The following is a 119,163-nucleotide window of genomic DNA, read 5'->3' as shown; positions in this document are numbered from 1 at the left end:
CCTCTATATTTTGCTGAAGTTTAAGGCAGGAGAGGGGCTGGGGAATAATGTATATGTCGTTTTGCCACTGATTGTCAGTTCCTAAGCTTACGTAGGTGACAACAGCCCAGAGCATGTGCTGCGAATCAGAAGAAAAGAACTTGGGGAACTACATATTCTGCATATTCTGATCTTCACTGATGAAGGACATTGGTTGCCTTGGGCTAGTAAAGCATCCTAAAACATAATGATCGTTATTTGTTGAGTTTTAGTTTTCTGTAAGTGCACCTACAACTGGGGGAAACAAGAGATAGAAGTGCATGCTATGCTATGTCATAGTTCCTAAACTTTTCCTTAGTCCGTTTGATTTGACCATGCTTCTCCTTTAAAAATATTCCTCCTCCAGTTTCTCATCCTTATTTCCATCAAAAGTAATTTCTCCATCAGACATTTCCCCCCAACGCAAGTTCCTGAAATATATATGGAAATATTTATGGATTCCTCATGTATAATATTCTCATTTTCACCTCTCTCACTGCCACCTCTCATGTGAACCATTAACCTTCAAATCATCACATCCCTTACCATTTGTCTCATTCGTGCTTTTCATTCTTTCACTTTTATCATCACCTGTATCAACAGAAACATTTTAATCTTAATCAGCTTTCTAATATCCATTACTTGTCTTAAAGGGTACCCTTTGACAACAATTTTTCCTCCACTGGCATTACGGGATAACAGTTTAACCCATGTTATGTTCATGCACATATTGAGTGAGAGGGGATAAGTCACATAGTTTGTGCATGCATGTGCCCCAGGCATGTTCAGACTTAGATTCAAAATAGGCCCTGGCATTTCATTTCAAGTACTCTGAGGCCCAGAAAAACCCCCAGAGGCCCAATAAATAGGGGTTATCCATGGCATCTTACAGCAGTTCCTCTTGCATTTTCCAGAACATACAGATTGTCAGTCTTGGCCCCAGCATGGCTACCAACACTACGAATGGAGGACACAGCTCTAGTGAGGGAAACAGCATTTTAGCAACAGGTGCTCTTTAAACATTTTCAGCAAGTATAATTGCTAGTAAAAGTAATGTTTTGTTACTTTCTATTCTCTGCACCTCCGACTATTAAAGGGGTTGTTCACCTTTAAATTAACTTTCAGTATGATGTAGCAAGTGATATTCGGAGACAATTTGCAATTAGTTTTTGTGGGTTTGGGGTTATTTGGCTTTTTATTCAGCAACTCTCCAGTTTGCAATGTTAGCAATATAGTTGCTAGGGTCCAAATGATCTAATCAACCATGCATTGATTTGAATAAGACGCTGATATATGAATAAGAGAGGGCCTGAATAGAAAGATGAGGGGAAAAAATAGCAATAACTTTACATTTGTAGCCTTTTGAGCATTCGAATTTAGATGGGGATCCCATTTGGAAGCTGGAAAAAGTCAGAAAAAGAAGGCAAATAATTCAAAAACGATAAAATAGTTAATAATAACGATCGATTGAAAAGTTGCTTAGAATTAACCATTCTATAACATACTACAAATAGCTATAAAATAGAGTCCTGCATCGGGTCGAGTCCGAGGAATACCTGCAAAGTGGTTGGGTTTTGGGCAAATATTCTCAGATTACCCGTGCGAGCAGCAGTCTAAAGGTAACCTGGCTGGGTACCCAGTAAAGGTGAGAGCTCTCCCACCCTCCTTTGTGGCTCCAGCAACTTTCTTACATTATCGGTGGCGGAGTGATGTCATTTCCGGTCCAAAGTGATATCACTACCAGTTCTGTGTGTCCCCCGGGTCGGAAGGTAGCTTGTCAGGAGACACTTATCCCAAGACTTGGAACCATGTAGGGAGGTGCCAGCCTTTGAATACTATGACCAGAGGTAGTAAATAGTTAAATAGTTAGTTAACCTTGACGTGTGGTGGCTTACCAATTTTTATGATCATAACTGATCGTAAATACATGCACTAGCATAGATATTCGATGACTTATAAGATAGGACCAGGGAATGTGCATTGATCAATCACCCTTCTTTTTCTCTACGGAAGGTAAATTGGCCTGTTGCGGGTCGGGTAGAGGATCAGTGGGGGAAAATTGCGGGTTGCCGGTCACAGGTCGCGGTATGGGGCCGGTACAGTCTAAGAAAATAGACCCTCGCGGGTCTCTAACATAAAAGTGAACCAAATGTAGCAGAAGCCAGCTAACTGTCACAACAATGTGCTAAGAAGTAGACTTGCAATGCTGAAAGGGACATACACAAGTTTTTTTCGACAGCAATCACATTTACAATTAACTACAATATCACTGACATTTTTAATTGATATTGGGGAATTGCTTAGCGTCACCTCTTTTTCCTTTACGTACAAAATAAAAGATTATTTTGAGGCTGACAAACCAAAAGTTCCCCTTTAAATTAACTTTTAGTATGATGTAGAGAGTGATATTCTGAGACAATTTGCAATTGGTTTTTATTTTTTTAGTTATTTAGCTTTTTTTAGCAGCTCTCCAGTTCGTAATGTCAGCAATCTGGTTGCTAGGGTCCAAAGTACACTAGCAACCATGTGGAGTTTCATTGGGAATTCCACGACCCTATAAAAGCACAAGGGCGAAGGCAACGAGGTGACTTCTAATATGCTCATAGCTTGCAACAGGGAGTACTTTATTTATTATTAACACTCATGTTTCCGTAAATCATGTGACAGAAATGACATCACTAAGCTCAGATTATAACCCTGTGACATCACTAAGCGCCATTTATAAGGATATAATTTACAGGACATTCATGGCTCTTGTATATTATAAATTTATAGCTGCTAGGAAACAGATTATGTAGCCGTGAAAAGGCTAGAAGACTTGCCATAAAGATAATAATTACACTTGCTTGTAGCCAACTATAAGCAGCAACTGTGTGACATGAGACTACGTAACTAAGCGAAACACATCCAAACTTATATCACGTCTCTAAACATGAATTTACCATTGATCTGCCAGAGGGAATGCATTGTATTAACCAGAGCAGCGACCCAAACACTGGAAACTGATCTTTTGTGTATTCACAATGCTAAAGTGGACGGTGACAGGTCCCGTACACATTATCTCCTGCTAGCACGTTGTGTTGTGCCCGGTTGCTTGGACACTGCATTGTGCTTTTCATTAAAAAGGTTCTGCGAGATCGGCCCAGGGGCGAGGGGGGGCGGGGCTACATTTTCCAATCAGCTTCAAACTCATTAAAACTCAAGTGCTGCGCTCTAATGACCGAGTCTGCTTCTTCAGGTAACTATCAGACAGAAGCTTCAGTATTTGGAATTAGAAAGCTAACTTCACTCCTTTATTCTGGATATAAAGCTGATAAGATCTTTCTGGACTTTGCTCTCAGTTACTGGTAACTGCTTTAATGAATAATCCCAATATGCTGATCTTAATGCTATTTTTTTCTTTTCAAGCAAAAGATTGGTATTGGTTTCCACTGGGATTCCAGAATCCTTTTGATCAGCTGTGCACACCAGGAATTGAGCGGTCACAGCCAGGATTAAAAAGAACTTCAAATCTTTTTTAAATATTCATAAAAACTTTGTCTGGAGTCAGACGCATTTCGTGCTGAAGCACTTCCTCAGTGACTCCTGTCTTTTAAATCCTGGTTGTGGCATCTTAATTCCTGGTGTACTTGCTGATCAAAAGGATTGTGGAGTGTGTTTCCCCCCAAGTAATGGACTCGGGGCAGCTGCACCCAGGTCTGAGTATTAAGCAGGTAAGTGGGTCTTGATCTCTATTAACTTTGTGTGCGGTTTTGCCTTGGGTGGGCACAGGGGCATTTCTGCTTGATAAAGGGGTTGTCCCCGAAACGTTGCATGCCGCATTAATAAATTTAAAGCAAGGGTTTTTCACCCTGCCAGCAGTACCTGTGTGCCAGTGAATCTTTTCTTCGCACAGGGGCGTTTCTGCCATGAGGCAAGGTGAGTCCTGATAACTTAAAAAGCTGAATTTCCATTTTTTAAACCTGCTTTTCTAGCGCAGCGAGCGCAATTTCGCTCTCTGCGCTATAGATGCGGACTCCCGTCGGCTATTTTCAGGTAATCGCTACAGGCGGCGGCGGGGGGGGTTGGCATCGTGAACACTCAGGCGGTGTTACTGCCAGAAACGCTCCAGGGTGGGCAACTGGAAGTGAATGTAGGGTTAGGGGCTGACTATACCCGGACCAGAGACGGGAGAGCTCTTTTACTCTCCTGCCCTCCTCCCAGCACCCAAAAATTTGAAGTGTAGTCCCGTTCTGTTTAAATGATCTTAAATGCACCCATAAGTGATTGTGATTGTGCATGTATAATGTAAACCGTTGATTTGGACAAAATGTATTGTTGGCATACACCAGGATTCCAGATGAGCCCTCCTGCTTTAAAGTGATACTGACACTAAAAAAACTACTCTTCAAAATATTAATGTACTTTCAAAGTTACCTATAGCCAGTGTCGGCTGGAGACCGGGAAAAAACCTGGTGGGCTGTTGTGGGCCCCGCCGGCCCAGATCCGCTAATAATTTTGCTTGTGTGCACTGACGTGACGCCGCGTGCACACACAGGAACCCGACACTGCACGCATATGCAGAAACGCGGTGCACCAGAGCGGCAGTGGGGGCCGGAGGGGGGCCCTGGGGCAGTAGCTGACACTAAAAAGTAGTAGGCGTAGTACTGACACTAAAAAACTACTCTTCAAAATATACTTTCAAAGTTACCTATAGCTCATGTTGATCATTTTTCGCTTTTGTAAGTAATTGTGGCTTGAAGTTCCTAAACCTGACTGTTTTGACAACCTGACTGTCCCTTCTCAACCTGTCAGAGTTTCTGATGCTAATGGATTACTGCAGCACAAATATGGCAGCCCCCTCATAGAGGAACATGTGGAAACAGATTGGTAATGTTAAAGCATTGGGCAAATACTTTTATGGCAATATTTTATATAAATCATAGCGTGCAAAGACAATATTATGATAGATGTAAAGAAGGTTTAATTTCTGATGTCATAATCTCTTTAGGGTAAGGCAACACTGGGCGTTTTGGGGAGATTTGGTCGCCTAGCGACTAATCGCTGCGTCTTTGCGACGACCAATCTCCCCAAACGCCTTCCCTCACTCTGAGCCGGCTAAAATGAAAAAACGCTGGCACTAATCACACACAGCGTTTCTTCGTTTTAGCCGGAGCACATTGGGGAGTTTGGGGAGATTGGTTGCAAAGACAAGGTGATTAGTCGCCAGACGACCAAATCTCCCCAAAATGCCCAGTGTGGCCTTACCCTTAATCATTTGGCCTATTTTATGATCCTGCCCTATTTCTGTATGGGAATAAAGAGGCTAAATAGATTGAAGAATAGATTACAGTATATAAACAAAAGAGACTAGGAGTATAAAGAGGATGAGTTGGGAGAGAAGGAAAAATAGATTGAAGGGTGGGCCTCTGTTCTATGGTTTTCTGGTGGGCTCCTGGCAACCCAATCTGACACTGCATTGTCCAACAGTTGCTGCAGTTGCTGAAGAAATGCTTGAGACACTCATCAAACAGTATTTGTGTCTTCCATTCAGAAATGTGATCTGGCTCTTACATATCTGTTCTTTTAAATGTATAATGCATTTACTTTACTATTTCTTTCCATCACTGGCTGCTATTGTGTACACCTTTGGTTAAGCACCAACATATTCCTCAGCGCTGCATAAACATACAATTAAATACAAATACTGACCAATACAGGAGGTAAAGAGGCCAACCCTGGCTCATTAGAATTTGCAATCGAATGGAGAGGATGGAAGACTGAAATAAAATACAGGTATGGGATCCGTTATCCGGAAAACATAGATTCCAATTTAACCAAATTATCCAAATTTTTAAAAATGATGTCCTTTTTCTCTGTAATAATAATACAGTACCTTGTACTTGATCCAAACTAAGACATAATTAATTGTTATTGGAAGCAAACCCAGCCTATTGGGTTTATTTAATGTTTACATGATTTTTTAGTAGACTTAAGGTATGAAGATCCAAATTACGGAAAGATCTGTTATCTTGAAAACCCAAGGTCCCAAGCATTCTGGATAACAGGTCCCATACCTTTATATGCAAAATTATAACACTATGTATTTGAATACAGTATCAATATTCAGATTATTCAGATGAATGCATACATGTTTCAGCAATCGTTTCCTCCCTTGTGGAAAGATAAACACAATGTCAGCTTATCACTGGGAAGCAAGAAGAAAGCAGAATATTTTGGACAGGAAAAGGCACAGTGACTTAAAGGTAAGAAGTGGTTATCAGTTAGCCGGTTATATATCTTATTTGATTTGCATTTACACACAACATTTTCCATTAGCAGCCTTGTGTATCAGTATTAAAGGGATACTGTCATGGAAAAAAATATTTTTTTCAAAACTATTAAATCAGTTAACAGTGCTGCTCCAGCAGAATTCTGCAATTAAATCCGTTTCGCAAAAGAGCAAACAGATTTTTTTATATTTAATTTTTAAATCTGACGTGGGGCTAGACATATTGTCAGTTTCGCAGCTATCCCCAGTCATGTGACTTGTGCTCTGATAAAATTCAGTCACTCTTTACTGCTGTACTGCAAGTTGGAGTGACATCACCACCCTCCCCCCCTCCCCAACAGCCTAACAACAGAACAATGGAAGGTAACCAGATAGCAGCTCAATAAAAAGGATATAAAAGGTTCCGGTTGTAAAAGGTTTCTGTTCTCCCTCAGACCCGTAACAGGGTTCAATTAGTATAGCACGAGGTTTAAACAAAATAAGGGGGCAAAAAGAGTAATTCCAATATAGTGTAGTATTTTTACATAGATTCGATACACCACTTAGTGAGATTGGAATATTATAAAAAATAATAATAAGTGCCCTTTTTCAATTTTACTATTATAATTTATGTGCCACTTATTCCAGTTCACACGGTGTGTGTTATGAGCGTTAAAAGGAATGTTTAGCAGTAGCCTCTCCAGGTAACTCTAAAATCCACAGCTCTAAAGAAATGCGTTGACATAGTGTAAAGCCGTAATTTTTTTAATCACCAATAAAGTTAAAATTAAACTCACAATGCTACTGTTAAAATTCGCATATAAACTTTTAAAAGCCACCACTTCGCGGCTTTCCGGATCCCCAGGCAGTCAGTATAGATGGAATTGCTGGTGTCTCGACCGCCACGTGTAACCTTGGGCGCCTGTGGATGACGTCACTGCCCGACGCGTTTCGTCTTCCAACTTCCTCAATGGCTTCAAAGTTAACAGCAATACGTTCTGTCCGTCCCTGCCCCAGTGAGGGCACCTGTAGAAGTGCCTCTACCTCAATGCCACGACTTCTCACTGCGTTTGCCGCAGCAGCTCCCTAACACAAGATAACAGCTGCCTGGTCGATCTAAGAACAGCACTCAATAGTAAAATCCAGGTCCCACTGCGATACATTCAGTTACATTGAGTAGGAAAAACACCAGCCTGCCAGAAAGCATTTTTCAGTTGAAAAACACACATTGTTTGACCTCTGGCAGTCATTATGTATATACTGTGCTTGCTTCGCCCCACCACTTTGGAGGATGGCTTACCAATGGCTCACCAGGTTGATTTGGTTGGGTCAACTTTTTGTCAATCTGCAGGTCACTACTGCTCAGTCACTTATGGTACACACACCTACTCCTTAGACCCCTGACAGCATGTTTTCCATCTAGAAATCCTGTTTTACTCCACCGTCCACATTTGCTTCAGCCATTCTCTCTTCCTGCTGTGCTTACAGATCACAATAGCTTCTTCCTTTTCATTCCCATCATTTTAGTTCATGCATTTCAACTGTGCTGCCCTCTCCCTGCTTATTTACATGTCTCCTGCCTTCACATTCACTCCTACACTTGCTCTGACTTTGAATTCTGGCTCTGCACTGACAACCCTGCAATTATTTTAAACAAATTGGCGGGCCACTGTAACGCCTGGCCTTTTTATTTCATTTAATCCCCTCCTTTTGATGGAAACATCTGCCCATAAGGATGGCCTCTTCCGTGATTTTGTCTTTACCAAAATGCTAACCCTCTCTGCATTTACCAGTGTTCTGTTTGCTCTTTCAGCTCATCACCTTGTCACCTTTACTGTCTCATTTTCTCCTTAATCTAGTGCTGCACCAAGTCCTTATTTGGAGCACTTGCTCTACAGGCCTGGCTGCTCTAACACTGATCATTTTGAGATCATTTGTAGACTCATAATATTGTCTCCCTTTTTTCTTATACCAGATGGATGAACTCCTTACATACAATGTCAATGTTGTTGCAGTGCAGAAAAATGTTTCAGAACATACCAAGGATATCCAAGGTGGGCACCGTGTTTCCTTGTGCTACGAGTATGGGGTCACATAGATTTCAACTGTTTTGCTTCCTCTCTTTTCTCTGTTGTCAGGCATCCATTGCAAAGATTCCTTGTGCCAGCTACAGAAAACACACGATGATGATGGTTACACAGCAAAACTCCCAAACAGATACAATGTAAGTACCACTTTTTTATCCATTGAACAGAACATGATTGTGATGAGATCAGTTAAAGTTATTTTAAATGAAATTGCTCTTTCCTCTGGGATTGTGGGTAGCAGAGACGTTTTGGGAATGGCTACTTTATAGACCAAGGATTTGTAAATTATAGGTTCTGAACTGCAAACATGCAGATGCCAATAGCAACCAATTTGTTTTGAGAGAGTCTACTAACGAGTTGGAAAAATAAAACATATAGGTTTCTACTGGTTTGTGCAATTTAGCGCCTGTGTTGTAAATGACCTATTAAAAATTAAAATATTCATAGCTAAGTAGGGCAATCAAAGGATAAAGTATAATAAACAGACCTTACCAATCACATAAGGCTATATGTATTTTAATATATGCCTCTGCTTTTGTTTATATGAATTAGCTGTTGAGTAACCCTGGATGCAATCATTCAGGATGAATATGGAACTGTATTTCTAGGAGATACTTTAGACTGTAAGCTCCACTGCAGCAGAGACTGATGTAAATAATTTCTATGAAATGATGCAGAATATGTCAGTGTTGTATACATAAAGAATCACATAAGCTTTCTACCAGTCATCATAGGACCTACCAACTCTGATAATATAAATTAAATGTAAGGAAGTCATTTCTACTAATAAAACATAATGCCCTCTGAACACTTTGGTGGATATGACGAAGGATTTTGTTTATTCCCATACAATTAACTGGAGTGAATATCACCTATAAAATCTTTGAAGAGTAGGATCATTTCCCAGTTAATGGGATCTCCACCCAAAACAAAGTTTAATGAACGTGATATTGTTTTGTTCCTGTTTATAGTCTCTGCAATATAACCAACAGTGGTAAAAAGACAAGAAGGCAGTGATCAGCAGCTTTGGAAACTCATATGGAAAACTGCAATGTACACGCTTTTGCATATGTTTATCTTTAATTCTGTAATGAATAGTTAAATTGAAATAAAGGCTTTTCATTCGTTTTTTTCTGCTTTCTGTTTTTCTTGGATTTTTCATCTGATATTGTTCCTAGAGCAAGGACACCATGATAGTGAAAATGCTATGGATAGACTGGGTTGCATGCGCCTGTTAAGCAACCACGCATGTTATTCACTCTGTACAAAGAATGTTATCATGTATGTAAGGGGGGTTAAGGGTTAATGCTCCGCCGTCACCATGGAAACCAACCTTCACTGGACAGATGGACATCCACACCGATGTAAAATCAAAATTGAAGAACTTTTATTGGCAATACTTTCCGATATCCATTAACTTTCGTACAATCCAAAGACAGTCAATGGGTGTCATTTACTCCCTTCCTTGCAGAGCAATAACTTCTCGTATAGCAAAACCCCTCACACGAAATCACTGGAGACACAAGAACGCCCCTTTCCAAGGCGACTTACCACCTTCCTACTTCAGCCGGGCTGACACCACAACAGTGCACCACTGACCTTTTAGGATAGGAATTTTCCACCTTCTGGTCCTACCAGTCCGGCATACGTCCTATGCCCCTCTGGCCTACTCCAGATAGGATTTTTCTTGCGCCCCTCCTTCAGGATGTTCGTGTTCCCCCTAACACTCCAGCCCTCACTGGCAAAGCCTTGGCTCCTAAGCCACTCACTCCTCGTTGGGGTCTTGGCTATCCATTCTAGTGGTCCACTCACTATCTATAGTACCTAGTACTTTACTGTAGCCCTATCACTATCTACTTTTCTTCAGAAGTATCCACTGAACACCCATTAATGTGTTTCACCCCTTTATATACTATCCCTAATCAACCATCCCCTTAACATTCACTGTCCATGTGCTTTTAACATTTCCCTATTATGTACTGTCCTTACTGGAGTGCATGTGCTTTTAACATTTCCCTATCATGTACTGTCCTCACTGCAGTGCATGTGCTTTTCCCCAGGTCACCACATGAAACCTTTAACATTCATTTGCATGACAACACTGCCACCTTGTGGTGAATTTTACACATTACAGTCTCCAAAACATTTAACACTTCTAATCACTTACATTTAACACTTACAATCACTTCCACATTTTTATAGCACTCACATTCACTTTACACATACAATACACTTTTTTCATGCACACAAACCAATCACCTTCTTACATGTAAAGCTACAAACAGTTATAAGTAGGACTATATTTAGGTCCAGTGCTGCCCTAGGCACTGCCTTCCACCGGTCTCTGCAATTGGTGCACGCACCTACATGTACTACACTCCCTCAGCTCTGCTGGGGAATTTTTTTCAGTCTTTTTTTCTCTTTCATCTACCATGCAGGCTTCCCCCTAAAGCTGCCACCCTAGGCAGGGATCCACGAGTGCCTATATGATACATATGGCCCTGGTTAAAGTGCAAGAAAAGGTTGAGATTGCCCATGTATATATTTTTTTTTTTGCACTATGCACACCGTGTTCAGCTTTTGCAAAATGGCCACAAATCTCTGAACTACATTTCTGTGCAGAGATCTGCTGCTATGCCCTTGAATAGAGTGCTTTCTACAGCACTGCTATAGGTAGACCAATATGCAAAAGGGATGGGTGGGGGCAGGGCCCCATACGACAGAATTTCCTGGGCCCCCTGGGCTGCGCCCCCCCACACACACACACACACAGTAAAAAAACAAAAAAAATATTGGTGGCTAGGGTTCCCACATGTTAATAAAAAATAAAAAGATATTGGTGGTCAGGGCCTCCCATAAAAAACATTTGTGTCCAGAGCCCCCCATTAAAACATTTGGTGGCTAGGACCCCACATGAGAAAAAAAAATTGGTGGCCAGGGCTCCCTCCCACATTATAAGAAGATTGGTGGCCAGGGCCCCTTAAACGTCCATGCCTTCCCGAAGTCAGCAGCTCTCAGAAAGATGGGGGACCTGGCTAATCAAGTAAGTGTGGCGTGGCCGGGCCCCCCTTACACTCAGGGCCCCCTACAACTCTCCCCCCTGATGGCAGCCCTGGGTGGGGGCCAGGGATAGGCTTTCCCTCTCCCACCCCCTAACTTCAATTATCCATCTCCTAAAGCTGTGCTTTGCACCTCATGCTGGATTTTCAATCTGGAGCAAAGAGCAGAGTGCAAACTGTAAATGTCCTCTCTAGAGTTAGTACTGTAAATCATTTATGTAGCTACATATACGCGCTTACAAGCGAGTGAGTATTTGTAGTTGCAGTCAGAGAGAAGTAGCCGGTTTCTCGCGAGAGCAGTGATCGAGAGGAGACGGAGTGAGCTCCACCATTTCCACACCGCTGTTTGTCGGCTCATTTATGTAGCACTGAGCAGGAGGCAAAGTGCAAGAAACAGGTATAAACCATCATGGTTTTGCACCTTGTCCAACGCTTAGCACCAGTAAACACAGATTTGCTCTTCAGACTGGACACACAGATGATAAGTTACCAGATTTATTATAGAGCAAAGTGGGGAAATCAGAAGGATTGGCAGCAATTCAATCTATGTTATGATATATCCCAACTTTACAGACGGACAAAAATATTTTATTTTCCTGCCAGTAAAGTTTATAATGAATTGGTTTGCAGCCCTATTCTGCTACTGCAGGAAATGTAGCAGAGTTTCTTCCTTGTGGTGCTACAGGAGTCCTGTGTCTCGGCTACATGGGGGAGCAGATACACTATAAGCTGCCGTGCATTCACTCAGGGTCAGTATAGACTGGGTTTGTAAACGTCCACAATCACATACACAGAGGAAAAGGTTGATGGTTTCTTTGCAGGACGCTGTGCCTTTAAATGACTGTGATACACTCAGCCTGTCAGTCAGGAGAAACTTCACTTAATAAAGCAGATTGTTTTGTCTCTGAGCTACTGGGGGATTCCCACTTATGTGGCAGTTTCTTCAGAGTCCTGAGAAGAACTCCCTTTGGCTTTCCGTGCCCTGAGAAGAGCACGCTTTGTTCTTCAGAGCCCTGACAAGGACTCCCTTTCCTTCTGCACCCTAAATAGACTGCTCTTTTCTGCCACTGGGGTTCCCTACTGACTTGTCACACATGGTACCAGCTTGCTTTCACTCTGCTGCTTCTCTCACAGCACTTTCTGTGCAGCCCTTCCTTCCTGTCAGCTCACAGGAGTGGAGACTCCTCCCCCTCCTCCCTGGGACTCCTCCCCCTCCTCCCTGCACATAATCAACACAGAGGAGAGACAAGTATACAGTACATAGTTCCCCTACAAGTACATTTATTAAAGCTGTTTCTGCCCTGTGGTGTAAATGAAAGCATTTTGCACATATTCTTGTCAATGATTACAATGGGTCAGTATCACTTAAAGCTACACTGCAGGAATTATCCGAGTACCGAGAAGGTACCCAGATACATAATGTATAACATGACATGGAAGAGCCTGGGCTATTTCCGTGCAGGAGAAAGGGCCTTCTCTATATAAATAACTGTAGTACATTAAACACTCCTTAGTCCTGAAATGGGATTCCATTACTAGAACCTATGATCCAGCAGAATAAGGGATTGGCAATTGGCACGATTGTTGCAATTTAGCATGTGCCCACAATTATACTGGAATTCTATAGGAATGTGTCAGCATTACAAAGGGCATGAAAACTTAGGAAGCCAAAAGCAGAGCTATCAACCTCGAAAAGGTGATGTTCGGGGATGATTTACAGGGGAATACATCAAAGTGATGTGAGACCGAGGACAGAGTGAAAAATCTGGTAACTAGTTGACAGCTCTGCAAAAGTCCCTCAAAGCCACCCCAGCCCAGCAATACTAACCTGAATGACACTCCTTCACAGCAAAATGGTCCTCTGCAGCTGTGTCAGTCACTCTAGGCTGGGGGAGGCCTGTTCCTTTCATAGGCCATAGTACTGTTTTCATTTGTAATTAGGATTGCAGTGCCCCAGCCCAGCGTGACACACTAGGCTCTCTGTCCATTCTGGGAGGAGCGGGTACCACTGAGATAGGGCAGCATTGGGGCACTTCTGGCTTCCTAGATCTTCATGACATATCTGTTTAGTATCACTGACACATTACTATGATTTTCATAGGAACATGTCAGTATATGTTTAAGGCAGAGACATTATTTAGGTGATGATCTATCCTTGATTTTTTTTTTTTTAAACCGAATGCCTTTTAACTCTAAATGGAAACATTAAGGTCTCTAAAATACCTGAGGTGGATCATGTTACCCTCTTGACATAGGGTTAATTTACATCTCTGGGCATCTCATATACTATTTAGTAGTATTATTAGAGACCTATGAAGCCCAGTTCTGTCAAAGCAATTTTTGAGCCAAGGAAACACTTAAAAAAGGTCCTGTTGTGCTGGTCACATTGGCTGAGGAGCCAAAAGACTTCTAATGACAAATGACATAGCATTTTCCCCAAAAATCTTCTCTGCTGCTACCAAAATCTACCCTTATATAAACCTACTCAGGCTGCCCACCTCTTTATGTTCTGAAAAGAACAAAATGAAAAGTTTGAACATTTTATGAGGCATTGCAATATACACGTTTGACAACATAACTGTCTGTAGAATGTGCTAATGCAGGTCTAGGTTCCAAAACCCACCAGCACACCCTGGCCTCTCAGGTACAAGCTGGCCTGGTGCACAGTTGAAAGGGATCCGCAACCCTTAATGAAATACGTTAGCAAGAAGAAAACCGGCACTCAGAGCTCAATGCATGCGGGCAAAGCCCTGCGTGTTTATTGCAACGTTACATTTCGGGGGCGTGCCCCTTGGTCTGACGAAGGGGCACGCCCCCGAAAAGTAACGTTGCAATAAATATGCAGGGCTTTGCCCGCATGCATTGAGCTCTGAGTGCCGGTTTTCTTCTTGCTAATGCAGGTCTAGTCCAACTGAGATACACAGGCTTCAAGCAATGACTAGGCTGAATTACCCACTTAGCTGTATGGGCTGACGTTAGGGTTGCCACCTTTTCTGGAAAAAAAATTACCGGCCTTCCTATATATTTATCTTTTTCCCCTATTAATAACATTGGGATCAGCCATCATTTTTACCAGGCCAGGTGGCAACCCTAGCTGACGTACCTGATGTTTTGCTGCAGCTCAATCTTCTAAACAGCTGAAATGCTCCCTGCATGGGTTGGTGTTCAGCAAAGAAATTATTGATTGAATATAGATATAGCTTATATCTGGAGTGCTGCTGAGTTAATATAAACTTGAATTCAGAAGATTCTTATCTATAATGCAAAACTATGTGCAAACAAGAAGCTACCCAGGATGCCAGGCATGCACTTACTTTCAGGGTAGGAGACTACACTCAGGAGGTGGTTGAAGACTTCATGTGTCTTGGATCAACACTCTCCAACAATCTGTCCCCGGATGCAGAGATTCACAATTGTATTTGGACAGCAGCATCTCTGGTCCAAACTGATCAGTCCATGGAGAAATCTATTTATGTGATAGGCCTAGATTTTTAATATTCCCAAGTAACCTTTTTCAGTGGTTTTGTTCACAAGTATCACTTTAGCCCAGTAGTTCCCAAAGCTTAATTAGAGAAAGATTTTGAGTGAACACTTAGTGTAGAGGCCCAAGCCGTGCCACCTTCCCTTGATCGCCCCACCACAATAAAGTAACCGGCAGGGGGGTGTTGTGATGTGTGATGGGTCCCAGATCGTCACCATTGCATCCATATTGCATTGCAAGGCAGTGAGATAGCTACAGAAATTCAAACTTGGGGTAATCAGCAGAATAGGTATGTACTACCCCTTGCTGAAGATCATTTACATAGTTAGTTAAATTGGGTTGAAAAAAGACAAAGTCCATCAAGTTCAACCCCTCCAAATGAAAACCCAGCATCCATACACACACCCCTCCCTACTTTTAATTAAAATTTTATATACCCATACCTATACTAACTATAGAGTTTAGTATCACAATAGCCTTTGATATTATGTCTGTCCAAAAAATCATCCAAGCCATTCTTAAAGGCATTAACTGAATCAGCCATCACAACATCACCCGGCAGTGCATTCCACAACCTCACTGTCCTGACTGTGAAGACCCCCCTACGTTGCTTCAAATGAAAGTTCTTTTCTTCTAGTCTAAAGGGGTGGCCTCTGGTACGGTGATCCTCTTTATGGGTAAAAAGGTCCCCTGCCATTTGTCTATAATGTCCTCTAATGTACTTGTACATGTCCCCTCGCAAGCGCCTTTTTTCCAGAGAAAACAACCCCAACCTTGACAGTCTACCCTCATAATTTAAGTCTTCCGTCCCTCTAACCAATTTAGTTGCACGTCTCTGCACTCTCTCCAGCTCATTTATATCCCTCTTAAGGACTGGAGTCCAAAACTGCACTGCATACTCCAGATGAGGCCTTACCAGGGACCTATAAAGAGGCATAATTATGTTTTCATCCCTTGAGTTAATGCCCTTTTTTATGCAAGACAGAACTTTATTTGCTTTAGTAGCCACAGAATGACACTGTCCAGAATTAGACAAGGTGTTATCTACAAAGACCCCTAGATCCGTTTCATTTAAGGAAACTCCCAACACATTGCCATTTAGTGTATAACTTGCATTTATATTATTTTTGCCAAAGTGCATAACCTTGCATTTATCAACATTGAACCTCATTTTCCAGTTTGCTGCCCAGTTTTCCAGTTTAGACAAATCACTTTGCAAAGTGGCAGCATCCTGCATGGATCCTATAGTTCTGCACAATTTAGTATCATCTGCAAAAATAGAAACAGTACTTTCAATGCCCACCTCCAGGTCATTAATAAACAAGTTGAAAAGCAAGGGACCTAGTACAGAGCCCTGCGGTACTCCACTAACAACACTGGTCCAATTAGAAAATGTTCCATTTACCACCACTCTTTGTAGTCTATCTTTTAGCCAGTTCTCTATCCAGGTACAAATACTATGTTCCAGGCCAACATTCCTTAATTTAACCAGTAACCTTTTGTGTGGCACTGTATCAAATGCTTTAGCAATGTCTAAGTAAATCACATCCACTGCCATCCCAGAATCGAGGTCTCTACTTACATTCTCGTAAAAAGAAATAAAGTTAGTCTGGCAAGATCTATTACGCATAAAACCATGCTGGCACAAACTCATAGTATTATGATTTGCTATGAAGTCCAGTATCTTATCCTTTATTAACCCTTTCGAAAAGCTTTCCTACCACTGACGTCAGACTAACTGGCCTATAGTTTTGAGGCTGAGAACGGGATCCTTTTTTGAATAGAGGCACCACATTAGCAATTCGCCAGTCTCTCGGCACTATGCCAGATCTCAATGAATCCTGAAAAATTAAGTAAAGAGGTTTGGCAATCACAGAGCTAAGCTCGCTAATTACCCTGGGATGAATACCATCTGGCCCTGGACCTTTGTTAATCTTAACATGTTCAAGTCTCTTTTGAATTTCATCATGTGTGAACCATGCATCATTAGTTGTATTACTAGAATTGGGAGTGTTAAGAAGGAAACCTTCACTTACTAGTTCCTCATTTGTGTAGACAGATGAAAAATATGAGTTCAGAATCTGCACTTTTATTTTGTTTTCATCAACCAGCTGACCCCCCTCTGATAGTAAGGGTCCCACCCCTTCCTGCTTCATTTTTTTACTATTAACATATTTAAAAAATAATTTTGGATTTTTTTTTACTGCTTGCTGCAATATCCTTTTCTATAGCAATTTTAGCTTGCCTTATAGCTTCTTTGCATGATTTATTGGCCTCCTTGTACCTTATAAATGTTTCGGCTGTACCAGCTAACTTGAAAGCCTTAAAAGCACGTCTTTTCTTACCCACCTCAACACCAACGCTTCTATTGAACCAAAAAGGTTTTGCTTTGCAACGACGTTCCTTGCTTACAAGTGGAATATACTGACAAGTATATTTATTAAGCAGCATTTTAAAGACTTCCCATTTTTGTTCTGTGTTTAACCCTGTGAAAAGCATTTCCCACTTAATATGTTGCAGAGATGCCCTTATACTGTCAAAGTTTGCACGTCTGAAATTTAGTGTTTTAGTTACTCCCTTATAGAATTGCTTCTGCAACAGAATCTCAAAGGAGACCATGTTATGATCACTATTGCCTAAATGCTCACCCACACAAATGTTAGAGATGAGTTCAGTATTGTTAGTTATTACAAGGTCCAAAAGAGAGTTATTCCTAGTAGGTTCTTGAACGAGCTGGAATAAAAAGTTGTCATTCAGCATATTTACAAACCTACTAGCTTTTTCTGTCTTAGCAACCCCATTACCCCAGTCAATGTCTGGATAATTGAAGTCACCCATAGCAACAACTTGACCCAGCTGTGAAGCCGCTTGTATCTGCAAGAGTAGCTGGGCTTCATACTCGACACTTATACGAGGTGGTTTATAGCATACACCAATGATAATTCTTTTTGTTACCTTTTGCCCAGTCAAAATCTCTACCTAGAGTGATTCTACACCCTCACCAGTGCCAGCTATTGTTATTTCTTTAGCGCATGGCTTTAATTCAGGCTTTACATACAAACAAACTCCTCCACCCTTTTTAATCCCTCTGTCCCTCCTAAAAAGGGTGTAACCATTTAAATTCACAATCCAGTCACATGTTTCATCCCACCAGGTCTCAGTGATACCAATTATATCATAATTTTTAGAGCATGCAATTAATTCTAGGTCTCCCATTTTACCTGACAAACTCCGTGCATTTGCCAGCATACAGCGGAGGTTACTACTTTTACTTTTGAAATGTGCATTACTTAGTGAAGAATTATACGTTAAGTTAGTATTATTCTGTTTTCCTTGTAACAGAGGGACCTCCTTAGCTGGTAAACTGTATGCCCCCCTCACTCCTCCCACATGACCCCTTACTAACCCCACTGCCCCGTCTACACTAGCTTCCCCATAATCCTTTATCTCACCCACCCACCCCTTGCCTAGTTTAAATACTCCTCCAACCTCTTAGCCATTCTTTCCCCTAGCACCGCGGACCCCCTTCCATTGAGGTGCAAACCGTCACGGCTGTATAGGTTGTACCCCAACGAAAAGTCAGCCCAGTGCTCTAGGAACCCAAACCCTTCCTTCCTGCACCAAGACTTGAGCCACGCATTTAGCTCCCTAATCTCCCGCTGTTTTCCTAAACTTGCACGTGGCACAGGCAAAATTTCAGAAAAGATGACATTGGAAGACCTTTAACCAAAAATAATCGTTTAACCATTTTAAAACAGATCTTAGACATGCTCACACGCAAACAAAACAACCCGGAGGAAATGACTGCTTTGGTGGCTAAATATTTGGGTGAAAGATAAGTATTTTATTCATCTGCTGGTGATTACTCCAAAAGTGGCTCCTGATTACAGTATTCATCTATTTGCTCATCTAATGAATCATCTTTTCCCCACATCTATTTACACAAATACTCAATCTAAAATTTCAGTTTTACGAAAGCAGATTTTCCGCTCCACCAAATCAGTGTGATCTTGCCAGGATTATCCCATTATTGCCCTTAAATTTAATCTCCACAGACAGCACACTCTTTCAGTATTCCAAGAAACACAAATTCTGAGCCTTTAAATTAATGTTGCTTCAGGTAATAGAATTACTTCCTAATAAGTTTGGAAGCTGATTTCCATACTGTATATTGATACTCCCTATTCCAGTTTCAGCCAGGCAATCTGGCAACACAAAGTCTGTGTCAGCCAAAACCAGAGGGAGCACATTGCACGTTTATCCATATAGCTCGAAACACTTTCTGATGCACAGATTGTACTTCCATAGAATTTTAGCAGAAGGTACAGTTATCTCTTTACTCCACAATTCACCATCAGTGACGTGTGATAGGTAGAATGAAAGACAGATGGAAATTGAAGGGTCAAATAGAAAAAAAAGCAGATGTGCAGTGCTAGCAAGACACATCTTTTTAACTTCAATGACTTATGACAGAACTGCGCTCCCTTGTCTGGCTCAGTAACGAGCAGAGTACCAGTCGTTGTCATTGATCTGGATCAGCTCAGTCACTACGTCCATGAGGTTGCCGTCATGTTTGCGTAGCAGGCGTTGGTTGAGCTGCCGGTCACAGAATCCCATCTCGAAGAGAATAGCCATCATTGCTCTTTCTTGTTCTTCTGAATTTCTTGGCTGCAGTTAGGGGAACAAGCAGAATTGTGTTTGGAAATTACATATACTTCACTCTACCATGTAAAATTTCATTCCTGAACCAACAAGTGTATCTTTCTGCAATTTTGGTGTGTAGGCAGCCATCTCAGATCATTTTGCCTGTCTCAGTGGGACATGGATTTTACTATTAAGTACTGTTCTTAGATCTACCAGGGAGCAGTAATCTTTTGTTAGGGAGCTGCTGTCTGGTTACCTTCCCAATGTTCTTTTGTTAGGCTGCTGGGTGGGAAAGGGAGGGGGGTGATATCACTAAAACTTGCAGTACAGCAGTAGAGTGACTGAAGTTTATCAGAGCACAAGTCACATGACTTGGAGCAGCTTGGAAACTGACTAGCCCCATTTCAGATTTCAAAATGAAATATAAAAAAATCTGTTTGCTCTTTTGAGAAATATATATATATATATATAGAAGATCATGTTGGCAATGCTCAGTCTAACTGCTCCTTTCTTAAATCTATCTAATGTTTGAGTCTTTGGTAGTGTTCAATGTAAAAATGTTCTGCATCTTAAGGTGGAACTTCCTGGTTTCTAATATATATATATATATATATATATGGAGCTCTGTTCAGCTTTTAGATATATAGAGAAGAACACTCACAGAGATAACAGAAGCTCCAAAGCTTTCTGATACATTGCACATAACACAATCCATTTACCCACAAACCAGTGGTTACTTTTCACATCATTTTAATGAAGGATTAATAGAGAGAGTTGCTGCACTCACCAGATTTGTCTCCTGTTGACCGGAAAATAAAGCCTTATAAGCAGACGCAGCAACCGACAGAGCTCCTTTTACAAGACCGCCGGCAATGCTGACAGCTCTGTTAAAAATTAAAACATGCATTAAACATTTCCATACCCATTCCATGTGCCATTTTCTTCAAGAATGGGATTGCCAAAAACTGGTCTGAATGGCATAAGGTGAAATGACATCAGCTCAGAGTAATAAATCAGTAATCAAAAAGGAGGATGATACAGCTGCATATTTTAAGTTATCAATTGCTGCTAATACTTTGAAAGATTATTATATGGGATCCCTGGAATCCTGTTATCCAGAATTTACTGAATTACAGAAGCTCATCTCCCATACAGTCCATTTGAAAACGATTTCCTTTTTCTCTGTAATAATAAAACAGTACCTTGTAATAAATGGTAACTAAGTTGCATGGATCCATATTGGGGCCAAACAATCATACTGAGTTTATAAAATGATTTCATTTATTTATTGAAATACCTCTCCAGGTCCAGAGTATTAGGTACAGGTATAGGATAATAGATCCTATACCTGTAATATCAATTTAATACAATTAAAATAAACCGAAAGTTTATATCAGCAATAATTTGGTTACCTTGGATGTTCAGTCTGTTCATTGGGTGCTGGGGTGAAAGCGGTAGTTTCTAACGCTGGTGCATTTTCATCTGAAGAATCTTTCAGGAGACAATCAAATATGAGAAAAGTATAAATCTTTGTATGAATGGGCCAGTCACCCTTCCAATATTTAGCTTTCTTACTCTGGATCAACTGGTAGAGCAGTTTCTAAGAAAAAACTAAACGGATAAGATATATTTTTTCCTGAACGTAAAAACTTTTGCGTGAGCATGCTGAAAATGGTGATCTATTCATTTAGTAAAAAAATATTCATCAACCCTTTGCTTCCAACTGTCATGTTTCAAAACAAATAGAATACCTTGGTTTTTTTGCTCTGGAAAGGATTGCCTGATGGTTGTAGGTTCAGCTTCTGTTGTCAGAGATAAAGCAGCTCCTGGAGCCTCCTGCAGTGCCCTTCAAATAAACAAACATTTCAATTAGACACAATAATGTATTGTGTGTGCTACTGGGTGCTGGATATGTACACATACTTTTGAATCTCCTCTATATTCCTATCAATTCCATACACTTGTCAATAGAGAACAATATTTCTTATCAGGGGATTGGCATTTGTTAGACATTCAGGAGTGAAGTATCAGGAGGATGTCCAGTGGCAGTGTGAGTTGATCAGTGCACCTGCCCTTTCCAGTTCAGTGTGTATCACACAGTAATAAAGTAATGTGAAACTCTTCAGGGATGTGTATACATATCTTTATATGAAAACATGCTCATGAGTATGTTCCTTAGGAAAAATGCATTCCGGCTTGCCTATCTTCTTCCTGAGTGCAATAGGGCTTTTTGTCTGTTGTTTTATACAAACCAAAAATATATGTTTTTTATTTCTTCTGCTAAACTGGGCAAACAGGAAAATTAAGGCTACTCCATGTTTGGTCCGTGTGAGCTTCACTTTCTTTCTTTTATCCGTTTAGTTCAAGAAATAACAAAAACCATCGTTTTTTTCTGATTAAAACAACAAGCAAAAAGTATGTTCGTCCAAAGCCCTACCCCCTGAATTGAACTTAAAGTAATAAGGGGCTATACTGCCCCTTTAAGTAATGCAAATCTGATGTTGAATCAGCCAGCATGATTCTAGCCTAATTAATGAACCCTGAACTACTTATCCCACTCATCTATATCTAGACAGGAGAATATAAGCGAAGATAAAAGGATAAAAATTGAGACCATCTCTTTCTTATCTAAACAATAAAAACAAAAAATGTGATTGGTGGCCATGGGTTAGGGTAAGGGCACACGCTGCTATTTCGGGAGATTAGTCGCCCAGCGACAAATCGCTTCTTCTTCGGGTGACTTATCTCCACAAACTGCCTTCCCAACCGGCTAGAATGTAAATCGCCAGCAGGATGGCACTCTGTTGGCCAAAGTCGCCCAAAGTTGCCTCACAAGGAAACTTTGGGCAACTTCAGGAAAGCTGAAGCTATCCGACTGCCATTCCGCCGGAGATTTACATTCTAGCTGGCGGGAAGGCAGTTCGACGAGATTAGTCACCTGAAGGAGAATCGATTTGTCGCTGGGCCACTTATCTCCCAAAAAAGCAGTGTATGCCCTGACCCTAACTGTACATGTGCAAATTTGCCCAGCATGTTTTACTTGAAGGGGTTAGCCAAAAAATTTGTACGGATTCTGTAACTTTTAGGCTTTCAAGAAAAAAGGGAGCTGTGAAGTAATGGAGTTCTCTCCCTGAAATGTAACTCTCTATTAACTGGCCTTCTCCGCCAGACTGTCCCCTCTCCAGTCCATAATGAACACTGCTGTCAGGCTTATACACCTCAGTAGCTGCTCCTCCTCTGCCATGCCACTCTCCCAATCCCTGCACTGGCTTTCACTAGCTTTTAGAATAAAATTCAAACTAATGACCCTGACATTCAAAGCACTTCATAACTCTGCCCCACTCTACATCTCTGAACTCATCTCTAGATAATCACCTAACCGCTTACTACTCGCCTCTAATGACCTTCTCCTCTTCTCTCATTACCTCCTCACATGCTCGCATTCAAGACATTGTAAGGGCTGCCCCCCACCGCTCTGGAATTCTCTCCCACAGTCTATCTGACTTTCTCCCAAGATCTCTTACACATTTATTTAGAGAAGCCTATCCTCACTCTGCTTAGCTACCAAATGCAATACCACATACAGTACTATATATTTCACCCACTTAATTCTGATCTTGCCCACTCGCACACCTTATGTCTCTTTCCCTTCCCCTTTAGAATGTAAGCTCTTTTGCAGAGGTCCTTCCTCACCTTTTGTACCAGTACTGGTTGTTATGTATGTAACTCTGTATGTTCTATGCATGTAATTCATGTGATTTCTTTGTATAAACACATTTATTTTACAGCCCTGCAAAATATGTTGGTGCTCTAAAAATACATGGTAATAATAATAATTAAATGGTTGTATTGTAAATTCGTTAACTTCAAGAAGGGGTTGGATGGCTTTAGGTGGCTGTAAGTTCTATATCCAGGGACAGGCAATTTACCCTTTTCTCTCCTAGCAGTAAGTCATCTGCTGACATAATCTATAAATTTGTTATAATTAAACATTAATACATAGGATTCTATGTGGTCCTATGGTTCTTATTGGTATAAAGCATATCAATACCTTGTTTGGGGTGATGGTCTCATCACTTCTGGTGTAAGTGGGACAGTATCTAAGGTTTGTGATATAGTGAAAATGTCATTGATGCTGTGCAATGGGGACTGATGTCCATTGTCTTCATCTTCCTTTGCCCCTGTCTTTATTTCCGTGTCGCATCCTGTCTCAGAAAGAGCTGAATTGTACATGGACTCTTCCAATGGGCGAGATGTGTCAAAACACTCAGGAAGGATAATGATGTAGTCCTCTGTAGAATCACATGATCCCTGGCTCCCTGTTTCATCGTTAGTATCTTCCTTCATGTTTTGTTCATATAAATCAACAGGACATGGCTCTGGGGAACAGAATTTAGGACAAAATACACACATAATTTGCCTGCAGCTATGTGTATTTGGAGAAGTGAGTTCTAGAATCTAAAATATCTACTAACCTGTAGGAAGTGTCTCCTGTTGGTTTCCAGCATCCACATTCTTATGTTCTACGGGGTCTGAGTAACTGAGTGCAGAGGAATTCTGAACTAAAGTCTTTTCATGCTTTACGCTGTAGTCACAACTTGAATGTGGCATAGACTGTAGTGAACCTGGTAACACACGGGAAAGTTTGGTTGGTTAATTTGGTATTTCATGTCAAACAGGACTAATATTGTACCTAGTGTGTCTCTAAAACAGGGATCCCAACCTTTTGAACCCATGAGCAACATTGAGAAGTAAAAGGAGTTGGGGGCAACACTAGCATGCAAAACTGTTCTTGGGGTGCTAAATAAGGGCTGTGATTGGCCATTTGGAGGCCCCTATGTGGATTGTCAGCCTACATTGAGGGTCTCGTTGGCAGTACACCTGGTTTTATACAACCAATACTTGTAAATCAAAACTTATCAAAAATAATCACCTGCTTTGAGGACACTGGTAGCAACATCCAAGGGGTTGGAGAGCAACATGTTGCTCACAAGCTACTGGTTGGGGATCACTGCTCTAAACCAATCATTTTGCTCATCTAAATACATTCAACAAAAGCCTCACATAACAGTTAGTACTACTAAACCACCCTCCCATCGCCCACCAGGAAAGCACCAGTTAGATCCCCCTCTAAAATCCACTATGCTTGTATTCTCCTTTAAAGCCAATATATTCTGCCATCTACTAATCTTGGGTCCCCTGAACATATGCAATTGTTGACCAAAACATGTTGTTAAGCAAACTGTTAAATAGAGGGATCTGGTTGTGTCAGTCCATATAACCATTTTAGGTAAGCATGCAAACCCACAAGCACACTGGCTGCTTAGGACACTCCAACACTGCTTGGCTCATTCTGCAATTCAGGGTTCTGAATCCCAATACTGTTTGCTGGATTCATATTTGGCCAAACAAAGATACAGCTCTAAAGTCATGTGACAAGGGAATGCAACTATTTTTGTTCACATGTGATGCCTTTTTCTTTTAAATTCTAAATTTTTAATATGCAAGTAAGGGGTCGGGTTTGGCTCGATATTCTGTCAACTGATATGTTGCAGAATATACAAGGAGTTACCTTTTTGAATCCAAGGTCAGGATGTTACCAACAATTTTAAGTCCCCTTTGATTGATGTGTCCCACGTCATTAAGATCATATTACTTTTGTAAATGTAATGATATGCAGGTTTCACCAAGTAGAGTCATACAGGTATGGGATACCTTATCCAGAGACCCATTATCCAGAAAGCTCAGAATTACAGAATACAGATTTGCCATTTTAAGATAATTATTCTCATTTCCTCTATCTCTGTAATAATGAAAACCTTGTAAAATGCACTTTCATATACATTATCTAAGGACTTATTCTTTATATCAAGTGAATGGTAAACCTTTAAAACAATGATGTAATAAAGTTGGTATGATGGAGTGTTACCATTTGTATGGTCCATGACCATGCTTCAATTTAAACTATTATAAATTATTGTGTAAAATCTTTTGAAATGTCAGTTAGTAGAGGCCAGTGTGCACCATCATGTTACTACCCCAATTTATACTCTAAATCAGGGATCATCAACCTTTTTTACCTGTGAGCCACACTAATATGTAAAAGAAGTTGGGGAGCAACAACAAACATGCAAAAAGTTCTTAGATGTGCCAAATAAGGGCCGTGATTGGCTATTTGGTAGCCCCTATGTAGACTGGCAGCCTGCAGGAGGCTCAGTTTGGTAGTACACATGGTTTTAAGCAACCAAAACTTGTCTCCAAGCCTAGAATTAAAAAATAAGCACCTGCTTTGAGGCCACTGGGAGCAACAACCAAGGGGTTATTGAGAAACATGTTGCTCATGAGCCACTGGTTGGGGCTCACTGCTAAATAATGTAATAGTACTGTATTAAGGTAAAACTCACTGCAGGGTGAGGTCTTCCTTTGTGGCAGGTTGTAATCTGGTGCTGCATCTAACGTCAGACTCCTTATCACGGTTTCGCACACAAACTGAGTTCCGCTGATATCTTCATCCTGTGCCACTGGGTTCTCTCTGTTTTCGGGGGACTTACTTAGTCCTGGAATAAAGGCACACTCTGCAGTCAAATAAAACATAAATAGTGGCTTCTATATACTGCATATTTCACATGTCACAAAACACAACTGCAATTGATTTGATCCACTGATTCTGTTATAGTTATAAAAATACATATATTTTTGCTTTTTGGGGACGTTTGTATATTATTTGTCTCATACATATGTATTATTTAACTTTAGATATGCATTATTTAACACCTCGGCCCCAGTCAGGTTTCACATTTCATTTGAATACAGGTAAGACATTTTTTAATATTCTCTGCACGCTCTTTATAAGAGATTTCCTGCGGGGAACTATTAGTTTACATATAATAGTATAGAGATGATCAGCACTCACAATCAGCACTCACATCATTGTAGATGAAGAAAATAGTATTTATTCAAGAAAATAGTATTTATTCAAGAAAATAGTATTTATTCAATCCGGTCGGATTAAGATTTATTTATTTATTTTTTTCAATTCTGTGTATCAAAACAGGATGTACATACAGCCGTATGATAAGAGAGAATATACATTTCTAGTTTTTACAATCCTTATACAATTCAATCAATATTTTTGTACAACTGTTAACAATAAAACTTGACAAAGCATTTCACCTTTATAGCTTGTTATACATTTACATTACCAACTGTCTGTGTTCAATTTATATCATGTCACAATTTATACAATGTGCATTACATTTGTGGTTTCTAAGGGTTAATCATAGAGCACCGTAGGAAGAGCTTATAGAGGGGAACCGCAGGGGGGGTATCCTTGGCAGGAAATAATAGTTTACCAGTTGTCGCATCACACGACATTGTACGTTAGGCCAGTCCACTAGGTGGGAACCTATTCATGTGTCCTCATCCAAATCTAGCCATACCCCCACACATTTTGAATCTTCCCTGGACAGATTCTTTCCATGTACATTAATTTATATAGGGGGATTGTTTTTTCTAACAAGATTTACCCAATATAAGGCAGTTGGGCCAGAAGTGTCCTTCCATTTAAGGGCTATCGCCTTTTTTGCAAACATTAATAGCACAGAAAGAAGGGTGAACTCAGCTCTTTTTACCGTTAACTCTTCAATCCTGTACAATAGAACTATAATAAGATCCAGGGGATTCTAAGCTCCATTCTTTCCTGAATGGTCTGTACCACCTGTTGCCAAAATTGCTGTATCAATATGAAAATATGAAAATAATTTGCCATATGTGCTTTCTTCTACTGTTTGTCCCAAACCTGCATTTTCAATTAATGGTCCATCGTGTGTCAGAGGAGACAAGCAGGGAGTCATATCTAGAAAGAAAAGTGCGGGTATATCCTACCACTTAGCTTGGGTTTTTTTAAAAACAGAGTTACCTTTTGACATTAAATGGCTATAAAAGAGAGATAAAGTTTAACGCAGATCTGGGTTATGTACATAAACCTCCATTCTCCTGGGAGTGATATCTATCTGCCCTTCAGGAAATTGAGAATTCACTGCATGCCTCACTTGAAAAAATCTAAATCCAATTGGGTAACTCAAATTTTTCTTTCAGTGTTTGGAACTGCATAAGATTACCATCTTCAATAATATCTGCTAAGTATTTAATCCCATATTTTGCCCACAGCTGAGGGTCTGGGATGCTTTCAAGGTGCCTTAGTTTAGGATTACACCAGCGTGGGGTGTACTTAGAGAAACCCGTAGGGGGTATGGGTGAGAAATTAAGAGCTACTTGCCACGCCCCCACTGTAGCTTTCATTAGGGGGGTGACTGTTGGTGAGTTTTTTATACCTCTATAGAGAACATTTTTTTATCCCTCGAATGAGCCCAATACTTGTGCCTCCAGCAATGTGCTGGCATTATGTGGAGAGGCGGAGGCCCAGCGCCACGCATTTACCAATTGGGCTGCCAAGTAAAACAAAAATAGATTGGGAGCATCTAATCGCCCTCTTGTGATCGGGAGTTGAAGAGTCGCCAACACAATTCTGGCTTGGGATTTGTTCCAAAACATTGAGATTTCAAGACTCCGATCAAAACACTTCCTTAGTTATTATTAACGGATATTGTCTGAAGATGTATGTTAGCTTTGGGAGGATAATCATTTTGAAAAGGTTGATTCTACTGTATAAAGACAATGGCATGGATGACCATGCCTCAACTTTAGATTCAATGTATTTTAACACTGGGGAAAGGTTCAAATCAACAAATTTCTTGAGGTCTCTATGTATCCAAATCCCAAGGTATTTAAATGACTCAGCCCATGAAAGGCCATGAGCATTAGTAAACACATTAAGGCCAAGGCCCTTTGGATCAACTGCAAAAAGGATGGATTTATCCCAGTTTATCTTCAGGCCAGAGTAATCTGTATGGATGTAAATAATGCCCAGTGTCGCCCTAAGCGATTGTCCCAGGTTAGCTAGGTATAGCAAAGTGTCATGAGCGTACATTGACACCTTTTCCCTGATCCCTCCCAACTTCATCCCTACCAGATAAGAGGGGATAGAGGGCAGCCCTGTCGAGTCCCTCTCAGAATAGCAAAGGATTGCAAGATTGTGTAGGTGGTTCTGACTCTAGCCACTGGGTTAGTATTAGTATTATTATATTGCCTGCAGCTCATCAGGACTACACAAAATACACAGCACAGCTAGAAGGACCCCTCAATTATTGGGGAGGCCTTACCATTATGCGTCTTCTGTGAAGCCATTTCACTTTCTTCTACTGTTTGTCCCAAACCTGCATTTTCAATTAATGGTCCATCGTGTGTCAGAGGAGACATGCAGGGAGTCATATCTAGAAAGAAAAGAGAAAAGCAAATGTATCAGCAAATAATCTTTTAACGGTTTCTAATAATAAGCACTTGCTAGAATCTACAGATAGGTCTGGATGGTGCAAGTTATGTTGAGCCAACATATGTAATCTAGAATACTTCTTTGTCCCCTAGATTTATGCTGCACTTGAGTTCTTGTATGCAGCTATAAGCAACCTGCAACACTTGTCCTGTTTTAATAGCCACTTGTGTGAACCCAAATGTGACCCCCTGTTGCAAGCCATTAACCTTCCACCCAACCACCACATTCATGCCATTGTGTTTTGTTTTTACCTTTCCCTTATTTGTAATGCAGTTTACTTGATACATACAGGGTCTATAAAGTTCACTCACCAACAGGAGTATTATGGGGGACACGTTCCAGTTCTTGGACGATGTTTATGTCCAGCAACTCAAATGAGAGCAAATCCTGAACAAAAGAATAATGGTCAACTCATTACTTATGTAAAATGCTACTCAGCAATCCAATACCCATTGAGTCAGAACAACAGAAATACTAATGCATCAGGTAAATACAGTGTGCTGCTATATGCACTGCTCAACAGAAAATGGGCTTTTTCAGACAGTGAAATCTATTTCTTTATAAGACGGTGTAAAGTGAACCATTTAGAGTTAGAAAGTTTATATCTATAACCAGAAAGAGCTTAACTCTCTTTCTTAGCCAGCTATACCTTCATATTTATGTAAACCCTGAACCTTTTTTAATGGTATGAAGAAAGGTGAAGGAAAGAAAGGAAGAAGAAAACTCAAGTTGCTGTAAAATTTGTTAGAAACTGGTTGACATTTATACCTTTGCCCCCAACCCCAACAAACAGGGACAGTGTTTCACCTGAGCAGTGAGAAGATCCACAGATGGAATGTACAGTATTCTGTCAGAGTTTGTATTCCTTTTTGTCTCAGGAGTGGGGGCTCTGGCCAAATCCTGGATCAGTGAGTCTCCATTCTGGTTTGTAGATCCAGTGCAAACATCCTACATAACAAGAAAATTCAATAAGGTCTGTGATATACATATATACAGAACTAGTGTATTAGAAGGTATCAGTATTAAGTACTTGCCTCTTGTTGGTTAATCCCCCTGGTAGAAAGGCCTTTCACTGTATGCTCCAGGATGTCATTACACGCAATAGTATCCACAATGATGCTACACCAAATTCGTGGTCCAAAGTGTTCTCCTTTATGTGACAGGCGCCAGTGGGAGGTGTAGGTCCCCTCCAGCGCTGGGGCAATAAATTCTACAGACAAAACTCCCACCTCATTAGGGAGCAGGGAAGGGACTGGAGTTTCTTTGCATGAAGTGGATGCTAATGTCAGGTTTCCCCACATGAACCTCAGCTGTATAAAGTAGCACAGTTAGTATGTATTATGTACGGCTGCTACATTAAAATGTAAAAAGGGAGGGGGTATAACAAAGGAGCAATAAACATAGTTATGTTCAATATGCACAGATTTCAGTACAAGCCCAGCTTCCTGGGATGTTCTTGTAGGCAGATGTCTACTGTCTCTTCATCTTATATGAAGTAAAGAGCTATATGTTTCAGTTAATTGAAAAGCACACTACCTTAGTATCTAAACTCCACTTAACATTCCCAGTGTTCTTCATCCTCCAGTGTTTGATAAACTTAGTCCCCGGCTGAAGATGTGTTCCATCAGGTAAGTTTTCATCCACAAAGATGGCACTGACAGTGGGAATGATCTGTGGGCATGGCTGCATAGGAATTCTGCAGCGACAGAACAAAAAGACATAATGAGCATAAGCAGACATTAACTTCCAAGCTACCGAATAGATTATGCTAGAGCATATGGGGGCTATTTATTGTTTTTACTAGCCTAATGTGACCCAGAAAGATTAGAAGCCTAATTTATGAATGAAAGTGCAAAGTACTAGTTTGGACTGAAAAATGAGTATGCCTCAGTGCTATTTACAAAGGTATTTGCACACATACATGCTCCTTTAAACTTGTGCCAAGGCCTAATGACTTCCAGAGTGCACACATTGATGCAGCCAAAAGGGTTGTTTACCTTCCAAATAGTTTTTTTTTCAGTTGGTTTTGGATAGTACACCACAAATACAGACTTTTTTTAAAAAATTGCTTGCTATTTTTTTTTTACAGTTTTTCTAATATTGAAGGTTAAACTGACTAGATCAGCTCTGGGAAGGGGATCACTGGCTTCTCTAAACTGTTCTAAATTGATATCTTTGTCCCTGCTGAGCAGAATCCCTCAGTGTCATTAAAGGCAGCAGCTATAATTGATACAATAGTTACTAATATTCCACAGATGCTGCCGAGAATTGGCTAATGTAGCAAACTTTAATCTTTCACAGATTCTACACCTGGATCACGGAGATGCTGTCCTGTAACATCAGAGACCAATAGGCTATACTGTAAAACCAAAACCAAATTCACCTGGATTGTTCTTTAGGGGTAGCAAGGTAAGAAAGAAGGCTTTCTTTTCTGGCCTCTACTGGTCTCCGCATTTTTAAGTATAGGTGGCTGGGGTCATGGTCGCAGCCTTCAGCTTCACAATGCTCACAGATGCTAAAGGATACACATGTGCTGTGGGTAAAAATGAATAATAAAATGTTATAAGTATGAATATGCATGCATAAAAAAAAATGTGTAAATGGGGTCATTTATGACCTCCTGGGCAATGCACTTGTTTGCACTTTGCACACTTACAGAACTTTGCTCCATTCCAGAGTGCAGAAACTGGAAAATGCAGCCACACTGAGAACTAAAGTAGTACTCTTGCACTTCTGCCCAGGGGAATCGTAAAGACCTCTAAATAATATTCATCATATTCTAACAAACAGACATTGGGGCCTGTGTGTGTATGTGTGTGTGTGTTTGTGCTATTTTTATTTACGTGCTTATTATAGATCTACAGGAAACCACACAAAGCAATTCAGGTGGCTATATGTGAACAATCCTGCATTTGAACATAAAGCAAAGTAATATTCCGTATCATAATCGTAACATTCCTTGAAACCCGTTAAGTATGTGTAAAAAGGGAGGCTTGAGAGGAATTTCTTGATAAGTCTACAGAACCCACAGACAATTATGTATGTGCAAATAATACTGTATTTGCCATAGGTTTAAAGTGGTACCTGTGCACCCAGGGATTCCAAATATGTAGGAATTGTTTTAAATCTTTTTTATATATATATATATATATATATATATATATATATATATATATATATATATATATATATATATAGCTTTAAAGAATTCCAAAATAGATTCTAAAGTGGTGTTATGCGTGAAAGGTAATCTGGGGGCAGCTATGGCCAGCTTTTATAACTATTATAAATGTGTTTAAAGCCCAATACCTACCTGCACTGATAGCGTATCCCAATTATCTGTTGTTTACAATTGATGCACAGCAGATGCCAGTCATACAGATCTTCAAGAAGAGCGGGCCTTCCTGGATCTTTATCTATCGATGAGTAGCTGCTGGAGTCGGATATCGAGTTCTCTCTTAGAGACTGGGTCACCCTTTCCACTGTTTCAAGTATGATTTGTTCCTTAAACTGCAATTAAAAAAAGTTTAATAAACGAACACTGAAAAAAAAAATCACAGATATAATCGATGGAATATCAGCAATGGTATATCGCAAGCCCAGTAATGCTCCTGCGCTGTCAAGGGATTTGAATTAATTCATTGCATTTTATTGCATTCTTGATTACTTGTTTTGGCCCATGAATATTTTGTGTGCACGGTTTAAATATATTGTAATCCCATCATGAATGATATTACTGTATAACTGTTCAGAACACCAGAAGACATTTAAGATGTTTTATTTTACGTGGGACATAGGTGCTGTAATCTACAAGTTTTAAAGTGATTAGATTTTGGAAATCTTTTCAGTCTGCTAATTTGGAGTAGAAAGATATGGTTACCCAATATGTATTTCTTGAGATATACTGTATTTATAAGGGACATCTGCCATTGAATTCGACAGGTTATTTGGATTTTTAGCAGCTCTCGGGTATAATAACTCAAGTCAAGTTTTTTTTTCTCTAAAAATTAGACTTTTTCACCTAAAAAAGCTCGACCAAAAAAATCAAGGCTTCATAAATAGGCCCCTAAATGAAGAGCTTAAGATTCCAAAACAAAAATCTACATCAAACTTTATGTATTTTTATTGGCAGTGGGACACTGGGATTATAGAATAAAACAAAATGATAGAGAAATACACAATAGTCTACAAAAGTAATTAACTTCAGAGAACCACAATGAGCTCACTACGGCACACTAAACATTAATCATTTTGCAAATCTTCTGATTAAATGTTATTTGCCTTCTTCTACTGCCTCTTTCCAGATTTCAAATGAGGGTCACTGATCCAAAAAAACTACTGCTCCGCAAGGCTACAGTTTTATTGTTACTTTTTGTTGCTTATCTTTCTGTTTAAACCCTCTCCTATTCATCTTCCTGTCTATTATTAAACCACTGGTTTCTGGGGTAAATTGGTAAATTGGCTGAAATTCCAAACTGAAGAGCTTATGAATAAAAAGCTAAATAATTCAAATAAGAAACAAATCACAATTTTTCTCAGAACCACCTGTTTAAATTAATATATTTAATAGTCAACTTTAACATATGTGACAGACATACTCTGAATATGTTTATTTCTACAAATACATACATATATACATAATACTTACTTTTTCCATATAACTGGCAAACCAGTCTGGTGGGATTACAGTTGATTCCTTGGTCTCAGTTGGTGCAAGCTGCTCCTGTCCAAGATTAAGATTCAGTAGCAAAATCTTTAACATTTGGATAGTTTGTTTTATTACATAATTTTCAACAAGGTTTCTTATAGTGGCAAGGTGGCCTTTGCAACATTGATATGGATACGACAGCACACTAAAATAATGCACTTGTGAAATTAAGTTAAAGGATCATAAAGTTACTTATCATAAGATACATATATGGACCAACAGACACCATGCAGCAGCATTACCATGAAGATTGAAAACAGGAAGTGTGAAATATGAAGAAACATGAAGAAGCTGTGTGAATGGAAAGAGGAGGACTATAAGGGCAAGGCCAGACATGTCATTTTTGCACTGCGTTTTTAAAAAAGGAACAGCCAGGTGTAAATACGCAAAAACTGCACTACCACTGAAACTAATGGAAAACGCACTATGGCAATTCACACAGGGCACTTGCAAGCTGAAATCCGTCACAGGACGCCAGTATTGGCGTTTTTTAGTAGAAACGCCAATACGTCAAGAAACTACCAAATCAATAGACTCTATGAAGATCTGCATGTTTGAAACCACACTTTACGTAAATACGCAGCGTATTTTAAATATGGCGTCCAAATTCAATGAGAAGTGCATGTTGGGAAAAGAATCCTACTTGCTGAAAAACACATGTTGACGGTCGCATGTGGATTCAGTAGCATATTTACGCCTGGCTGTTCTTTTTTAAAAACGCAACGTAAAAACGCCACGTCTGGCCTTGCCCTAAGAAATATATATCTAATATGTAATTAAAAACAGCTTGAATCAACGTGTATAGAAAGGAACAGGTGATCACTGGAATGGATCAGTGGTAGGAAACTACAAGAGTCATGCCGATCAGTGAGTGTGGTTGATTGTCCAACACAGAATAAGAATAATGTAACTATATATATTATAAAATCACCTCTGCACTACTAGAAGTTCTTGCCCTTTGCATTTCTTGTCCCAAAGTCCTTGCAAGAATAGAATAATGCTCCAGTGGACTCTTTCCATTTGTGACAGCAGCGGAGATTTTTGACTCCAGGGGTTTATTAAGTTCTTCACGGCCTGCAGGCTCTTCACTCTTGCTAAGCTGTTGCTTGCCATAGACATTCATTTGCAGAAGTCCTCCTTGATTCACTGCACTCTGAAAACGTCATTGAGATATATGAAAATGTTAATGTAATAAAGATGGAGCAATGCATAACAGATACCCCATACCTACAGCGAAAACATTAACATTAAAAGTTATCTCCTTGGGGGGCGTAGTCTGACCACTGATGTGATAGCACGCACTCACAGGAGCTCCACAGCACACCCAGCATAAAATCCTGAGTAACCCACAATAACTACCCAAACATGGAGCTGGAGCCATAAACCCAATGGACCCAGCACAAGTTCAAAATGTGGAGCCAGCGGGTAAAATACAACTGATAAAAATGTTTATTTTGCCCAATTGGCTATACACGTTTTGGCAGTCCCTAATTTTTATACCAAAAAAAGCTATTTGCAGGAGTATATAGCCCAATTTATTTGGGGCACCTCAAGACCACGATTGCGCCTTTGCACACTAATGAGACCCAGGGAGGAAGGGGCATGGCACTCCCAGACCTCTATATGTACTTTGCAGCTGGGCAGCTTAAACATACGCTGCCTATGGTACACCAAGACTTATCCCCCCACTGTACAAGCTATGGGCTGAGGCAGCAGAGAACCCAGACACACCTTGGTCATCTCTCCTGGTTAAAAAACGTCGGAAGCCCATAATGCCTCTGATACACAGTAATATCCTGCACATTGCGCACAAAATGTTGGGATACAATAAATATGATGTATGGGAGATGGATCAGGTCACACCACTGCAGCAACTACACAATAACAGAGAACTCCCCCTTACGCAGTGGTTGCTACACCACAAGCTAGTCACAACTCTGACCAAATTCTTCCGACACCCTGACCAGTCGGTGGTTAATTCCCCAATCATAGACACCCTGCTGGAAACTAACTTTAAAAGATAAATGTCTGTCTTCTACAAACCACTATATGTAGATAGTGAAATACAGGCAAAAGGTGCCTGGGAAGAGGACCTAGATGTAATATCAGATAAACAAAGGGAATGGGCGTTGAGCACCCCCAAGGTAGTGGCGCATTCATTTAGACATAGCCTACTCCAGCTGTATTCAATACATAGAGCTTACTATATGGTACAAAGACTGCATGCTATGAAAATACTGCCTTCCCCCTGTGCCCAAGGTGTAAAGCAGAGACAGCCACTCTGCTCCAAACAATGTTGAGGTGTCATCGAGTGAAACTATACTGGAAAGACATTACATCTTGTTTGTCCACAGTTGTTCTGGAGTGGGGAAAGGGGATGCTAGGAATCGCCTGTTAACAATTGACCTGAGCGACACTATAGATGTACATACGAGACATTTCATTGCCAAAGCTCTGTTCCAGGAAAGTGTCACGATCGCCGCCCGGAGCAGGTCCTGGAGCTCCGGGCGGCGCGTCCACCCCCGCCGGCGTCGCTCCCAAAATGGCGGCGCCCATGGCCGCCACTGGGTAGCGGCGCCGGCGCGATGACGTCACTATGGCGCCAAATTTGAAAATAAAAACGCTACCTAGATGCCAGAATGGCGCCCAAGTATAGGAATCATTTCCTGTGAGTATCCTGGATTCCCTTTGAGCTTCTATAGCTAAATCTTGTTCCTGATTGTTATTCTGACCCTTTGCCTGGACTTTGGACTTTGTTGTTATCTGCCTGCCCGTGAACTCTTGCCTGGATCCTGATTACCCCTTTGATTAACCTTTTGGACACCGCGACCTTGCACCCTCAAGAGGGCTTCCTCCTCGATCCTGACTACCTCCCTGGAGGGAGCTCCCGGCTCCCTGACAGAAAGGCGACTGCTATGGAGAACTTGGCATCCCTGGAACGGATTGTACTAGATAAAAGAGGACAAATGCTGAAGTACATTCAAATCTGGTGTCACTGGAACAGTTTTGTGGAGTCAAGTGACACTGCCCCATAAGCAGTCTGACCTAGGAACGAAGTGAGGGTGGGACCAATGGTAAAATAGGCACCAAACACCAGGGGGAGGCAGCTCTACATGTCTGATCTGAGAAATTTGGTGTTGTTTAAATGGTACCAATTTTCATGAATGTAACCAAATGTACTTATAAAAACAAGTTGAACCTGTCAAAACTGATATGTAATAACTTGTTTCAATAAAGCATTCAATTGATCAAAAAAAAAAAAGTTCTCTCTTCAACCTGACTTATGCAAGCCATTATCCTGGTGCTACCCAATACTGCGAGGATCCCCAACCTTTTCTACTTGTGAGCCATGTTCAAATGTAAAAAGAGTTGGAGAGTAACACAAGCATCCAAAATGTTCATGGGGATGCCAAATAAGGGCCCTGATTCGCTATTTGGTAGCCCACATGAAGACTGGCAGCGTACAGGAATCTCTGCATCTGCTTTTTATGCAACTAAAACTTGCCTTCGAGACAGGAATTCAAAAATAAGCACCTGCTTTGAGGCCACTGGGAGCAACATCCAAGGGGTTGGTGAGCAACATGTTACTCATGCGCAACTGGCTGAGGATCACTGCATTACTGTTTTAAGATAACCCATTCCTTTAGAAAGGGGCAAAGTTGCCAAGAAGCTGTACTTATTACAGGAGAAGCTTTGGAATGCTAAATAGCCACATTCTGTCTTTGTTCTAATTGTCCACTGCACAGAACGATTACAAGAATAACACAATATATTATATAATCACCGTTGCATTACTGGAAGCTTGTGCCATCTGAATGTCTTGCCCCATTGTCCTTGCCAACAAGGAATAATTCCCCAGTGGTCTCTTTCCAATTGTGACAGCAGAAGAGTTTTTGGGCTCCAGTGGTTTCAATTCTGCAAAGTTTGCAGGCTCTTCACTCTTGCTAGGCTGTTGCTTTTCATACACATTCATTCGAAGAAGTCCTCCCTGCTTCACTGCACTCTAGAAAGATCGTTGAGATTTAGGAAAATGTTAAAACAATAAAGATGTAACAGTGCTTAAAAGATACCCTTAATTATAGCACAATATTATGATTTAAAGTAAAGGGGCCAATACATGTTCATTCATACATATGGGCATCATTCACACATGTGGGATATTCTTTTATCCAAGAGAAATTCCAAGGAAATCTGTAAATCAGAAATGCATCCAGAGTTCTGTAATGAAAATCATACTGACCTTTAAAGCTTCTTCATATTCCCCTAGAACAGACAGAATAAAATATTTAAACACAGCAATTGATCATGTGCTAGTGGTTTCATTGCTGATATTTGAATACATGTATTTCTAATGAGGAGTTCTTAAAACAAGATGCTCATGTTCAGATCTGTGCCAGCTACATTCAGTGGTCAGTTTTAATACAGAGACAATAATCTGGGCAGCAATAGTGTAGGATAGGAAGGAGCTGACGATCCGCAGACTTTGCTGCAAAATTCCTTTATTACCACAACATGTTTTGGATCATCATGGATCCTTTTTCAAGTGAAAAATACAATTACAAAAAGACCAACTTTTAACACTACACCCACATTGTTACTCCTCCCTCTGTGACATCACAAATTATTCAATCAGTCAATTATTCATAATCATTTCTGTTAATCCAAGGTAAAAGTGCAGTTCCCATCCTCAACCTAAAGTCGTGTTTGTCCACCTGAGGAAATGTGCACTTTGTAACACACTGCAACATTAAAACAATGTAACCATTAAAATTTAACCTTAATAAATTAAAGCAACAATTGTTACAATAAATAAAACTGATACAACTTCTTGTTAACAAATTACTTGAAAAATAGGCACTACTCTTTTCAGAGTCTACCTACCATATGTATCCAAAACTGTGTCACTATTTTAGAAGCACTTTAATTTATGCTGTCTCAAATTGATAATATTGCCCTTAACACATTTGAAAATGTCTGAGTTAAAGAAATTATGGGAGAAACAAATGCAGTCTAAACAAGCATTTAATTTGTCTCAGAAAGAAAAGAAAGCTATAGACTCCCTAAAAAAGAATGATTCCATTATAATTAAAAAAGCGGATAAGGGAGGAGCAACTGTTGTAATGGATCGTATAATGTATGTAAATGAAGCAAAAAAAACAACTTAAGGTCCCGGGACACTATGGGGCCGATTCATTAACTTCGAGTGAAGGATTCGAAGGTAAAAAGCTTCGAATTTCGAAGTTTTTTTTGGGCTACTTCGACCATCGAATGGGCTACTTCGACCTTCGACTACGACTATCGAAGGATTCGAAGTAAAAATCGTTCGACTATTCGACCATTCGATAGTCGAAGTACTGTCTCTTTAAAAAAAAATTCGACCCCCTAGTTCGGCAGCTTAAAGCTACCGAAGTCAATGTTAGCCTATGGGGAAGGTCCCCATAGGCTTTCCTAAGTTTTTTTGATCGAAGGATATTCCTTCCATCGTTGGATTTAAATCCTTCGAATCGTTCGATTAGAAGGATTTAATCGTTCGATCGAAGGAATAATCCTTCGATCGCACGATCGTACTATCTGCGCTAAATCCTTCGACTTCGATATTCGAAGTCGAAGGATTTTAGTTCCTAGTCGAATATCGAGGGTTAATTAACCCTCGATATTCGACCCTTGATGAATCGGCCCCTATGAGTCGATTGGGAATGATCCTACCGCAAAAATTAAAGAAATGGTGGATTGTATGGTTACAGAGGCTTTTCATAATAATATTATCCCGAAAAATGTATATAAATTTTTGATTACAGATTACCCAAAGATACCGGTCCTATATTTATTACCTAAAATACATAAATCTGTTGAAAATCCCTCAGGACGACCGATTGTCTCAGGGATTGGGTCTGTCCTAGAGCCTTTGGCTCAATTTATTGATTCTTTCCTCCAACCTATAGTGACTAATATTACCAATTGTTTGATTGATACTAAAGACCTATTAAATAAACTAGCAGCCCTATCGACTCTCCCTAATAATATAATACTATCAAGTATAGATATACAAAGTCTCTACATTTCTATACCTCAGGAAGAGGGGATTAAGTGTGTAGAAGAGGCCCTTTTGGATACGAATATAGAACATCAATTACTGTATTTTTTAATAGACTGTCTAACAGTAGTATTACAGAAAAATTATTTTATGTTCGAATCTGAGTTTTTTTGGCAGAAACAGGGGACCTCAATGGGGGCATCGGTCGATCCATCTTTTGCGAACATTTTTGTCCACAAATTGGAATGTGAACTGTTTTTGAAACATAGATATTGTGAACATATTGTTCTTTATTTGAGATATGTGGATGATATTCTACTGTTGTGGAAGGGTACCCAAGACATGTAGGTAGAAATGATACAGGAAGCTAATCAGAGTCATAAAACAGTTAAATTTACTGTGGAGATGTCAAAAAAGGAACTAAATTTTCTGGATGTGAATTTGTCCATTGATAAAGGGAAAATTATTACAAACCTATATAGGAAAGAAACAGAGAGAAATAGTCTACTACATGCCCAGAGTTTCCATAGTCCAAATATGATCAGCGCAATCCCTAAAGGACAATTTTTATGTGCCAAACGCATTACCACTCTAGACACTGACTATGAGAAATCTAGTCAGATTGTCTTTGATCGATTTGTAGAAAGGGGTTATTCTCCAATAAAATCGGCACATACGATGAGTGAGGTGGCCACTATAAAAAGAGAGAATCTGTTAGCCACAAATAAAAACAGAAAGGTAAAGAATACTAATAATCGGATTGCCTTTATTTCCAAATATGTTAAACATAACAAAGAAATAGAGAAAGTGCTAAGAAAATATTGGCCTATTTTACAAGGAGATAGTCCTTGATAGGAGATAGTTTGGGAAATTGTTTGCAGAACCTATTTTATTTTGCTATAAAAAAGGTAAAAGTATTCGGGATGTTTTATGTCCAGCAGCTCCAGTAAATGAAAATAAAAATAAACAGAGATTTCTAGGTAGACAGCGAAGAAGCACGCACTCCAAGGGCCAATAATTGTGATTAAAAGCTTTTATTCAAACAGCTAAAACAATAGAACCTTACGCGTTTCGTATCCGAGGATACTTATTCATAGGCATGATTGAAAGCAGCCGTACACAGAATTTAAACAGATAAAAAGGATATGACGTGTGAGGCCAACGATCCTAATTTTTAACCCTTAAAAAATAAATTGTTTCAGCTGAAACTAATCTTTGCTTTCATACTATTAAATCCTTATGGATCACTGCAGTATATTTTTAAATAAATTTTAATCATTTGGTATTGTTTTAATATTATTAATGATAGAATGCTGGAAAACTATAGAATTAACATAGAATCCATAAAAAGATAGATTAAGAAAAATAGAGAGATCTCTTAAATGATTACGACAATAAAGAGATCTCTCTATTTTTCTTAATCTATCTATTTTTCTTAATCTATCTTTTTATGGATTCTATGTTAATTCTATAGTTCTCCAGCATTCTATCATTAATAATATTAAAACAATACCAAATGATTAAAATTTATTTAAAAATATACTGCAGTGATCCATAAGGATTTAATAGTATGAAAGCAAAGATTCGTTTCAGCTGAAACAATTTATTTTTTAAGGGTTAAAAATTAGGATCGTTGGCCTCACACGTCATATCCTTTTTATCTGTTTAAATTCTGTGTATGGCTGCTTTCAATCATGCCTATGAATAAGTATCCTCAGATACGAAACGCGTAAGGTTCTATTGTTTTAGCTGTTTGAATAAAAGCTTTTAATCACAATTATTGGCCCTTGGAGTGCGTGCTTCTTCGCTGTCTACATTGAGTTACTCCCCCAGCTACGGGTTCGGGGAGCTGCACCCGGGCCACCAAGCATCTTCGGTGAGTTTCTATACATACAAGATTGCCGAGATTTATACTGTTTGTGCCGTACACTGGTTGAAGCTACACCCTACAAACGAGAGACCCAGGGTTTTTACACCTGGGTCTGGCTCTGTGCTGGGTGAGCTATTAAGTGAATTTATTCAATTTATTTATTGATTGATTTATTTCCATTTACTTTGGGGATTGAGCCGATAATTTTTTCTAGAGATTTCTAGGGACACCCAAGAAAGGTACATTCCCGTGTTTAAACTGTATTTGCTGTGCAATGATCATAAAAGGTGATAATATTGATCATCCGACACAAGGCACAAAGATTAAACTCAATGACTATGCGACCTGTGATTCTAAAGGGGTTATCTATATGTTGAAATGCCCATGCGGGTTAGTAGATGTAGGCCAAACAATAAGAAACATCAAAACTAGAATAAAGGAACATAAAAATGATATACGTAACTTTAAATATAATACACAGACTGATACAGTGGTGGCTCGCCATTTTAACTCGGCTAAACATACACATGGACAACTGAAATGGGTTGTTTTAGAAATAGTAAAACCATTGAATAGAGGGGGTAATGTCAAACAAAAAATGCTCCAAAGAGAAGCTAATTGGATCATGAGGTTAAATGCACTGGCCCCTAAAGGATTAAATGAAGCGTGGAGTGTAAAATGCTTCCTATGAATTGTATTAACTTGAAATATGGATTTTATTTTTCTAGACTCCTTTGATCCTGACTCCCATATATATTTATGTGTAGGTAGGGTAAGAAATATTTATTTATCGATCTTAAATGTACTTGCTTATTTCTTAAAAAAAGTAACTTAAAAAAGTAAATTTATGAAGAAATAATTAATAGACTAATAGACAGCATAAATTAAAGTGCTTCTAAAATAGTGACACAGTTTTGGATACATATGGTAGGTAGACTCTGAAAAGAGTAGTGCCTATTTTTCAAGTAATTTGTTATGAATTTACAAGAAGTTGTATCAGTTTTATTTATTGTAACAATTGTTGCATTTATTTATTAAGGTTAAATTTTAATGGTTACATTGTTTTAATGTTGCAGTGTGTTACAAAGTGCACATTTCCTCTGGTGGACAAACACGACTTTAGGTTGAGTATGGGAACTGCACTTTTACCTTGGATTAACAGAAATGATTATGAATAATTGACTGATTGAATAATTTGTGATGTCACAGAGGGAGGAGTAACAATGTGGGTGTAGTGTTAAAAGTTGGTCTTTTTGTAATTGTATTTCTCACTTGAAAAAGGATCCATGATGATCCGAAACATGTTGTGGTAATAAAGGAATTTTGCAGCAAAGTCTGCGGATCGTCAGCTCCTTCCTATCCTACACTATTGCATGAGTTTAAGTTTGGCCTGGCTGGTGTGGCCTTAGTAGTAGAGTGAGCAGCAACACGGGTGGAGATCGTTTGAACAAAACTCCATTTTTTAATAATCTGGGCAGCACGTAAAGGGGTGGTTCACTTTTCAGTTAACCTTTAGTATTTTACAGAATGGCTAATTCTAGGTAACTTTTCAATCGTTCTCCATTATTTTATTTATTTTTTTATAGTTTTTGAATTATTTGCCTTCCTGTTCTTTCTAGCTTTCAAAAGGGGGTCACTGATCCCATCTACAAAATTTTTATTACTCATCTTTCTATACATGCCCTCTCCTATTCATATTTCACTCTCTTATTTAAATCAGTGCATGGTTGCTAGGGTAAATTGCACCCTAGCAACAAGATTGTTGAAATTGCCAATTGAAAAGCTGCTGAATAAAAAGCTAAATAACTCACAAAACACAAATAATAAAAAATGAAAAACAATTGCAAACTGTCTCGAAATATCACGGTCTACATCATACTACACGGTAACTCAAAGTTGAACAAGCCCTTTAATTAGAAATGAAGCCTAGGCTGAAAGAGAGCTGGCTTCTGCTTCCCTCTATATGTATGTTGGAAAGTTGCTGACAATTATTCTTTCATGAGGCAGTAAAATAAATGTTTTCTTTAAGAATCATGACTAGAAAGCAGCTTCACATATGCTCACTATGTTATTTCCCATATGATGTTAAGTAAAACGTATTGCAGAGCATTTATTATCGATTGGGTTCCCAATGTATAGTTAATAACTACAAGTATGGGACCTGTTATCCAGAATGCTCAGGATATGGGGTTTTCCGGACGAGAGATCTTTTTTAAAAATAATTTAAATATTAATTAAACCCAACAGGATTGTTTTGCCTCCAATACAGATTAATTATATCTTAGCTAGAATCAAGTACAATATTCTGTTTGATTAATACAAAGGAAAATCATTTTAGAAATGTTAAATTATTCGACTATGGGAGATGGCCTTCCTGTAATTCAGAGCGTTCTGGATAACAGGATTGTGTATAACGGATCACATACCAGGCTGTACTTTGTTAGAAGGCTGAGATGCTAAATCTTGGAACAATCTATGGTTGTTCTAATCTAATGCAAGGTTGATATTTTATGTTGATTTTAGGATCCAACAAACCTCTTCACCTCAACATTAACACTTAATAAACATATTTTATTGTAATTAAAGTGCATTTAAATTAACCATAAATGTGTTCTTACTTTATGAATGTTTACTAAATGGTTCTAAGCCAGGCAGGTTGTATGACTTGGCTCTGACTCATTGCAGCTTGCCTAGTGAAAAACAACTGACTTAACCCTGTAAGTCACATTAGAATTTGGAAGGCGCACACCCTAAGGGCCATGCTGAGGTGCTGATCCGGGGGGGCTGCCCAATCACAGCCTCCTGATAAGTATCATGTAAACAAATAAATATATGGATGTGGTGGTCGAAACGCGTTGGGTTCTCTGCGATGTCGTAAGTTTTTACTGACATGATATAATACATTTTGACTTTTTATACAAGTCTGAGTGTGCAATGCATATATTTATTTATTAACCCTGTAAGTGACAGTACATCTGACAGGGACATAGAGGATTACAACTTCCACTTAACACTTTCAGGGGCAAGTCAGTTGTTTTGTTGAAGAACCTGCCTGTCTTTAGAATGGTTTAGCGACATCCAGCACCCACTGGAACAAAAATATACACTAAATATATAGTGAATAAAGTACCCCTTCTTGTAAAACATAAGGATATTATAAGTTAGTTATACAGGTCATGGAACTCCGAGGTAACTTCTAATATCCTCATATTTTGCAACAGGGGGTACTTTATTCACTATATAATACACAAGTTTCAGTGAGTCATGTGACAGAAATGACATCAGAACTCACCGTTTATAAGGATATCATTTACAAGATATTCATGGCTTTTGTGTATTATGTACTAATAAATGCACTGCTACTAAACAGAGTTCATCTTCATTACAATACATGTATTTTTTTATATTTCTTGTATACATTTAAAAATGTTACTGTTGGTTGTTATAAACGGAGTGTTGCTGCAGTCAAAGCGGAGTTTTACAATACACATTTCCCCATCCTCAAAGTATATGAAATATAAGCAAACTGATTGTTTAAACCCTTTAAAGGAAAACTATAGCCCATGAACAATGTAGCTCTCTATAAACAGATATTGCATAAAACAGCTCATAGGTAATGCTTCATGTTTCATGTAAATAAACCATTTTCATAATAATATACTTTTTAAAGGAACAGTAACGTCAAAAAATAAAAGCGTGTTAAAGTAATGATAAACTAATGCAGTGTTGCCCTGCACTGGTAAAACTACTGTGTTTGCTTAAGAAACACTACTATTGTTTATATAAATAAGCTGCTGTGTAGCCATGGGGGCAGCCATTCAAAGGAGAAAAAAGCTCAAGTTACACAGCAGATAGAAGATAAGCTCCGTCTGTCTAATGGTGTTATCTGTTATCCATTAGTTAACCTGTGCCATATAGCCATTTTTCAATTTCCGCCATTGCTCCACAGCAGCTTGTGTATATCAACTATAGTAGTGTTTCTGAAGCAAACAGAACAGTTTTACCATTGCAGGGCAACACTACATTAGATTTTCATTAATTTAAAGCATTTAATTTTTTTGTTGTTACTGTTCCTTTAAGTAATCCATGTGCCATTGGGTAATCCTAAATAGAAAACTGCCCTTTAAAAAAATAAGGGCCACCCCCTGGGATCGTATGATTCCCGGTGCACACAAACAAACCATACATGTTAGGTCACATGAGCCAATTAACAGACAGTTCTGTCTTTTGCTTCCACACTTCTTCCTGTTACGGTTAGAGCTGAAGTATTTCTGGTCAGGTGATCTCTGAGGCAGCACACAGACCATCATGAAATGGTGGTTCAAGGCAAGAGATGTAAAAGGACAATATTTACTTAAATATATATATATATATATATATATATATATATATATATATATATATATATATATATATATATATACCAGTTTGGTAAGATTCTTTAATATGCCACTTAATTTGATATAAAATATCTGTTGCTTAAGTATTGATTTTGGGGGTATAGTTTTACTTTAAGTGGAATCAATTGTAAGATCAACGGCACTGGCTTCAGAGTATTATAGTGGCAGCATTGTAAATTTGATATTATACAGTATACTCTTTGATCGATGCCATGCCCTGTGCTTACTGGCAGCACAATACAAAAAAACAGCTGCTGCTGTTGTATTTGCCCAAATCACTGTCCAACTCATAGCTCGGAATATCTATGGGGCAGGTTTTAAAAATCCCATCAGGTAACCAACCTTTTTCAATTCAATCCCTGCGGTCACATGATTGGATCAACCAATCTGGGAGGAGCCGAATTAGGGAATCTTTAAATGTATCATAAGATTTAGACCTTGCTCACAGTAAAGGTGGCCAGACATGGGCAGATCCTGACAGGTCAGACTCAATATGATCACATTGTGCAGCTTTCTTAGGCTTATGATGAGAGTGTCGGTGAAAGCGGCAGAATTTTTAAGGGCTACTGCACATAGGGCACCTGGCTGCCGCTGTAGTAAGGATGAAAACTGTCAGTCAAAATGCCTCATCCACCTCAAGCAAGAGGTCAGTCTGTCTGCTTTATGCCGTGCATTTCCCAAAGATCACAACAAGCAGACTGTGTGCTTTTATCTTAACATGTAAAGACCAGTCAGACCCACAGTTGCACTGACATCCAATCCTAAAATGCCACACATACACTGGTCAAAATGTGCAACTACATGCAGCCTGCCTGATTTAACAGATGATTATGTTGCAAAATAAAGTCTATGAATCTGGGTATTATGACAGCTAAAGCACACAAGCCTTAAAAAGTCCAAAAACTTAAGCACAAAAACAAGCATGTTAATTTCTTTTTAATTTCTTTTTATTAGAAGGCAAGTAAGGACCTCAATTCTGGGATGGCAGTGGATGTGATTTATTAAGACTTTGCTAAAGCATTTGATACAATGCCACACAAAAGGTTACTGGTTAAATTAAGGAATGTTGGCCTGGAACATTGTATTTGTACCTGGATAGAGAACTGGCTAAAAGATAGACTACAAAGAGTGGTGGTAAATTGAACATTTTCTAATTGGACCAGTGTTGTTAGTGGAGTACCGCAGGGCTCTGTACTAGGTCCCTTGCTTTTCAACTTGTTTATTAATGACCTGGAGGTGGGCATTGAAAGTGCTGTTTCTATTTTTACAGATGATACTAAATTGTGAAGAACTATAGGTTCCATGCAGGATGCTGCCATTTTGCAGAGTGATTTGTCTAAGTTGGAAAACTGGGCAGCAAACTGGAAAATGAGGTTCAATGTTGATAAATGCAAGGTTATGCACTTTGGCAAAAATAATATAAATGCAAGTTATACACTAAATGGCAGTGTGTTGGGAGTTTCCTTAAATGAGAAGGATCTAGGGGTCTTTGTAGATAACACGTTGTCTAATTCTGGGCAGTGTCATTCTGTGGCTACTAAAGCAAATAAAGTTCTGTCTTGCATAAAAACGGGCATTAACTCAAGGGATGAAAACATAATTATGCCTCTTTATAGGTCCCTGGTGAGGCCTCATCTGGAGTATGCAGTGCAGTTTTGGACTCCAGTCCTTAAGAGGGATATAAATGAGCTGGAGAGAGTGCAGAGACTAAGTGCAACTAAATTATGAGGGTAGACTGTCAAGGTTTTCTCTGGAAAAAACGCGCTTGCGAGGGGACATGATTACACTATACAAGTACATTAGAGGACATTATAGACAAATAGCAGGGGACGTTTTTACCCATAAAGTGGATCACCGTACCAGAGGCCACCCCTTTAGACTAGAAGAAAAGAACTTTCATTTGAAGCAATGTAGGGGGTTCTTCACAGTCAGGTCAGTGAGGTTGTGGAATGCACTGCCGGGTGATGTTGTGATGGCTGATTCAGTTAATGCCTTTAAGAATGGCTTGAATGATTTTTTGGACAGACATAATATCGAAGACTATTGTGATACTAAGCTCTATAGTTAATATAGGTATGGGTATATAGAATTTATATGAAAGTAGGGAGGGGTGTGTGTATGGATGCTTGGTTTTCATTTGATGGGGTTGAACTTGATGGACTTTGTCTTTTTTCAACCCAATTTAACTATGTAACTATGTAACTATCCAGCAAATGCAGTACATATAGAGATAACGGCAATGTAACAAGAATGCATATTTACTATTACAAAACTCACCTTGGCTGTTCACAGACACCTGGAATAAGGCATAAAGAATTAGTCTATATAGAGAATACTAAGACAACAGTTAACTAAGGCAAAACAAAAACTGAAAAGTGTCATTAAGTTTTTATAATTGCTCAAGCTCCTTTGTTTCCCTTTGACCAAAAGCATAGTTTTTTGGGGGGTTTTTTTTATAACTTGTTTTTATTATTATTTATTAACAAAGTATAATCACATGAAGAAATTGCACATATTTCCATAAAGCAAATATAGCATGGGGGGTGGGTCCTATGAAGATTAGTTTAAATAAGAGGTTAGCAATCTGTTAATCTGATGATTTCTGGGAGGCGCAGTATCAGGCTGCAATTGTTCTTGTTGTAGTGCCATGACGTTTTTCTAAAGGTATAGATTGTGAGGCATTTGATTCGTTGTGGGAGGTGTGTTATGTAAATTGACCATGTATTAAAGAATTTAGAGGTATTGTGTTCTTTTTTAGTTGTGGTTTCCAGCCAGTCCATATAGAAAAAGTAGTGTAGTTTCTGTTCACCAATAGTAATGGTGGGGGTGCAGTGTGTAGCCATTGTTGCAATATTGTTTTCCTGGCTGCTGCTGCCAATCTCCCCATGAGATGTTTTTCGGTCATTGTAATTTGAAAAGCATTGTTTAAAACATAGCATTTATTAGAAACACAGTGAAAATGTTTTACTGTGTTTCTAATAAATGCTGTTTTAAACAAGTGAGTGCAACCTAGCTGGAGGAGATAACAGTGATGATCCATGCCTCAGAAGCTGTATCAATTATGATACTTTAAAGGGGTTGTCACCTTTGAGTTAACTTTTAGCATGATGTAGAGCAGGGTTCCCCAACCTTGTTTACCCATGAGCCACATTCAAATGTAAAAAAATTTGGGGAGCAACACAAGCATGAAACAAATAAGGGCAGGTAACAAATAAGGGCTGTGATTGGCTATTTGGTAGCTCCTATGTGGACTAGCAGGTGAACCGCCCCTCTAAGCTCTGGATTTGTATCAACCCTCTTTGAATTGTATCTAGTTAAACCACATACTTATTATATTGGTCTGAAAGCTCCCTAATGCCCAAAGCCTGCACGGCTCAATTGGCTATGGGGTGCTGTATATATGCTAAGCTTTGGTAGTGTATGGCTTGTTAAAACAATGCTTCCATTAAAGGGCAGGCTCCAAGATATAAAGAGATATTTTTGGAGACATGTATCTTCACTTTCATCGTGTCCTAAGTTGCCTAATGCTTTGTGGTGTACAAATCTCCCTTGAATATCACTGGATTGATTGATTGATTGATTGCTGCTGCTGCATCAAAAAAAATCAACTCACCTCTTCATTATCCTCATCCATGTACTTTATCTGGATGTCATTCAGATCATAAGAGACAAGCACCTATAAAATACAAACTTCGCTAGCAAATTTGTTCACATTATGATTTTACAAAACAGGGGAAAGAAAATATTATAATATTATAATATAGAGATATTGTGCTTAAGCTCAGGGGTGTAATTACAGAGGAAGCAGACCCTGTGGCTGCAGGGGGCCCCAAGAGGTATAGGGGGCCCCATGACGCCCTAATTAATCAGCAATTTCAACATATATTGGTAAGACAAGATAACCTCTGGATATGTTGGGGGAACTACAATTTATTTGCTGTGAGGCCCAGTGACATCTAGTTACGAAACTGCTTAAGCTAGTGGACAAGGTTTACTCTCCAGTGGAATCAGGTCTAGACTGACATGAATCTCTAACAGAGGGGCTGCTACAAGCTTCCATAGAGCACTGCTTTACATTGGGTCCCATTGTGTACTTGAAATGTCACTGCCTGATTTTATTTTTCACTCTAGAAATGACCGGAACATTACATTTTCTACTATTAACTACTAGTACCTTGGGGTTTGTGACATACATGCCCTAAATGGCCTTTGGGTTACTTACACAATCACAGTGTTACTACACTTTATATGAATAAGCCATTGGCACACATTTAAGTCAAATTAGCAGACATCATTTATTGGTTAGTTGATTGGTTACTACAGAAGACCAGATCTTTGCACCTTTTATTATATTACCCTTTAGTAGTAAAAATTCTTATTACCCCAAACACTACATAAGTACCAATACTGTTTAACCAATACTTACCATTGTCTCCACGTCAGCCCAAGTTGTATTTTCAGAGTCAGACACTAGAAAGTTTTGGGATTCTCCATTACAGCTCACACACAAATTCACCTGGGACTCCATGCTCTCTGCTCTGTAATAAACATCACACTATTGAGCATTCCGCTGGCCATGTATCATTGTCACGTGCATAAAACAGACAAGAAATGAACACATGGGGGCAGATTTATCAAAGTGAATTAGAGGGAATTTTCGAAGTAAAAAAATTCAAAATTCAAAGTCATATCGTTTGAATATTAGACCATTCGATAATGGAAGTACTGTCTGTTTAAAAAAACTTCAATTTCGATGCTTCGCCAAATTAAACCTGCCGAAGTGCTATGTTAGCCTATGGGGAACTTCTAGAGCAGTTTTTTGAAGTCAAAGAAAAATCGTTTGATCGATGGATAAAATCCTTCCGTTCGAAGGATTTAATCATTCGATCAAACGATTTTACTTCGACTGCAAAATGGTCAAATTCAGTGAAAAAAACTTTGACTTCGATATTCGAAGTCGAAGTAAAGCCATTCAAATTTCGAAAGTATTTATCGCTTCGAAATTCGACCCTTGATAAATCTGCCCCATGAACATACAGTAGATAATTTAAAATGTATTAATAATTTTGAAAGGAAACATAGACAAAAAAACGAATACTGCTCTGGACTTGTGCTTATGTACATAAATGGTAATGGCAGTGTAAAAAGAAAATGTTCTGCCCACTAGAAATTGTGTATACCTGCACTAACATGAAATAATTTATATATTCACAATGGATAAGAATTCCAGTTTGGATTGGACAGTCCTGTTTTCACACAGGCAGTTCACTTCAAAACTGTTTGTCTGGATTTCATCTTTCTGAAACTAAAACTTGCAGCACAGTACCTCCATGATATATCCATGTGATAGTCCCACCCACTAATGCCCAGAAAAGCCATCGCCCCATCCCTAATGTCATCAGCCCCTATGAAGTCACTGTCTGGATTCTCAGCGTTGGAATGTGGAAGCCCTATACAGGAATGGGACCGGTTATCAGAATGCTCAGGACCTTAGGCTTTCTGGATAAGGTATCTTTCAGTAATTTGGATCTCCGAGTCCACTAAAAGTCACTTTAAATAAGCCCAATAGGATTGTTTGCCTCTAATAAGGATCAAATATATTTTAGTTAGGATCAAGGTTCTGTTTTAATTTTACAGAGAAAAAATAAATAATTAAAAAAATTGGAGTCTATGGGAGATGGTCTTTCCATAATTTGGAGGTTTCTGAATAATGGGTACCCAGTAACAGATCCCATACATTTAAAAAAAAAAACTTGATACAGAGGGCAGTGAAGGAGCACTTGCTCTAAGGGTATTGGCACATGGGGAGATTTGCACTACTACAGGTGACAAGACTCCCCAAAATGCTTTTGCATTGGCAATAAAGTAAGTTGCTGATGAGAAAACATATGCGGCACTTTGATTTCTGAAGTCACCGAAAGTTTCCTCGCAAGGCAATTATGGAAATTGACACGCTGGACAGACTGCCCATTTTCAATCTGCATGAAGAAACAATCTTAAACATTACAGACAGATATCAGGGGATCTTTTTCCCCATAAAAAAAGACAATGAGCCAGAGGCCACCCCTTTAGATTTAAGGAACGGAAGTTTCATTTGAAGCTGAAAAGTTGGTTCTTCAGGTTGAGGGCAATACGGTTGTGGAATGTCAGGTGATGGCAGATGTATATTTATGCCTCTGGCTTGGATGACTTCTTGCACAATAATAAGGATATAGTGATCTACAGTTTTTGGGGGAGGCATCCAGTGTGGTTCAAAGTAGCCAGGGCCGCCATCAGGGGGGCACAGGAGGTACAAGTGTACCGGGCCCGGGCCTAAAGGGGGCCTTGCTGAGCTGCAGTTTTTGAAATAGCTGGGCCCCCCTTGGCTTGCGTTGAAGCTGTGCCGCAACTTCAAAAGTCGTGAACCGCCGAAAAGCCGAAGTCCAGAACTGCCGAAATCCTGAAGCTGAGGAAAGACCCAAAGACACGAAAAGAGCCGAACTTGAAGTCCTGAAGCCACGAGTTCAGTTCTGCTGAACACCACTGTGTTTTTTTATTTTTTTTTAAAGGCGAAATAAACCCTTAAAACTTGTCACAGGGGGTCACCATCTAGGAAAGTGTCTGTGACACTCACATGCTCAGTGGGCTCTGAGCAGCTGTTGAGAAGCTAAGCTTAGGGGTCGTCACAAATTATCAAGCAGAAAATGAGGTTGTCCTGTAATATTATATATGATATATTATTATATAATATGATTATTAAATTCTGATGCTAATTGCACTGGTTTCTGTGCTGCCATGTAGTAATTATCTGCATTAATTACTAATCAGCCTTATATTGTGACATTTCTTTTCTATGCGTACTGTATATTGTGAGTGGGTCCCTAAGCTCAGTAAGTGACAGCAGCACAGAGCATGTGCAACGAATCAGCAGAAAAGAAGATGGGGAGCTACTGGGGCATCTTTGGAGACACATATCTTCACTGCTAAAGGGCTGTGGTTGCCTTGGGCTGGAACAGAAGCACAAAACATAATGTACAACATTTCTACCTACTTCTTTAGTTAGGCTTTACTTCTCCTTTAAAGCCCTAGCCACCAAAGTATTATTTTAATACTCTACAGGCCCCTGCCACAAATTTTTTTTTTTTAAATATTTTCTGGGGCCCCAAAGTTTTTTTTTTTAACTTGTAAGGGGGGCCCTGGGGCCAACATTTTTTTTTTAACTTATGGGGGGCCTGAAAAATGGACCCATGCAGGACTTTCAGCTTTAAGAGGTATATATAGTGATGTACAGTTAGTTTAGTAGTATAAGTATTGGTATATATAGTTTATATATGTGAGATACAGATAGGTCTGTAAAGGCATGTGCATGCAAAACTTGGAGGAGTTGAACTTGACCTACTCTATGCTTTTTTCAACCCAACTTTACATACCTCCCAACTGTCCCTTTTTCGGAGGGACAGTCCCTCTTTTGACCGATTAACCTGCAGTCCCTCATTTGTACTGGAAAGTCCCTCTTTTCTCTGCATTGAACAGCCAGAAAAAGAAACAAAGTTTCTCACTTAATTGGCTTTTAGCAGAGAGCCCAGAACAGCTAACAGGTGCAAATAAGATACTTTGTAACAATTTTGAGACACAAAAACACAGTTTAGATAAGGAGAAATATTTTCAAACTTTCATAACCTGCCAAATTTTGTAAAACAAACATGGTAATTAGGGGGTGTGGCCACAGAAAGGGGTGTGGCCAAAAAATTGATGCGCTACATGCGTAAAAAATTTTTTGGTCCCTCTTTTTACTTCCAAAATGTTGGGAGGTATGACTTTACTATGTAATTATGGAACATCAGCCACTACAATGGCACTAAAAGTGAAAGTTTACTATGGGTCCTGTCTCCTATAGCAACCAATCACAAGCTAGCATTTACTAGTCGCCTGTTTAATATGGTTGCTATGGGTTACTGCGCCTGGTTGTTGTGAGGCCTGCAAAGTGACAAGGTAAGCCTTGTACTGTATGTCCACTCCCACACGTTTCTTTTGCACAGTCATTTCCGTGTTATTCCTCCCTAGTCTGTTCATCCAGCTCCAAACCAGCCTTTTTTTTTTTTATAGAGACGCATTACAGGCCACTTCGCAAGGCCTGATGGGAAATAGCCAGAGAAGTCAGATATAATGTATATAATTCGCTTCCTGTCTACCTATGACTTTATCTATACATTTATAGGCCCGCAGTACCTTTCAGTGTCCGGCTGTTCATGCGATCCCAGCAGGAGAGCTGAGGCTGGCAATTCCGCGAGAGTCCTGTTTTTTTCCTATGGAATTCTCGGTTCGCTCCGGCAGGACTTTTTTACTGTATAACATGGCGATCTGACGTTTTCAGCTCAGAGAAGACTACCGATTGGACGAGATAGGGACGAGGGGCGGGGTTTAACGGGACGATTCCTTCCTGTAAACAAGGAGGCGTGTGATCGTCTGACGTCAGCATCTGGATCACGTGCAACTGTCTCCGTCATCGAGCGTAGGACGGCTGCCATTGGAGGGCTGCGGCGCATGCGCTAGCTGTCGTCACTGTGGCGCGAGTTGTGTAAATGAGTCTGGCGTGTCGGAGGGGAAGTGTGTGCCCTCAGCGAGCAAGTTGCATTTAAGGGACAGGTAATGTTCCCTTTTGAAGGGTTAAAATCTTAAAGTGTCCAATGAACTTTTTACTCGCTCTCATATTGTCAATTTTAATACAAAGTGAGGCCTTAGTGCGCCCTGTGACTGGGGCTCATTGGGTCAATTTCCACCGGGGCAGTAACCAATCAGGGATACAGCTATGAAGGGAAAGATTAGATTCGTTGCTATGGGTTACTGCCCAGGTGCAAAGTTGCCCAGTGTTGATAAATACGTCCTGTGTGTGGAAAATGGGTGTAATGCATGTGCCATTCCTGTTCTTTATCTTTTATTTGGGTTGAAATAGACCTAAAGGTTGTTCCAATAAAAAACTGATTTATTTAGCTGACATTAAAGGAGAGCTAAAGCTTAACTAAAAAGTAGGCTAGAAATGTTGTACATTTAGGGTTGCCACCTTTTCTTTAAAAAAAAATACCTGCCTTCCAATATTCTTGCCTATTTTTCCTATTAATAACAGTGGCATCAAGCATAATTTTTACCAGCCAGGCCGGTAAAATACCGACCAGGCGGCAACCCTGTTTACATTATGTGTTGGGCTTCTGTACCAGCCCAAGGCAACCACAGCCCTTTAGCACCGAAGATCTGTACCTCCAAAGATGCCCCAGTAGCTAATTTAATCAAAGTCAGCTACAAAACCAGCCCAAAACTAGCCAAGAGGCACTTCAAAAGTAGCCCAAACATAGCACAATATGTGCAGTGGGAACAAAGGCTAAACAAGAAATTAATATATGTGAAAATTTCACTGTTTTGCAAATTTTTCTATGAAGAAAATGGGACAGATTTGCCCATCAACGGGGGTGCAACTACAGAGGGGGACAGAGGAGGTATAGGGGCCCCATGAGGCTCTAATTCATATTCAATTTCAAGAAATATTGGTCAATCTCTAGACATTCTGGTGGCAAGTAGATGTTTGCCCAAAAATTGTCTGAAATTGAGGCAAGTCACCGAAAAATGCGAGAATGCTTTTGGTAAGGAACAGAGCCCAAAATCTGGCTAATATCTTCACCATCCCTAAGGAGAATCTTCAGTATGGAACCTATTATCCAGAATGCTTGGTAATGGCTGTTTTGGGAATCTAGACCTTCTTACCTTAAGTCTAATAAAAAAATAAATAAACATTGAATAAACCCAATATAATTTTTTTCCTCCAATACGGATCAATAATATCTTAGTTGGGATCAAGTACAGGCTACTGTTTTATTATTACAGTGAAAAAAATAATTGTTAAATATTAGAACTATTGACCTTTCTGTCATTTGGAGCTTTCTGGATAACAGGTTGCCAGATAACAGATCCCTTACCTGTCCGGGTACAGGATCTCTTAACAGGAAGCTCATTATCCAGAATGCTCTGAATGACAGGCCAGCTACAGGCAGATAACAATATTATTTATCAGCTTGTATGGATGTGTATCTAATATTGTATATATTATAGAAAACTTTACAACTTTAAAAAGCTGTCATTTAGGTTTCTTTATTGGGTTCCTTTATTTGTTGGCTGAAGATACTCTTGTACACTGATCCTCACAAGTGTGACCAACTTATTTCAAGTGTTTGTGCTACAGTTTTTATTTTTCAGTAGCTGTTGTTGATAGGGGTAGTTAGGATTAGCCTTGCTATAAAATAGAAAAGGGTCATTCAGTACAGGTATGGGAACTGTTTTCCAGAATGCGCGGGACCTGAGTTTTTCCATATAACGGATCATTCGTAATTTGGATCTTCATACCAAGTCTACAAGAAAATCATGTAAACATTAAGTAAACCCGATAGGCTGGTTTTGCTTCCACTAAGGATTAATTATACCTTTAGGGGCAGATGTATTAAGGGTCGAATATCGAGGGTTTTATTAACCCTCGATATTCGACTAGGAACTAAAATCCATCGACTTCGAATATCGAAGTCGAAGGATTTAGCGCAAATGCTGCGATCGAACGATTCGAAGGATTTTAATACAACGATCGAAGGAATATCCTTCGATCAGAAAAACTTAGGCAAGCCTATGGGGACCTTCCCCATAGGCTAACATTGACTTCGGTAGCTTTTAGCTGCCGAAGTAGGGGGTCGAAGTTTTTTTTAAACAGGCAGTACTTCGACTATCGAATGGTCGAATGATTTTTACTTCGAATCCTTCGATTCGAAGGTCGAAGTAGCCCATTCGATGGTCGAAGTAGCCCAAAAAACACTTCGAAATTCGAAGTTTTTTTACTTCGAATCCTTCACTCGAGCTTCATGAATCGGCCCCACAGTATTGATCAAGTACAAGCTACTGTTTTATTATTACAGAGAAAAAGGAAATCATTTGAAATTTTATTTTTTATTATTTGCATAAAATTTAGTCTGTGGGAGACGGCCATTCCGTAATTCAGAGCTTTCTGGAAAAAAGGGATTCCGTATAACGGATCCCATACCTGTATTAATATTCTGCTTAGTATGTTTACCAAAATAACGAATATGTATTGCATTTAACCAATGTATTATCTAAAGGACAAAGTAAAATGACCTGCTCAAGAATGGATATTGAAGGCATTTGTAGCGTGATTTCGGTCATGCAGAAGAATTTGGAGTGCCCAATCTGGTAATTATACACTTGTGTTGTAATGCTTAATATTATACAAATCGTAAAATTAAATGCGTGTTTGTAAGCTATTGCGCAAATCTATTACTGTGGTAGCGCTCTTATCCAGATCTGAATGTTTAAGTACATCCTCCCTAAACACGCTACTTATAAATTATAAATACTGTATTTTTTGTCTATTGCCCTTTTTAGCCTGTTATTTGGTGTTTAGGGCAGCAGAATTAACTTATCAATAAAATAAAATCAGGCAGTCATTCTGTAACTTGGATGGGCAGTGGTTCTGATAATGTATGCTTGTAGGAGTTTTTATGTTACAGTTGGATGGCAAGTATTAATGCTATTTAGACATATTTTATTTCACATAGTAGTTGCTGTGTGTTTGGATTTTCCTTTCCATTGTGCCAATACAATTTTCAGAATATAAATCTAAATACATCTTTGTCCTCACTGATTGTACGTGTGACTTATTTTGTAGCTTAGAGCTGATGAAGGAACCAGTTGCAACAAAGTGTGATCACATATTTTGCAAGTAAGTACTTAAAGACATTTTTTAAGTTGATGAGGTGTACCTTTATATAAATATTCACAGCAAGTACTCCCCACTCACAGGGCTTGTTTAAATAATTTAAAAAAAAAACTTTTTAGTGTGAAAAATATAAATTTTGGTCACATATTCAGACCTTTATCAAGGTTTTTTTTGCACAATTAAAAGAAGTTTTTAAGCAAGTCCTTTGAGTGCCGAGTCATTGCCACTTGGCATCCAGGCAGATGGTGGATTTTTTGTGTATTAGGTACAATAGGACCTGTACACGCAATGGGCGAAAAGGGTAACTACATCACATCTTCTGACCAAAGATTAGAGATTGCATTCATTATGGGTGAAGGCAACTGCCCCAGTGAATTAGTTTCCTTGTGCTTTAACTTAGTCTAAGTGATTTGTTTCTCTCCAGATTTTGTATGCTACAACTTCTCAGCAAAAAGAAGAAAGGAACTGTTCCGTGCCCTTTATGCAAGACCGAAGTAACTAGAAGGTAACCCGTTTAAAGGGGAAGTAAAGTCAGTCTAAAATAGAACAAGGCTAGAAATGCTGTATTTTGTATACTAAACAGAAACCTAATAAAACAAATGATTTATGCTTTCAAAGTTGACTGCAGGGTCACCATCTTGTAACTTTGTTAAACATCTCTGCAAGACTATGCACACGCTCAGTGTGGTCTGGGCTGCTTAGATTGTCATAAATTATCAAAACAGCACAAGTCAAATAATATCTGCCAGAAGCCGATACAGCAATGAATTCAGATTAATAATCAGAATATGCAGACTGCACTGGGTCCTGTGTTATGTAATCTAATGTGGATTTTATAGTTTTTGTATTTTTAATACAAACTTTCTTCAACTCTGGAGAACCAGTTTCTGTTGCGAAATAATCCTCCAAATAGAATCCCAGTTTATCTGTTTAAATCTGGCTCCATAATCTTTGTCCCTGCAGCTGGAGTTCGAAACAGTATAGGGGATGTAAAGGCAAAAATAAAATCCAATACAAATCTCTACACATTTGCCGATTGCTTTACAGGGAAACAAACTGAGCTGCTTGAGTTCTGCATGGCTGGGAAGTAAGGCGCGGGCTCTCTCTGCTGTTATAAGTATGATTGTTTCCCTGCAGAGCAGTTAGGGACCGTCTGACAATTCATTTTCACAGCAGTAAATTAAGGGAGGATTTCACTGTATAAAGTGAGGTTTCTTATAAAAACGGTACACATTTTTTAAAGTATATTGGAGATAGGTTTCTTTTTCATTAAAGAAAGTAAAAATGGGATTTTATTTTTTTGCCTTTACATGCCCTTAAATACATTATGACTGATGTCTTTGTGCTAAAAGACCTGTTCATGCAACGCAAAACCTTCTATAGGTTATCTGTAGCAAAAAAATGAAAACATAATTTATAATTTGTTTAGTGTATACTCCTCGTTGCTTCAGGTATTTGTAGTCTCGCACTAGTGTGACTGAGGAAGGTCTTCTGTTGGGCCGTGTTGTTCCTTGGAAAATCTTGTGTATGCAAAGTATGATTTCCAAGTGCTTTGGTGGGAACGTTCAAATCAAAGATGGACACGATGAGCAGTGCAGTGATGCTTTGATTTTACAGCAGCTTAAAGTTGAAAGATGTGGATTATAATGATGTTGATTTGAGTTGGGCAGAGATGGGCTTTAAAGATCAGGGCAGTTTGGTGAAAAAGAAGCAGGCTTTTATTCTCCTTTAAATGTCTCCCATCAAAAGCCTCTTACTAGGCCTACATTCTCTTTAGTTTGTATTGTATTTTGTAGGTTTCTACAGGGGGGATGAGCCCAACAAGGCACAGGTTGACCCAACAAATTTTTCAGTCGGATTCATCTTCAAAATATTGAAATGGAGCAGTTGCTTGAATTGTAAAATTCACACAGCAGAGGGCATCAGTTATTGATATTATAAATGGCCTATTTCCGAGTGCTTAAGATTGTATAAACTATGCTTGGTCCATAAAGTCACATTTAAGGATATTTTTCCCCAAACATTTCTGATTAAGAAGTAGTTTACCGTTAGATATATTAAGGTAAAGGAGAAAAGTAGACCTGTGAGGGTGATTATATATGTATTTGTGTTTGTATTTCTTCTTAAAGGGTTTGTCCACTTTTAAATACACTAAGTATGATGTAGAGAGTGATAATCTGAGACAATTTGCAATTGATTTTCATTTTTAAGGTTTTTCAAGGTTTTTGAGCTATTTAGCTTTTTATTCAGCAGCTTTCCAGCTTGCATTTTCAGCAATCTGGTTGCTAGGGTACAAATTACCCTAGCAACATGCATCAATTTGAATAAGATACTGGAATATGAATAGGAGAGGCCTAAATAGAAAGATGAGTAATACATTGTAACAAAACCAATACGTTTGTATACTTACAAAGCATTTGTTTTTAGATAGGGTCTGTGACCCCCATTTGAAAGCTGAAAAGGGTCTGAAAAAGGCAAATAATTAAACTAAAAATAAAAACTATAAAAAAAACTATAGAAAATATTCTTAGGATTAGTCAATCTATAACATACTGAAAGTTAATTTAAAGGTAACCAATTTAATAGATTGCTCATCTTCCCCTTGAGAGGGGTGGTTCATCTTAAGTTTACTTTTAGTATAGAATGACCAGTTCTAACTAACTTTTCAACTGGGTTTCCTTTATTTTTTTGTAATGTTTTAATTATTTGTGTTCTTCTTTGTCTTTATGGCTTTCAAACGAGGCTCACTGATCCCATCTATAAAACAAACGCTCTGTAAGGCTACAAATGTATTGTAATTGCTGCTTTTTATTACTCATCTTTCTATTCAGCTCCTCCTTCAAATAAGTGCAAGGTTGCTAGGTTAATTTGGACCCTAGCAACCCAATTACTGAAAGAGAATTTCTTAATATAAAGAAATGAAAACCAATTGCAAATTGTCTCGGAATATTGCTCTCTAATTTTGTAGCTTCACCCATACTCCAGTCATTAGGCAGAGGGACAGTGCTCATTCATTTCAGGACTTTTTACAGCTACAGAACAGCTCAGATCTCTCTCTTTCAAAGGCAGCATTTCCTTTACTCCCCATAACCCCTTTCTTTCCATGTACATGAGATGGGAACCTAAATGGGTAGTGCAGTTCATGATGTTTCTGTACCAGCCAATAAGAAGTGGATAGTTTTATTGTTTATTGTAGAGCCCAATCAATGTAAGTCAATGGTGCTATATAAATACATGATAATGTTTAATAACATGAGATTCCTGTAAGAATTTAATGCCAGAAAGCTATATTGTTGAACCTTTAAATCGTAACTTTTTTTTTTAATTCAAGCACATTTGCAAGCCTAACGTTTCCATTTCTTCATCTCTTTTGCAGGAGTCTTCAGGAAAGTCACCGATTCAAACTTCTGGTTGAAGGGCAGCTGAAGATTATAAAAGCCTTTGAGTTTGACTCGGGATACAAATGTATGTACCTGTGCACTGAAAGTGTTCCAGTTTGTATGTGCTTCTTGTGTGAAACGTAGTAACCGCTAAACCAGAACGCCTGGGTGTTGGTTTAGGCTAGGGGCTACTGGATAATTCTTAATCATTAGAAAAGACTATTCATTCATGCAGCATATAAAACTGTGCAGGTTTCTTTTAGTAACTTATAAATGTCACTGACACAAATGCATATTTTAAAATAGTCTATAAAGCTCTATCTCCCAAATGTAATAAAAGGCACTAGGTTTGCCCAGGAGCAGTAACCCACAGCAACCAATAATATGCTTGCTTTTATACAGGTGACCAGTAAATGCTACATGCTGATTGGTTGCTATGAGTTACTGCTCCTGGGCAAACTTAGTACCTTTTATGACACCACCCCCAAAATGTTTAAACACAGAGTTTTGTTTTCTCATAGTCTTTCCAAGTCAAGAACACACAAAGGGGTTGGATTCCACAATCGAGGATGTCTTGGTGAAGGAAGATCAGTCCATAGTGCACTGCAAAGGTTACAGAAACCGTAAAAAAGGCGTCTTCAACAGAAAAACGTATGAAGAAACTGGAATGTTATCGGTAATTTTATACTGTATATATTGTGTGTTGTAATCGGTAACAACCCATTTCAGATTATCCACATGCTGTGTTGGATCTTCACATACAAGTGACCATGTGTAATACATACATTCAACTTTTAAAAGTTTAAATATATTATAGGGATGGTTCACCTTTATGTTAACTTGTAGTATGCTATAAAATTGTCAATTCTTAGCAACTTTTCAATTGGTCTTCATTATTTATTTATTATAGTTTTTTTGAATTTGACACTTTCCAGCTTTCAAATGGGGGTCACTGACCCCATATAAAAACAAATCCTCTGTAAGGCTTCCAGTTTACTGCTACTTTTTATTACTCCTCTTTCTATTCAGTAACTCTACTATTCATATTCCAGTCTCTTATTTAAATCAATGTGTGGTTGCTAGGGTAATCTGGACCCTAGCAACCAGATCTAGGAAAGCTGCTGAATAAATAACCATAAATAACCATAAATTAAAGCAAATCATGCTAAAAGTTATCTCAAAGGTGAACAACCCCTTTAAACTTTTTCATATAGATAGGACTGTAGTCAATTGTGGCTGTGTTAAATCATCTTAATCTAATTATCAATTAAACTTTTGATCAGGGTGATTTAGTAACTTAGGGGGCATTTACTTTTGCTCAATGTCCCTGTACTGGTTTTAGCATATAGTGTGCATATGACATTAGTCAGTTTACTGTCAAAACGTGACTGTAGTGGGAAAGTTCATTTTGAAGTTCACATTTAAGATTATGGATAGGAAAATGTCATAGTAGTGATCATGGTATAATGAAAGTCAAAAATAACACAATGACTTGATTGTTATGAAGTAAACAGGGAGTTGGACATTAACGTTGCAGTAGATCAAGTTGGATTTTGCCGGGGTTTTTCATACAGTGCCATATAATGCCATATAAATGCGCCTGTTTTTTACGCCAGTTTTTTTCGACGCAGGCGGAATTTTTTTTTTACTCTAATTTGCATATTCAAATTAGGTTTTGGTTTGACTGGGCAGAAGGATTTGCCCGAATCCTGGATTCGGTGCATCCCTAGAAAGACTGTGTACCTCTATATTTCTCAAAGCAGAAACATCATTGTTTGTTCAACTAGAATAGGTGGTATACAATAATTACTATTATCATTATGGCTTGTTAGCAATCTGTTGAGCTAGTGACTCCTGGGGGGATCCACTGTAGTCTGTCGTCTCAGATTTTCTGAATTCATAAGTAGCTGTTCTGCTTCCTGGACAGGTTTGGTGCCTCTTATTAATTCTGTTTCATATCATGTAGAATGTCGGAAAGTTTGTATGGTTAGCTGTCGATTGTTGGTGATAGAGTGTTTAAGGTAAACCAAATTTAACTATGTAACTATTTAACTATGTAACTATGTATCAAAGAATCCTTTAGTATTTTTGTCTGTTTGTCAGTTTCTACCCAGTCTAGATGGAAGATGTGATGTAATTTTTATCGTACTAGAGAGATAGGTGGAGGGACTTGGGAAAGCCATTAATGTAAAATGGCCTTCCGGGCTGCTGCCGCTAGTCTTTCTGCCAGGGTTTTTTCTGGTTTTGAGATGCTTGTGTTAGATGAATATTTGCTAAATATAGCTAGGGCTGTGATTTTAAGCCTAATGGCATATGAGCTTATTTTACCTGCCTCCCCCTACAAAATGGTGAAACTTCTCACTGCAATGTGCTTGTTTTCCTTAGAAATAGCATAAAATACACTGCATATCCTCTCAACCAGGGAACAAAATCCATTGGTAGTGATTGTTTGCCATTAAATATACTTTTGCAGGTATCCAAAGCCGAAGAGCAATTTGCTAAAGAAGTTACAAGACTGATTCCTTGCAGACAGAAGAAACCTAAGAAAGAGGCTGCACTCATTTTCAGTAATTGTGGTAAGCAGCAAATTATCATGTGCACAGCTATACACATCTAGATGTTTCAAGGGGGAAAAAACTTTACATTTAGATACTTTGTTACTGTTTTGAGGCTAAAAACTGAATTTAGCGGATAGCTTAAAAATGGATCGGTCTGTTCCAGTGTCACACAGGTTCATAGTGCTTTGAATTGCAATCAACCACTAATCCCACTTTCTTTCACCTGTTTACAAAATGCAGGTGGAGGAAAGTGGACAATCCACTGAGTGGCCTTAAATGGACAGTTCAGCTTTTTGCATTTTGCTGTGAAGTACTTCTTTAAACGGGAAATATGCCAACCCCCTACACACACACACATTGACATGAACAGGTTAAGTTGGGTCAGAAAAGGCGCATTGGCTGAGCTATCAGGAATAATAAATGTATATTATTTTTATACAGGCGTAGCTAATTTCACAGATTGAAAGGAACCTACAGTATAATATTCTATCTGTGTGTTAACGAGTCCCAAAATTTATCACATTAAAGTGGAACAAATTGAAAGAGGGGTTACATTACACTCTCAGCATAGAGAATCTTGCAAAATAGCTCATTTGAGTTATCCTGTTTTTCTTCAATCTGTGGAATCCGCTTTGTCTGTGTACAACAAAAATAGTTTTATATATCAGTTCAGATAGTGTTTATGCATCTTTTCTACATAAATGAAAAGATGTCGGAAATCGAGTTATTTTTTCTCTTTAAAGGGGTAGTTAACGTTTCAGTTAACTTTAAGTATTTTATAGAACGGCCAATTCTAAGTCACTTTCCAATTGGTTGATTTTTTTTTTAGTACTCATTTTTCTATTCAGGCCCTCTCTTATTCAAAGCAATAAATGGTTGCTAGGGCAATTTGGACCCTAGCTACCAGATTGCTGAAATTGCAAACTGGAGAGCAACTGCATAAAAAGCTAACTTAAAAAACACAAATAACGAAAAACGAATGCAAAGTGTCTTATCACTCTCTACATCATACTAAAGTTATCTCAAAGGTGGACAGCCCATTTAAGTAAAAAAACAGCAAAATTCCGTTCTGAGTATTTCCCTTGACAGTGATCTGTGAAACACTTTTAGGGTGATATTTCCATGGCTTTTACTCTGAACACTGTTTGGTCAAATATGGGAGAATCTTATATATGTGGTCCCATGTTTTGCGAATAATTCATTCTTTGCAAGGGTTTTTAGTTACAGGTTTATGATCATAAATCTAAACCTATGTTTTTGACATGAAAATACCTTCAATGATTTAATTACAAATATAGTATTACATTGGGACTGGAAGTAATTCTGGCCAGATTGGATGCATTTCAATTATAGTTTAATTACACTTTAATTAGCATTGGAGTGCTGCCACAACCATCTGCATTTTTGCCAGAACCTTATTAGTTGCTTTGTTTGTTTTCTAGTTCCTGATTCTTCTGATGGTGATTTATTGAATAAAGAAAATGGCTTGAGGTAAGCAGAGAGAAAACTATTATTGACAAATGTTTTCCCTAGTATGTGCAATGTTATGCATAGTCTTAATTTGACTTTTATTTTATTTTATTTTACTATAATTCAACCGGTTAAGGGGCAAGGGAAAACCCCCGTGTCTATACTTTTGTCGACAGAATCTCAACTGCCACCTAGGTACCTACTGTAGGTTACCAGTTGATCTTTTCAAACATGACACATCCTGGATTCTCTACACAGTTGTGTCCTCAGTAGATTCATACACATTGCTTTCAAGGACCTCCAAGTTAATAATGATTGGAAAATAAAAGTGGACCCAGTGCAGAAAAACTGCATGGCTTGTTTGTGTATAAGGGATTTTTTTTTTGCAGAATTTATGGTTTGTGAGTGGCAGTATTTTGTGGTCTTATTTCATGGAATTTGACTATTTTTTTGTAATTCTATTACAATTACAGCCATGGAAATATCACCATAAAAGTGCATTATTGTAGTATATACCATTTAGGGATGCACTGAATTCACAATTTGGTTCGGGATTCAGCCGAATCCTTGTGCCTGGCCAATCTGAATCATTATTTGAATATGCAAATTAGGGGCAGGAAGGGAAAAATTTTTATTTTTTGTCAAAAAACAATGGAAGTAAAAATTTATATGCCGAGAACCTCCAATACCAGTCAGTTGAACTGAAGAAGCTGCTCAGATGAGTAGTGAAACGTCTTCAATGATTACTCGGCAAGTCCAGTTGTTTTTAGAATTACTTTTGTTTCTTCCACTTTTTCCCTTCCGGTCCCTAATTTGCATATTCTAATTAGGATTCTAAATTGGTTCGGTAATCAGCCAGATTTGATGCATCCCTAAAACCATTGACAATTAATCCCTTATGACCCTGCAGGCGGTTGATTTAATACAGAACCCTGGACACGCCACTTAAAACATCTACTCTGTGCATATGGTCTCTCTACATGTACAAGCAGCACCGCCAAGATAAACAGGCCTAACTTATACCATTCTCGTTTGGTGTACAGCTATGTAGGAAACATTTAAGAGCCAGTGAGAATCTGGATTCCCTTGTTACAATCTGGTGGGGATAAGATACAAATGTGTCTTTCAACACAACGTATGTGTTTGGTATTAGAATGTATGGGTGTTCAGTTTCTAATAAAGTAAGAATCTGTTAAAAATAATTGTTGTCTTTTGGTTTTTTTGCAAGAAATGACTGCTCTCCACTCCACTATGAAAAAGAAGACACACAAATTCCAGAGATGGAAGAAATGGTGGAATCGGACCTAGGTGAGACAATTTCATTATGACAGTGGTTGAGGGTTGGCTGCAGGCTCTTTTGTAGCATAATCCCTACATTGATGTACACTGTATGTACAACTGTCATCTATTTGCAGTGAAGACTACTTATTACGAGAGATTTTCTAGGTTGATCCTAGACCTAGAGTTAACCTACAAATATTTTGAGTGATTTTGTAGCTGAATGTTAACATTACTATTAGTACATTTTCTTAGGTGGTCTGAATGATGTTACACGGGGTTAGTAGAGCACATATGATCTGTAGTAGATGGAAAACACACCATAAATTTAAGTTTAACCCACAGCATCCACAGTTGAGAAAAAAATATTGCAAGTGCCAATTTTCAGCATGTGTAGTACAAAAAAAAAAATAGATGTTCTAGGATTAGTTATCTGGAAACCAGTTATCCAGAAAGCTAAGAATTATAGGAAGACCATCTGCCATAGACTCCATTTTAAACAAATAATTAAGATTTTTCAAAATGATTTGTAATAAGAAGGAAATGGTAACCCATGGCTACAAATCAGATGAATGCTTTCAGTGTTGAACCTGAGCTGTCTGAAAAAAGCTAACAAGTGCAGTATCCCATAGCAACCATTAAGTTTGCTTTTAAAAGGGTCACCAGTAAATGCTACCTGCTGATTGGTTGCTAGACCTCTATCAAACTATGCCTATTTTCTTACATAACCCCCTTAGGCTTTATTAGCATGACAACACACTGGCTCAAGATTTTAGCAATGGATTTTCACATCAGAGCATGACCATCCTTGTAATATCTGCTGTACATGCCATATCTGGTTATCAACACCAGGGGGTGGTTTCTAATTTAACAGACATTCTTTGACGTCTCAAGGGTGACACAGGGAACGATGGGGTTAAGCTCCATCCTCCGGAGGCAGGACACTTACACACATGCGCACTAGCTGCAACGCATGCGTTCCAGCGCCCATTTTGAGCCAGTCCATTCGGCGCTACAAGCACTAGCAGTACACTGCCCTACTCTCAGAGATTCTTGCCAACCCCTCACTCCTCTCACTCTCTTCACTGCACTATCATGGCAGAAGGTAGGACAGGGGAGCTATTCACCAGGGCGGGGGGAGGTCTCCCTCCACAGCACAGATGAAGTACCTTGCTTGCACCAAGTGCCAGGTTAAATTACCATGGAGCCAGAAAGAGCTTCTTTGCAGGACCTGTAGTATGGGCCAGGGGACAGCTTCCGCTTCTGGGTGTCTGCCAGACCAGCAAGCTCAAGGCAATACCCAAGACCCGGGTCCATCAGTAGAGACACCACCACCTCTCTGGGTGGTCCAACTCTCTCAATCCCTTGCTTCCTTACAGGGTCTCCCAGCTATTGCATACAATTTGTGGAAGGCCCTAGCCAAGTTTCACCACAAGAATGGCGGTAAGCATAAACGCGTTGAGGAAGCAAGAGGGGACACTAATATTTAGTGGCAGTCTGAAGAATCGATCCAAGAGCAGTTTTCATCCCACTCTGAGGGTGAGCTACCTTCCTCAGACGACTCGTCTGCGGATGAGGAAGAGGACAAAAAGCAAGGCAGGGGAAAAGATACTCTACATGACATAGATGGTATTATCAAGGGGGTGCTCAAAGTTCTAAACCTGTCACCAAAACCAAAGAAACAGGGAGAAACATCTTCCCTTTTCAAGAGACAACACAAGTCTGCAGTCTGTTTTCCTGATCATGATCGGCTAACCAGTATTATCCAGGATGAATGGAATGCACCTGAGCGCAAATTCCAAGCGACAAAGAAATTTACCAGGTCAGACCCTTTTTCTAAGAAACTGGTTGACAAATGGTCAAACCCCCCAGCTGTCGACGCTCTGGTGTCCAGACTGTCCAAATCCACCACACTGCAAGTCACCGATGCAGCAGCATTCAAGGATCCTTCTGACAGGCGATCAGAGGGTTTCTTAAGGGCAATTTTTTCTTCTACTGGATCGATGCTTCAACTTTGTCTTGGTTCAGCCTGGGTCTCCAGGGCCATACAAGCATGGTCTGAGGCCCTTATTAGGGACATCCAAGAGGGTGTTCCTCGGACTGACCTGTTAACATCTGCACAGGCGATTGCTGAGGCGTCGAGTTACCTCTGTGACACCACCTTAGATGCTTCACAGCTGACTGCGCGCACCTCGGCACTGTCCATCGCAGCCCGCTGAACTCTGTGGCTGAAGAACTGGTTCGGCTGATAATAGTTCTAAGAAGGCATTAACCTCACTTTCCTTCAAGGGACAAAGATTATTCGGAGAAGAACTTGAGAAGATCATTTCCCAAGCTACAGGGGGCAAGAGTACCTTCCCCCACAAGCCAGAGGTCGATCCTTGTCAGCAAATAGGTGAGGGAAGTTTTTTTGTGGCCAAAGTGCATGCTTTACACGGCGACACAGTTCTCCACATCGCTCTCACTTTTGTGCCAAAGGCAATGGAAAGGCCGTGCCACCTGGAAGAATAACAATTCCTACAACAAGCCTTCGTCCGCATGACGGCGCACACCCTCCGGAATCGTCAGAAAGAATAGGAGGAAAATTGCTACGATTCCGGGAGGTATGGATAAGGCATTCATCAGATGCCTAGGTGCAGGCAATCATTTCAGGAGGATATGAACTGGACTTAACATCTCCCCCACCCAGAACTTTCATCATGTCCAGGGTTCCGTCAAATCCTGCAAAGGCAAGATCCTTTCTGCAGTGCATAGAGAAGATGGAGAGAACAGGCGTGATTGTGCCAGTTCCAACACTAGAGATATTCTCTGGGTTTTACTCAAATCTGTTCACAGTCCCAAAGAAGGATGGCACAGTCAGGCCTGTGCTAGACCTCAAGGGCCTCAACAAATTTATTCGAGCTGTGCGCTTCAAAATGGAGACGTTGCGGCCAGTGATCCAGGGAATGGAACAAGGGCAATTTCTGATGTCATTCGACATCAAGGATGCATATCTTACGTCCCAATTTGGCCTCATCACCTTCGCTATCTTCGATTTGCATTCAAGAACAAGCACTACCAATTGTGGCCTTACCATTCGGCCTGTCGTCAGCCCCCAAAGTGTTCACCAAACTCATCGGGGTCACAGCAGCGTCGTTGAGGCTGCAGGGAATATCTGTCACTCCCTATTTGGACAATTTACTATTGAAAGCAGTGTCACGGGAGGAGGCCAGGGAGGATCTCGACAAGACTGTGATACTTCTTCAGGACTTCGGATGGACCATCAACTGGGAAAAATACACACCAGAGCCATCAAATCACATTCCTTGGGCTGGAATTCAATACACAGACACAGATTGTCAGTCTTCCAAGGGTCAAACAGGCCAGAATCATGAATCAAATTTGGTCACTGTTATCCAATCCAAGATAGCGACAGTACACAGGGCTATGCAGGTGCTGGGAACGATGGTGTCTGCAGTCCCATTTGCACAGATCCATCTGTGTCACCTACAATCCAACATCCTCTCCAATTGGAAAGGCAGATCATTGACAAGACCTCTTCGGTTGTAGCAAACAACGCGAACGGCCCTTCAGTGGTGGCTGATATCGGACAACTTGGCCAGAGGGCAGTTATGGGCCACACCAGAGTGGACGGTTATAGCCACTGATGCCAGCCTTCAGGGCTGGGGGGGCGACATGGGACAATCGGTCAGTTAAGGGCCATTGGTCGCTCCAGGAATCCAAGCTACCGATCCACATTCTCGAGTTGAGGGCAGTGAAGTTAGCACTTTCAGTGGGCAACTCTTCTGCAGGGAAATCCGGTCCGCATCCAAAGCGGCAACGTGGCAACAGTGGCGTACATAAACCGCCAGGGAGGAACGCAAAGCCAGTTGCCAATGGCTGAGGCAAGGCAGATCTTGCCCTGGGCAGAGCTCCACTCAGTAAAGCTGTCAGCCATACATATTCCGGGAGTGTCTACACCAAGGCAGACTTTCTCAGCCCGAATCGGCTGGATCCAGGAGAAGGGGAACTGTACCCAGAGGCCTTCCAGCAACTAGTAGACAGCTGGAGTCACCCAATCATAGACCTAATGGCGTCCAGACTCAATCGAAAAGCCTCACAGTTCTTCGCTCGGTTCCGAGACCAGCTAGCCGTGGTAGTAGATGTGATGACCCAGCACTGGCAGTTCGACCTGGCATATGTCTCTTCCACTATATAGATAGGTATGCACACTCAAAGGAAGACAAGTATGGTATATTTAAAATAAAGTTTTACTTATTTATGCAAATAATACATACAAAGCCACAATGGTAGGCCTGTATAATACAATACATAAGCTTACATGGTATATACCTAACGTTTAAACATAGCCACAATTACATAACAGAAAACAGTAAGTATTACAATTATACAGCAAGGAGCAGATACACCTACCACCAGTATGAGAATGGCCCCAACGTTTCGGCGTAAGCCTTATGTCTCTTCCACCCCTTCCGATGTTGCCAAGGGTTCTCAAAAAGATGAAGAGATCAAGAACCACAGTGATTGTAGTGGCTCCATACTGGCCACTGAGGACTTGGTTCTCCGACCTTCAGGAGATGTCGCTAGCCCCACCGATTTGGCAGGATTATAGACCAGATCTTCTTCAGCAAGGGTCGATAGTGCATCACAATCCTGGCCTGTTCGCTTTGACGAGGTGGCTGTTGAGGCATCCATCTGGAGAAGTAGGGGACTAGTATAAGAAGTCATTCCAACAATGCTTAAAGCATGCAAGTTGTCTTCGTCCAAGTCATACCACAGGGTGTGGCGCATATACTCCAACTGGTGCAGTGAGACTAATTTCCCTTTCACCGACCTCTACATTCCGAGAATCTTGTCTTTCAGCAGGGTTTTCAGTTAGGTCTGAAGCTTAGCTCCCTCAAGGTCCAGGTTCCAACCTTGTCGGTCCTCTTTCAACATAAGTTGGAGAATGAAGATGCAATATGCACTTTTCTGCATGGAGTGGTTCATATAGCCCCTCCATTCCGGCCACCAGTGGCAGGTTGGGATCTCAATCTCGTACTGGAAGCACTACTCGACCCTCCGTTTGAAACGATGAGCTCAATCTCAGATACGTGGTTTACTTGGAAAGTAGTATTCCTTATGGCAATTTCATACACTAGGAGAGTGTCTGAACTCCGTGCCCTGTCATGTAAGCCGTCCTTTCTGACTTTTCATAAAGATAAAACAGTACTTTGCACAGTTCCCACCTTCCTTCCTAAAGTTGTTTTGTCGTTCCATGTGAACCAAGAGATTGTGGTTCAGAACCTAAGAACAGTAAAGAACGTAGAATCCGCAGTCTCTATGTGGTTAGGGCATTACAGTGGTACACTGACCGATCTAAGTCATTCAGAAGATCTTATTCGCTATTTGTCCTTCCTTCTGGTCCACGTTGAGGTCAAGCTGCCTCGAAGACGACTATTTCTTGGTGGATCAAAGAGGCAATCAAGCATGCTTATTCAGCGAAGGGAAGAGCACCGCCTGAAGGAATTCGGACTCACTCTACTAGAGCTGTGGGGGCCTCCTGGGCGTGGCGTAACTCTGCCTCCTTAGAGCAGATCTGCAAGGCGGCTACCTGGTCGTCTGTTCATACATTTACCAAATTTTACAACGTTGACACCTTTTCTTCTGCCGAGGCTTCCCTTGGAGGAAAGGTGCTTCAATCTGTGCTGAAATAAATTGGCACCATTGGTCTAGGCTCGTCCCCACCCTGCTGTGTTGGGGCTGCTTTGGTAAGTCCCCATCGTTCCCTGTGTCCCCCTTGAGACGTCAGCGAAAACAGGATTTTTATACTCACATTAAATCTGTTTCTCTGTAGTCGAAAGGGGGACACAGGGCTTTCCAACCAACGGCGAGCCGTCGACCCTGATCGTTTTTGGTTGTTTGAATGCTTCCTTCTTTGCTTTTCAATCTTAAGTTTATATACACCCAGACTGGAACAGTAGAAGATCCAGAAGAAGATAGCCCGGAATGAAGCTCCCTCAGTAAATGTAGCTAAATAAAGAATTCGGATTCCCTATATAATTTTAAAAAGACTTATACCGTTTTTTGGTGTCTGGGTTACAGGTCCCCTAAAAGCAGATGCCACAAATTCTTTAGGTGGTCAATTTGCTAATACAGCTACTGAATTGTAACTGCAGTGGTACATAATGAATAAAATGTCATTATCATACCTTGTGTCATTATGGGGGTGGCAGGCAATATTATAAGATACAGTTAAAGAAAAAAATTAGGCAGGATAACATAGAACACTGTACACTAAGAAGCTTTTAAACCAATAGCACAAATGAAAGAACGAGAAAAAGGCCATGGCTCTCATGCAATCATTAATTCTACTAATGACTATCACAGATGGATACAGGGATCTTCTTTCAATAACTTCCACCACTGGAAACCCTTCACTAGGTGCTCAGGGTTATACTTGTGAACAACCAGGGCACTAATCCACAACCTTTCTGTTCTGGGATTTTCTCTGCCTTGAGTTCCACACTTTTGTTGCCAACCCAGTCTATAATACAAATAATGAAAGAATTGTATTTATTCAGCAGAAGAAACTTGTTTGTAATGAAACATATAGTACTAGTGCCACCAATAGGGATTACACATGTGTTAAGAATATTGAGGGAAAAAATTATGCTGCATCTTAATTGTACAGAGTGGTACAATGCAGAGTTTGTTACACGGACATGTATATTTAGTTCAGACGAGGGCTCATTTGCAACTGAACTACCAGTTGCATCTGCTTTTCTGTATTAGGTGCAGGCACAAACTACAGGGTTCACAGAATTATCACTTGATTTGTTAAGTACTGGGCTGCCTTTGTGTGCTGAACTTGCAAATGCAACTCAGGTGCCAGGGGTGATTTCATAGGCCCCTATCATCATTGTATAGCAGTTAGTGCAGAGGAGCAATGTGTGTCACTGGTGAAGTGCAAGCAAGTATAGGACGTATGATATTAAAGGAACAGAAACAACAAAAGAAAGTGTTTTAAAGGAATAACAATACAGTGTACTGTTGCCCTCCACTTGTAAAGCTGTGTGTTTGCCTTAGAAATACAACTGCAGTTTATATAAACAAGCTGCTGTGTAGCCATGGGGCAGCCATTAAAGCAAAGGATACACAGTAGATAACAGATAAGTTATGAATAATGCCATTGTGTACCACAGAGCTTATCTGTTAACTGCTGTATATCCTGTGCCTTTTCTCCTTTTTTCAGCTTTGAATGGCTGCCACCATGGCTACACAGCAGCTTGTTTTATAAACTATAGTATTCTTTCTGAAGCAAATACACCAGTTATACCAGTGCAGCACAATAGCATTGCTTCAAAGCATTTTTTTGTGTTACTGTTCCTCTAACATTTAAAGCCTTTGCCTGTCCGCATGTAGGACCTACATTGATGGCAGACAAAGGGTTTAAAAATTTTAAAAAAAATTCCAACTCTGCTGTTGTCCTTTGGATTTTAATGGTGAGATGTCACTCTATATTGTTTTGTTTGTTTGTTGTGTGACTGGTATCAAATATCTTCTTATAACAGTATGCATGCATAACATTTTTCTTTTTCAGCTGAATGTGAATTTGCTGAAAGTGCAGGAAGCAATTTATTGGGTTTTGACGGTCCTGAAGGCATTCCTGAAATATCAGCAGAAACAAGTGTCAATGCAGCTGGTAATTGTGACTTTTATGGAAGAAAAACAGAGCAGTTCCCTAATGACCATCATTGCAGCTTCAAGCAAAATATTGCAGATGCAGAGCAAAACAAAAGAAATCAGCATTGCGGCAATGTTCCTTTTGCACCAATGGGGAAATCCAATTTAGATGAAAAGGAAACCGTAGAAACTGACTTTGATAACCAGCATAATGACTCAAACCCTGAGAATAATGACCCTTTAGGCAAAGTCACTAAACTAATGAGAAGGAGCACAGAACGGGTCAATGAGTGGTTGCTAAAAACAAATCAGGATTTCAGCACTTTGTCAGCAGAGGAAGACCCTATCCTTGATGCATTAGCTTTGCAAAATAAAGAGACCTCTGACAAAAGATCTTGCTCCTCAGATGACTCTGAATTAATGCCTGTACTTCATAAACATGCTGAGAAGGGTATATCAGGTGGTGGTTTTGACAAACCAGCAGTTGGCGTAAAGGACAAAATATTCTGTAAAGTCTACAAGAGAGAGAGAAAAGCTATGCCTCCAAATAATATAACCTGTGTAGCTGAGGTCCATCATGATAGTGCTTTAGAGACTGGCAAAGAAAATATGACTCTGGAATATGGCACAGGAATGAGTCATTTAATGTCCAAACGGAAAATGGTCTACAGTCTAAATCCTGAAAACACTTCCAAGAAGAATGACCTAGCTAACATAAATGGAAGCATTAATGTTTTTCCTGACTGTATATCTGATGCCAATTTAGAGCTGGAGGATAAATCAGAGGCTGACTCTAATTCTGCTGATGCATGTCAGTCTGACATAGTTCATTCCAGTAATACTCAAATTAAACAACAGTGTGTGGAATCTTTGGCAAATGCAGGTGAAACCAGAAAAAAGCAAGAGTTATCTTGTGAACGAAGCCAAGAGGAAAAAGACTTTACTCAGTCTGGTGCATTAGGACCTAAAACACGCTCACAGCAAAGTCCTTACGGGCACTCGGAGCTACATATAGAAAGTTCTCAAATTAGTAATGAGCCAAGTAATGTAACAAAGCAGGTGGAAGTGAGACGAAGCAGAAGGCTTTTGATGTTGCCAAAAGGACCAGGAAACAAATCAAATTCGAATGCAGTTAAGGAAATGAATGAACAGGAGAATATTGCTCAGATTCCAGAATTTCGGGTGAAAGAAACAAATAAAAACAATGAGATTTCTGATACAGTTCCTTCACAACTTAAAAAGAAAGACACATACTTCCCACCTTGCACTTCTGAAGATACTGGTGAATTGGAGAATGGGATTCCTGTGAGAAAAATCAGTGATCAGAATGCCTCTTTAGATAATCCTATAGACCCCTGTAAGGATGAATATTCGGACACCTTGCTACATGTTGCAGGGGATAATGTGCAGCCTGATTACATGGAAACTGAAGAGTCGGAACTGGAAACCCAACACATAGTAAAAATGTTTAAAACTTCTAAGCGGACATCCTTCATATTAGAGTCCAAGGAAGCAGAAAATGAGAATAGGGTAAACTCTGCTGTGGAGATTTCGCAGGTCGAAACTTCTAATGAGTTGCCTAATGTTGCTGAATGCAGGCACACTTCTCTGTTAAGTTCAGCTAAAGAACAAAGTGGTGCATTGCTGAAACAGGGCAGCCCCAGTAGTGAGCCTAAAAAAACCAGCCCAATACACATGCTCAAAAAAACTGAATCAAAACATAGCAAAATGTCCCGCAACAGAAGAGGGAAAGTTAAACCCAGTTCTAATTCTGCTAAAAATACTACTGGCCAGCCAGACAATTTAAACAACCCCACCCAGGGGGTCACTGGTAGCCTATATAATAAACAAGTAATGAGTGATTGTCCTATGAGGCCCAATGTTGATGAAGAACATACAAATGCATCAGCTAAAGGTAGCCAAAGTTCAGTGGCTGATAAATCCACAGCACATTCTAATGTCAATACTGACTTCATATCTGATATTAATTCTGCCACTCCTGATGGATTGTTGCATTACATGGATAAGGCTGAAGGAAATTCAAGCCCATGGGATACAACCAGAGACAAAAATGCAGCTCTCCTTGAGAGTTGTCTTCCTTCTGCCTATGGATCAACAGGGGAAAAAACTCCTATACCAAAGGTACAATCATCAGAGGAAGGATCATCTCAGGGTCTATTTAATCAAAAGCCAAAGTGCTCATCCTCCGGTAAAGCAGATCAGAAGAATTCTTCTAAGAATCCAGGTAAATCTCAGCGTAGGATCTTGTCAGATTTCAGCGGCAGCAGCAATAACGGAAAATGCAGTTCACAGGAGATGCTGTCAAAGGCAGCCTTTCCTTCTCTGAGTCAAGAATCGCAGTGTTCCGTGAGCTTGTTCTCCACACAGTCAAATATGTCTCAGCAATCTGTAGATGAAGACCACAAACAAGATGTGCTCCAGGATGAACTAGTCAGTCCAAATAAAACCAAACGGACAGCCATCAGTGGTACAGAAGAGACACAGATTTCTCCCCTTCGGGACCAGTATCAGAATCCTGATATAGGTATGTTTTATTTTTGTATTTCAACAATTTCCTAATAATAGATCAGTATTTGTCTTTTACTATTAAAATCAATGTGGGAGGCCTACTCTGCATGCTGGTCATTCCAGAGGCAATTGATGTGTTCTCCTATTTTCTTGCCGTTTACCTGGTACCTAGGAGGGCATATTTTTGCCTATCCTCAAGACAGTCTCATTGCCTCCATGGCCTGAGCATATGCCACCCAACCAAGGAGATGTGGTTTGAAAATTTGTTGGCGGTCATGATGAGGTTGTGCAAGTACATTTCATCGGCATCTGATACCTAAGAGATTATTTTTCCCTATCCTTTAGGACTGTCTGATTTCCTCCATGGCATGGGCATAATGTAAACCACCCATATTTGATTATATTTAACTAAGGGGTATGGTTTGCATTTGTGTTGCCAGTCATTATGGGGTGATACAAGTACATTCCAGGCCCTGGTACGTGGGAGGGTAACTTGTGCCTACCTCCCTGGCCCAAGCACAATGTAAGCCATATTAAAGATTATGCTTCTAAGGGGGTATGGTTTTAATTTTCCTTTTTTTTTTTCTTTTTTTTTTTTGAGACACACCTTTAGCAAGAACAGTGTTGTTTTCTTTGTCTCCTGTGGTACATCAAAGCATTAACATTGTGGAGCATGTGTCTTTTTCAAATTGGATTAAGATAGTCTAAGATAGTCTTAGGTGAACATTGATATTTACAGTTTTCTTTATCTAATCCTGTTAGCAAAATAATTGAACACATTTTCCACAAGAACAAATTGTTTAACTTTAGGATGGGACAAGCTGAACTATTTTGCACAGAAAAAGAAAAGGTAGGAAGTATACTTGCTCACATTGTTCTTCTGAGCACCCTTGCAGTCTATTTTCATTTGTTCTTTAAAAACCATAGTTAGCACTCCCTTGTTCTCTGGTCCTTTTGGCAGTCTTACTTTTTCCCCCAAAGTAAGTGAGCAAAAGCATCCTGTCCAGGGCCAGATAGAGTTAGTCTGTAGGCAAGTGGCTGTAAGTGCACTTCTGAAATCCTCAGTGAGGCAATGGGTAAAGTGAAGTCTCATTAGTGATGCTCCTGCAAGTTCACCTAACCTTCGGACTGCTAGGCTGGAAGCCCTGAGAGATTGTTGCTTAGCAGTGTCTCCTATTTAGCATTGTATACAGCGCCGATTCGTACCTTAGGGCCGCCTGAGGCGGCTCCTGCAATGCTGCCCCCCTCGCCGACTTACCTGTCGGGAGGGGAGGCAGGAACACTAATGCGGAGAGCGCAATTGCGCTCTCTCGCATTCGTAAAGCCGAATTTCCGGTTTAAAAACCGGAAATTCGGCTCTTAAAGGTGCAGGAGCGGCTTTTTGCCACCCCTGGAAACCGCTCCGGCGTTGCCGCCTGAGGCGAGCGTCTCCGCTCGCCTCATTGGTGGCGCGCCCCTGATTGTATAACTGCTAATGCATTTGAAACCCTTTTTAAAACTAGAAAACGTAAACTGCAAATGTTTCCCCATACACATTTCCCAGGAATCTCTTGATGACCTCTATTTAGTATGGACAAATATGGATTTTGATGACTAACCTCTAAAGGTTCATATGATTATTGGACCTTCTTGAATGTCATTTTTATTTTTAACTCTTATAAGTATAATTAATTTGATCTCTGATTTATACCAGAATGTAAACTTCCAAGTGTCAAATCACTGTACCTCTTTCCCATATGCTGCCCAAAAACGATCTCATAAGTACCTCTTATATTGATATCAATATATGATACTATTTGGATGACCCTCTTTATCATATATGATCCATGCATACCTGTTCTTGTGTAAAATCTTGGTAAAATGAATAAATAAATGTGATGTTGGCAAGAGCTTCAGACACGCCTGTAAGGATCCATATAAACCATAGAAATTATTATAACATAAAATGTGATTATTTTAGTCCTTTAATTCTTCCAGATGAAGCATCAGAATGTGAGAGTGAAGCAAGTCATACAGGAGATTCCTCTATATTGTCTTCACAGGATGAACTCCTGAACACCCAGGTATGTATTCAAACACATGTTGCAGCTTATCAGAACCTGGCCTAGTATGACATGTACAGGTAGAGTATCTGTTATCCACAAAGCTGTTTTCCAGAAAGCTCTGAAGGCTATCTCCTATACACTCCATTTTAAACAAATAACTCGAGCTTGTAACCTTGCCCTATTTCAGTGCACAACTAAGGCCCTATTTAGTGTAGTACACAGGGCCACCATCAGTAGCTGCTGCAGTTATGGGCCCTGTGGCAAAAGAGAAAAAAGTGTATCTTGCGGGTAGTGGAGGGGCAGGGTTTTGCGATAACTGGTGTGATCTAGACAATCGGTGTAGTTGTGCTTGCACAGGCCATTTTTTTTTTTTTATTGAGGTCCAATTCTTCTTTTTGGCAGGGCCTTCTGCCCTAACCAATAGGTTAATAATTGGGGCTTCAAGATAAATTCGCATTATGGGGCCCTGTGAGTTCTGATGGCCGCTCTGACAGCACAGTTTAGCTCTCCAGTACAACAAACTTATTGCAGCAGAATTCAGAGATGGCAAGTTGTGACTGGGTTGATTGGCCGGCCAAGCTTCTATTGTTGACATTGTAGAAGAGGCAAATTGAAGGGTCTTAAGTTTTACTTTTTTATTTTTTTTAAAGCCCCCAGATTTATTATTTGATCAGAATTGGTACCTGGTAGGCAGACAACCACATCAATGCACCAATGTAATTCTGGCTCAGAATCTGTACCAAATCTTCTAACTTGGCTGAGTAGTATCTGGTGATTTTCAGATAGATATCTGTTGGGATTACAATTCCATTGTCTTAGTTAACATATTGACATTTGTTTGACATGTTCTTATACAGCAACGGAATTACATGAAGGACAGCTTAAAGAAACTGCAGCAAGAGATGGCTGCATTGGAAGCAGTACTGGGGCAGCATGGGACCCAGAAACTTGAAGCAGAGACAACATGCATCCCTTCATCTGAGCATGTCACAGAAATGCCGGAGGCTCCTGAAGAAGAAGAAGAAGAAGAGGAGACATATCAAGGTAAAGTTGCATAAACTGAAGTGTAGTGACTCCTAGTCCAGCAATGTTACAATGAAAACCCATCTTCTTTCTTGGTATGTGTGATGAGTATTTATGCTTTATACACTCACGCATATGTTTTAGAAAAGTGTGCATTTACACACTTTCTTTAGTGTATTGTAAGTTATAAATTCTCTTAGTTTGGCTGGATATTTGTTCTTGTTTAATGCCTACATTTCTCTTGCCTAATTGGTGGACAGAGGCACCATGAGGATGAAGATCCTGCGTCTTGTAAAATGGACACTAACTTGTTAATTGTGACTCCTCCTCCTGCTCTGGGCTTCATCCCCTGCCATCTACTATGCTCAGTTTCTTATAGTGTCCTAAGAGGAGAATACACGGAAAACAGTGGCTGGAGCAAATGATCAGGACCACGGTTAGGATCATGCCACAAATAGGGGCCATTGAACAGCAGTTCATGCATCCCTCCAACTGCTTAGGTACACTAACCTAAACTTATCTGCCCAACAGCCTTTCTGCTCTACAGAGCACTGCAGGCTAGCTCCCCATTCACAGGAAGAACAGGGAACGAGATCATGGGCACAAAGCAGCTGGACGGCTAGGTGAGTATACAATACGCTTCCCACAAGCCCCCCACCCACCCTTTGCTTGGTTACGGTTTAGCTGGCAGTCATCCTGCACGTAATATTTTCCTGCACTTCCCTCTTGGCGCCATTTCGCCGGTGACGCATACTTCTGGGTTCAGATGAACTTCGGCCCTTAGCAGCGAGGCAGATATATCCGGCAACACATCACGATTCGCGAGCCTTCACAGTGGGAAGAGCGAGGCAGCCCGCTTCGCTTATATTGTGTCTTCGTTCTGTTCTTTGGCACTTAGCTTTACTCGCACGCAGGATTACACTTATAACGGCTCTATGCATCACGCAGCATATAACACTGGTATGGGGGACACGGCTAACCTTGTCTCTATCCCGCACTCTCTCTCTCTTTCACTCCGGCTCATACCGAGGCCTACCTAACCCACGAAATTTAAGGGGTATCCCCTGCCATTCCTATATATCAAAAAAAAATCTTGCAATTGCAAAAAAGCTACAATGGCAGACAAAACAGATCAGCCCAGGATCTCACAGTCCTCAGCAGAGGAGCCCAGGACCTCACAGTCCTCAGCACCTTCACGCACCGCAACACATATATCTTATTTTGCCTGCACACTTCGGCTGAATCTGTGCACTCAGCAGGTAGACACACTACCACAAACCTTACACCACCACCATTGACCAGTACAACAGACACTGAGCTGGTCCGTGCATTATCTCTCTCCCTTGCCTACAAGACTTAGCACGCATCCCCGAGACAATAGACAAAGTCTTGGAGCGCCTATCTAACTCCACAACGCACCCAGAACCCAAAGGGAGGTAGACGGGCATATACAGGCGGTACTTACAACAACAACAACAACAGACGCAACTTCCACTGTAGAGCCAGCATAGAATATAGTTGAGACAAAAGAAAAGCTCATGTATCTTCCCAGCATATGAGCAGTTAGAGGAGATCATTAAGTCGCAATGGAAAACACCTGACCACAGAGTACAAATTTCTAGGTGTTTTTCACAAACCTATCCCTTTCCTCAGGAATGCATTGAACACCCCCAGCAGTCAATCCACCGGTCTCCAGGTTATCCCTGGCTACCTCTATCCCAGTGGCAGACGCAGCAGCATTCAAAGACCCAATAGACAAACGGCTTCAGACCAATCTTTGCTATATCCTTGGTGGCGTAAGCTATGGAAGTCTGGGTAGAACAAACAGCTCATCTTATCGGGTCAGAGGACCTCTCTACAGATGCCCTACTCTCGCAAATAGCAGAGGCTACAACCTATATCTGCATGGCCCTGGATGTGGCAAAACTGGTCGCCAAAGCCTCGGCACAATCCATAGCTGCCCATCGATTCCCATGGCTAGACATGGACAGGGGATCTAACATCTAAAAGGTCCCTGGTTAGTCTCCACTTCCAAGGGAAACAACTTTTCTGGGCCGAGGTAGACAAAATAATATCCCAGGCTACAGGCGGTAAAAGTACCGTACTTCTACAGGCCAGGGCAAAGAGACCCGCCTTTAAACGAAGACCCTTTTTTGTCCCTTTTGTCAAGGACAGAGGACGAAGCCACAGACAAGACCAACTCTTAACTTCCGTCCTCGCTACCACAACAAACAAAGCGCCAGCTGGTTGTCTTCAAAGGTACAAACCAAGCCCTCCCAGGACAAATTCGCCACAGCATGAAGACATACCCACCCTCGAAGGGATTCCCTTAGGCAGCTGCCTCAAAACCTTTCGGGAGGTGTGGGAAAACCAAGTAAGAGACCAATGGGTCCTCCAAGTGGTCTCCCAGGGACTGTTGATAGACTTTGTGCAACGTCCTCCCCGCAGGTTCTTCATTTCGAGACTGCCCAGAAAAACCCCAAAAGGGCAAAATTCCTCATAGGAATCCAAGATCTCGCGTCAGCAGGGACGATCCAGCTGGTACCTCCAGCGGAACGTGGAAAATGATATTATTCAAAATGGAGTCCATACAGTCGGCTCTAGCATCTATGGAGGAAATTGAATTAATGACAGGCATAGACGTCAAGGACGCATACCTCCTTGTACAGATTCACCCGGTCACCACAGATACCTCAGGTTTTACTTGGATTGAAACCATTGACAATTATTGGCACTCCCATTCGGACTATCGTCAGCTCCACGAGTCTTCACCAAGGTTATGGCGGCAGCACTGGAGGATTTTGGGATTAAAGGAATTAGTTATTCCCAACTTGTATGACCTTCTCGTCAAAGGCCCATTGTCTGTCATAGCCAACAAACACACCTCTCAGGTACTCAAAACCCTCGAAGGGCTAGGTTGTGTTATCAACTACAAGTCCTACCTCCGACCATCGAATACTTGGGATTGATACTAGACTCCAGGAAAGGAAGAGTGTTCCTGCCAGGAGACAAGACCAACAACCTACAGAAGTGGATTCAGACACTTAGAACAGCTAACACTGTCACTCTCTTAACATCCATGCAGACCCTGGGAACAATGGTAGCATCATTTGCAGTGATCCCATATGCCCAATTTCACACCAGATCCCTCCAACACCTGATCCTAAGGCATCAAAAGAGGGATTGAAGAAACCTAGACCAGCCAATAGCCATCCTAGAACAGGTAAAGCTTTCCCTCATCTGGTGAACGCATCCACTTTGGACGAGAATGGGAAGACCTTTCCCCAACCACCAATGGATGGTGGTCACAACGGATGCAAGCCTAAAAGTGTGGGCCGGAGTGCTAGGTCAAAGAACGGTCCAGGGCTGCTGGAACCAGGAGGAAAGGCTACTCCAGATCAACCTTCTAGATCGAAGAGCGATACTATACTATCTGGAACAGTTAACACTATTTCTTCAAGGGCAGGCAGTAAGGATACAGTCAGACAATGTGACAGTAGTGGCATACGTGAACCACCAAGGGTGCACCTGCAGGCCAGCGGCACTAAAGGAGGCAAGCAAGATTCTCACATGGGCAGAAAACATATCCGCATTATCTGCAGTACACATCCCAGGTGTCGACAACTGGATGGCACATTACCTGAGCAGAGAAACAGTGAATCAGGGCGAATAGAGCCTACACCAGGAGGTCTTCCAGTTGATGGGACTTTGCCATACCCTACGTATTCGTACTCCCTCCACTGGCTCTTCTTCCGCATCTGTTTCTTGTCCTATATTGGGGGAAACAGACCTTCCCTCCCTGATGTACACTGCATTTAAGACAACCTAGAGCTGCACATAGTACTCCATGTTTGGAGTTAATTTTTCTGTTTTAACAGTTCTGAGGTGGTTATGGACACTTTCTCTGTTGCTCCTCTCTGGTTGAAAATCACCATAGTAGGAGGTGGCAGGGAATACAGCCCAGAGCAGGAGGAGGAGTCACAGTTAACAAGTTAGTGTCTATTCACCAAGCTGCAGGATCTTTATCCCCATGGTGCCTGTGTACCCCAATATAGGACAAGAGAAAAAGATTTAACGAGTACAAAAATCTGACTTTTGATCAATGATGCGTGGTCACCTCTACTTAGGCTGCATATTTTTGCAGGCTGAGAGAAGCATATCTGCTCAGTGCCCCTGCTCCATTGAATTGAATTCGATCAGCCTGTGTGCGGTCTCACAACCCAAATACTGATTTCTGGTTCAGCTCCGCATTGTGTGACCGCACACAGGCTGATCAGATTCAAATCAGTGGAGCAGGGGCACTGAGCAGATCTGTTCTCTTAGCCTGCAAAATTATAACAGCCCAAGTGCCCATAGCCTTATGGCATGATGTGTAAAACCATTGAAACGTGTAATTTAATTTTCAGGGTAAAAAAAAGTCTGCAAAGTAAAATCACACAAGCAACTAGGGTTGCTACCTGGCCGGTATTTCACTGGCCTAGTCTGTAAAATACCAGCCAAGGCCAGGGCTTGTATTACAAATTTACCAGCAGTGTATTAGCCCTAACCCGCCTCAGATCTGCCCCATGTCCAACTCTGATACGCCCCTCTCGGCTCTCCTACTCGCCTTATCCAAGCGCTGCAGTTCCTTCCTGGCCAAGGTGGATTTGAAACTTTGTGACTCCACCCCTGAAACAGCACGACCCAGCCTCTCTCTGGCCTTCCCCACCCCATACATCACCGGCTGGTAGGGCCAGAACTAAAAGGTGGCAACCCTACTAGCAACATAGTTAAGTATTTCTTTATCAGCTCCTTGGGAAGTTAGCAACCTTCATTCTGACAACATGTACAGATGGAAATATGATTTGGAGAATTAAGGTGCAGACATGAATGCGTGAATGTATAAACAATATAAAATATTGATCATATACTTGATTATTATTTTTTTTAAGATTCAACTGTTTTGTTTTGCAGGAGAGAACTTATTTGTAAAAACCCCTCCAGAGCATGTTGCAAATGGGTCAACTTTGATAGGCCAGAGCACTGACAATGGATTGCAGGGCAGGAATCGGTAATATATACAAATCTACCTTTCTTTTTTTACTTCACAAATGTTGAGTCTTCTGCAGGAGTATGTACAACTAGCAATTTGCCCATTAGTTGTACATGGCACAAGTGCAGAGAATACATAAAAGGCGCAGCGTTGGGATCAGAAACAAGGAGGCGATGAAGTGAAGGAGATTGAGAAATGAGCATTGAGTAGTCAAAGATGTCATGAAGATTGGAGGAGGATTTGGGGGCAGGTAGAGAAGACATAGTGAGACTAGTGACAGTGTGGATGGGAAATGCAGTTAATTAATCCTTATTGGAGGCGATATCAGCCTATTGGGTTTATTTAATGTTTATATGATTTTCTAGAAGGCTTTAGGTTTAAAAAGACATTACTTGGAAACCCCCATTTCACAAGCATTCTGGATAACAGGTCCCATACCTGTATATAATATATATGTGTGTGTGTGTGTGTGTGTGTGTGTGTGTGGGCTTTAAGCAGTTTGACATTAGCTGTTTTTGTGCTTCAGTTCCTTTCTTCGAATACTAATAGTTTTCATTGCCTTTTGTATTGAGGCCTAAGGGTTAAACTCTGGTTTTTATCTCGTCCGATGAAGACGCAGCATGCTGCTTACCATCTGACATGTGTTTGTATGGCAAATGTTTCATGTACTTTACCCATCAGACTTTTGTATCAGTCTCGTTATATTTTAATGCGTGCCACTCCACCCGAGTTTTGGGATGTGTTTTGTCGATCTTACACCATCCTAGTAAATATTCAGTGCAGTTTAGTCCTAAAAGAAAGTAGGGCATATTTAAATAGGAATTATAATCCTATTGGCATGTTACACAATCTGACCCAGTGCTAATTTCTTCCTAAAAACTTGGCTTTTTAGCATGATGGATAAACAACTGATAATTGTGATGCTACTATTCCATTTTCCTTCTATTATTTACCTTACCCTCTCTACTTACTTTTCTCTACCCTTTTTTTTTTATTTTTTTTTTTTTACTTGCTTAGCTACTTACTGTTTTTTCACAGTGGTCTACCTCTTCTTTTTGTCTTCTAAATGCATTTTGGTTGTGTTAAATTCTAGTGAAAAGTAATAAAACACAATTTTAATCTTTAGGCCAGTGTCTCCATCTTTTCTATGCCAGACCAGGATTGAGAAGGATACTCCAGAAAAAGTATGCCCAGCAATGGCCATATCAAAAAACTCTTTGCTTACACAGAAAGAACTTCCAAGCCAGCATAAACAGGAAATCAGATCTGATCTTGAGACAGGTAAATGTTATGTTCTGCATAATGTAAATTAGGGTAAAGCTAGGTCTTATAGCAGCTTTTTTTGCTTGCTGCATTAGCACTGCTGGTGAGGGACATTTTTTTTTTTTTTTAAATATGTTTTTATTGATTTTCAAAAGTGGGGGGGGGGTACAGAAAAAAGAAAGGAAAGGGGGAAGGGGGAAAGGTCAAAGCCAACGATATCATATCATGCAGTACAGAGGGACATTTTTTAAGGTTAGGGTGGGTAAATAAATCCTGGCAGAAGGCATCTTTCATGATATAGAGTCATAGCATTGACCAAGGTATTGTCCCATCTTGGACAGCAAATTAGCATTGTAGGCCTGCAGTCATATACAGTCACAGAAAAGTATTTATTACATTATGCATTTATGAAAAGATACAAAGAAATTTGCATAGACATTACAATTCTAGTGCACCCTTTTAGTGCTCACTTACAAAGCACTTACTTCCCAAGTTGATTGGTGCAGAGAGCATTGTAACTGTATAGAGAGCATAGTCAGGAGGTGCGGCTCAGCCCAGTGCAGTGATGAAGGCTAGACCTGCTGCTGCTGCTCTATTTGCCTCCCCCTGTCATCCCCACCAATACAGAACTGATTAATACAGTCAGTGCTGTATCAGTGAGGGGAACTGCAGGTCTCTGTGCTCCATAACAGAGAAAAGAGGCCTGCAGCTGTTTGAACACATCCAAGCACAGTATGCAAAGTGCAGAAAATATGCGGCAGAGAAAATTCCCTCTTCACCTATCTCCTCTCCTAATGCTACTGAATGTAGTGACATTCAGGAAATACCCCAAATCACGGATAATCTATAATTGATTTTAGGAGCAGATATGGAGGATGGAAACAGCTAGTGACTTGAAGGGGTAAAGCATTATGTTGAAGCAGGGCTAGAATCACAATTCTATAGGTATAGCATTTTTTTTTTTCTTTTTGATCTAGTTAATGTGACACCGACCAACCCAATAGATGCCCAAGAATCTTTGAGGCAAAGCAGCAAGAACAAGAGAGGGAGCCGTATGTTGCACAATAAACGTTCCACATCTAACCAAGGCGGCTCGTTTTGTCTTTCTGTGGAAGCTGCAGAGTCTCCACAAATCCCCAAACAAAACAAAGCAGAGTTCGGCATCGCAAGGAAATCCACCTCACCTACTTTTGCATCTCCGGCTCGAGCCAAAGTACCTTCTGTTGGTTTTAAGTCTCCTGTGGTGTCATCAAGGAGGAATCTGTCCTTTGTGGCTTCTGGGTTAAATCAATGTGAGATGGTAGGTTTATTAAACAATAGGCCTACACCACGATTAATAATCAATAGAAACAGGCTCCATTGTAGCAGCATTTTACAAAGCTATTCCAGGTCTGTCTCTCAAGGGGACTAAGTTACTAACATTCTATTTACATTTTCACTTCTAATCAGTGCTGAAGACTTTCCTGCCACTAAATATATCCAGTTCCTATAGAAGGAAATAATTTAAAATGACCATATAGTGGTTTCCTCTGCATTGTTTGTTTCCTTCTTATCTTACGCTAACTGATTTTATTAAGGACTTAAAGCAGGGGTGTCCAAACTTTTTGCAACGAGGGCCAAATTTGGTGAGGTGAAAATGTGTGGGGGCCGACCACAAATATAAGCCATGCCTACCATTATTATAAGCCTCGCCCACCAATACTTTCTAGTTAAGGCCACTTTAATTCAAAACCATTTCGCTATTTCCATGTTTATTAACATCACAACAACTTAGTTTCAACAGGTCACATTAACACTAACACCGCACAATGGCAATTTCATTTATAAATTCCCCCAGAATTCATAGCACAATGACACAATTGCAATTTCAGGTATAGCATATTTTTGCAATAGTTTCAACCATCATCACATTTTGAACAATATGTCTACTTAGGGCTTAGGATGACCAACCTGCGGTCTGGCAAAAAACAAATAGGACTTTTGACAGCCTTTTTCTGAGGGTTAGGCCAAGCCTTTTCTAGCTCTCCCCTGGTCTGGTTTATCATCGCGCCCCCTTCTCTATTTTAACCCCTAACGGGCGAATAATTCGCCTTGACCGCTGCTGCCTTTCCCCACCGTGCGGATTCAGCCCACCCCATTCACTGCGAAAGAGCAGAGGAAGATGCGAAGACATTTGCATTATGTTCCTAAATTGAGCAATGGAACCAACGTCCGGTGAAACATGAAGGAAGGTTTCCCATGATCCGTACCTTGCGTGCATGCTCCAGTGCGCGCCCACAGACTCGGACAGTGGGGACGCACACAGCGCAGACATCGCTCTTTAACCATATTCCAGCGCTGGGAGATTGAACGGACTGCTGTGATGTCAGGATCACGTGACTTGGAGGCAAGGGGGCTCGGCTAGGGTACTAGGTCGGAAAAGGGCGGAGCTGGTTGCCCAGGCCATGCCTGCTATCATATTCTAGTATTTTTTTGGAATTTGCTGCGGGCCAATTAAAAATGGATCGCGGGCCGCAGTTGGCCTGCGGGCTGTAGTTTGGACACCCCTGACTTAAAGGTATACTTTTATGCAAACAATGCAAAATATGTGTGTGTTTCTTGATCACATTTTTGGGGTTGAAAGTACTGCCATTTATTAAAATTTCTTCATAGAAATTTATGTCATCAACGCTGCTGACTGAAATATCAATGCATATTAGCGGTTTATGAATAAACTCAATAATAAAAATACGGTTTATTTTAGGCATTAGTGCAACGATTTTCAAAAACAACCCAGAGCATTTTATCCAGTCGAATTACTGATTCAACAACTCATGTCATCATGAAAACAGGTAATCGTTCACAAAGAGTACATTCAGTACTTATCTGTATGCTGCTGTTGCATGTATTTTAGTGATTTATGATGTATTATTAGGATTGGGAATGTTTGCCACATATGGGATAGATCACCTTTAATTTAACTTTTTGTATGTTACAGAATGGGCAGTTCTTAATTTTTATAGTTTTTGAAATATTTGCCTCCTATAAATGAACAACCTCTTTAAAGTGGTTTGTTTGCATGGGCCATGTGATTGTCACAAGGAGTTCATACAAAGGGTTTTTACTGTGAGCAATATGATCCTTAGCGGGTTTAATTCTGCAGACACTGGCTAAAAGAGAAGGCATTTGTGGGTTTGGTTGTCTCATTTCTGCTATTGAGGTCTGATGGAGAGTTGCCACCATGAGACCTCTGGGGCTATTTCTTAACAGTCTGGTAAGGTTATATATAGATTGACAACACAATTGTTTAAATTCCCCTAGCTTTAATTTAAATGCAATTTTTTTTTTTAGTTTTTAGCAATCCTTTTTATTTTACAGATGCAGAGCTTGTGTGTGAACGAACTCTAAAGTATTTCCAAGGAATTGCCAGTCGAAAATGGGTGGTAAGCTATGAATGTAAGTACGAATCTCCATAGAACAGGAAATTTTCGAAAGGCCTAATTTTAACTTGTGATAACAATAGATTGTAAGCCATGAACAAATTAATTTGTATTTGAAACATTAGTATTTCCCTTAATATCTCTAGCATTCCACACTGGTATTGAGTCAGCTTGGTGTGGTGGTGGGTTAGGCAGATGCTATTTTTGAGTTTGTATAAGTGGCCTTCTATTTTACGAATCAGATACAAGAGCATTCTTTTTTAGACATTTACTCCTAAAGCCATCTGAATCTGCCTGATATTGCACACACAATCTTTCAAAGCAAATCCACGTAGATTTGCAGATAAAGATGGGTGCCATTGCTGTTGATGTCTGCAGACACAGGGTAGATTCAGGCTAAAGTTCCTTTTTTCCCCTAACCGCCAGTTGTGACATTGCTCACAGAATAATATTCACTGCAGTCTAATTGCAGCATCTCATCTTTAATAGACATTAGGCAGGTTTCATTTACGCTGAACTTGATGGACATGAGTTGTATTTCAACCTCCTCTACTGTGTTTACCCTCCTCCAGAAAGTTCTGAAATGGTTTCCTCCTCCACTAGGTTCTGAAATGTTTTATCATAGTGATTTGTGTTTAATCTTTTATCCAGGGGTTGTACAGTCATTCAGAGAGGGGCAAATCCTTGATGAGGTGAGTGATATATCATAGGTCTTGCTGTAGAATATGATACATATTCTGTTGTATGTTTCTTAGTGATCACATTTGTACATAGACTGTAAATAATAATATATGTTTCATGATGGTTTTGCACAATTATCCGCTGCTGATGTAATCCAGAGAAAGACCCAATCTGTGGTTATATTGTAGAAAAGATTCTCACTGTTTCCACTACCGGTACCTTTTTCTCTTACATCTGGTCATATTTATGTTTTCAGAGACAAAGTATGCCTTCCACTCACAATATCTCTTAGCAACTGTTGGATTTTCATGGGATGGGAAGATGTTTGGTGATTGCTGCTCATGGCCACGAAACATCCAAGAAATATGAGCCTATTTTCTTGACCCTTTGCAACATTTGTGCAATTAATGCTCCTTCCAATGTATTAAGATATGTATAACCCCCCACACACTGCTAAACAATTGGCTTCAGCCAGTTCTCTCTCCATGCTCAAAAAGCATCACCAAGACTTAGTTTAGAGTGTTTGTGTCTGTGTATCAGAAGCCTAGTTAAAAATGTTGACCTTGTAACAATGCAATATGTAATAAACCAGCTTTATGCACGCTACATAATCAAAAGCAAATGCATTTTGTTTGACATTGCATGTGGTCCATAAAGTCATGCCATTTCTATATAATCTTGAATGTAACTTCTGAATAAACCTTCAGAGAATGTCCTCTGTGATGCTAATAGTCTAAAACTGCCAGATTGAGACCATAAACCCATTCTGAAATTGCATCAGGTTTTCCTCAATTCATTGGCACCATACTATAATAGTGAGAATATTGGTATAGATATAAAGCCTGTGGCACCTGGGGCATATTCACCACTGCCAGTAGCGAAGCAATTTATAATAGCCATTCATCCTGTCATTCTGTTCATTGGAACCAGTCTTTCACTAGCAGTGACATTTTTTAGAGGACCCCCAAGCATGAATCATTTGACTTTTCAGTGTTTGTCATTGTTACTTTACATTGTTAATTTACAAGTAATTGAAGGATAGTTCTCCTTTAAAGGAAGTTTTAGAAGTCTGTAGACTGTGATATTCTCAGACCATGCAATTGCAATTGGTCTTCACTTTTTCTCAACACCATTTTAGGTTATACTGACCTTCAAACCATGTTTAATAGTGAAATAATTCAAGCATGTGTCAGCAATATCAATGTCCTCATATTGCTCGCCCAGTGCAATTAACTCATTCTCTGCAAATGTTTTGGTATTGAACATATATTTACCCCCAGTGCCAGATTGTACATTAATTTATGCTAGTCCTACAGCTTTTATAGGCCCAGAAGTCCTGTTCTAAAGAAGACCCTAGGGTATTCAATAAATGCTAGTTCAATGCTGTTCTTCTCATCATCATTAAAAGTAGCAAAATGAGGTCTCTTCCTGTAGTTTTACAGAGGCTGGACATTTTATATCCTGGTTTCTCACAGCAAAGAGCAGCCTGTTGTGTTTTACTATTCTTTTTAATTTACAGTTTAATATTTTGCATGCTGGATGTATGTATTTCAATGTGACAAATCCGTATTAATGGTTGGCTCTGTTTACAGTATGACTTTGAAGTGAAGGGAGATGTGATCAATGGAAGAAATCATAGAGGTCCCAGACGATCAAGGCTGGGATCCGATGGATTGGTAAGATTTCTTCTCAGCTACTTATAGAAGAACTAAGCCCTTGTAAGCTTGCGGGATCCACAACAGACACTGTCTTCATTTTAAGCAGTTTATTTACACACAAGGGTGATCATTTCAGCATACAAAACATAAATCCTGCCCACTGGGCACTACCTTTACACATTTGATGAGTTCTCTCACTAAACTGGGCCCCTTGGGGACTACCAGCAAAACCCCTGTACTTACAATACTTCTTTGGGGGACTGCTTAGCCTCCTGGCTTTCCACAGTCTCTCACTCTCAGACTCTTGTCACTTGGTCACAGGCTCCCTCTGCTTCTTGCAGTGACAGGCAGCATCCCCAGCTCCTCTGGGAATCCCTTACACAGACAGGTATCCTCACTGCTCTATCCACAGGATAGCCTTTGTGAGGAAAGTGAGCTCCAACATTCGAGCTGGACTTACAAAATGATAAAGGGCTCTTTATTGTGTGCAATAAAGAGCACCTAGCAGCAAGTTCTGCCTCTTCGTTTGCTTTCTCTCAGTTCTCTTACAAAATGGAGTATCTGACCTGCTTGTTCCTTCCACAATCCAGCTTCCTGGACCTGGGTGCTAAAGTCTTTAAACAGAAAAAAACCTTTTTTTTTTTTGTGTTTAACACTTTTCCTGGAGCTTACATCTCCTACTGAGGAGAAATTAAAGGCAAAACACGTCTTTCTACACATCTCTTTGGTCACTCTACCACTCCCTAAAAACTAATTTGGTTAGAAAAGCCATAATTATCCAGGCCTTTAAAGTTGTTCACATGAGCTCCCCATCTTGTATATTGTTAGGAGCGTCCATGACACTGCACATGCTTAGTGAGCTCTGAGCAGCTGTTGAGAAGCTAAGCATAAGGGTCACAAAATCATCTAGCAGAAAATAAGGTTCGCCTGTCATAGAAGCTGATGTTTGAGGGGTTATTATTAAATTATTTATATCATATTATAATAATAATAAATTCTGATGCTAATTGCACAAAGCAATGAAAATCTGAATTAATTGTTAATCAATCTTGTATTGTGACTTGTATATTGTATTGTGAGTTGGCCCCTACGCTCAGTTAAGTCACTGCAGCCCAGGGTAATAGTGGGTTTTCCCACCCGCACCTGCATCCACACTTCCAGGTTGCTTTTATAGACCTGCGCCAACCTGCCCCTCATATAACATCACAAAAGGGGAGAGCATCTATAAAAGACTAAGTCGGAAGCCGGCATTTGACGGTGGCGGGCATGGAGAACAGGAGTAGAGCTCAACCTGCCACCCATAAAGAAGTGTGCGAGGTCTGCCCAAACCCGCGATTATTGGGTCAGCCCGGACATCACTACAGGGCATGTTGTGAATCATCAGAAAAAAAGTGGGAGCTGAGCAGATCTTCACTGATAAAGGGATGTGGTCCCTTTGGGCTGCTTCAGGCCCCAAAAGCATAACGTGCAGCTTTTTACATTACTTGTTTAAATTTTAGTTTTCCTTTAAATATGCAGTTGTCCAATGATCCGATTTAAAGTTATTTGTGGTAGAATGCAGATTTTTTTTTTTTGTATTTATTATTTGGGATACATATATACATGGATAAAAGGAACTGTAATAACTATAAAGGACAATAATATGTGGAAAACACTATCTCTTCAAATAATGTTCACTACCATTGTAATACTGCAGCTTATAGAGCCTCCAGAGTAGCTGAATTCACTCTGTTTTTTAGCTGTCTGGCAGCAGGTACAGAACAAGAGAGGGTATCTCAATGTTCTGAATTTTTCTCTGCATTTCAGTGTAGACCGAGTACATTTTTTCTTTGCTTCCTGTAACATCTCCTCTTCAGTGCCTTTAAAATGGTCCGAGGGTTACTAAATTGGATGACATAGTTTGGTCCATATGTTTCCAGCTTGTAAAAAAGGAGTCTTCTCTTCTGCGAATCAACAGCATTATCTAGAGTATGTTTACTACCAACAAAGCATGTCAGCATCTCTTAAATTGCTATTAAAGCAAATCATATATGCAGTTTTTTTTTTTTTGCTCATTCTTGTTGTCATAGTTATTGCATTTCACCCTTGCAAAAGGAGAGTAGTATTGAAATCTACCCAGGCATATATTTACTACTGTTAAAGGAACAGTTCAGTGTGAAAATAAAAAAAACTGGGTAAATAGGCTGTGCAAAATAAAAAATGTTTCTAATATAGTTAGTTAGCCAAAAATGTATTGTATAAAGGCTGGAGTGACTGGATGTCTAACATAATAGCCAGAACACTACTTCCTGCTTTTCAGCTCTATAACTCTGAGCTAGTCAGCGACTTGAAGGGGGGCCACATGGTACATAACTCTTCAGTGAGTTTGCAATTGATCCTCAGTGTGCAGCTCAAAAGCAACAGATATGACCCATGTGCCCCCCCCCCCCCACAAGACACTGATTGGTTACTGCCTGGTAACCAATCAGTGTAAACCAAAAGAGCTGAAAAGCAGGAAGTAGTATACTGGCTAATATGTTAGACATCCAGTCACTCCAGCCTTTATACATTACATTTTTGCCTAACTAACTATATTAGAAACATTTTATTTTTTGCGCAGCCCATCTATTTACCCAGTTTTTATACTGAACAATTCCTTTAAAATAAAAACCCCTTGCAAAAGTAATGTAGTAGAAACCCTGTGTCCTCAAGATAAATTATTCCAGGCAGCAGTATTTCCCTGTGCAGCCAATTTCCCTTGGAAGTGGCAGTCGCTGCCAAGGGATACACTGATATGCAGTTGTTACAGGTTATAGAGATGGAAAGATAAATAGTGAAAGATTGGAGGAGTTAATGCTTTACAGGTTGATTTCTTCTATTCTTTTCCAACCATTTAAATATAAGCTTGTTGTTGTCGCTTCATGAATAATGATTCATAAATTAAATCAGTTGTTCACCTTTGAGTTAACTTTTAGTATGATACAGAGAGTGATATTCTTAGACAATTTGCAATTGGTTTTCATTTTCTACTATTTGAGTTTAGTTATTTAGCTTTTTATTCAGCAGCTCTCCAGTTTTCAATTTCAGCAATAGGATTTCTAAGGAACAAATGACCCTAGCAACCATGCATTGATTTTAATGGGAGACTGGTATGTGAATAGGAGAGGACCTGAATAGAAAGATAAGTAATAAAAAGTAGCAATAACAATACATTTGTTGCCTTACAGAGAGTTTGTTTTTTAGACGGAGACAGTGACCCTCATTCCAAAGCTGGAAAGAAGGCAAATAATTCAAAAACTATAAAAAATGAAAACTAACTGTAAAGTTGTATAGAACTGGCCATTCTATAACATACTAGTTGTTAAGGTAAAAGTGGACTGCCCTTTTAAAGGGCATAATAGCCCATAATGTGTGATATGGTTGACATGTGGTATTTGCCTGCCTGTTACATAGTTAGTTAGTTACATAGATACATAGTTAAATTGGGTTGAAAAAAGACAGTCCATCAAGTTCAACCCCTCCAAAAGAAAACCCAGCATCCATACACACCCCTCCCTACTTTTAATTAAAATTCTATATACCCATACCTATATTAACTATAGAGTTTAGTATCACAATAGCCTTTAATATTATGTCTGTCCAAAAAATCATCCAAGCCATTCTTAAAGGCATTAACTGAATCAGCCATCACAACATCACCCGGCAGTGCATTCCACAACCTCACTGTCCTGACTGTGAAGAACCCCCTACGTTGCTTCAAATGAAAGTTCTTTTCTTCTAGTCTAAAGGGGTGGCCTCTGGTACGGTGATCCACTTTATGGGTAAAAAGGTCCCCTGCCATTTGTCTATAATGTCCTCTAATGTACTTGTAAAGTGTAATCATGTCCCCTCGCAAGCGCCTTTTTTCAGGAGAAAACAACCCCAACCTTGACAGTCTACCCTCATAATTTAAGTCTTCCGTCCCTCTAACCAATTTAGTTGCACGTCTCTGCACTCTCTCCAGCTCATTTATATCCCTCTTAAGGACTGGAGTCCAAAAACTGCACTGCATACTCCAGATGAGGCCTCACCAGGGACCTATAAAGAGGCATTAATTATGTTTTCATCCCTTGAGTTAATGCCCTTTTTATGCAAGACAGAACTTTATTTGCTTTAGTAGCCACCAGAATGACACTGCCCAGAATTAGACAACGTGTTATCTACAAAGACCCCTAGATCCTTTTCATTTAAGGAAACTCCCAACACATTGCCATTTAGTGTATAACTTGCATTTTATATTATTTTGCCAAAGTGCATAACCTTGGCATTTATCAACATTGAACCTCATTTTCCAGTTTGCTGCCCAGTTTCAGTTTAGACAGATCACTTTGCAAAGTGGCAGCATCCTGCATGGAACCTATAGTTCTGCATAATTTAGTATCATCTGCAAAAATAGAAACAGTACTTTTAATGCCCACCTCCAGGTCATTAATAAACAAGTTGAAAAGCAAGGGACCTAGTACAGAGCCCTGCGGTACTCCACTAACAACCACTGGTTCCAATTAGAAAATGTTCCATTTACCACCACTCTTGTAGTCTATCTTTTAGCCAGTTCTCTATCCAGGTACAAATACTATGTTCCAGGCCAACATTCCTTAATTTAACCAGTAACCTTTTGTGTGGCACTGTATCAAATGCTTTAGCAAAGTCTAAGTAAATCACATCCACTGCCATCCCAGAATCGAGGGTCTCTACTTACATTCTCGTAAAAAGAAATTAAGTTAGTCTGGCAAGATCTATTACGCATTAAAAACCATGCTGGCACAAACTCATAGTATTATGATTTGCTATGAAGTCCAGTATCTTATCCTTTATTAACCCTTCGAAAAGCTTTCCTAATACTGACGTCAGACTAACTGCCCTATAGTTTTGAGGCTGAGAACGGGATCCTTTTTTGAATAGAGGCACCACATTAGCAATTCGCCAGTCTCTCGGCACAATGCCAGATCTCAATGAATCCTGAAAAATTAAGTAAAGAGGTTTGGCAATTACAGAGCTAAGCTCGCTAATTACCCTGGGATGAATACCATCTGGCCCTGGACCTTTGTTAATCTTAACATGTTCAAGTCTCTTTTGAATTTCTTCATGTGTGAACCATGCATCATTAGTTGTATTACTAGAATTGGGAGTGTTAAGAAGGAAACCTTCACTTACTGGTTCTTCATTTGTGTAGACAGATGAAAAATACGAGTTCAGAATCTGCGCTTTTATTTTGTTTTCATCAACCAGCTGACCCCCCTCTGATAGTAAGGGTCCCACCCCTTCCTGCTTCATTTTTTTACTATTGACATATTTAAAAAATAATTTTGGATTTTTTTTACTGCTTGCTGCAATATCCTTTTCTATAGCAATTTTAGCTTGCCTTATAGCTTCTTTGCATGATTTATTGGCCTCCTTGTACATTATAAATGTTTCGGCTGTACCAGCTAACTTGAAAGCCTTAAAAGCACGTCTTTTCTTACCCACCTCAACACCAACACTTCTATTGAACCAAAAAGGTTTTGCTTTGCAACGACGTTCCTTGCTTACAAGTGGAATATACTGACAAGTATATTTATTAAGCAGCATTTTAAAGACTTCCCATTTTTGTTCTGTGTTTAACCCTGTGAAAAGCATTTCCCACTTAATATGTTGCAGAGATGCCCTTATACTGTCAAAGTTTGCACGTCTGAAATTTAGTGTTATAGTTACTCCCTTATAGAATTGCTTCTGCAACAGAATCTCAAAGGAGACCATGTTATGATCACTATTCCCTAAATGCTCACCCACACAAATGTTGGAGATGAGTTCAGTATTGTTAGTTATTACAAGGTCCAAAAGAGAGTTATTCCTAGTAGGTTCTTGAACGAGCTGGAATAAAAAGTTGTCATTCAGCATATTTACAAACCTACTAGCTTTTTCTGTCTTAGCAACCCCATTACCCCAGTCAATGTCTGGATAATTGAAGTCACCCATAGCAACAACTTGACCCAGCTGTGAAGCCGCTTGTATCTGCAAGAGTAGCTGGGCTTCATACTCGACACTTATACGAGGTGGTTTATAGCATACACCAATGATAATTCTTTTTGATACCTTTTGCCCAGTCGAAATCTCTACCCAGAGTGATTCTACACCCTCACCAGTGCCAGCTATTTTTATTTCTTTAGCGCATGGCTTTAATTCAGGCTTTACATACAAACCCACTCCTCCACCCTTTTTAATCCCTCGGTCCCTCCTAAAAAGGGTGTAACCATTTAAATTCACAATCCAGTCACATGTTTCATCCCACCAGGTCTCAGTGATACCAATTATATCATAATTTTTAGAGCATGCAATTAATTCTAGGTCTCCCATTTTACCTGACAAACTCCGGCAATTTGCCAGCATACAGCGGAGGTTACTACTTTTACTTTTGAAATGTGCATTACTTAGTGAAGAATTATACGTTAAGTTAGTATTATTCTGTTTTCCTTGTAACAGAGGTACCTCCTTAGCTGGTAAACTGTATGCCCCCCTTACTCCTCCCCCATGACCCCTTACTAACCCCACTGCCCCGTCTACACTAGCTTCCCCATAATCCTTTCTCACCCACCCCCCCTTGCCTAGTTTAAACACTCCTCCAACCTCTTAGCCATTCTTTCCCCTAGCACCGCGGACCCCCCTTCCATTGAGGTGCAAACCGTCACGACTGTATAGGTTGTACCCCAACGAAAAGTCAGCCCAGTGCTCTAGGAACCCAAACCCTTCCTTCCTGCACCAAGACTTGAGCCACGCATTAAGCTCCCTAAACTCCCGCTGTTTTCCTAAACTTGCACGTGGCACAGGCAAAATTTCAGAAAAGATGACATTGGAAGACCTTTCCTTGATCTTAGAGCCTAGATCCCTGAAATCATTCTTTAAGGTCTTCCATCTACCATTCATTTTGTCATTAGTACCGATATGCACTAAGACAGCTGGGTCGTGCCCAGCCCCACCCAATAATTTGTCTATCCGATCAACCACATGCCGAACCCTGGCACCAGGTAGACAGCAAACTGTTCGGTTGTAGCGATCCGGACGACAAATTACCCTATCCACTTTCCTAATAATTGAGTCCCCTACAACCACAATCTGCTTAGGCCTGACTGTTGATTCTTGATACCAATGTTACTAACAAGGAAGAATGAGTAACAGGTAGGAGGGTGGGATTTTTTTTACAGTTTATTTCGGGAACAGTGGAGATAAAATGCATACAAATTGACTGCTTTTCACAGTTTTTTTCTTTAAAAAAAAAAATCTGCTTTCTTCTAGCTGTTAATCGATTTTGAAATTTGCTTCTTTGGCTCATTCACTGACATGACACTCGGTAAGTTTGGCTAGAAAGAAACTGAATAAAAAATGTGAAGTATGCCATGCATATGCTGTCCTTTACCAGCCTGCTCTGTGCATTTGAATTGTACAGGTATGGGATCCCTTATCTAGAAACCCATTATGCAGAAGTCTCAATTGCAGGTAGACCCTACCATCTCCCATCCAAATGTCGGGAAAACCCCTTCTACAGTAAACACCAGGTCCGATATGGGACCTGTTATTCAAAATACTTGTGACATAGTGTTTTCTGTAATTTAGATCTCCATACCTGAAATCTGGTAAAAAACATTAAATAAGCTGAATAGGATTGTTTTGCTACCTATATGAATTAATGCAGAATACCTACCTTCATGTACAAGGTATTGTCTTATTACAGAGAAAAGGGGAAGCAATTTTTAAATATTGTTAACTGTTTGCTTATGCTTTGTGTAGCAAGGTTTTTGTTTCTGAACTGTATTTATGTGCATATACATTCATTGGCAAAAATGATAGTAAATGTAAAAGAGTTTGTGTAGGTGCTATAATACAGGGGATATATTCATGTAAGAGAATGTAGGTTTTAGGTGGATAGATAAACAAGATGAAAGAATTTAGAGTAACAAATGTGCTGGTTTGGAAGTTGCAAAGGATATATAATCCACATACACAGAACACTGCTGCACACCACGCTTAAGGGGTAAGTCAACCCCAAAATAAAATGTGCCTAATAAAATAAAACCTTATTGTAAGCAACTTTCCAATCTACATTGATTAAATATTTTTATTTATTTTAAAGTAAAAACAATTGCTATTGAAAGCCGCATTTGCTTAACTCCTGTTTTACTGTTTAAACAATGTTGCAAAAGTCTTAGTTCCCCAGCAAAGACAGGTCTGTTAATCAGCCGCCTTGTCTTACATTGTATCAACAGTCTAAGCTACCAGGACATAGAATTAAAAAGGCACAAACACTGCTTTCAATAGCATGACATCTACAAATAACTTAAAAAACCATAGAAATTTTGTAATGAATGTATATTGCAAAGTTGCTTAGAATGCTTTCTTATGTCAATCAAAATGTTGCCACTTTTGAGCCACTTTTTATTACCTCAAAATATATTAAATAGCAGATACAAAATACAGGTATGGGGTCTATCATCTGGAATATGACCCTGGGGTTTTCCAGATAAGGGGTTTTTTTCTCCATAATTTGGATCACAATACTGTAAGCCTTCAAACAACTAGTTGTTTACAGATAGAAAGTCATTGGAAAAAGTAGTTATTTCTGGTGATCTATTTTCTATTTGTGATGGTTTTTCTAATATTAAAGTTTAATTTTTCACCTTCTGAAGCGGCTCTGGGAGGGGGCGTCGCCGACCCTGTAAACTATTCTAAATTGATACATTTAGTTGATACATTTCTTATCTTTGTCCCTGCAGAGCAGAATCTCTGGGTTTCATTACAGGCAGCTGTTAGACTTGATACAATAGTTGCTAATACTCCAGAGATGCTGCTGAGAAATGTATCAACTAAGGGGCAGATTTACTAAGCTCGAGTGAATTTTCGTAGTTAAAAAAGTTAAAATTTCAAAGTAATTTTTTGAATACTTCGACCATCGAGTAGGATACTACGACTTTGAATTTGCTTTGACTTCGATTCAAATAAAAATCGTTTGAATATTTGACCATTCGATAATCGAAGTACTGTCTCTTTAAAAAAAACTTTGACTTCATACTTTGCCAAATTAAAGCTACTGAAGTGCAATGTTAGCCTATGGGGACCTTCTACAGCACTTTTCTAAGTTTTTTTTTTTTTTATTATTGATCGAATAGAAACAGTACGATCGATCGCTAAAAATTGTTAGATTCAAACTATTTAATCGTACGATCATACGATTTCTATTCGATAGTTCGAATACACAAAATTTAGACCTTTTTTTAACTTTGTAATTCGATCCTTAGTAAATCTGACCCTAAATATTGCAAAATAGTAACCGTTTAGACTGCACCTGAATTACTGAGCTGCCAGACTCAAACACCAGAGACAGGAACATTCAACTTTAAAAGTAATTGAAAAAAGTCTTTATTTCTGGGGAACAATCTAAAAACAACTGAATTGAAAAGTGTGTTTGGAAGGTGAACAACCCCTTTAAATAAACCCGGTAGGATTCATGTAGCTTAGTTACCATCAAGTACAAGCTAGCGTATTATTATTATTATTATTACAGAGAAAAGGGAAATCCTTTTTAAAAAGTAAAATTATTTGCTTAAAAGAAACTCTCTGTGGTAGATGGCCTTTCTTTAATTCAGAGCTTTCTTAATAACAGGTTTCTATAAAGGCACACGGTTGAGTTCTTTTTATACAGGTTCTGCATTCTAATATCCACAACAAGGCGTTATTATATTTTATAATCCAAAAGTTCCAGTGAGTCATGAGACATCTCACCTGCCCAGCTCAACAAATTGTCAGAATCCCACTAAAAAGATTGTACTACTTAATTGGTGGTACAGGTATGGGACCTGTTATCCAAAATGCTTGGGACCTGGTGCTTTCCAGATAACAGATCTTTTTGTAATTTGGATCTTCATACCTGAAGTCTACTAGAAATTCATGTAAACATTAAATAACCCCAATAGTCTGGTTTTGCTTCCAACAAGGATTAATTATATCTTTGTTGGGATCAAGTACAAGCTACTGTTTTAGTGTTACAGAGAAAAAAATTGGATTATTTAAATAAAAGGGAGTCAATGGGAGACCTTTTCCCGTCATTCGGAGCTTTCTGGATAACTGGTTTCCAGATAATGAATTCCATACCTGTATTAACAATCTACTGTATATTGCTTTCCCTGCATTCCTCCATATCAACAGATTAAATAACAATTGCACCCAAGGTGTACCCAATTTTAGAGAATCCAGAGAATTTCACATAGATTGCCCACTACAGATAAACTGACAGGCCATAGTTGCCAAGTTGAAAGACCTTTTATACCCCTGAATACTGGAATAGTGCTGATGGCTCAAAACTATGCAGGCCAATCAATACAATCCAAGATGTGACATCCTTCCAGGGGGTCTGCAATGGGACAGATTTAGGGGGTTATTTATCAAAGGTTTAGTTTTGGAGCATTTTTTAGACTTCAAATGAACTAACTCCTCAAATGTGAACAACTCTAATTAGTGTATTTGGGGTGAAAAACTGAAATTGATCATGTTTTCGGCGAAAAAAAAACACTATAATTGCTTGAATTGATCGAGTTTTTGAGCGAAACCCACAGAAAAGACTCGAGCATCATGAAGGCTATTAACATCTTCAAATGTTTTAAGGGATCTCTGCCATTGGACTCCTACATGACCTCGATAGGTTTTAGATGGTGTATTTTCGGATTTAAGGTATTACAAGCTTCTGGGTATAATAAATCTTGAAAAATTTGTTTTTTTTTTTCATTTTTCATTTTTTTTTTTATTCCCAAAAATTCAAGTTTTGGCGAAAAAAATACCCTTAAAGGACCAGTAACATCAAATTTTTTTTCTTCAAAATTCGTTAGTATAGAACCAAAAAAACACACCAAAGCAAATAAAACTTTTAAATTGCAGAGCCTTTATTAAGAGATAACTTACCAAAATGCCACTTCTGCTCCTCTTGTAAAACGGCGAAAGGGCGACCATCCATGCAGCGGTATTTGATTTCTTCTCCCTGGCTATTCTAGTGACAGTTGGGGGAAGGCCGTCAGGGAGAGCTTATTGAGGCTGCGAGATAAAGGAGTGACGCGCTGGATAGTGAGGAAAGCTGTGAGAGAGGAGAAGAGCAGAGGGAGGAAGTCGAGTGAAGCTGGCCTGAGAGAAAGCGGAGAGACTGCAGCAGATGTGGAAGCTGCCTGCAGTTTGATCTGCTCATCACGTGTGCTTGGGGCGGAAACCTGGCACTGACTTTTTTACGAGCATTTACTATGAGTTATCACCGTATTAGCTCAGATCCCGGCTGTCAGCCAGTCCATGCCTTACGTCAGGGCACAGTCTCTGCAACCTGTATATCAGATCTCCAGACATGCGTGCATTACAGGCCCCAACACAAGGGGTTAATTTTAGTCAGTATACAGCCCACCCGTTGCTCCCCTCCTGCCTTTACTCATTGAAAAGCAGCTTTCTAATGCCGGAGGTAACATGGCCTATCAGCCAGCCACCAAGTGCAACTCCCGAGTCTGTGCCCCAGAACACTCAGGTCTCGCACAATGATTGGGCCGACTTGCTAAATAATAATTAAAGTTCCATTTCATTCTGTGTAGCGAACTGGGCGCATTGATCAGCATTAGACAGCCGTATCCACCCCTTGTATGCCTGTGGTTCGGCGCTCTGAATAGGGGAAGTGCTGCAGAGCGGAGCTCAGCCTCCTTCACATACTTTCACTAGAATAGCCAGGGGGAAGAAATCAAATACCGCTGCATCGATGGTCGCCATTTTGCTGTTTTAGAAGAGGAGTTTTGGTAAGTTCTCTCTTAATAAAGGCTTTGCAATTTTAAAAGTTTTATTTGCTTTGGTGTTTATTTTTCGTTCTATACTAACGAATTTTGAAGAAAAAAAATTTGATGTTACTGGTCCTTTAAACTTGAATTTTTCATGGAAAAAAACAACTCGGCCGTTGATAAATAACCCCCTATATGTTGATAAATGTAAGGTTATGCATCTGAGATAAGGTAAAAATATGTAGCCACTTATATGCTTAATGGGAATAAGTTTGACAAGTCCATGTTGGACGGAGACCATAGAGACTTGTGGGTAATAAACAGAAATTATGTCATCTTTGTTCATTTTAATATACTTGAACAACAATCTGTATTTAAATGTAAATATCCAGTTATCTAGTGATCATTTTGCGCACACACACAAAGAAAAAGAATTAGCCAGGTCATATGAAGCAAGTGTTCAATTCTGCATTAAAATAAGTTAGACGGATGTCAGGATTGGTTGGTGTTCCTGCACATAGCCTGGATGCATAAAGAACACCAATGTTCTGAATTAGGTTCTATATTCTTTAACACCAAGAATTAAAAAAACACAGTGAAGTTAAATGGGAAGTTACATGATATGCAAACAATGCAGTGAGGAAATTGCCAACCAAAAGGTTAAAGGGGTGGTTCACCTTTAATTTAACTTGTAGTATGTTATAGAATGACCAATTGCAAATTTGCAATTGGTCATTTTTTTTTAAATTATTTTCCTTTTTCTCCTGACTCCTACCAGCTTTCATATGGGGGTCACTGATCCCATCCAAAAAGCAAATGCTCTATATGGCTATTGTTACTTTTTATTACTCCTCTTTCTATTCAGGACCTTTCATATTCCAGTCTTACTCAAATCAATGTATGGTTGCTAGAGTAATTTGGACCCTAGCGACCAGATTGCTGAAATGCCAAACTAGAAAGCTGCCGAATAAAAATCAAAATAACTCAAAAACCACAAATAATAACAAATGAAAACCTATTCCAAATTGTCTGAGAGTATCACTCTACATCCTACTAAAAGTTCATTTTAAGGAGAACAACCCCTTTAAGAATATCCATTTAAAACGACTTCCGTGAAAAAGACGCTATTGTTATTCATACACGGAGTGTCTTGACGTCGGCATACAGCATGGGATGTGAGTCTGGAATAGAGGTGCACTGTTCTATTGTTAAAATCCATTTCTTGTGTACAGACTTAAGAGTCCACACAGTTTTCACGTTACATGTACAAAAGAGTTCCCATAGGTGCACATGACATGTGCTGATGTCACAATGGAGTGATGTTCTAAAACCAGTAGGAAATTACCATTTCTGATGGAGAAGGAAACAAATAATCTTTATGTTTTATATTTTAACGGAGTTACAGAATTACATTTGTGACTGTGGTATCGCCCTGTTGTTTACAGATGATCTTGAGTGGATGGTGTCTGAGTGTGGAGCCACTGTGGTGAAAAAACTTCAGTTCTTTAAAAAGAAACACGTAAGTATTGCAATATGTGCATGTAAAGATTTATCTGATGGGTTTGAAAAGAATGAATACAAACCTGAAAGAGGGAGCCTTGTTCTGTGAAGTTTTTCAACGTACGACATTTTACTCCTTACAAACATTAATTATTTTTCTTTAATGTATGCTTTCAGGATATTCTTTTCCTTTTTAATACCAGTCATGGCAATTTGATGTATGAATTGTATCTGCCTTTAACCATATTCATACTTAGGATCATGCATAGGTTGCATATAAATCTAGGCAGAATTGCTCTGGTTGGGACCTTATGGTTTATGACCTTAAAGGAGAACTCAACCCCCCCCACACAAACCTCTACCCAGTACCCTACATATCCCCCTTCCCGCTCCCCCACGCCCGCATAGGTGATAACATCTACAAATAACCCTAATCCTATACTTGTCTATAAGCGTAGAGTAAACTCAGAGGAGCTCATGGGTTCCATCTTCCGGCTCTTCTGTATTCTTCGGGTCCTTTTCCTTCCCTTCGGCGCACTTTTGGCGCATGTGCAGTTGCTATGAAACGGAAGACTGCTCCAACTGCATATGTGCCAATATGGCGCTCACTTCCCGGAGAAATATGAAGAGACAGAAGATGGCACCCACGCGCTCTGCTGCACTTACTCTGCACTTATACAGTAGGTGAGTAAAGGATTAGGGGCACTTATAGATGTTATCACATATGTGGGGGGACAGCAGGGAGGGGGCACTATGTAGGTTACTGGGTAGGGGTTTTTATTGGTGGGGGGTTGAGTTCTCCTTAAAAGGGGACCCATCATCCAAAAAAATATTACAAATCCTATTTTATCACATTAGTTAAATGAACTTTAATTACACTATATAAATTATTTGAATTTTGCTTCCTTCAGTCTGGGATTTCAAAATTATAGCAAGTAGGCAGCAGCCATTTTGTGCACACTATTAAGGCAAGCCTTGCATCATCTGAGAATCTTGTTTGTGCACCAGAATGGGGGACCCGGTGTCCATCCCCATGTCCTGGCTACACAATTTAATGGTTAAGAGAACGGGGGAATGTGGGGAGTGCAGTGACATCTATGAAGCGCTGAACGGAAAGTGAAAGTAATTTTCTGCCCCGCCTCTATGCCTAAGGCATAGAGGAGGGGCAAACCATATTTGACTGACAGCTGAGATTTTTAAATGAGCTTACAACAGCTATGAATGCTTTAATAAAAAATAGAAATTGGATTTCATGTTTAATTTGAAAAGGACTTTTATTACACAGATTTTTGTGTCTGGGTGACAGGTCCAGGAGACTGAAAGGTCTCCATCTTTTATTCTCCCATTTATCCCATACTAATTCTAGCAGGGTGCATGCACAGTACAGAAATCTTATCTACTTGCACCCTGGACAAAAGGAATTTCTATGCAAGGAACTGGTTATTTTTTTAAAGGCGAATGAACATTAAAATCAGTGGGAGTAATAGCTTTCCTGATGACCTGGGGCAGTGCTCCTGTTTGACAAAAACTGCACCAGCCTGGGGTATTTCTGTAGAAGTACATTATTACCATCATCTTCACCCTACCCCAACGTTGCTAGTTAGTAAGGCTGTCTACTGCTCCACTGTGTAAAAGAATCTTTAAACGGATTTCTAACATTTACATTTCATTGTAGAATGTGACATTGCTTGTGATTGTGCAACCTGATGCTAGTACAGAAGTCCGAGATTATACTGGTAAGATTCAGCCTGTTTGATATAATCTAAGAAACAGCTAGCGCTGTCAAATATTTTGTTTTGTGTATTAAGTCCATATATTTTACAAGAGTGGGGTGTGTATGTATATGTATATATATATATATATATATATATATATATATATATATATATATATATATATATATATATATATATATATATATATATATATATATATACACACACACACTGATAATCAAACCTATCCTAAATAATTCATATAGTGAGATTCAAATGCACAAATAGGTTCCTTGGCAAAACAGTCCTACTGAGTTTAATTTGTTTAAATTATGATTTTTTTTTTTTTTCTAGTAAACTTAAGGTATGGAGATCTAAATTATGGAACGACCCATTATCTAGAAAGCTCCAAATTACAGGAAGGTCATCTCCCATAGACACCATAGTCACATAGTTTAAATTGGGTTGAAAAAAGACAAAGTCCATAAAGTTCAACCCCTCCAAATGAAAACCCAGCATCCATACACACACCCCTCCCTACCATTATAACCTGTTTCCTTTTTCTCTTAAATAATAAAACAGTACCTGGGACTTGTTCCCAGCTAAGATATAATTAAACCTTATAGCAGGCAAAATAATCCTGTTGGGTTTAATTCATGTTTGAATTATATTTGATAGATTTAAAGGGATACTGTCATGGGAAAACATTTTTTTCAAAATGAATCCATTAATATTGCTGCTCCAGCAAACAGCAGGAGGGTAACCAGGTAACAGCTCCCTGGTAGATCTCAGAACGGCACTCAATAGTAAAAATCCATGTCCCATTGTGACTCCTTCAGTAACATTGAGAGGAGAAACAATAGCCTATCAGAAAGCAGTTCCACAGTGCAGCACGGCTTTTTCTGAAGTCCAACTCTATCAGATGTACCCACTCACATGCACAGTCCCTCTCTAGTCCCTGACCCCTCATCCATCAAATGCCAAACAATATCAGGGTTCTTTGTATTAAGCGCAAGATCAACTGTGTGTTTATTTTTAAGACCAAACTTAGACATCTTGCTGCACGTACTGAATTACGTAAGTGTTTTTACTAGACGCTTGGGCGACCCCCCGCCAGAGCTGGTCAGCTGGTCTAGAAGGTGAAAAATGACACTTCACAAATAGAAACTAGAAAGTAATTGGAAGAAGTTTTTTCTGGTGATCTATCTGAAAACAACTAGCTGTTTGAAGGTGAACAACCCCTTTAATAGCCTTTTTGACCTGCAAGTTGTTTTTTTTTTTTTATTATTATTTTTTTTTTGGTGAGAAAAACTTGATTCATCTATTTTCTTAACCTCTTGGTCGAATTGTGAGTATTTTGAATTTAAAAAAATTCGACCTTTGATATATGGGCCTCTACATGTATTGTTTACATCAGGGGACCCTAACATTTTTTTACCCATGAGCCACAGTCCAATGTAAAGAGTTGGTGAGCAACACAAGCATGAAAAAGGTTTCTGAGGGTTCCAAATGAGGACAGTAATTGGCTATTTGGTAGCTTCATGTGGACTGGCACCCTACAGGATGTAAACATTGTTTTTTTTTGCATCTAAAGCTTGCCTTCAAGCCTATAATTCAAAACCAGAAGAACATCAAACCAGCCCTCTTTCTTTTTCTCCTGACAACTTCCTCCACCACATTGTGGTCAGACTGGTTGGAAACTGACCAACAGGTGGCGGCATTGTAACAAAATTCATTCATATAAATCGTATACGTATCCTTTAATATCTTGTTAAGAGATTTCATTGGTGTAATTATTGTATGCTCAAGCAAGATGCTATATTAATTACCCTTTGTTTATATCTGTCTTTGATTACAGAGATCAGGAAGAAGCACAAGGCACTAGTAGTGACGCGTGAGTGGTTAATGGACAGTGTTGCTACTTACAGACTTCAGAAGTTTGATGCTTACCTTGCATAAAATCACAGTGGAACTGGCCGGTTATGATACGCGTCTAGCTCTTATCCTTTCACTATCTACAAGTGCCTTCTTTACATTCTTATATAATTCGCTGTCTACCGAAATGCACTGATATAAGCTGTGTTAGCATCTTCATCACAACAGGTTTGAAGAGAACAGTTAGGATGGGGTTCTCACAAAAGTTTTTGATGCTCTAGTTAAAGGAATGTTTGCCTAGGAGCAACAAAAAACCTTATAAGGAGGAAGATCGAGCTTCTATCAGATTCCATTACACAGTTTAGTTGGTTACTATGGCCTAAGCTTTTGAGTCTGGCCCCTATGTGGAGACCTGAAGCAGTGGCACGAGGACTTAGCCTTTAGGTGATTTAGGGTAAAGTGTGTAGACTTCCTAAGTGCTGTCCTATATCTGAATGTCTTGCTTGAAGTCTGGTTCGGGTGAGATTAGAAGACAATGCCTATTTGTTCTAGAAACTGAAATCCAAGCTTGAAGTCCAGTTAGAGAAAGATTAGGGGACAATGTAAGTTTGTTCTAGATATGCCTAAAAGCCCAGTTTGAAGTCTAGTAATAGTGAAGTTTGGGGAGAATGCAGTTTGTTCTCTGAGATATACCTGAAAGCCCAGCCTGAAGATAAATTAGTGTGAAGATTTAGGTGAAACCATTTTCAGATCTAGATATTGTAACTATGGCTTAATAGCCAATATTTTCATATATCTCTAACCTTGTAAGTATTGACCAAAGGTTGGACTCCAGTGTGAACTAGAACGGAAGCTCCAACAAGCTCTGTCATATTCTATGTAACCTTGAATTTAATGTCTAAGCTGGCGTGCAGAGTATCCCATATGGACAAGAGCAAGCAAACTGGATTTTCCTAGACTTTGTTCACTGTACAACAGTATGCATACTAGAGGAATAGATGGCCAGACAGAGGTCAGGTAATAAAGAACCTTCTTCCATCTATAGCCAGATATGGGTGCATAACTTCATAATTCAGGATCACCCCCCCCCCCTACCAAGTGCCTAACTGAACTTTATATTTGGATGTATAATCTAATACTGTATGTTTAATGTCTGCATATAGTTAATCGTGCTCTAATCTCATCTCGTAGTTCATGTAAAACAGGAAAATTTTAAGCAGCACAGTTTTAATTCAACAAAAATTTCCAACAAAGTTCTTACATTGTCAGGCTTGAGATGGTTTTATCTAGCTGTGCATAGGTAACACCACTGCAAGTTATTACCATGCTGCTCCGAAATACGTGCAATTCACCACCATAGTTCCAAATAAAAAGCAGAATATGCTCTCCTAATGTGCTTGGATGGTTTTATTTTTCTTTCATTTTTTGTTATTGTATATTTTAAACTTGAGTAGCAACGAAACAAAAAAAAAAAATCAATACAAAGTATGGGAATTCAGGTCTTCATTACAGTACTGGAGAACTGAATTATATTGACTAGACTGACCAAGGGGAGTGGAAGGAAGCTGGTTTGAGTATCTACTGGCTTAATTTTCTCAAATTGAAGGGGGTATAAAAGGTCTGTAACAATTATTCTACATCTTATTTATAACAGATTCAGAACTGATATGGAGCACGGAACTACACACCAATATACAGTACCAACACCATCAAAGGCTGTAATAAGTTATTCATGGTGCCCTGAAGTAGTTTCATCCTTTAAGGAAGGTTGTAGGGATTTATTATATCATTTTCTTCCCCCTTCTTATTTATTATTTTTATGCATTATTTATATGGGTAGGTTTTTGCTTTTGGCTCTTCCCAATCCTCATTCGTGGCTCTGAAGGTTAAGAGTTGAAACATTGTTTGAAGAAGCTGTGTCAGGCTATTAAGGGTATTTATATAAAGGGGGCCTTTCAATAATCTCTGATGCTTTACTCACTGTTCAATCATTCCAGCCGACACAAGGCCATCTGTTTAGATTAAAAAAAGGTTTTCTATAGTGAGAACTGTGCAGTTGTGAAATTCTGAAGCGGATTTACTGGCAGATACATTAGATCACTTCAAGAATATGTTAGATGCCATTTTAGCAAGCGAGGAATTATAGGGCTACTCTAATTGGCTCTTGATCCTGGGACTGGTCTGAATTTTGAATCAGGAAGGAACCATGACCAAACCTAATCATAACAGTCTTCATACTATTCAGAAGACCCCTGGCTTAAACAATAAGAGTGGTTTTTATGTTGGATATAAGTGGCAGCATCCAACCACCACCCTGCCTGATGCCCAAGACTGGCAGTCTCCTGGGTCCTCCTGGCATCACAAAGGTGGGTCTCTCATTCAAACCTAAGAGGTTCTTGGATTTGTTTTCAGATATTGAGGACAGCTCATTGGTACGGTCTGATTTTCTCCTGGATTCCCATGGCAGCACCCATCTCCTGGTCTAGTAGCAGTGCCCCTTCTTTAGTCATTGCTAATGCCATCTCATTGTAGGCATGATGGAACTGGTCCAGCAAAGAAGGGTTTGTGCTACTGCAATCAACCAGGAAATGACTGACCAATCTGAGGCTGGATAGGTTGATTCTCTAAATGATGAGGAAATGCAGGTCGTTGTATCTCCTAATCACAGCTACATCCCATAATGTGGTGCAGAGCTGAATACTTTGTTATGCCAATAGAAATCAATTTTAGTACGGTGTAGCCAGCAGAATCCAAATATAATAAACTGGTCTTCTATAGAAATGTCAACTGGACTTTTTGTTTTTTTCTTGAAGATGTTTCACCAGTCATCCAACTGGCTTTCTCAATTCAGAATAACTCATAACTCGGGGGGGAAAAAAACATAGCAAGTCCAGTTGATTTGACTTATTTCTATAGATATTCCATGGCCTGGATGAATGAGAACTTTCACAAGAATAAACTGCTCTTCATTCTTTTTCTTTGAAGCTTGTGCAGAACACCCGCTCTCAGGCTTGAAAATAAAACGGACATCTGGTTGCTAGTAGTTCTGCACTCAAAACTGAAGATAAAATAGTAGAGAAAAGTGAAATATGCAATAAGAATAGTAACAACACTGAAGCCTCCCAGTCAGTCTGTATTGTGGTTGTTGGGTTCAATAACCTCTGAGAGCCAGATGTTTCAGCTGGGTGCTGGAAAAGACAAGAATAGAGAGGCTAATAAGCCAAAACCAAATATGAAATCAATAATTAAGAAGACTAGGTGTATACTATATGTTAATAGAAGGTTTAAAGGGGTGGTTTAAGTTTTGTTATCTTTTAGTATGTTACAGAATGGATAATTCTAAGCAACTTTTTAATTGGTCTTTATTATTTATAGTTTTTTAATAAAACTTGATTTTTTCCCCTGCTTTCAAATAGGGTCACTGACCCCATCTAAACAACAAATGCTCTCTAAGGCTAAAAATGTATTGTTATTGCTACTATTTATTACTCCTCTTTCTATTCAGCACCTTTCATATTCCAATCTTTATGCAAATCTGTGTATGGTTGCTAGGGTAATTTGGACCCTAGCAACCAAATTGCTAACTGGAGAGATGCTGAATAATAAGCTAAATAACTCAAAACCCACAAATAGAAAATGAAAAACAATTGCAAAGTGTAAAAACAGCAAAATTCATTCCTGAGGTTTTCCCTTGTCCGTGATCTGTGAAACCTGGAACCGCAAAACACTTTTGGCTGATAAAAAAACAATTGAAAATAAAAACCAATTGCAAATGGTCTCAAAATATCACTCTCTACATCATACTAAAAGTTAACTCAAAGGTGAACAACACCTTTAACCAGAAGGGCACCCTCCTCTTCTGTTTATTTACTTGTACTAGATTATTGGGCATATATATTGGAGCAAGGTCTATTTTCACCCTTTGATAAATACAGTATGTTCACACAACAATTACATACAGGTGAATAGAGAACTTGGGAATGGAATCTGTGGTTGAACTCTCTTTACCTTTACATACGGTAAATATGCTTTAAAGGAGAACTAAATCCTAAAAATGAATGGCTAAAAATGCCATATTTTATATCCTGAACTTATTGCACCAGCCTAAAGTTTCAGCTTGTCAATAGCAGCAATGATCCAGGACTTCAAACTTGTCACAGGGGGTCACCATCTTGGAAAGTGTCTGTGACACTCACATGCTCAGTGGGCTCTGAGCAGCTGTTGAGAAGCTAAGCTTAGGGGTCGTCACTAATTATCAAGCAGAAAATCAGATTGGTCTGTAAAATAAGCTGATACTACAAGGCTGATGATTAAACTAATTGCACTGGTTTCTGTGCTGCCATGTAGTAATTATCTGTATTAATTGCTACTTAGCATTATATTGTGACATTTCTATTCTAAGTACTGTATATTGTGAGTGGGTCCCTAAGCTCAGTAAGTGACAGCAGCACAGAGGATGTGCAGTGCATCAGCAGAAAAGCAGATTGGGAGCTACTGGGGCATCTTTGGAGACACATCTTTACTGCTAAAGGGCTGTGGTTGCCTTGAGCTGGTACAGAAGCCCAAAACATAATGTACAACATTTCTAGCCTACTTCTTTAGTTAAGCTTTAGTTCTCCTTTAACGCCTGTTGCTGGTGCCTCGCGGTAGCCCAGTACTTTGTTGGTGCTAGATGTCCATCTTAGAGTCCACACAATAAATCTAAAACGCCTGATCAAATGGACCATACAGAAAAAGTCACTTCTCAAAAAAGCATCAGGTAAAACTAAGTGGCTTGATCCCAATTTGGCCAGATGACATAAGCATAACACTGCAGAACTGTATTTCTGGATATTGTAAATATGTTGTATAATTTTCTATTTAATTGCACCACTGCCAATGTAGTGTCTCTCCTGGAATGCATACTTTCACCCCGTTTTAGTATTGGGATGGGGGTTAAGATATTGAACCGGGGGGGGGGCACCTGAATCCTCCTGTTATAAGTTAGATTGAAAAAAGACACACGTCCATCAAGTTCAACATTTTAAACTGCTAGTTGATCCAGACAACAACAGCTAGTTGTTGTTAAACTTTAGCTCTTTATGGGATGCTGGGATTGCATTTTATCCCAAGCTAATGGGCCACAAAATGTCCTGGGTATGTGGTTAATTTGGAGTCTAGTAACCAATGAATAGGTAGCATTTAAGGGACACCTGTTTAAAAGCAAACATCCAATTGGTTGCTTTGGGTTACAAGATGTGGTGCAGAGTTTGCAACTTCTAATAAATTACCCCTAAATTGTCATGAAAATATCTTATCTAAACCAGTTAATAGAAAGTCTATTTAGCAGCAAACCTGTAGCGTAACTATAGAGGAAGCAGATCCCACAGTCACGGGGGGGGGGGGGTCGGGCCCTTCTGAAGCTTCAGGAAAGCTATGCCCTTTATTTTTTCATGCCTTTTAAAAGACCTTTTTATTGTATCTAGTGTCAATTGGGCTTTATTGTTGTCCCAGATTGGCCTGAAAAGAACAAGACTAGTCATAGACAGCAGACAATGTTTATCCATTTTGTAGCTCCATACATTTTTCCATCCACCTTATAGGACTAGCACAGTGACTGATGGTCAATGCCTAATGAGAAAATATGATGGGACAGATGGTCAGCTACTTCTCTGTTATCTCATAACCATAGTCTGTCCTGATTCTTATCCTCTGGGCTGTGCATGACAACCAGATTCTCATTGTTATTGGGTCAGGAAAAACAACTGAAATCACTCAGTATTTGGCAGAGGGAAAATAGGCTGCACTCAACACAGAAGAGTCGCTGCCATGTCTGTTGCTAAGAGAGTGTCTGAAGAATATGGCTGTTGTTTGGGACAAGAGGTAAACGTATGCAAACTCACTGTTCTTCCTTCTTGTGCACATATTGTTAATAGAGGCAAGCTTCTGACTTACACACTCACATTATAATTGCACTGTGGAGGCAACCTACACAACAAAAAGGGAACAGTATTGATAAATAGTGAATGATGTACCCCCTATTTTAAATATAAGGATATTATAAGTCAAAGAGGAGTCCCATGACCATATAAATCTATTAGCCCAAAGGCTAGTGCTTTTATACAGGTGCTGGATCTCCAAGGTAACTTTTAAAATCCTCATTTAACAACAGAGGGTGCGTTATTTATTATAATAGACATGTTTCAGTGAATCGTGACTGAAACGACATTGCTAAGCACAGATTGTAACTGATGACATCACTGTGCTCTATGGCTCTTGTGTACTATATAAATATATATATATAGCCATGGTTGGAATATGACCCATAGCCATTATAACTGTAAGAGCTATTACTAACTCCATGGGGTCAGAACACCATGCCAGCGTAGGCATTTCCCTATACTAAGCACAAATCTGGTGATTTACTGGTGATCAACACTTGAGATTTCTATAAATTCTCGCCCATCGAACTTTCTGTTCTGCCTTGTGTCAGACCTTATTAACAGTTATGTAATAAATTGTCCAGGGCACTCTACTACACAATAGTTTAGAGAGAATGTTCAATCATTTGTTTTGGTCGTAGTATTTGAAGTTTAAAGCCTAATTTAGCATTGATTGAATTTCCAGCTAATTAAAGGGCCTGCTTTTTGCCTTTTGTGAGTATACTGGTGTACCCACAGGTGGATTAACCAAATGATCTCCTTTTATTGGTCCCTCCAATTATGCCAATTGGAACACACAGGCAGAGCAGGGCACACACAGGCAGAGTATGGCACACACATGCACAGTATGGCACACACAGGGAGCATAGAGAAGGCAGAACAGCAAACAGGGACAGTTGCAACTGATAGAAATATCCCAGAGTTGTGTATTGGTTTGGGGGCATATTATGGGAAAGGGTCTGGGGGGCTGTATGTGCAAGTAGACTGCATGCATAAAATGACAGAACTAACCTATCTATCATTGTCTGTGTTCATAATTCCAACATTTCTATACTTCAGGCCAGTGTTTCACTGACTGCCAGGGTAAATGTTTACTTGAATCAGTTCTGTACTTCCAGTGTAAATACTGCCTTTCAAATGGGTACATATTGCATAGCTACGTACATAGAAACCAGTGCAGTCTACAGCACACTCATTTCTGACTTGCCCTGTGGATTTTATAGGAATCTGATTTTAAAAGGGAAAATCTGACTAATTATAAAGTATGCATGCATGCTGACACTCCCCTTTATGAGAAATAAAATACCTTGGGGCTCATTTATAAACAGATTTGCACCGGGGCAGTAACCCGTAACAACCAATCAGGGATTCGATTTTTCCAGCCAGCTGCAAGGAAAACAATGAATGCAAACATCTGATTGGTTGCTGTTGGTAACTGCTCAGGTGCAAATTTGCCCAGTGTTTATAAATGAGCCCCATTGTGTAGAGAGGTATGTTAAAATTATATATAGCTCTGCATTGGACATATTTCCTAGGTTTCCCCTTTGAAATGTATTATTTTCATTAATTTATTTATTACATTAATGTTGCTCTGCTGAGAACCGACCAGAGAAATGTTCTAATTTCATTCTCCAAGCGGAACTGTGTGTCAATCAATTGTTTTCTAAAGAAATTGTCAGCTGTCTGTAGGCAGTCAGCTAAATCGACCAGCAGGCGGCGCTCTTGTTTCAGTTTGGCTATGTTAGAAGTTTAAAAACTGCAACAACAAAAAAACACATGCACCTTGAAAAAAATGCTTAAAATAGTGTTTTTATGGTTTACATTATTGTTATATAATCTGGTATAAGATTACAGATGTAAACAGTGCTTTCTAATGCAGAAAATATTTTCTTATTCCTCCTCCTGCAGAGGTGCATTTAGATGGAAGACTACATCCCCCAGATTTCCCTTTCCTGAAGCACTTCCTTCCTCTGACCACAACCTGAGTGAAACCAGGAAGGAAAATGTCCTCGACACTAAACAGTAAGTTTATAGAAGTAAAAAAGAAAAGACTAACACATAGGCAACTTTTGAAGCTATGCATATGCTAAATGTTCACAGGCATGGAGTCTTAATGATTAAAAGAATAATAAAATTCATCATAAAAGGGCAGACATGCATGAAGAATGCACAGGATGCAGGGCCAACAACATCTATACATGCTCTATGCCCAGGGGTCTCATTACTTTGTTACACAAACATACCTCCCAACTGTCCCTTTTTCGGAGGGACAGTCCCTCTTTTGACAGCTCAACCCGCAGTCCCTCATTTGTACTGGAAAGTCCCTCTTTTCTCTGCACTGAACAGCCAGAAACAGAAACAAAGTTTCTCACTCAATTGGCTTTTAGCAGAGAGCCCAGAACAGTTAACAGGTGCAAATAAGATACTTTGTAACAATTATGAGACACAAAAACACAGTTTAGATAAGGAGAAATATTTTCAAACTTTCACACCCATGCCCATAGGGCCGCCATAAGAAATCACAGGCCCTGTAAGACATGTTTTGAGCTGCCAACCCCACCACACCAGTGCCAGACCCCACGCATCCTCACACCACAGTAAAAAACCCACACAGGCAAGGGTGCTATAACATGAACACTGAAAAACCCATTGGTTCCCAGGGTCCTCCCTACAAGGTAAAAAAAAAAACATTAGTGGCCAGCTTTCCCCCCCCCCTTACAAGTTAAAAGCCCCATTGGTGATCATGGACACCATAGAAGATTTTTAAAAAATAAACTGGTAGCCAGGGGCCCCAAAGAAGATTTAAAAAAGTTGGTGGTCAGGGGTTTACTAAAAAACAAAAAATCATTGGTGTTCATGTGCGATCTTCTTCTTTCTTTCTTTTCTGCCCCCCCTGTGCTAGAGTCCTGCAGCGGGTCGTGTACCTGCGGGTTACCCGCAAAAAAAGCAGGCGCCCTGCAAAAAGAGAGGAGGATTTTCAGGTGCGGGTATAGATGAAGGTGTACAGGTCGTGGGTCAGCTTGCGGGTATCACCTAAATTTCTTTTCTTTTTTTTTTATTGTCAATATTTTACTCCTTTTAAAGTTTTACAAAAGTTGTTTCTGTCCCCGCCCACTTTTGATGATGTCACTTCTGGTTTGCAGCAACCTCACTTCCTGTTTGATAGTGGGCGGCGGGTTGCGGATAAGGCAGTTGCGGGTCCGGGTCGGGGATCAAAGTGGGTAAATATGCGGGTTGCGGTTTGGGTTGCAGGGTTGGGTCCGGGTCTTAGAAATTGGTTCTGCGCAGGACTCTACCCTGTGCCTCCCTGATGGGTAGGGTTGCCACCTTTTCTGGAAAAAAATACCGGCCTTCCTATATATGTATCTTTTTCCCGTATTAATAACATTGGGATCAACCATCATTTTTCCCGGCCAGGCCGGTAGAATACAGGCCAGGTGGCAACCCTACTGATGGGGTCTGCCCAGGTGCAAAATTGCCCATTGTTTATAAATGAGCCTCTCTGTCCCTCTCTGCTTTTTATAGAGATCTCCCCTCTATATAATCAGAGGGATTTTTACACTGTCCCTCTTTTCTTGTGCCGTGTCTCACCCTGTACAGCAGCCTCCTCCACTTCACCATGACATCATGGATCATACCACCTTGATGCAACCCGACTGCCACACTTTGTATTCTAGACCCATACAATAGTGAGCATTTAATTACAAATATCGATAAGAATGAGCAATGAATTACCAGGTTCCTATCTCTTGGGAGGGGAGAGAAATGACTTCATGTTATATGTGAGTCTCTGGAATCCATACGTGCAAACTCATGCACTGGGTGTTTATTCCAGACACCAGTACTGTTATTCCCTCCTTCAGCTGCGTTGGTAGAGTGGGGGTACAGCATTGGGGGTTCTCACTCTGATGGTGGACCAAACAAACAAGGTGTCCGTCTGATGCAAATGCAGGATTTCACTCTGTGATAAACACACAGAACGCACTCACAGTTGTGCAGATTCACCGTCACAAATCCACGACCAAACCCAGTTATGAGTAAGAAAATGATTGCTTTATTGCACGCTTGAAGACACTGAGAGGGACAAAGGGTAGGAGAAAGGTTTAGTCAACTCTCCACTGGTTATTTGCTTTTACGGTTGCAGCAGGGATGTGCCAGCTGTCACCATGACAACACAGCATCACTAGCAGCAACACCGCCTGCAGCCTTGATAGTTGAGGCATCACAGGGGCGCTGCCTCTTAGCAGGTTTCTGACACCAGACATTTGTCAATGACTCAACAGAGCTGTCATTTTTTGTTCCTCAGGTCTTCCAAAGGGACATGCAGAATTCCAAATATACAATGAATCATTCTCTCCACACCAGACACACACAAATCCTACAATAGGCTCTAATTCAAGCTTTTTTAAAGGGACCACCAACGCGACCAGTCAGCATGGGGCATTTACTGGTCACCGATTTAAAGAAGAACTAAAGACTAACTAAAGAAGTAGGCTAAAAAAGTTGTACATTATGTTTTGTGCCAGTCTAAGGCAACCACAACCCTTTTAGCAGTAAAGATATGTGCCTTTGAAGATGCCACAGTAGCTCCCCATCTTCTTTTCTGCTGATTCACTGCACATGCTCTGTGCTGCTGTCACTTTCTGAGCTTAGGGACAATATACAGTACACATAGAATAG

At 39.8% G+C, this 119,163-nt stretch overlaps 2 protein-coding genes across 5 annotated transcripts; one reads left to right on the top strand and one right to left on the bottom strand.

Moving 5' to 3' along the window:
• Positions 1–18,718: 18,718 nt before the first annotated feature.
• Positions 18,719–54,303, bottom strand: nbr1.L (neighbor of BRCA1 gene 1 L homeolog). Of its 3 annotated transcripts, none has more exons than XM_018234046.1 (22): positions 54,151–54,303; positions 50,369–50,480; positions 49,556–49,618; positions 48,220–48,238; positions 37,879–37,901; positions 37,423–37,641; positions 34,570–34,791; positions 33,579–33,653; positions 32,244–32,440; positions 31,314–31,463; positions 30,467–30,626; positions 29,965–30,240; positions 29,738–29,878; positions 29,242–29,317; positions 28,761–28,871; positions 25,944–26,114; positions 24,015–24,164; positions 23,591–23,918; positions 21,291–21,385; positions 20,952–21,030; positions 20,327–20,423; positions 18,719–19,563 (listed from the first exon to the last, which is right to left on the bottom strand). In XM_018234046.1, exons 2-22 carry the CDS (start codon positions 50,468–50,470, stop codon positions 19,390–19,392), a joined length of 2,928 nt encoding a protein of 975 aa, XP_018089535.1. In that variant the 5' UTR covers positions 50,471–50,480; positions 54,151–54,303; the 3' UTR covers positions 18,719–19,389.
• Positions 54,304–54,369: 66 nt separating this feature from the next.
• Positions 54,370–110,020, top strand: brca1.L (breast cancer 1 L homeolog). 2 transcript variants are annotated; one of them, XR_001933029.2, is made up of 24 exons: positions 54,370–54,567; positions 57,072–57,162; positions 57,638–57,691; positions 58,113–58,193; positions 61,065–61,153; positions 61,590–61,744; positions 63,542–63,644; positions 65,069–65,117; positions 66,325–66,404; positions 73,957–76,584; positions 78,546–78,631; positions 79,471–79,657; positions 84,590–84,686; positions 85,795–85,949; positions 86,909–87,231; positions 88,675–88,762; positions 89,289–89,366; positions 90,002–90,042; positions 91,624–91,707; positions 98,977–99,031; positions 104,918–104,991; positions 106,648–106,708; positions 108,546–109,385; positions 109,416–109,954. XR_001933029.2 is itself a non-coding variant. In NM_001090779.1 (23 exon segments), coding segments are annotated over 22 exon segments (4,749 nt in total). In that variant the 5' UTR covers positions 54,524–54,567; positions 57,072–57,082; the 3' UTR covers positions 108,647–110,020.
• The last annotated feature ends 9,143 nt before the right edge of the window (positions 110,021–119,163 follow it).

This window comes from Xenopus laevis, chromosome 9_10L (genome assembly GCF_017654675.1).
Source record: "Xenopus laevis strain J_2021 chromosome 9_10L, Xenopus_laevis_v10.1, whole genome shotgun sequence".
NCBI classification, from domain to species: Eukaryota; Metazoa; Chordata; class Amphibia; order Anura; family Pipidae; genus Xenopus; species Xenopus laevis.
This window is presented reverse-complemented; position numbering and strand designations above follow the sequence as displayed.

Excerpts from the sequence above, each read along its gene's own strand:
- nbr1.L (XM_018234046.1), bottom strand. The coding sequence starts at position 50,470 with ATGGAGTCCCAGGTGAATTTGTGTGTGAGCTGTAATGGAGAATCCCAA. Across the intron at positions 33,654-34,569 it reads GAACTTCTAGTAGTGCAGAG|GAGCAGCTTGCACCAACTGA; the intron begins GTGATTTTATAA and ends AATCTTGGACAG. Across the intron at positions 21,386-23,590 it reads AGACCATCACCCCAAACAAG|GGCACTGCAGGAGGCTCCAG; the intron begins GTATTGATATGC and ends GTTTATTTGAAG.